This window comes from Schistocerca americana, chromosome 7 (assembly GCF_021461395.2).
Source record: "Schistocerca americana isolate TAMUIC-IGC-003095 chromosome 7, iqSchAmer2.1, whole genome shotgun sequence".
NCBI lineage: Eukaryota > Metazoa > Arthropoda > Insecta > Orthoptera > Acrididae > Schistocerca > Schistocerca americana.
This window is the reverse complement of record NC_060125.1, coordinates 342,335,689-342,479,867: the sequence shown is the minus strand read 5'-3', so window position 1 is coordinate 342,479,867 and position 144,179 is coordinate 342,335,689. Positions and strand designations below refer to the sequence as shown.

The following is a 144,179-nucleotide window of genomic DNA, read 5'->3' as shown; positions in this document are numbered from 1 at the left end:
GTATACAAACTTTAAAAAAGATGATTTTCGGGAAATGCTATTCAAAGTTAACCAAACGTTTTTTTATGTCACCTCTTCAGAAGGCCCCTGATTCGTGCTCAGGGTCATTTTTCGCTACAACGCTTCCCTTCAGTTTTCGTGTTTTTTACCTTCTTTCCTTTACCAGGCATTCAACTGATTTTTCAAGTCCACAGAGGCGCTGTAAATCTATTTTTCTCGAGATGTCTCAAGTGAAATTTCCGATCTTAAAGCCCATGACCTCTAATGCCTCTGTCCCTCCCTACGTTCCTTAAAGAAAAGAACAGCATCATACGTTGCAATTCTGACAACTGTAGCAGACGAAAATGTGGTTTTAGGGCATCGTTTCCATATGAGTGAGTTTAGAGACTCATTTGGATTCTGAGTTTTGTTTCTAACATAAGGAACCGTCACCAGATGACCTATAGATCCAAAGGGCTTATATCACAGTCTTCTAGACGTATCCCGTGCAAGTCTGCTGGGAAGTAATCCACGGAATCGCTGTGCACCGAGCTAGTACTGAAGTGTTGCTTCAAACAGTGGGCTTGGCAGAAAGGTCGTGTCACATATTTAGTTATTTTTCAGACCCTTCGGATGTGACTTCATCATTAAAACCTGGAGAACTTACTGTCAGTGGCTTCTACTAACAATGAGTTCTACTAGTAAATAAAATATAAATCGAAAATTGGCAGTTTCGGTCAATTTCATGAACGTCCCCACATAAGTAAAGCGTTAATTCGTTGGCAGTACCCAACTATTAAAGTCGACGTTGTTTTTCTCTTGGAAGATTCTCATCGGAAGCTACCTTTCAGCCCTGGTTTAATAGTGATGTTGACATGCAGCTGTATGAGACAATAAAAGAATTTCGTTTACATGACATACACTTTTTGGAAAGGTGCCAGGGGGAAGATAAATGTAATTTTGTCAAAATTGTAACAACTAAAGAGAATCGAGTGAAGTCTAGAAGCCAAACATGTAAATTTATTCGTTGGTCATCGTTCCTGTCTGCAGTAGGGAGTGCGCCCAACAATAATTTACTAAAAATCTACCGTTTTTCTTGCCGCTACAGTCAGAGCGCAAGTTCAGTTTTTCGAAAATGTGCATCGTCAAAGACAGAATGCAGAACTAAACAGAAACGATTCCAGACAGCAAGGAAAAGTAAAAAAGAAAATAGTGCTCTTCGGAATGCGAACCGGCATCAACTAGAACATAAGGAATGCCATATTATTTGTATAACCACACAAATGTTTACAGAACGAGCTGGCGCAGTGATTTTAGACACATATTTAGGACACAGGTTGTTCATATTCTCGACCGGCCATCCAGATACAGGATTTCCTGGAATTTTCTAAATCGTTTGAGATAAATGCCTGCGCTGTCCGTCTGAAGACAGATATTGCTGAATTCCTTCCCCAGGCTTAAACACTCCGAGCCTCTGCTCCATATCCAAGGATCTCCTCATCTGTAGACATTAAACCCTAATCTTCCTTCCTTCCTCCGATGCCCAAATTTCAATGTTGTCTTAAGGGTCCATTCTCCTGAGTCCACCTATAAGATAAGGAAATTTGCTATTTTTAAAATAAAAACAATGAAGCAATTAACTTGCATGTTTTTGCACATTATGTATTGATTTTTTTAAAGAAATTCAGTCATAATTAAGCCTCCATACCAGTAGTGAAAGCTGCACTGTGCATAATTAGGTGTGTCTATGCTGGAAGCCCAGCAGTCTGCAAACCTTACTGAAAATAGAAAAAAATCATCAATAGGGTATTTCACCTGAAGTAAAGCACAGTTTTTTTGTAATCAGAAAAAATAATAAAATGGCGGACGTTTCTAAAAGATGTACTTTTGTTGTATGTTCTTGCTCATATTTTCTGCAATAAGCAATGAAAAAATTGAAATAAAAACTAATTAGCCTATTACTCTGAGAGAGGATGAGTCAATCTCTCGCTCTCAAATGTTCAGATGTGTGTGAAATCTTATGGGACTTAACTGCTAAGGTCATCAGTCCCTGAGCTTACACACTGCTTAACCTAAATTAAACTAAGGACAAACACACACACCCATACCGAGGGAGGACTCGAACCTCTGCCAGGACCAGCCGCGCAGTCCATGACTACAGCGCCCTTGAACGCTCGGCTAATCCCGCGCGGCAATCTCTCAGTCTCCTCCATATTCAAGGGTACTCTTAAATACTACTTTTAGGCCCAAGAAATCGTTTTTGTGAGACAACAGGAAGTTATCAGCGTGAGCAAACATTGATGGGAGCGGGTATGTTGTTAATATATGTGGGATCGTTGGGATGGCTCTTGAATCGAGAGAAAGCAGGCAGTTTGGTCACCTAACGATAAATCTTGCAGTGGACGTTTGGGGCCTAAAGCCACATGCAGCTATTAGGGGCCGGCCGGGTTGGCCGAGCGGTTCTAGGCGCTACAGTCTCGAACCGCGCGACGGCTACGGTCACAGGTTCGTATCCTGTCTCGGGCATGGAAGTGTTTGATGTCCTTAGGTTAGTCAGGTTTAAGTAGTTCTAAGTTCTAGGGGACTGATGAGCTCAAAAGTTAAGTCCCATAGTGCTCAGAGCCATTTGAACCAAGCTACTAGGGAAAGGAACATCTCGAAGCACTTACTGGGGACAGAAGGCTAGTCCCAAGAATTTCACACACCAGCGTGCAGACAATACGTTCTTCAGAAGAGGTGGAAAAACTACCTACCTGGACCTACCTGTTAGGTGCCTCTAGCCACAGCAGGAGCAGAGGCGCAAGATTAATCTGGGTCAGCCAGCCAACACTTCCTGACAGTCTCGTAAATGGCCATTGTGAAAAGGGATGGTGGCCATGAACCTTTGCGAGTTTTCACGTTCACTGTGGATCAGACGCTATCAAGGGGGCCAGCAGATGGTGTCGTCCTTCTGCCTACAGAGTTTTTGAGAAGCCTCAGGCCTTCGAAGCAATTTTAGAATGAACGCAACACTTATGGCAGCTCTGAAATGATCTATTTTGGGACATACAAGCACTTCTCTTAGTTTAGCCGACGCCCCTGGTACGACACGCTGGGCCACATAGATAATGATCTCCACGATAAAAGTGTTGTTAACTTTAGAGCTACACAGAAACTCAAAAGATGCTGCCTAAAATCGCTGTGGGGAAAAAGCAAGTTGGGAGCAAAACGTCTTCTATCTGCGCAAGAATTTGTCGGTTAGGGACTGGCTTCTTCTCGCGAAAGGAGAAGAATATTGTTTATTTTGATTAGGATTGGCCAATGGGTAGAGCAGATGCGTTAGAGGGAGACATGAAATGCGTGGAGCCTTGTGACTGACACGAAATCCTTGTGGGGGTGGTTGCGGGAGTGCTTTTGTGGAGTTTACCGTGGTCTGAATGAAAGTGAGGACAGGAGAAACTTCGTTTCCTGATTCAGACTCCCGTCTGGAGTGGTTTCCCGATTTTGACTCCAGTCTGGAGTGGGTCTGCTGATTCCAACTCTGGTCTGGAAAAGATTTCTGGTCTCGCACCTGTGGGTTGTACTTGGGACACTTGCCTCGAGCACTAGCGTTGGTCTTGACTGGGGAGTCTGTCGTGACGATTTAGCTGTGCCAACAGTTTAGATGTCAATCATCTCGGAAAAATCGCTGTGCTAACGGCAATCTTATTTGTGTCAGGTCTGCTTCGTTGATGTTTGATCTTCATGTGCACAATGCCGTATAACTGAATCAAATTGGTCCTGAGTACGACTGGCAAATGGAAGTGTCACACGCTAGAATCTGTCGAAGTTTCAGGCTCCATTAGAGAGTAATTGTGATCTGTCCAACAGATCGCCAGCCGCAACTTCACATATTTCATGCCCACGATAACAAATTACACGCTCTGCACCTCGCTGCCCTGTAGATGTTTGAAACACGACCATCACCTGACACAGCCACACATTCGAGAAAGGAGTATAGTATTTCTGCTCCGGCTTGTCAGGTCAAACAGAATCACAATCTTGCCACTTGTTCTCAGCTGCACCAGCGAAGAATAACTTCTGTGTAAAATAAATCCATGAAAGTCTATTCAGCATTAGTTAATTTCAGACTGAATTATGTGTTTTGAGCCAGAGTAAATAACTCAATCACAGAAACCTTAGTCTTTGACAACCAGTCGGCACCCAGTGGAGTGTTACCTATTTGTTGCAGCTATTTGTGTCGCCAACAGTCATGTTTTATTTGTCATAACGCTCTCATGTATTGTTTGTCCTACTAGTTTAATCAATAAACTTGTGCCATACTTTTATAATAGATCAATTCTGTGCTGATATATTAATCATCTGTCAACAATTGAGTAAAACAATGAAAGGGACACCGTTTCGTTAATATTATTTCAGCATTCTGTCTCATATTGATTCTGATAAATGTGATAACCTCAGACGCAGGCTAACAACAACAAACACAGTCAAAGGGAAAATCAGTTTAACAAATGCTTGAGCCAGGTAGACAAGTGGAAGGCTTACTTGTTAAAGTGATTGATTTCAGGGAACAAATTCTTAGTCGCCTGTAGCCTTCCAAAACATACCGCAAATCCGGCGTAGTCTTGCAGCTCTTTGCGGACATGTCCGAGGAGAAACTCAGCCAAATTTCAGGAAGAGACATTCACTAGTGTTCCTGTAGCTCTTTATGTCAGCTTGTAATACACTGTATCTCAAGTTGATTGAATCGATTGTGAGCACACCAATAAATAAATTTGGCTGGATTACAAGTCAGGCGTGTCCACATGGAGTAGTAGGCTAGTTTGTTTTTATTTTAATGTATCCGGTAGTTGTTGCAAAAGCGTGGCCGAAACGCATGACAAAACTACGTTTTTCCTTTTCAAACATCCGTCATTTTGTTATTTTCACATATTTCAAAAAGCTGTGTGCAGTATCTTATAGATTAATAAACGTGTTTGTTTTTTAATTGCAGATAATATTTGCAGACTGCAGGTCTTCTTCATAGACACACCTCATTTAGGAGAGAGCAACTTTTAACTTTTCAGCTGAGGGGATTAATGATGACTGAACTTTTTTAAAAGATTAGAATTTAGTTCCAAGAATCAATAAATAATGTGCAAAAGGATTTGAGTTCATTGCTTCACAATTTTTTCCAGTAAAATCGCAAAAGTCTCAGTCAACCTATGGGTTGACTGAGGTGAATGGAAACTTAACGTATAGTTTCAAAAGATTCGGTCCGGACATGAGGTCTGACGGAGACGGTTTTCCCAGACAGCCTGTGGGGCCTTTTTGCCATGAAAGGCGTACCTCCTTGGACACTTGGTCATTTTTGTGAGACTCTTGCATAATTTACGGAGGTAAAAATGTTACAATAATAATGATTAGCTTTTTACAACATTTAAAATAATGTAGTTGAGCAGGAAACTCGTGCTCGGTTAAGTTGACTCTCTTATACACACAGTGCATTACCAGAGGTGAACTACATGCCAAATGTCAGACAAATCCCACAGCTACCTGCAATAGAACCTCGAACAAGTGCATCTGCACATGTTTATTTCTGACAGACACTAAATCTGCTGTCGTAGCGAATTATCATAATACCTTTGTCTTCCAAGTGATTAAGTCATGCTGTCTATTCTTTCCTAATTTGCTCTGCGATCTCTTCATGCCTGCTGCTCATCTCATCGATAGCCAGACAATCCAAGAAATCATAAGTTCTTCGGTATGAAACTTGGACAACAGTGACGATAAAAAGGAAGCCTACCTTGCAGCTGACTATAAACTAACTTGTCCTTTTTCATTCACACTTTCATTTATCCCTCATGGTTGTTCCGTTTATTGTAGGGTACTCGTCCATTTACGTACTTTGTCCCTAGCTTTCACAGCATTTAGAGAATTGTGCTCGCCCCTACATTATCAAAGTTTTGGTTTTTGCTCTTATTGTTGAGCACTTTCTGGCAGTACGTTGTACTCATTCTTCTAAAACAACAGGCATTTTATTCTGATTTACATAAGCTTTCGCTAAAAATCCGCTAAACGACAAAGTAATCTATGTATTTTTATAGTATTCTTTCTATTAATAAGTGCACAGTGTGACTGCTTTGGTAGTGATTTCCGAATCCAAAGAGCCTATGTTTCTGTATTTTCCAATACCCTCCTGTATTGTCCTTTATACCAGTCATCAATTTAAACCTGTTGGTTGTCTCACCATTCATATGATAGTACACATAAATACTGCCTCGTATCTCCCTTGGCAGAGTGGTGATGCTTTTGTCAAGCTTTCTGAAGAGCCAAATTCCGATACCACTTACTGAATCAATGACGTCTTACCTATTAATTTCTTTATCGTTTTCTACCACACTAAAGAACATTTCTTCTCTAGTGTAAAGAACTATACTGTACTTTCTTCCCCTACCTACTATTTCTTTCTCCAGTTCCCATAAATATTCTGGATGTCAAACCCTTTACTTAACTCTTACCCAAAATCTCATTTAATCTGTTCTATATATAAAGCAGCAGAGTGTATGGGTCCACCTCCATAGCTGAGTGGTCGGTGTAGATAGCTACCATGCAGACAAAGCAGTTCGATTCCCAGTGCTGCCAAGGATTTTTCCATGGTGGGAGGACTGGCAAGAGGTGACCTCAGCCTTGCGATCCCAATTGAGGACCTACTTAACCAAGTAGTAGTAGCTCCATGTTCTGGAGAGTCTGCAGGATGGCCTGAAAAGCCTGTAAAACTGCCAGGAGAGTAATGTGCTGACCAGATGTTCCTCTATCTTTCTTTCTTTCGCTTACGCCATAGTCCCACAGCAATTGCAGATATGGTGTGGTTACAATGGATTTTGCAATGTTAGTTTCTAGGGATGCCAGATGCCCCTCGTGCCACCACCCCATATCCCCCAGGACAGAATCATTGTACCGCAACTGTCTGCATCTAGTGTAAATCGTGAAATAGTGCAGACATGTTTCAAATGTCTGTGACGCGTGGAACGGAGGCGGAACGCGGGGACCAGCCCGATATTCACCTAGCAGGATGTGGAAAACCGCCTAAAAACCACATCCAGGCTGGCCGGCACACTGGCCCTCGTCGTAAATCCGACGGGAGGATTCGATCCGGGGCCAGTGCACTTATCTCAGTCCAGGAATCAGCGCGTTAGCGCTCTCGCCTATTGTGGCAGATTTACCAGATGTTCCTCTATACCACATCCATATGACACCTCAAGGCAGAGGATGACATGACGGCTGGGCAGACATCCCTTAGGCCTTCACAGCCTGTCGAGGAGCTCGTTTATGGTATATGTGTGCATGTGTGTTTGTCTGGGATCTCCTCCCAAATTCCTCAATCGATTTCACCCAAATTTGGCACACAAACAACAGACCTCACTATCATCAGTACAGTGGGTTCTATAAACTCCTAGTTCCAATAGTAGTGGAAGTATGGGCCTTGATTTATAGGCTACATGGATGACAGGTATGTTGTGTGGAAGCAACAGTGACCTGCCAAAACAACCTGCTTTGCAGTGTGGCATACATGTCAGGAACAAGAAATGGTTTACCATACTGAGATGTAGACTGCCCTACACAACAGGTTTATCGTTTTGGAGTACTATCAACCAGCTTTATTGACCATCTTTGCGTGCTGGGCTGTACATCAGAGGCAAAGAAACGATTTTCAAACCCATGATGTGAAGCCAGCCTTGCACAGCATGCATGTTGTGGGAGTAGTATTGGACTACTTCATTGAACCGTATCACAGAGCCTACTAGTAGCAATGAGCATGGCTGATGACAGATCGAGATGGGCAGAGGAAGGGCTAGACAGAGGGAGGGGGAGGAGGACATTGACAGAGCGAGGGGAGGAGAGGGAGTTGCATGAGGCAAGTAGAAGGTGTAGAGGAGTAGTTGGCAGACGGAAAATGAAGAGTGTAAGGTGGACAGGAAAAGAGGGAATGGGAGGAAAATATGGTCAGAGAGAGCAAGGTAGAGGAAATGGGGAAAGAGAGGTGGATGAGGAGATGAAGGGGAAGAGAGAGTGGGGAGGATAGAGTTGGGAAGATGGTGTGAACAAACAGACGGAGGAAGAGATGGACATGGGGAGGGGAAGAAAGAGATTTGTTGAATATACTCGTACAGGGTAGCCAGAAACAGTCTGAAAAGTTTATTAGTTTCAGAGTAGGTTGAACTGAGAAATAAGTGTTAGGAAAACAATTCGGTACGTCGCGTCGTTTCCGATCTAATTAGACTGAATTTAGCCAGTCAGGCCGTTGCGCGCGTGATTTCAAGCGACCTGCCAGAGACTGTGTCACGGAACGTGTTCTTCGTTTCGTTTCCTAAAACCAAACAAGAGAGCGATACAGAAAATCGACATAGGATGGTAGTAACGACTGAAGTCAAGCCGAAGGCAGAGCAATCTCGTCCGCTATCGTCTACTGCATGAGAAGAACTGGCCCTAATTGTATCTGCCGGTGCGCTTGAAGTTGCGAGCGCAACGGCCTGAATGGCTAATTTGAACGCTAATTAACTCCGAAACGGCGCAACGTATCGAATTTTTTCTTAATAATTATTCCTCATTACAACCTACCCGGCAGCGTTCTTACAAACGTTTCAGACTGTTTCTGACGATGCTTTAGGTGCGGAAAGTATCTACAGGCAAAGCCGCGAGAAAAACGCTATAAATAATATAAACAGCATTAGTTATCCATCATTTTAGACTTTTCTTTATTATAATTCTGGTCCTGGTACAGAATGCTTATTTGTAATCAGTATATTAATTTCAGTCGGTAATGACTGTCTTCGGACCTGAGTAGAAATGTGTTGCATTACATATATCGAGCTTACATATATCACGCCATTACATATGATGGTGCATTCAAAATCGTTAGCTAATTCAGTTTCGTCAAACATAGAATTATGGTATGGAAAGAGCACCACAGAATCGAACAAGCTGCACATGGAGAGAGACTCAGTCATTTTAGTGGGGCCACTGAGACAAGTTGATGAGCCATGTAAGGTTACTAATCAGTTAGTTGAAATCTATACTTCTATGAAGGATTATCATACAAATACCACTAATGTTTCACAATGTTAGAAAATAAAAACTCACGAGTTGAAGCCACTTCCACAAGTTCAGCATGCACTAAATTATTGCCGAATACATTGCTTTACATGCTACAATTTTCAAAATATTCAACATAAGCTCCTCTGGAATAACATGTAAGATATTGAGTTATTCTTTGCTACTGACGACTAAGTAGACAATATTCGTTTCAAACACAACATTTCCTCCTGTCTTACTTTTGTCAGTCCTACTCCAAAAATCAATCACTTTGCACATTGGGAAGATGTGTGTCGGTTGGCGTCCTTGTCATCCTGAGCACTGCTTGCTTGAAAGTACCGTCCGTAAGAAGTTAACGGGATCAAACGGTATGAGATAGAACCTTCTGCCCCCTTGTGTTGAACTAGTATTATTTTATTGTAGCCATATTATGTTCGTGTTAGGGCTACGCCAAAAATGAAATACTCCTTCTCAGGCTACAGCACTTAAAGATCAGGTCTCAGAAACTCCCATTATTCTACTGATAAAAATAACGTAGAGCGTAATGATGAAACAGAACTTTCAGTATATGCTGCTTCCATCAAGCCAAAACTATGTCGAAGTATTTTACCTTTTAAAATGGCTTTGAGCACTATGGGACTTAACTTCTAAGGTCATCAGTCCCCTAGAACTTAGAACTAATTAAACCTAAGGACATCACCACATTCATGCCCGAGGCAGGATTCGAACCTGCGACCGGAGCGGTCTCGCGGTTCCAGACTGTAGCGCCCAGAACCGCTCGGCCACCCTGGCCGGCTTTTACCTTTTAAACCATCGCCTAAAGAGAGGCCACGTGCAAAAGAATGGAAAAGTCGCACTACGCAAAATGCAATTGCCTTAAAACGCTCACTTATGAAAGTGATGTTAACTGATAAGGAGCCGCACAGGGTGGAACAAAAACACTTAACAGAACGTAGAAAAACCTAGAAAGAAAAAAAAAGTAGCAGTGTGTCTTTCATTTTAAGAGATCTGCATTAACCCTCTACCTCAAGACTAGACATTGTTGTGAATGTCACATATCGTGGGATGAGACCTGTTCAGACTTTGAAGGCGGAATATTTATGTACGATTTTTGTTAATGATAACCTGTAATACAGAGCTGTATTAATTTGTAACACAGTGATTCTTTCATTAAACTCTGTTCAGCAAGAGGAGAACATTATAATGTTTAATCAGTGGAATGCCTAATACTATCTAAGTATGTGCACAGTCCAGTCATATTAATGCGGCCATCACCATATGAACCAAGGGCCTACCAACGATGTCTCCTCAACGACGTTCAGTGAACTTTGCTGCGTGTAGGCCACCGCAGCAGGTGCGTTATCATGTATCAATGGTAACTGCTGTTCATAGGCTACGAAGGCTGAAATTTGCAAGCCAGTACCGCAACGACGTCCACCGAGAGGCGCAGGTGGCCTTTTCAAATGGATGACATTTTAGGCTGTTAGGAGAGATGGCCATTGGCGCTTACAGCGTGAAATGTCTGAAGGCAAACTCCCTGCAGTAATCGCCGGAAGCATCCAGGTCGGAGGAGGGAGCTTTATTGTCTGTAGAAGTGGTTTCTTAGCATTCCCTGGGTGATTTCGTCATTTTGGGAAACACAGTGGGACAACACAAGGACGTACCTATCCTTAGGGACCACGTCCACCTGTACATGCAGTTTCATTTTCCCCTGCACGATGGCTTATCGCAGCAATGTTTGACACAGCTCTTAGTGTTCGTGCTACGCGTGTGGTTCCAAGAGCACCAGGATCAGTTTACCGAACTCCCCTTATAACACCACAACTCTGTTCAAAAATGGTTCAAATGGCTCTGAACACTATGGGACTTAACTTCTAAGGTCATGAGTCCCCTAGAACTTAGAACTACTTAAACCTAACTAACCTAAGGACATCACACACATCCATGCCCGAGGCAGGATTCGAACCTGCGACCGTAGCGGTCGCGCAGTTCCAGACTGTAGCGCCTAGAACCGCTCGGCCACACCGGCCGGCCACAACTCTGTGGATGATCATAAATTTCCTACGTGTTTTACGACGTTTGTTTCATTAGTTGTACTGAGTACTATTCTTGTGAATATGTTGTCAAGTTACAAATTCTATTGTTATTTAAGAAAGAGAATACGGATGGAATGTTAACATTTTGTGAGTAGACACTCCGCCCTAGTCAGGACAAAGATATTGTTGAAGAGTGCAATAAATTGTAAATGCATTACCGCTGGGTGTGCGAGCGCGCCGAAAAAATAGCAGTTCGGAGTCGTGAAGAGACGATTGGTGTCGTGGGTTGTGTGTATTCTCCGGTGTGGCTATGCAAAACTGCGGAGATAAAAAGTCTGTTTCCGAAGTGCGGAGCAGTGAAAACTGAAATGGTTGGTATACGGATGTCTAATATGGGCAAGCAGTGGCATTTATTGGGCTCAGTACAGATGTAGGAAGAGTAATTCACATAACATCACGTGTATTGCGGGTCCTTTTTATTGGCTATGGTAAGGCATGATGATCAACCTGTGCCCTATTTTACCGCTATATGAAGCCACTCGACAAACCAATGGCATCATAAAGTGAAGTAAGATCTAGACTTTTTATAACTAGAATTGCAATAGACTGACAAGCGTAGTTGGAATTTTATTACTTAAATAACATTGTTCTCGTGCATATTGTCACGTAAATAATATTCCTAAGTCATAATCCAAGTGGTATCCATCCTATCCCTTTATATGAACTGAGACAGTCAGAAAATGAAGTGAATATTGATTTATTAGTTTATCAAAACATAATTTTTTCAACTTTTGGATAATTACACAATATTGAAATCTTTGACTGTATTATGAATAATGACAGAAATAGAATGATGCAAAAGCCAGTACTAATTCATTTGCTAAAAATGGAGTAACTTTCATAGTAAAATATTGGTACTAAAACACTGAATTTCACTGTCAAAACACACTTCTAATTTATAGCTTGTGGCGTAATTTATAACTTTTATCACAAAGAAATATCAGAGTAACTGATAGGTAAATGACAGTCCTTGCCAATGAGTAAATTCAAACAATCTTTCTGCTTGCTACAATTACGACAGTCAGTATTACGGTGAGTAACGTAACAAAAAGTTTCTGTCCACAGTCAGTAAACAATCTTACTTTTATTTATCATTGAAAATTAATATAATATATTGTATGTGTTTCCTATTGGATTATTATTTGACTACTGTGACATGTGTGGTATTAAGTACTTGAAAGTGTGCGTTAGGTACTGTTCCTACGTTATGACGCCAATAACTATTCTTATATAAGATTTCTTACGATTATAAAGTTCAGTTAAAATTCAGTTATTCTGCTTCTGGTGAGGAACCGGCAACCGTTGGTTATTTTCATTAATGACATACTTTGAAAATCTTTTTTCCAATTTTTACACTTACTATTGCTAACTAAAAAACTAATTTACGTAATGAAATATATAAAGTTAACAGAACTTTGTTTCTAATCTTCATTGCTAAAGTACTGAGCAGTGGCGATTCGGTTATAACTTCGTCTACTTCCCTCGGTTTTGCATTATTCTTCGAAGTAGATGCCTTTATCGCACAGATTAGGGACTTTAGGTACACGGTCATATAGAACAGCATAATTAGCCGGAGAGGTAGGCGGGTTATACCCCGACAACCAAACTCACCGGATTTAACCACAAACGTGGATCTGTGGCATCACCTAGATAGCTCTGTTTTCATCATGGATCCTCAACCAAGAAAAATAGCACAGCTGGTCACGGCGCTGGAGTCTGGTATGGTTCCAGTTTCCAGAACCTCAAAGATTCTCTTCCTGCACGTCTTGCAGACTTCCGCACTGCAAATGTAGTTATTCGAGCTTTTGATAGGTAGTGACATTAGTGTGACTGGACAGTGTAAAAAAATCAGCACTGTCATCTTTACCAAGGTGAAAGTCATCTTACCCCAGAACTGGAGCAAGATGTCGTCACTTTTGCACTAGGTTTCAAACTTGAAAATTTGATTGTCATTATATTAAAATTTATACAACTAGATACTAATCTATTAATAAAGGCACAGAAAAAATTAATAAAGATGATCCAATGACATCATCTTGCCCCAACCGTCCCTGTCTCCTGTCTTTCTATAAAGCAAGAGACCGAAAAATAGAGTAAGATGAGAAGAAAACCAGAGTACCCATATGACATTGATTGAGAGTGAAAATTGCCCAAGAAAAACTCACACTCGACTGCTCGCAAGGCCTCCAGCATTCCAAGAGAATCTGGTGCTCGGAAACCTTTAGCTAGCAGCAGCTGCGTGTGGACTAGCCCATAACAAAAAAAGAATAAAGACGGCGAAAGAAATGAGGCAGTGTAAGCGCTCTCCGCAACAGCATCCATTCGGCACGCAACATTAACTTACACAATTTCTCGCAAAATAATGAGCAGCAAGCCCCGCCGGACGTACAATATTCTGTACTCTTCTCCATGGAGGGAAGATTTAAAGCAATTTTCTTGCTTGTAGTGAGCCGGGATTGCGAGCGCGCACTTGATTCGCGTCTTTTTCTTTTCTTTTCTGAACATGTACTGCGCCGTATTCCATCTGGAGCAGGTAGCCGAGGGTTACCTTAAAGGTCAAGAAAGAACATTCCCCGTCTGGATTATGGCACTAATCCCTGTTATTTAAAGGCAGATAAGGAACACTGCAGCCTATTTCGCGGGGCTGCGAGACTAACTAATGTACGGTTTAGACAAATAAATTTTCTTTACGACATTTATATCTCTCGCTGGCGTACTTTTCCAGTATGTCGCCAGACGTAGACAACCTGAAAACTTCGAAATGCGTCTACTAAGGAACTAAATCAACACCAGGAAACCGTATTTATAATTCAAGAGTAGGCAATTAAAAACAGAAATTCCTCTTTGGAATTTGCATCTGTGTGAATCGCAGTAAACTGCATGGCACAGCGTTCTGTCTATTACTTCGTTTATTAAGGCTTTCTCCCGCTTCATTGTTGTATGGAGCGTAGAAATAATCATTGCTTACTAGTCTACGTGTGACCTGCATTCAGTCCAATTTTATTCTCACGACCTCAACGAGATCTCCTTTACCTGATCTTAGGTGATCGTTCCTCTTAACTGTCATACTACACGCTGTTCACGCTTAATATTTCTATGGTACGACTGACTTCAGCTGCTGATCCTTAAAGGTGTAGTGAGATAGCATCCTTACGTTTCCTGACGTGCACTGCTTTACATCTCTCCACATTAATACACCACTGGCCATTAAAAATGATACACCACGAAGACGAGGTGCTACAGACCCGAAATTTAACCGACGGGAAAAAGATACTGTGATATGCAAATGATTAGATTTTCAGAGCATTCACACAAGGTTGGCGCCGGTGGCGACACCTACAACGTGCTGACATGAGGAAAGTTTCCAACTGATTTCTCATACACAAACGGCAGTTGACCGGCGTTGCCTGGTGAAACGTTGTTGTGATGCCTCGTGTAAGGAGGAGAAATACGTACCATCACGTTTCCGACTTTGATAAAAGTCGGATTGTAGCCTATCGCGATTGCGGTTTATCGTATCGCGACATTGCTGCTCGCGTTGGTCGACATCCAGTGACTATTAGCAGAATATGGAATCGGTGGGCTCAGGAGGGTAATACGGAACGCCGTGCTGGATCCCAACGGCCTCGTATGACTAGCAGTCGAGATGACAGGCATCTTATCCGAATGGCTGTAACGGATCGTGGAGCCACGTCTCGATCCCTGAGTCAACAGATGGGGACGTTTGCACGACAACAACCATCTTCACGAACAGTTCGACAACGTTTGCAGCAGCATGGACTATCAGCTCGGAGACCATGGCTGCGATTACTCTTGACGCTGCATCACAGACAGGAGCGCCAGCGATGGTGTACTCAACGACGAACCTGGGTGCACGAATGACAAAATGTCATTTTCTCGGATGAATCCAGGTTCTGTTTACAGCATCGTGATGGTCGCATCCGTGTTTGGCGATATCGCGATGAACGCACATTGAAAGCGCGTATTCGTCATCGCCATACAGGCGTATCACCCGACGTGATGGTATGGGGTTTCACTGGTTACATGTCTCGGTCACCTCTTGTTCGTATTGACGGCACTTTGAATAGTGGACTTTACATTTCAGATGGGTTACGATCCGTGGCTCTACCCTTAATTCGATCCCTGCGAAACCCTACAGTTCAGCAGGATAATGCACGACCGCATGTTGCACGTCCTGTACGGGCCTCTCTGGATACAGAAAATTTTTCACTGCTCCCCTGGCCAGCACATTCTCCAGATCTCTCACCAATTGAAAACGTCTGGTCAATGGTGGCCGAGCAACTGCCTCGTCACAATACGCCAGTCGCTACTCTTGATGAATCGTGTTGAAGGTGCATGGAAAGCTGTACGTGTACACGCCATCCAAGCTCTGCTTGACTCAATGATCAGGCGTATCAAGGCCTTTATTACGGCCAGAGGTGGTGGTTCTGGGTACTGATTTCTCAGGATCTATGCACCCAAATTGCGTGAAAATGTAATCACATGTCCGTTCTAGTATAATATATTTGTCCAATGAATACCCGTTTCTCATCTGTATTTCTTCTTGGTGTAGCTATTTTAATGGCCAGTAGTGGATCTAATTTTCAGACGCGGTACCTTATGTCAAAACCTACTGTGATATTACCCAATAAAGCTTTCGCAGATGAAACCGAATTATCTGAGGAAAGACTGAGACTGCAACTATAAGTCACTGTTGTGCGTCGTAAATAGTCTCATTACATTTCCCCGGGCTCTGTGCATGGATCTCAATTCAGGTTAACCTACTGTGTTCTGGTTGCCACGAAATTTTCCGTCCAGTCGCAAACCAGGCCATATATGACATAAAACGAGTCTCTTTTGAAGACATAGGTTTGGTATGGAACCAAAAGCTTTTCGGCAGGATAGGAACATCAAATTATCTCATGCGTATTAAGAGCGTGAATTGGACTGCACAACATCAGGGACTTCAGTATCCATGCATGCTTTCATGACAGTTATTTTGTTCTAAGTAAGCCAGTATTCTGCAGTCATAATACGTAATAAAATTTAATATAAAGGGCAATCAGATTAAATCAAGACATGTGGAAAAAACAGTAAGTAAATTGTTCATTATTTCAAACGTTAGCATCATAACTGTTAATGCCTATATTTATCCCACAGTTAGACAAGACTGTCAATGCCTTTGTGGAAAAGAAAAAAACCACCCCCGCCTCCACCACACACACACACACACACACACACACACACACACACACAGACACACGCGCGCGCGCGAGGACATGGACACACACCCACGCGCACACACACACACACACACACACACACACACACACACACACACACACACAAACACACACATACACACATCCAGACATGGTCACACACACACACACACACACACGGACATGGACACACACACACACACACACACACACACACACACACACACACTGACGTGAACACACACGCACTATCATTACCAGATTACGCAAACTGTCATCACTCACCACCTCCATAATTCCGCTCTACTGCTGCCCTCTAAGTTTCCACAATATTTCACGTAAACTAAAAGCACGGTTAAATACAGCGAACAGCAGAGGTTGTGACATACATCCAACAGAAAAATTATCAAGGAAATAGAATGCATAAATGCTCAGCAGACATGCACAGAAACTCACTCCATCTAAATCCGTTAGTGACAATAAAGTGAGTATTAACATAACCTGAAAGTGATAAAATAATACGGCAAGTATCTCAAAACAAAATATTTGTAGCTAAGTATACAGTTATGCCACAGTAGACTACTGAAGTCGCCTTAAGAAATTAGGTGAATACGTTTGTTTAAAAAATATAAAAAACTGAGTTGAAAAAGGCGATTAATAATTATTGTCTTCTACAATTTACGTAAAAGGTGTTAAATTGGACAAAAGTAAAGTCATGCATTTGTGTTCGTGGTCGCTGGTAATCGTGATGTCCAGTTTTCGGAGTCTCAGGGACGTTAGATGTATGAGGAAAGGAATTTGTTGACTTCGAGAAATAAATGTACTATTGCTAATGAACATTATCTTGGAAATGGTGTGATATGAAAATGACGGGGATGTGGGGCCCAGATTAAGATGTTGAAGTGGAGAGCAGAGGATCTTTGGAATGTGGAGAAAAGTGAGTATTGTATTAAATCTAGAAAGATGGATAGACACCTGGACGTATTCCGTCGACAACTGTAGGAAGTGGCTAAAATTTCGTTTGCGTACGATAACGAGGGTGTACGAGTGGAGTGAAGCGGGGCAAGGTGCATCATAGAGGTGTATGGAAAGTATGTCAAGTGCACGCTATTCGAAGATTTGGAAGGAGTAGTAGTTCTGTGGTGGAATGTAACTCTAAGCTCATATTCGTACAAGAGAAGATAGTTAGGATTAAGACAATGCAGCTGTCAGAATCCGACAGCGGAAAAATCGAGGCATTTTGAGACTACCGTTTATATTTGCGCGACATTGCTGCTCGCACTGGCCTGAATCGCATGACTGTCATGTGTGTACGGAATTGACGGATTCAGAAGAGCCGTGCTCAACACCATGCAGTATCTCAGCAGTCCCACTCGACTAGCTCCCGATAGGACAGACGTATTGTGCACTCGGCCTTGTAGGATTTACAGCCACGTCACGTGCCTTGCGTCAGGAAAGGGGCATGTTTGCAGCAACACACGTATCCATAAGGGCTGCGCAGTGACGACGTCTGGAGCACCGAGGCAGTCGGCACAGCAGTGGCCACTGTGGCACCTTCCCTTGAAGTGGCAGCAGAGAGAGGCTCCTGGAGGGCTGTGCTCCCAGCGGCAACACAGGAGGCAGGCGTGGCAGCACGTGCCTTTGCTGACGAGTCTCGATTGTGCATACAGTATCACGAAGAACATATCTGTGTGTGTGGAACCTCCGAGGAGAACGAATGTTGCCTCGGTGTACTCGCCATCGTTATAACACGTAGCCATTGCGTACATAACACGACCATCTCTGATTCACATAACTGGTATTTCGATAGCAACTGTTAAATTTCTGACGCTTTAAGTCTGGTGGATTTGTCCTGTCTTCGAAATCTCCGTAGTGTTATCTTTAAACCAGACAATGCAAGCTCTGATGTGACCATAGCTCAGTACAGATGGTGTTGGGCTGTTGCCATGATGAGCACATTTTACAAATTAATCACGCTCTGAAAACATGTAGTCATTGGTTTCTGAGGGAGTAGCATCCCACCACTCACAAGCCGCTACATTTAATCTATGGCTTAGAGCAGAATCAGTATGAGACAACTTACAGGGTGTTTCAAAAATGACCGGTATATTTGAAACGGCAATAAAAACTAAACGAGCAGCGATAGAAATACACCGTTTGTTGCAATATGCTTGGGACAACAGTACATTTTGAGGCGGACAAACTTTCGAAATTACAGTAGTTACAATTTTCAACAACAGATGGCGCTGCAAGTGATGTGAAAGATATAGAAGACAACGCAGTCTGTGGGTGCGCCATTCTGTACGTCGTCTTTCTGCTGTAAGCGTGTGCTGTTCACAACGTGCAAGTGTGCTGTGGACAACATGGTTTATTCCTTAGAACAGAGGACTTTTCTGGTGTTGGAATTCCACCGCCTAGAACACAGTGTTGTTGCAACAAGACGAAGTTTTCAACGGAGGTTTAATGTAACCAAAGGACCGAAAAGCGATACAATAAAGGATCTGTTTGAAAAATTTCAACGGACTGGGAATGTGACGGATGAACTTGCTGGAAAGGTAGGGCGACCGCGTACGGCAACCACAGAGGGCAACGTGCAGCTAGTGCAGCAGGTGATCCAACAGCGGCCTCGGGGCCGGCCGAAGTGGCCGTGCGGTTAAAGGCGCTGCAGTCTGGAACCGCAAGACAGCTACGGTCGCAGGTTCGAATCCTGCCTCGGGCATGAATGTTTGTGATGTCCTTAGGTTAACTAGTTCTAAGTTCTAGGGGACTAATGACCTCAGCAGTTGAGTCCCATAGCGCTCAGAGCCGTTTGAACCATTTTTTGAGCGGCCTCGGGTTTCCGTTCGCCGTGTTGTAGCTGCGGTTTTAATGACGCCAACGTCCACGTATCGTCTCATGCGCCAGAGTTTACACCTCTATCCATACAAAATTCAAACGCGGCAACCCCTCAGCGCCGCTACCATTGCTGCACGAGAGACATTCGCTAACGATATAGTGCACAGGATTGATGACGGCGATATGCATGTGTGCAGCATTTGGTTTACTGGCGAAGCTTATTTTTACCTGGACGGCTTCGTCAATAAACAGAACTGGCGCATATGGGGAACCTAAAAGCCCCATGTTGCAGTCCCATCGTCCCTGCATCCTCAAAAAGTACTGGTCTGGGCCACCACTTCTTCCAAAGGAATCATTGGCCCATTTTTCAGATCTGAAACGATTAGTGCATCACGCTATCTGGACATTCTTCGTGAATTTGTGGCGGTACAAACTGCCTTAGACGACACTGCGAACACCTCGTGGTTTATGCAAGATGGTGCCCGGCCACATCGCACGGCCGACGTCTTTAATTTCCTGAATGAATATTTCGATGATCGTGTGATTGCTTTGGGCTATCCGAAACATACAGGAGGCGGCGTGGATTGGCCTCACTATTCGCCAGACAGGAACCCCTGTGACTTCTTTCTGTGGGGGCACTTGAAAGACCAGGTGTACCGCCAGAATCCAGAAACAATTGAACAGCTGAAGCAGTACATCTCATCTGCATGTGAAGCCATTCCGCCAGACACGTTGTCAAAGGTTTCGGGTAATTTCATTCAGAGACTACGCCATATTATTGCTATGCATGGTGGATATGTGGAAAATATCGTACTATAGAGTTTCCCAGACCGCAGCGCCATCTGTTGTTGACAATTGTAACTACTGTAATTTCAAAAGTTTGTCTGCCTGAAAATGTACTGTTGTCCCAAGCATATTGCAACAAACGGTGTATTTCTATCGCTGCTCGTTTAGTTTTTACTACCGTTTCAAATATACCGGTCATTTTTGAAACACCCTGTATCTACATCTAAGTCCAGTTCATCTCACTGCTCAGGTGGGTTAGAGCCACTGTTGCTGCCAGAGTCAAAATCTTCTTAATCCCTCAATTACCTACAAAATTTATTACGAAGTTTATGTCAGTCTGCGTTTGCATGAATGGTTTAATGGCTTTACTGATTTCAGGTTAGTAGTCATTATAAATTAGTTGATGGTTGTGTCAAAGTATGTTAGGAGTGTATATTTTCAAGACGCTATACGAGAGTTTTCTTATGTCTGATCATAGGCTTTCCCTGTGAATTAACTGTTTCTACTGTTCTCGGGTCTCCAGCTGGGTGTAGTCGTTTCCAAACCACGATATTTCGACAGCGTTCCTTGCCGACATCTTCAGGTGATACCTGCAGACTGAGCGCCGCCGCTGGATCTCATCCCCTTTATACTCTGATCGCTCCCCACCCCTTCCCCCGCGTCCTGCCGCATGCGGCGCTGCGTGCAGGGGTGGTGGGGAGGAGCGGGTTGCTGGCTGCTGGATGCGAACTGTGGACCATCAGATGTCCTGTGGCCTTCGTCGGGAGCGGAAGTTTTCTTGTAGGACACTCACAGAAAAATTGGCTCCTAAAATGTTTTGAGGTACACATCGGATGGGCTATTGGTAATGACTATTCGGTTGAAAGCATTAAAAACATTTAATAATTAACGTAGGCATTGACTGAAACAAAAACCTATTTATCTCAGTAACATGACTAACATGTACTACCATATTCAAAAGTATCCGAACAGTATCGAAATTTTTCAGCACTACCGAGATGATAGAAACTAATATGTCAAGACGAAAAGATTTTGTAGCACAAGATTTCAAACCCGGAACTTACGGCAGTTGTTTTCTAGCCATAAACAGACTTTAAATATCGGTGTGTTTCACCAGTATCGAGACGTGCGTATGTTTGAACTGGAAATAAAGTGACGAATAGATCTGGTTCAAAATGGCACTGAGCACTACAGGACTTAACTTCTGAGGTCATCAGTCCCCTAGAACTTAGAACTACTCTAACCTAACTAGTCTAAGGACATCACACACATCCATGCTCGAGGCAGGATTCGAACCTGCGACCGCAGTGGTCGAGCTGTTCCAGACTGAAGTGCCTAGAACCGCTCGGTCACACCGGCCAGCGATACGTTAACTATTGAATTCCTTTCACCAGTAGTTTGGAGTAGCAAGTTTGAACCTCGAATGACATAATGAAAAGTTTTGTGTCTCACTGGTGGTGTAATAGGCACCAATTGTTGCTGCTGACAACACACGGAGACATGTGAAAAATCAATCCCTATTTTCCGCTTGTAGTCTCGAGTACACATGCTACAGCTTGAAATTTTTTGATAATGATTCGAACCCAGGAACGCACATTTCGCATGGACGCTAAGGGGTTTTTGAACCTTGCGGGAAGAACTAAATTATGGAAATGTTCCGTCCAAAAAGGCCAAATCCCGCGAAAGGAGACATCTGAGACCCACTACGAGGTCAGTACGAATATTTCAACAACTAAAGTTCAAATAGAATAATAAATAAGTGCTTCGTGACCTTGCATTATGAATGGTTCGTTAATAAAACAAAATATCTGGTCTAAGAGATTCTTATTATGGTGATTTCGCTTGTGTCATGGCCAAACCTCCACAGGCTCTGCTCCAATGGATACCAAAGGGGCACCAAGATTAAATTTGGGACCACGATGCTTACATAGTTCAGTCGTTGTCAGTAGAGATGAAGAAGGTATGTCCATGACTGTTAAAAATGGTTGCTTGAACTGTGAATCGAACCCAGGTCATAAGAATACGAAACTAGAGTCATCCCAAAAGAGTACCGAATTACAAAACTATCGCATAATCTTGTCGTAACAATGAGCCCACCACATTGGGTGAGAATGGTAACTCTTTGGGGTTGTTCAAAAAATTTAATGCCTTGCTCGCAGGCTTCGCTATCCACCAGTTGGCTCGGCTATCCGATGCGTAATTTCGACTTGATTATGGAATCACCGAAATAAAATCACATAACGGCTATATGCACGAATTGGCAAGGTAATAGGATACGAAAATTTCTACTCGAACCATTACTCTCCAATTGGGCTGTTGTGGTTCTGTATATTTTAGTCCTCTAGTGTCAAAGGTGGAGCAGTGTAAAGGCAAAAGCAAATTATCTTTATTTTTAAATCTGGTCCGGCACAAATAATTTCATCACCTTATTTCAAGCTGTTGCATGTGCACACCAAACCACAAGCGCAAAATAATTATGATTTTTGATTTGTCTCCTTGCGTTGCCAACAACGACGAATGGTGTTTGTTTCAACTCCCAGTCAGACACAGAACTTTTCATTATAGCATTTCAGATTCAAACATTTCACTCCTAGCTACTGGTGAAAAAAATCGATACTTAAAGTATCTTCGCCTCCCAGTCATCACAGAACTATTCGTCACGTTAGTCCCAGTTCAAGTATAAGTGCATCTCGTTACTGGTGAATTATACTGGTATTTAACGTCTATATGTGGCTACGAAACAACAGCGATAAGCGTCGTGTTCGTATCCCGTCAAGGCAAAACTTTCTTGTCCAGTCATTTCAGCTATAATCATCTTGCTACTGGTGAAAAAATTCGGTATCTAACACTTGGTTGTGCTTAATAATCAATCGATTACGCACTGGGTTAGAAACCCAATACAAAATTTTGTGCCCCTTCGTTTCATGTCCAAACATCCGCCCACTTTGTTATTTATGACAAACCATGTTTAAGACCTTACGTCGTTAGTTGACAGGGGGAGTAGTTAGTGGATGGGAGTGCCGAGTAACTGACAAGTACAAAAGTTTTCATCATGTAATTTCAAGTTGAAATTTGGTTTTTGAAATGTTATTTACTGTAATACTTATGAGTTTACAAAGCGTTAAAGAATGGGTCGTCACTATCGTCATACTAATTTGCATCTGAACTAATTGTCAAAGGGACCTCTAGTGGTCTCTTGTAGTAACCATTTCGTTCACTCAAACGACTGTACCGAACACAGATTAGAGGACCTTCTACATAGTTACATTACGAGCGTTACGTAGAAATCAGACGGAATGCAATTCATGTCGTTCGGATACTTTTGAGCATGATAGTACAAAATTAATCACGAGTTTTTCCTTTTCCAACGTATCCGCACGTAAGTGAAAATTCATTTACGTTATCCTTCCTGGTGTCGCAATATCAGTGCCTAAGGGTGTAGATTTTAATTATTTCGTTCATTACTTGTGTTTATAATCCTCTTTACGAATATGCGCAGAAGTGTGTATTGGTCTAGTATGAGTAAGTTTTAAGCCAATGAATTGCTTTTTACGTCGACCGTAAAACACCTACAGTATTTATATTCTGGGTGGTATGTCTGGTGTGACTATTAGTAACTGAGACACGTAGCATATCTCCCTCTTCGAAAGTAATATAGTTTTCTTGAAAATAATCGATATTTTGGCCAATACTTTTCCCATATGAATCCCATATCGTTATCTGTCGTGCATCGTCTCTTTCCTCACTGAAGCAACTCTTGTTTGGCAGCTTTGAACTGTGCTAACACTTCTCGTAAATTATCTTCATTAAAGGCAGTTGCTTTGCCCATCGGGGATACTATTCATGAATATTTCAATATAACAGTTCGTATTTGTTGTGAAATGCAGTACCTGCATAGTGAATACAGGAAAAGTAATGTTTCAGAGGTTCGAGATACCTTCGATTTCATCAGAATCAAATGCTTCTACAGACACTTGTGCTCGCGTTTTACACGTTCAACGAAAGACGCAAGTCATTTGCATCCAGTGGCTGTTCGTCTGCGCTTGTTGCCGTATGCTTTATGTAGTTTCGTAGATAGAACGAGCAGACGCTTCCCACTGACAACTTCTATAAAGGTACAGCTAGCCACAGCCTGGCCCCCAGTTTTATGTTCTCCCTAATTAAAATAGTTGCTTTTATGGCTGCTCTGCTCCCTGGTACATAAATAAGTAAACCCTCCACGCTGTCGCACCGAGGTACTGCCTTACAATAACTCTGGGACGTCACACACAGAACCTAATTAAATTACCGTGCTAAGCGTGTTTAAATAATTATTGTGCTGCATGGCTATTACGTTCCATAAAAAGCAAACGTTAGTCTTATTTATACCGCTACTTAAATCCTTCACATCCTTATTAACTCTGATAAATGATATGTGGCCATATTTTGATGTGATACATCGATATAATAATGAGATGTGACTTGCTTTTCAAAGACGTTCATTTAGGAAGCTGGCTGCTACACCGTCGTTATTCTAAACTTGACGCAAATTGTAAATTTTGCTCTTAAATATAGACCACTTACGACCATGAAGTACTACAGGTAAGTACAGAAGTTATGAATACTTATTTCTTCACTGAAAGAAACCTGACAGCGTTACAGCTACAATCCTAAACAATCCGCTACCAGTCATAACTCAATGCGCTTTATTTCTAACATGAGCATCTTCAGGTGAAAACATTCACTTTCGTCTTTACCACATTCATTGTTGGAGTTCAATGTCCGACATAAAAAACAAGTTATGGAATATTGATTAAAGAGGTGCAAGCGAAACCTTGTGTGGGGCGGTGGATAAAAATATGTGGTCTGTTTTCAGCTTTGAACGTTGGGTAGTCTTGTGCGTGTTTTGGATACCACAACCTTTTACAAGGGACAGAAAATTATTTGTGCAAACAGCCAGAATGTGATGGAGAACGTACAGTTCATTAATCTTCATTCCATAGGCTCACAATTCAGCTCGCCGAAACTTAACTAAAATGTTGTAATTCTCTAAGAATAATACATAGGAGTCAGGAGTCGTAGTGATAAATAAAAGTCTGGCATTTAAATGAGCAGTATATTATGACAAAATTTCAACGGACAAGAGGTAGTTCTGTAAATCATTAACACTTGTTCTATCGTATTCAGCTCTCGATACAGTTCAGAGAATTTCTACTCTTTGTTCCTAATTACGTTAGGTTAATTTCTCGCCTTAAAAATGGAGAATAATCCTGCTCGTCTTCTCTAATGCGAGCATAGCGGGTGCACCAAAAAACAAAACATCGAAATACGAAACAACGGCTTTCCAATCAAATTCTTAATGTTAGTAAGTTCATATTTACACATGGTCACAAGATATACGCGATATCTCATTCGATTGAAAAAAACTCGTATCAGTCGTCATTGTTTAGAGGAGTGTAACGCATTTCCAGATGACTGGCTACAATCGAATAACCTTAGAAGTTCGGACACTTAGGTCTTTATATACTGTCTCTGGTACTCCACAAAGGACAGTGAGGCAGCAGTCAGACACGAAGTACTTCAATAACGTTAATTGAAACCAACAACTGCATTGTAATTCAACATCGTTTATTCAAAACATGCTACCAGTTTCGATGCCTAAAAGCGTCATCTTCAGGTTCCAAGATTATTCTGCTGTTAAAGAACGAACCACATTGACAAAGACCAACGGAGTCTTCAAATGGAAACAGTAGAACTTATTAAGCATGTTTCGCCGGAATGCGGAGTCGAATGCAACATGGACAAAATCAATTGGATTCCGTATGTTCGTATCAGTTAACACTGGTGGGCTTGTTGCTGCTACGAAGATACGGAATCCAATTGATTTTGGCCCTGCTGCACTCAGATGCAGATGCCTGCGTAACGTGCTTAATAAGTTGTACTGCTTCCCGTTGAAGACTCTGTTGGTCTTAGTCACTGCGGTTCGTACTTCGGTGGCAGGTTAAGCTTGGGACCTGAAGGTGATTGGCGGATGCAATCCTCTACTTATGAAACCTGCTATACAGGGTGTTACAAAAAGGTACGGCCAAACTTTCAGGAAACATTCCTCACACACAAAGAATGAAAATATGTTATGTGGACATGTGTCCGGAAACGCTTACTATCCATGTTAGAGCTCATTTTATTACTTCTCTTCAAATTACATTAATCATGGAATGAAAACACACAGCAACAGAACGTACCAGCGTGACTTCAAACACTTTGTTACAGGAAATGTTCAAAATGTCCTCCGTTAGCGAGGATACATGCATCCACCCTCCGTCGCATGGAATCGCTGATGCGCTGATGCAGCCCTGGAGAATGGCGTATTGTATCACAGCCGTCCACAATACGAGCACCAAGAGTCTCTACATTTGGTACCGGGTTTGCGTAGACAAGAGCTTTCAAATGCCTCCATAAATGAAAGTCAACAGGGTTGCGGTCAGGAGAGCGTGGAGGCCATGGAGTTGGTCCGCCTCTGTCTCGATACAATCGTACCGCGCCACGGCTATTTCCCCGTTCTAATCCATACATCAAATGGGCATCTGCCAACACTGCATTTGTAAACATTGCACTGACTGCAAAACCACGTTCGTGATGACCTCTAACCTGTTGATGCTACGTACTGATGTGCTTGATGCTAGTACTGTACAGCAATGAGACGCATGTCAACACAGGCACTGGAGTCAACATTACCTTCCTTCAATTGGGCCAACTGGCGGTGAATCGAGGAAGTACAGTACATACTGACGAAACTAAAATGAGCTCTAACATGGAAATTAAACGTTTCCGTACACATGTCCACGTAACATCTTTTCTTTATTTGTGTGTGAGGAATGTTTCCTGAAAGTTTGGCCGTACCTTTTTGTAACACCCTGTATATCATATCAGGACAAAGTGAGCCATGGTAGCCCACCCAAGAAACTGAGCACAATGGTCACAGTGTGTGGAAGGGAATTGTGCTGCAGCAGACTTCACTCTTCAGTCATATCTCTGACCCAAAACATGACTGGGCAGCAGCAGCAGTTTAGGAATTCTGTGTGGCAACGTTCAGCATTGATAGTTTGATCTTCAGATAGTTTCGCTGTACTGATTACGTCGTAGTTGACTGCATATTGGTCAAAATCATCTTGTTCTTGGAAGTGTCTTTTTCTGGGAGATGGACAAGCCAGTGAATACCTCCCCACTATCGCTTAGGCTGTGGATCACAGCAGTAAGAGCGCATCTCAGCATCTGCCTACAGTTTCCAAAAGAGTTTGCTATCGCAGCAACAGTTTAAACAAATTTTTGAATAAATAAATTTTATTAATAAACGTGACAAAATCCTAAAAGAACAAAATCAAACGTTACTTTAACCTATATTATTATAGTTCTAGCTTGATATGTTCATTTAAAAATGAAATCCATTCTTCTTTTAATTTGAACAAGAAGTTCAGTAATTTTCGCCTTGATCTCCGGATGTTGACCAAGGGATTTTTCCTGCAGTGAAAGCGTAGCAAGCGCATTTAGTCTTTCCATATTCATACTGCTTCTTACAGTTGTCATTACTATCTTCAGTGCCGAATAGCGGCGTTCTGTGTCTGATATAGTCAAGGGGATCTGTATCAGTTTCGTAATTTTACTAAGATTATTTACATTATTTTCCCATATAAATTTCAGCGTCTCAATTTAAAATATTCGTCAATATCGGATCTACGATAGATTACTTTTAATTCAGCTTCAAGCTTATCTTTCTCAGTCAGGAAATATGCTTCATTGGTAAATACTACCTTTTTGTAGGAACCTTACTCTTAAACCTGTCGAAGCATTTCTTGTTGAACAATTTTGCAGTTACTCAGTGTTTATAGAATGAATATCTGTCAACTATATCAACATATATCAGTCACAAACTTATTTAGCTTCTGCCATGAGTGTATTTGAAGGGTTCTCAAAGTAAGTTGAGTTTCTTAATCCTAAAGAACAGGTTTTGAAATTTGTTATATTTTCCCTAATTTCTAGAGATTGCATTTGGCTGAACGTTATTTCAGTAAGAGGCCTAATTTGACGAGAAATTTCTGAGCAAAACTTGTAATTATCATCATTCAGGTATTTTAAAGTTCATGTTACTTCTGTAATGGTTTGATCTGCAGACTCTTATAAACTATGTTTCTGATCTGTATGCTGAAGTTCCAATTTGTAGAGGAATCACCTGGAATGATGGCGTCAATACGCTTCTTGAAAACGGAACATGCTGCGGGAATCTTGGGAACATATTGGAATTGTCAAAATATCGGAGAAATATTTTCTTGCGAATCGTGTAAAACATGCTGCATTTGCTTGAACTCGTTCTTTTTTGACTTTCATGTAATTCGCACTATCCAATGTTTGAGTTATCATTTTTTGTCCATTTCCTTGTTGTATTATGTGGCTTTGTTGTAAAACACATTTCGATATGCCATTTGTTATTTCATTTTCTGGATTAAAGAACTCCCAAAAACGTTCAAATATTTCTCCATTCGATACGTATCGTAGAACAAGAACACGTTGTGTGTATTCCTGAACATTTGTTGTATCATCAACCGTGACAGCCACAAGGACGGTCTAAGCTTCGTACTTATCTCTTCATGATACAACTGTAACAGGCAGAAAAGGTATATTATTGTGAGTGGTCTTAGAAACATCATTGAGGCCTTCACTAGTTTCTAAGTGATTCTTGAGATATGAAATTTAATTGAGATGCAACATTTAGGAATCCTTTCAATAACCCTGGATATACTGAACCATGTTTTTCGTCGTGTCCACGTAAGGGGGTTTCATAGTTTCCATAACAGAAAATTCACTCTATTGTTATTGTTTTCATCCTTTATATCATGCTTCACTAATTTCTCCTCAGTACTTGTGGTTCCTAAAAGTGACAGTGAAACTGCGTTTAAACGACTTCTGATATTACAATATCTATAATTCTGTTTAGATTTTGAAATCGTCATTTGTCAACGTTGTTCAAACAGCGAAGAAAGAAAGCAAAACAGACTATTTTTTAGTTCAGTGATGCAAAGCGAACTGTTTTGTTGGTTTCATGCATAAAAATACGAATATATTTCTTGTTGCAATTTTGCCATATATGGACACGGTATGGGTCCGCCACTATCATATAAAATAAATTGTTTATGGTGTATAGGCACCAACTACAGATTGGTTTTAGGTTACTTTATTCAAAAAGTACCGTTACCGGTTTCGAATTTTTTACAGTTCGTCATCAGACGGTTTTTTCATGCTTTCGTAAATACCGATTATACACTAGTTTCTTGTCAGTTGCCTTAGGATAAAAAAAAACTATTTACAAGGTACAAACGTGTAAACAAAATGGTTGTTCCACATATTTGTGTTGCAATGTAACTTAACGTGAAATTTCCATCAACCACGAGAACAAAATTACTTCTCAACAAATCAGAAACGAAATAATATATCACAAAAGGTATATGGATGATGCAATCCTGCATTTTGATGGTACAAACAATGCAACTGATACACTGGCACAGACCTCAGAAAAGTGCGTAAAAAAAAAAAATTCACAGTTGAGCATGAAACAAATAAGAGCATACATTTTCTTGATCTTAAAATCTGGAACATTAACCATAAACATCAGTTTAGCATCTACAGGAAACCCACAACCACAGATGTCAGCACTGACAACTCCTCATGTCACCCCAGCCAACACAAAATGTCATATTTCGGAACAATGGTGCACAAAATGCAAAAAGTACCTATGAATCACACAAATCAACAAAATGACATCAATTTAATTAAAACAGTTGCTCACAATAATGTCTACGAACCTATAATAATAAACAGGCTGCGCAACAAAATAAAAACAAAAATCACAACTCCGCAGAATATTAGTTAACGCAGAATTCAATACAAAACAAATCAGCCTCCTGCAGAAGTCGACCCTAAATATGCCGTTATCTCATACATAGCTGCAATAACATATCGAACTGCAAACTTACTTAAAAAGAAAAATATTAATATCAGCTTCTTTACCAACAACAAATAACAGCAAAAAGTTACCCATGATGTGAATCTTCCCAAGGCCACCTACTGATTCATGCCAAAAATTCTACGTTGGTCAAATAAGCAGAAGTCTTGAGATAAGGTACACAGAACACCTCGATGACTTAAGCTTGAATAAATCTACATTTGCAGCCCGAAGAAAATCATTGATTGACACACATTGAAAGCATTATGAAAATATTATTTAGCAGAAAAAGGAGCGACTGTGAATATATTAGAGTAAACAGAAATACATACACACGAAATCATTTCCCCTGATGATATCCTCAACGAGAAGAGTGGATTGGCCAACACTCCTTTCCTAAACTTCCAGAAAGTACTTTCTATGCTGCAGTATAAATAATATTTGTACACTCATCTGCAGATCAAGTAACAAATCTTTTAACTTTGTGTGTACCTACAATAGTCAGTATTATTTACGACACTAAATACTAATAAATTCTAATGTGGTACCATCATCGATGTTCAAATAGCACATAAGGATTTCACAAACTTCTTGCCCATACTTGTTTCCCTATCTTTGCATAAAATGAGTTTGTCGTGCTATAGTTCAAAAAATCCCATATATTTATTGTTTCTGTCTGTATTTAATGTCCTAGACTGAACGTAAAACACTATTTTCATCTAACGTAACAGTAATTTACGTCTCACCTCCCGAAACTCCGCCACCCAGTGAAAAAATTGCCATGTCTTTGTATTACTGCACTGTAGCATTTTAAACAGTCATGTACTTTGCAAACTGTGTGTTTGTTTTCGTATACTATAAATCAAAACATATGGTGCACATTGAAAATTCGTTTCGTGATGGAACGAAAGTGATTCACAATGCAGTATTTGCTCAAAACAGCGTAACACAGAGCACAGTTCTGTGCAAAGACTTATGTGTCTTTATAGTAAACTAGGAAAAGACTACTGACGCTAAGTTTGCGGATTATAGCTGATGGCATAGACGCATACAGTTGAAAGTACACAGCAAGAGAAACAAAAATGTCTCAGTAAACATGGGCCCTAAAACGTATGCTTTAAGAGCTGAGAGCACTTCATCTTTGATATTGTCAAACAAATCCCTTCTGCTGCAAGCTCTTTGTTTGCCATGTTTTCGAAGGAGATAGAATGGACCAAACAAGGAAAAAAATATCCAGTAAACATGGGCTCAAGAGCATACCTGAAGAGCTATGAACACTTCTTCACCTTCGCTACTGTGAAACACATCTCTTCTACTGAACAAGTGCTCGTAGCTTTTACTGTATGCATTTTACAGCCTATATTTACTGGACGTATGTTTGGTCCATACTACCGTGTTTGAAGGTATGAAAAGCAGAGAACTTGCAGTAAAAGAGATTGCTTCACAGTATCGAAGTTGAAAAAGTACTCGTGTTTCTTAAGGAATGCTTTTAGAGCCAATGTTTATGGAGACTTCTTTGTTCTAGTATTGTGTACCTTCAACTGTATGCGTTTACGCTATTATTTATTATATACTGTCTGTATTGTACAAGTATAAAAAAGGATTAAAGAAGACACGCTCGTTGTATTAAATATTATTGATACTATCAAGTGGAAATAGTGGATGCTGCACTGTGCCACAGTACCTATTGGCAAGACGCCACCGCTTGAATGTGAGGCAATTGGTAAACACTGCCCCGCCTCAGTGTCACTGCTTCTGTGATGCAGCCTTTCACCGATATCACAAGCATCTCCATTTCTGTGTCCTACTGTTTGGAATGAAAGTAAATGTTTATGCATTACTCCAGTGCACTAAGATTCCCTTGGACTGACTACAACCCGTTCTGTTACACATTAAAGGGTCTTTCCCTTCATGTCTCTTCACGCGGATGTGCAAGGACGCGTTTTAAAAAACGTTGTTAGTGAAATAGCCTTTTCATTGGACTTTCTGTTAATGCTATAGTTTGTGCCGCTTTCCATCATATGATACACTAAAACAGAGCGGTGAGCTTCGCATTCAGTCGCAGTTCCTCATTGTTAAGAAAAACCTGTATCTGCCTGAAAGTCACAAACCGCTTATGGATTCGTATATCACACCTCATTCCATACTAACAATCTGAAAATTGTCGAAATAATTTTGTAACAAAATCTGGCAGACTCACTGGTACAACACAGTACAGCGTGGCTCAGGGGACGGTGAGAGTGGAAATTGGCTGGGGGTTGCGTGTAGTGGGAATGGAGAGGTGGGTGGGTTACCGCTCACTAATAACAATATTTGAATATTTTATTATTCGAACAACTCCAAGCACATGCACAAGATAACACAAGTAAGGTTCCCTCGTCTCAATTAACTAAAATGGGAAAAAACGTTATCTGACGCAACAGGGAGCACGATAAAGTAATTTTACCCTTCAAATTTCAAGAGTTGTGTCGCAGTGTAAGACACAAACAACAGCACGGCCAAAATGAGCAGAAGTTAGTGTGTGTGTGTGTGTGTGTGTGTGTGTGTGTGTGTGTACTCGCCCGTGTGCGCCTGCGCGCGCATGTGTGTGTGTGTGTGTGTGTGTGTGTGTGTGTTTGTCTCCACGCGCTCTGGGTGAGACGAAGTACAACCTTACATTAAGCTTGGAGTTCTGGGATGTCTGAGTACAGTGATTTATTCAAGCTTTATTCAGACGTAAGCAGGGCAGATGGCTCGTAGCCCGTGGCCCTACTAAGGGGGTTGGTTATTGTTGAATCTAGTTACTGGGGGGGGGGGGGGCTCTATGATTGCACGATGGACCCGCAGTCGGGGCCACCGTTATGGAACGATAGAGCAAGAACATTCCAGGTTGGGCGAGACTTAATCGATCCTATGAAGGAGTTTCTGAGTTGCTTAAGTGAAGTGATCGGAGATGCGTGGGACGTTCAGTTCAGGACGAAGGTCGGCAATCCGGACCTCTCTTGGAGCTCCTAAGATGAGACGGAGGCATGTGTTTTGAATGACTTGTAGTGGCCGAAGATTGGATGGGCTGGTAGCGCCCCACATGGAGCAGCCATAGAGAGGACAGGTGAAACTGTCGCTCGATGTAACCCAAGCTTCGTTCGAACATTCATCTGGCATTTGCTCAACAATGGGTACAATTGGTGTAAGAGGTATAATAGTTGAATCCTCTTGTTGTGGAAATGACGTTTGAAAAAGAGCTTGCTGTCCAGGGTGACCCCCAAGTATTTTACTTCTTTCATCATGCCTGTTCTTGATAGGCAGGGGTAAGCCTGTCGCGCAAGTCAGGGCGTTTGCGAGTAAAGAGGATGACCACTGTTCCTTCAACGTGATCTGACGCCGTAGTCTCCCTACGGCTGCAGTAATCCGCCGGATACCAATAAGTAAGGCTGTGTCGTCCGAAAACTGAGCCAGGACACCTGGGGCAAGATGGGTAAGTCGTTAACATAAAGGATGGAAAGAGTTTGGAATAAAACCGAGCACTGAAGGAGGCCTTCCTGTAGGCGTCTAAAACGAGAGTTGCTCATCGATATGGACCATTGTTTGTCGGTGTTTGAGAATGCCGATGATAAGTAAACAACAGTCAGACGAGTTTGTCAAGTCGTGCAGTTTGATCAAGAGCTTATCGGTCCTCACACAGACATAAGCTTTTCCTGTGTCTAAAAATTTGGCCCCCTGTATAATTATAAACATTCATATTATAGGCGATGTAATCTGCGACTCCTAGTAGTTCAGCCGAAAGCGGAGGCTGGAACGCAATCTGATGCGGAATAATGATGTCCTGATCGTGGATAAGTGGTCACATGCGACGCAAAATGAGGCGTTCCAGTAACTTCGATAAGGTGGAAAGGAGGCTGATAAGACGGTAGTTAGTAGGCACACTAAGGTCTTTGTCTGGATTTGGGATCGGGGTGGTTCGCCCAATCTTCCAAGCACCCGGAAAATAGCCTAACCTCGTACACGTATTATAAACCCTAGTGAGCAACACTAACGACTTGCGTGGAAGATGCTTTAGCTGCTCGTTTGTAACGCCGTCCGGTCCGGAGGAAGAGTGAGTTCTGAGTTGAAGGATTAAAATCTTCACCTGAGCTGGTGAGGTCAACAGTGGTTCAAGGTGAGGAGGAGACTCTCTTATATCCTGAGCTCTGCGACGTATTCCCTCATCGTTGTCATCATCGACCAGATCATCAGTGGTGTTTTGAGACTCGTACTCCTCGACGAAAATTTCGGCTTTGCCCAGCGGATAGCGAGTGCCCGCTGCACTGCACTTACAAATTGGAGGTCTCCACCAGACGGTGCAACCGATGCCGTGCCGTGTGCTCAAGTCATGTAGTCCAGCTGCCGCGCCGTATATAGAAGTATTACGTACAAGGCTATAGCACCAGCGCTATAATAAAGGAGCTTGACATCGTAAATTGCTCGTTTCTTTTGGTTTCGGAATGATCGAAATGAATGAAATGAATGAGTTCTACCTGTCACCGTCTTCTCTACCATCGGATTAGGAAAATCTCACCTGGTAGTCTGCTGCTTTCTGGACCGTGAGGGCGTCGGATTCCTGCTCACGTACTCCAGGGATTTCGACTGCCGACTGAAATTAATTGGCTAACGAAGGGAACGGGGGGAGACTAGAGATCAGTAAGAGACTGCTAAATGAAAGCAGATATGTTCTCGTAAACACGCTGAAATGAGACACTGTCTCGATACAAATAGACGGTAACTGGCCAGTCGCAATTCCGGACTACATAGGATATCCGATGGTTACTGTGGAACAAGCCACAAGTACATGGAGGGACTTAAAGAACGAACAAAGATAACGCTAACTATTCCAGTCCCTAGAGAGAGTTCTGACGCAGCTTGACACAAATGAACTCCAGGATTCCGATTACAAGTTATGGTAAAGAGCCATGAGTGCAGACACGTCGCGAGCACGCGAGCAGGGGCAGCACAATAAAGACTACCGGATTAACATTGATGGAGCAGTGAGGCTGATTTCCCGTGGACCAAACTGAATGTTTGCAGCCTAAGCCCTGTCAGCTTTGCTTTGAGCTTTCTACCGCGATTGACTTGATGAAAACTGTACGTTAGCGTATCTGGTCGCTTGTATGGCGGTTGAGAAGAACACATACGGCGCATATTGCATCGCGGATGCTCGTCACGAAATTAATCCTACCATATACTGCCTCGAACTGAGCGTACCAAGCAGTCCAACGAAATGAGTCCCAGAAAGCGTCTCTTAGTAGATTTGTAAACTCAGGTCCTCGCACACTGTATGCTTCTTCCGAGAGCAAGAGGTCCTGCTTCCGACCTGAGCGGGGACGAAAATGCTGACGGTCGCTTAGGCTTTCAGCTGAGGTTCTGTTCGGCTCGCCGGAACACAGGTTGGCGTTACTGGGGTGGCGCCAGGCGTGTGTCTTTCGTGGAGGCCGCTGTCCGCGCAACCGTCGCCTTGGAGTCGATTTTTGAAACCAACGGTCACTGGATATTCTGCAGTTCTACGCCATTTTGAGGAACTTGTGAAATAACCAGTACCTGAGTCCATAAATCTCTCCGTTCAAAATGTTCAACTGCGTGTGAAATCGTATGGGACTTAACTGCTAAGGTTATCAGTCCCTAAGCTTACACACTATTTAACCTAAACTATCCTAAGAACAAACACACACACACCCATGCCCGAGAGAGGGCTCGAACCTCCGCCGGGACCAGTGAATCTCTCCGTCTTCACCAATTGATACTCCCGTACTGAAGCAAACTATCTGCGCTTAATTATTTATTTCATGTTTCTGCTACCAGTCACTTTTCATTTCATGCTTAATCTAACATAATGCAACGCGTTTAGAACATGTTCTGTTCATCTTCAGGCGTTTATACATACATTCATATATATAGAGAAATGTTACTTAAAAATAAATTTTAAACTAGATTAATCTAGAACTCTTTGTCCATTGTTTTTCACTGTAGCTGCTGGTGTGGCATTTGGGGGGAAGGAGGGGGCAGTATGTGGTTAGGAATCGAAATCAGTGATGTATTCTGCTGGTTGTCTTCTTTGTGGTTCACTATGTATATCACAGCCTGTATAGGATGCAGATAGGTTTGCATCAGTTATGTGTTACGAAAATAGTGTGAAAGGCTTTTATATGACAATTGATCGCCGACCGGTGTGGCCAAGCGGGTCTAGGCGCTTCAGTCTGGAACCGCGCGACCGCTACGGTCGCAGGTTCGAATCCTGCCTCGGCCATGGATGTGTGTGTTGTCTTTAGGTTAGTTAGGTTTAAGTACTTCTAAGTTCTAGGGGACTTATGACCTCAGATGTTAAGTCCCATAGTGCTCGAGAAGAGCTATAAAGCCGAAATCATGATTGTGTAAAATAAACGAACAATTAACAGTGAAATGGTGAAATCTTTTTTTTTTTTTAATGTTTCAGTTTTATTTTGTCACCTCCCTTTGTAGACTGGGATGGACTGCTACAGAAGTACGCCGTTGGAATGTCTCTGTGTTACGTGGTAATGAACCAAAAAAAAATACCACAGTACACCGTAACTTGAGAAAGGAAAACAGACAGTAATCAAACACATAGTAACAATCTTCGCCCAGCATATGAAATACTAAAATGTAACCAATAAAAAGCCGACACCTAACTATCGCTAAACAAGTAACTTTCAGAAGAACGGCCAATCGACAACAGAACACACCACCACTGGTTACCATTTGTTGCTCACAACAAATGAGAATAGTAAAATAGTGAATGGAGCAACTAGCACGGATTAAAATCTCACTGAACAGAACAATAAAAAAAATGCAGAATGAGTCCTACAGCAGCCTCGCCATAGTTGAAGTGTATGGTTTTTTGAAACTTAAATTGACCAATCCAGACACAGTCATCTGCGTTACAATCTGCAGCGATTGCAACCGGAACGAGCTCCTTCACTGTCGTAGCCGAAAACACACCGCAGCTAACAACAACTTGAATCCTGGCCACGCTACGTTTCCTAGAGCCATGGGGCCAAACATTGTTTGTTGCTGCAGATTGGTACGGTGCCCAGTGTTAACAGCAAGCAACCGAAAGCCCCGACCAGGCTGCTATCTAGCTCCTTTGCTTCCCGACTTCTTTCTTCAACTCATCCAGCTGGCTGCTCTCTGGAAGTTGCTCCACGTAGCTATCTGCTGGAGGAGATCGCGGTCAGCCGCAGTACTACGGGCAACTTCTACGCGACCAGCTGTCAGATCACTTTGGGCACACCCGTTGCAAGGGTTCACCCAGAATGAGGCCCGTAATATGGCCTTACTTTGCTTGAATCCTCAAAGTTTAGGATATAAAATAAAACGGCAGTTTACTTTGGCCCCAATACGATATGTACATTTTCTTGGACTGTTAACTTTACACACCTTGAAGGGCGAGAGAAACTGGTGTAGGTGTACCATTTCAAATACAGAGATATATAAAAAGGCAAAATACGTCGCATCGGTGGGAAACGCCTATATAAGACAACAAGTGTCTCGTGCAGTTGTTAGATCGGTTACTAATACTTTAATGGCAGGTTATCAAGCTTGAAGTGAGTTCGACTGGGGTGTTATAGTCGGCGCATGAGCGATGGGACACAGCATCTCCGAGTTAGAGATGAAGTGAGGATTTTCCCTTACGACCGTTTACCAGTGTACCGTGAACATTAGGAATCCGGTAAAACATCAAATCTCTGACATTGCTGTTGCCGGGAGAGAGATAGTGCAAGAACGGGACCAACGACGACCTAAGATAGGGATTCCCAAAGTGGTCGGTATTGACCCCTTGGGGCCGATATCAGTTTTCTAGGGGTTGACATAAACGAAAACTGATTTTGGGGGTCGACGAGGTCTAAAAATCGACCCCTATTAAATTAACACAAGTTCTTACTTAAAACTTTCAAGATAGGTAGGTACTGTATTGTTTATGTTGTGTTACGTGTACTAAGAATAATTAATATTTTTGTAAGAAATAGCATTATTGTAGTAATGTAAAGTCTCAAGTTCGTACAAGATGAAAAACTCGGCAAGTCTGTGTGGACAAGTTTGTGTACGATAATGAGTTCGAGCGCACGTCTTTCAGGCGCGTTTTGACTTGCTCTCTATTTGACGCTTACGCGATTTAACACGAACGAATTCATGATCAAGTCGAAACATGTTCCTGATATTTTACTATTTAACGAGCTTGCACTTAAGTTGAAAGTTCATTTGCGTTTTGAAACTCGTTGGAGCTTGAACGATAATAACTCATATAAGTACTCATTTATTTCAAGAGATTACAAAGTTATTACGTAGCTAAATTAAGTGAAGTAAAGTGACTGAAAAAGTGGTAAACACGACATACAACATATTATAAATAGGTGGGTATAAAAGTATTTGTAAAAATTAGTTACACTTAAGTTGTTAAGTAGGTAGGTACCTAAACTTTGAAGTGTTCAGTTTGCTTTGGTTTTCGTTCTGATAGGTACCTACTTACCTAATACGAATTTTCTATACCTAATTACCTCCTACAGTTACTTACCTAATATAGGTATCGAAGTTTATCAATGAGTAAGTAATACCTAACAAGAATCCATTACCTGGGTGTGATAAAAATAAGATAGTGTGCAAATTTAACAGTTTATTATTGCTTTTTATTTAGGTAGTTTTTTATTTGCAGGATTACTGAGAGTTTTATGATGGCGGACACGGAAAAAAATGCAGACAACACAGTTTGGACTACTTGAAGTTCGGATTTATTGCATCTCCATCAAATCAACACTTGCCGATGTGTCTCATATGTGAAAAAGTATTCAGTAACGATGCCATTTTTGAATCTGTTTTGGAGTTTTTACAAGAAAAAGATCCGAATTTGAAATAAAATCTGAAAAATTGTAAAACAGATATTTATTACTTGACTGATATCTTTGGAATGTTCAACAAAGTTAATTTGCAACTGCAGGGTGACGATCTTAACTTGATTAAAACAAAATCAATAATATCGGCCTTCGTGGGTAATCTAATCCTTTATAAACAAAATTTAGGCATAAAAGAATATTCGCAGTTTCCGCATGTGTCAAAATTACCAAAAATGCTTCAAAATGAGGACATTTGATTATATGTCACTCACTTGGACGTATTACACAAGGATTTTACGGAGAGGTTTGAGGATCTTTTAAATTTACAAATTCCTCAATGGATAATAAATCCGTACATCAGCACAGACGAAGAGCTTAAGCAGAAGTTCAACCAATGCTATTAGAAGTTCTGGTGGCAACGCAACATTGAAACACAGTATCGTACATTGTGGAACATTGCTGAAAAATACCTTATCGCTTTTTCATCATCATACCTAGTTGAAAAAAGCTTCAGTGTTGTAACATTTTGACGAAACAAAGAAAGCGTTTGAAAATCAACGAACGTGGAGATTTAAGGCTGCCACTCACTAATATTGAACCGGATGTAGGTAGATTGGTAGATAGTCACCAGGTTCATCCATCACACTTAATGTTTTATTTTCTCTTTGCGAATTAATGCTTTTTTAAATATAATTTCCTACCTACTTAAGATTCTTTAAGTACTTAATTTGTAATAATCATTATACATTAAACTTGATATTTACTGAATTGTATGTCTTTTTATTTTGTTAAATTTTGATGAGAAAATGAAGTCAACTTTACTCACTTAACCAAGTGCAAAGATTTCCGATTGGTACCTTAGTACCTAGGTATTTTGTATCAATAGGAAAAAACTAAAGCCCCCTTATTCATAATAGTCTGCTAACTTAAAGCATTGCTAATTCTCACTCTGTCTTCTTCTATTGACCTAAGTCAGAATGAAAAATAACACTCTGTAGCAGCTGTTTTAAGTTAGCGGACCATTATGAATAAGGGGGTTGGTCTTAAAAGTAGGTAATTTGGCCATGGGGTTCTGAGGTAACAGTTCACTTTGGAAAAGGAGTCACTTGTCCAAAATAGTTTGGGGATCCCTGACCTAAGAGAATCATTCAGCGTGACAGGAATGCAACCCTTCCGCAAATTGGTGTAGATTTCAATGCTGCGCCATCAACAAGTGTCAGCGTGTGAACCATTCAAACAAACATCATCGATATGGGCTTTCGGAGATGAAGACCCACTCGTGTACGCGTGATGACTGCATGACACAATGCTTTACGCCTCGCCCAGGGCCGTCAACACCGATACTGGACTGTTGATGACTGCAAACAAAGCGCCTGGTCAGACGAGTCTCGTTTCAGGTAGTATCGAGCACATGGACGTGTACGGGTATGGAGACAACCTCATGAATCCAAGGACTCTGCATGTCGGCAGGGGACTGTTCAAGCTGGCGGAGGGTTTGTAATGGTGTGGCACATGTGCAGTTGGAGTGATATGGGACTCCTGATACGTCTAGATACGACTCTGACAGGTGACACGTAAGTATGCATCCTGTTTGATCCCCTTTCATTCATTCATGTCCATTTCACATTCCGACGGATTTGGACCATTCCAGCAGGACACTGCGACACCCCACACGTCCAGATTGCTACAGAGTGGCTCCAGGAACACTCTTCTGAGTTTAAATGCTTCGGCTGGCCACCAGGCTCCCCAGGTATGAACATTATTGAGCATATTTGGGATGCCTTGCAACGTGCTATTCAGAAGAGATCTCCACCCCCTCGTACTCTTACGGATTTATAGACTACCATCCAGGATTCATGGTGTCAAATCCCTCCAGCACTAATTCAGACATTAGTCGAGTCTATGCCATGTCACGTTGCGGCACTTCTGCGTGCTCGCTGGGGCTCTACATGATATTAGGCAGCTGTCGCAGTTTCTTTGGCTCTTCAGTGTGTAACAGGTAATGTCTGTCTGACTGACTGACTGTCTCACTTAGTCACTCACTTATCATCGCCCAGCACGAGCTACTAAGGATAGAAACTTGAAATTTGGAGAGGGTGACGACTTTATATTGTAGACATCGTTTAAGAAAGGAGTGTCCGAAATTCCACTACTAAGTGGGTGAAATAGGGTATGAAAACCTTTTTGAAGGTATGTCGCTATTAAGGGAATTTTAAAGGTGTAACTACGAAACTGGTGCTTGGTTTCTCAGTCAGAACACAAGAAACGTATGAATATTTGTGGAAATTCAGACACTAACGGGGTAAAATAGTGGATGAAAGCTTTTTGGAAAATGAATAATTACTAAAGAACTACTAAAGGATTATTAAGCCTACATCTATGACAATTTGTTGACGTCTCGGAAAGAAAAAACACACGTTTCAGTGTTTCTGGAAGTCAACCCCTAAGGAGCTGCAACAGGGGATGAAAATTTTTGAGAAAATATTTCGTTACATTAAAAAACTTTATAGCTCAATTTATGAAAATTGCTATTTCTCTTCTCGGTTAGATACAAAGAAATACTTGTTAGAAGATGAAAATTGCTACGGAAATATCTACACAAGAACGCAAAAGGCATGAGTAACAAAAACTTTTGACTTCAGTTACCAGAAAAGCTTTTTGATCAGAAGGACATTCGGAAAAGGGCATGCTTATATGGCCTTAATTAGAGTGAAAAACTTAGAAGGTGTTGCATTTGTGAAGAACATAAAAACTCAATTAAATAAAAACAAAAAGAGTCTACGCGAGCGAAGCAGAGGGTGCTAGGCTAGTCGCCATACAAACACTTAAAACATAAATTCACGCCATCAGAAACTAAAAACGCTACCTTACTGCTATCAGATTTTTAAATATAAAGTCATTTCATTAAATTAGAGCAAAATAATAAATTTCAGACCATGACTGAAATGTCGCATTTAAGGATTAGAAATTAAATTGAAGGAAATAATTATATTTAAAACCAAATTAAACCATTAAAAATAAAGACGACAAACATTTTCAAAAATATTTTAAGAAATTACCGTTCTGTAAGTACCGAGCATGGGAACCTAGAGCACTCGCCGTTGTACTATGGAGCTACTGGGCAAACTCATGTTATATTTACCGGTTTAGCGTTTGGCCATAAAATATTTCCGTAATATTTTTACATCCACCAGGATGCATGACTGTACGGGGCAGAAACTGATACCCAGTCCTCCACCTCTAGTGCCTCGGTGCCTAATAAATCTTTTCTGTATTCTGAAATAAATTAATGATGTTAATGTATAATATACACTGAGGTCATGAGATAGCGATATGCACCAATAGTATCAGATACACAAGGTGTAAAAGGCAGTACATTGGCGGAGCTGTAATTTGAACTCAACTGATTCAATGAAAAGGTTTCCGACGTGATTATGGCCTCAGGACGGGAATTAACAGACTTTGAACGTGGAATGTTACTTGAAGCAAGAAGCAAGGGACATTCCATTTTGGAAATCGTTAGGGAATTCAGTATTCTTAGATGCACAATGTGAAGAGTGTGCCGAGAATACCAAGTTGGAGGCATTACTTCTCACCACGGGCAACGCAGTGGCCGACTTCTTTCACTTAACAGTCGACAGCAGCGGGGTTTGCGATGAGTTGTCAGTGCTAACAGACAAGCAATACTGCGGATAGTGGGCGCAGAAATCAATGTGGAACGTACAATGAGCGTATCCGTTTGTACAGTGCAACGAAATTTGACGTTAATGTGGTATGGCAGCAGACGACCGACGCGAGTGCCTTTGCTAACAACACGACATCGCCTGCAGCGCCTCTCCTGTGTCTTGGACCCTAGACGACTGCAAAACAATGGCCTGGTCAGATGAGCCCCGATTTTAGGTGATAAAAGTTGATGGCATGGTTCGTATGTGGCGAAAACCCCACGATGCCATGGTTTCAATAAGACGCTGTGCAAGGAGCTGGTGGCTTCGTAATGGCATGGGCTGTGCTTACGAGGAATAGACTGGGTCCTCTAGTCCAGCTGAACCCATAATTAACTGGAAATCGTTAAGTGAGGCTACTTGGAGACGATTTGCAGCCATTCGTGGACTCATCGTTCCCAAACAACGCTGTCACGCTACCGGGCCACAGTGGTTCGCGATTGGTTTTAAGATAATTCTCGATAATTTGAGCGAATGATTTGGCCATCCAGCTCGACCGACAGGAATCTCATCGACCGTTTATGGGACATATTCGAGTGGTCAGCTCGCGCACAGCGTCCTGCACCGGCAACACTTCCGCAATTATGGACTGCTATAGAGACAGCATGGCTCAGTATTTCTACAGGGTAGAAACGACGTGTTGAGTCCACGTCATGTCGAGCTCTCGCGCTACGCCAGGCAAAAAGGTGTCACATTAGGCCAGTCTCCTCTGGATTTATTGTAGGATTTTGACTGGGAGACCGTAGCTCGTAGCAGAACAAAGACGAGTCAGTAGCAGCTGCAGTGGATAAAAGCTGTGTCGTTTACATCATTGCTTTAGTGTAGCATTTTCTAAGCCTCACCGAGCCCATTGCTGCTTGTATTCCACCTGATTTGGTTGTCTGTTTCTCAGTATTGTCTTTTAAACTAAATATCAAGCGAAACGCCTGTTCGGTAGTACTTTTATAAAGTTTTATTTTCTGCAATCTAGAAAAAGCGTAGATAGTCATTCTGATGTTAAAGCATTATTATTCATTTCGGAACTGTGTGTTGCAGCTGTCAATACATTACAAGCGCTAAAAGCAAATTGTGACATCCGTCTAGTCACCTTAACTGACCACTGCCTTTGTTCAACATCAGCTTACACTATCTACTCACAGACGGCCGGCAGTAGCACTAGCAGTGGAGGTTATACTAAGCGCTTCAGGTGGGAGGGGAATGGAAAACAATGCAGTCGTTGTCGTAATTCGGAAAATAAGCCGTTTATCTGACGTCCAAAGGGGCATAATCTTTGGCTTTCGGAAGAAGGGTAGAAGCACTTCCCAAACGGCTAAGATTGTAAATTGTTCGCATACCGTCGTGGTTAAGGTATACTGTGTATGGAAAGTGGAGCTATCGAAAACTGGTGCCGAGGCAAACTAGGTGCACGATGGCCATATTTGACAGGGGTGAATGACGGCTGAGGATATGCGTACATGTGAACTAAAGTACAACTCTTGAACATCTCACCGCCCAGTCGAACCAAGGGGCTACCAACAGTCTCTCCTCACCGACCGTTTAGCGGATTTTGCTATGTATGGGCCTCTGCAGCAGGTGTCTGGCCCATGCACCCATGCTGACCGCTGTTCATCTGCGATGAAAGCTGGAATTTGCACGCCAGTACCGCAACTGGACATTTACTGAGTGGCAAGAGGCGGCCTTTTCAGATAAATCACGTTTTGTGCTCTATCGGATGCCCATTGGCGAGCATGACGTGGAACGTCTGAAAGCAAAGAGGAAGGGAACCTTATGGTCTGGGAAATGTTTTCGTGGCGTTCCTTGGGTGATCTTGTGATTGAGGAAGGCACAATTGATCAATACTAGTATGCATCGATCCTTAGGGACCATGTGCAGACCTACATGCGGTCTGTTTTTTTCCTCGGCACGATGGCAGCTGCCAGCAGGACAATGCAGCATGTTACACAGCTCTGAAGTAAGTTTGTGGTTTTACGAGCAACAGGATGAGTTTTCGTACTCCCGTGGGCACCAAACTCACCGGATTTAAACCCAATGCACTAAACTCCCAGAGTTTAAACCCATTCGAGTATCTGTGGGACACCCTCGGTCGGGCTGCTCGCGCCATAGATCCCCAGTCCCGAAACATAGCTCAGCTGGTGACGGCTCTGGAGTTGGCATGGCTCCACAATTCCTGTTGGTACCTTCCAGACCCTCGTTGGCTCTCTTCCTGCACGCCTGGCTGCGGCCTTGTTTGCAGAAGGTGGTTGCTCAAGCTTATGACTGGTGGTCACATTAATGTGACTGCATAGTGAATAATTCTCTGGGCGGATCAGCGTACTCGTCCTGTAGCTAGTAGCTTCGATAGAGCCAGTTTCCAGTATTCAGAGGAAGGATGATAGGTCGAGATCATCAGCTGGAGTTGCCTCCTAAATGGATGAAGGCCGGTGCTGACTATGCTCTTGCCGATGGCGAGTGGTTTCTCCAGCATTGACCAGAGCTCTCCAGCATATGCTGAAAATATGAAAACCCTACTAGCAACCGGGCGAGGTGGCGCAGTGTTTAGCACACTGGACTCGCATTCGGGAGGAAGACGGCTCAAATCCCCGCCTGACCATCCTAATTTAGTTTTTCCGTGATTTCCCTAAGTCGCTTCGCGCAAATGCTGGGATGGCTGCTTTGACGGGGCACGGCCGACTTCCATCCCCATCCTTCCCTTATCCGATGGTTCCTTCCCCCAAAAATCAACCAACCTATCCCAGCAGTAGGCATTTACTCTCTGAGATGTACTAGAGGGAGCTAGAAATGGCGAGTGGAAGTGTTTGGATTCAGTTACTGAGGCTAAGAGGCTGAAAGGCATAATTGTTAAAATAATTTCGTGGAGCGATTTTTGGAATGTCGACTGTTGCTCCGTGTGAAATATATATGTCGTGTTCCCCCTGGGACGAATGTGGTATTTTCGCTGTGTATTTCTATCTCGGGTGCAGATACTTCAGCTATTTCCGGCAGTACGGAAAACAAAGCATCCGTACGTGCGTTCCCGTGCACGGACGTGAATTTCTGTTTGAGACTTTTCCGTCTTTTTGTAGGTGAGTGTTACGTTTTAGTAAGCGTGCATATGGTCAGTGAGCAGAGGTCCTGTATTAGAATGCAAATCCAATTATTAGATTGTGGCAAGTTTCGACAAACGGAGAGGACACCGAGGCTTAATTGAAGGCAGTAAATTATGTTTGTTTCCTTGGGAACTTGAAGCCTGCTGTCCTTGAGTGGCATTTACTTATCGACTTACACCTATTTCCTTTTTTCTGTTGTAGACAGTATCGGTGCATGTTGTTAAGAGTCAGCTGTAGGCGGTGTACGAACTGTTGCCGGTGGCATTTGCCATTCTGGTGGAAAGATCTCGGAATCATTCAGAGAGTTGCTAGACACCTATAGGGCTTTAATAAATTATTGATTTCGGAGTATTAAGATGTTTGACCCTGTCTCGGGGGTCAAAGCGATGTTGGTGACCCTTATTTTGTCTGATTTCATAGTGTAAGAGTGCTGAACATTAATGCGGGTCCACCAATAAACGTTTCCAGTCCAACCAACGGAGCAGTCTGTCGCGTAATTTCTGTCGCGCGTCGCTCATCGCTAAAGCTATTCTAATAAGGGACGTGTTTCTCGTCCCGAATCACGCCAGGCGTGGTGTCCGCCGTGGTGGCTACCCACCCAAAACGACCTGCTTGCATCTCACGAAACGTGCTCTTTATCGTGATTTGCGATCTCAGCGCTCTCCAGTGGCGGTCTGCGGCATCTGGCGGCATCACATACTTTCTTCAGAAAAACAGACATAGGTCAAAAAGCTGCGTTGACTCTGTTAGCGATTGTCGAAGAAAAGCGGAGGAAATAGCAAAGAAGATTATCGAATTGTCGATCGCTTGTTAAGCGAATAGTGCTGTACATCGGTTTGACATAGTAGTAGATGTTATTCGTTAACCCAATTGCATCTTCGTCCTGTTTTCGGTCTTACACTATATGCAGTTAAAATATGCGGTCTAATGTCAGTTTGTCTTAAACAGTATCCTAATCTCGCCTCCTCTTCTTCCTGCAATGAGACGTACCCCACCTACTCCTACAAATCTAAAGTCAAACCTCCTCGCTTGAGACCCAAACTCACCATCCCTGTCCATTCCCTAGATCAGCCAATCCACCCTTCTCTCCGTCCACTCCCTACTGTCAAAGACATCCACTTCCTCACCATAGTGCTCCAGAACATTCACCCCTTCTAGCACCCACACACCTCCAGCAGATATCACTTGTTGTCCATTCCATCTTCCACCTTAACACATACCTCACTCGCTACGGTCGCAGGTTCGACTCCTGCCTCGGGCATGGATGTGTGTTAGTTAGGTTAAAGTAGTTCTAAGTTCTAGGGGACTGATGACCTCAGCTGTTAAGTCCCATAGTGCTCAGAGCCACTTACCTCACTCACTCTCACAACGAAGTACACTTCGTCTTCACCCACCTCGCCACCCTCGTCCTAACCTAAACATCCACATCTTCCCGCTAACAAGCCACTCTTCAAGCAAACCCTGTCCCACCACCATGTAAATGCCTTCTTCATCAATGACACCCTCCTTCCAACTTACCATTCTGTACACTGTCTGCGCCTCTTCCTCTGACCTCCATTGTACTGACAATCTACGCTTCTTAGCATGAGGAAGTGTTGCTAGTGGCCACCGCAAGCATATCCCTGTCCAGCCACAACCTCTGCTTAATGACGCTACCAAACACCTTATCCTTACCGTCTTTCTCCCTATCCTGACCGTCATGTGTGCCACCATCTATGTCCGTCCTGCTACTCCCATGCCATAAGACTTTCTGGCCCATACATATTGAGTCCACCTCCTCCACCTATTTGATTTCCACAGACCTCAACATCCATACCCATCGCTCTAAAGACCTCTGGCAGCAGAGGTGGCATCATTTCATTGACTCAATCCAAGGCGATCTTCTCCCCCTCCGCCAGCACACCCATCTCGACACCACACCTGATGTCGTTCTCACCCCCTCCCCCTCAACCTCCTGATCCCCAATGGCAGTGATTACCTCCTGTCCTCCTCACTACATCCTTTGCCCCTCACCCTCCTAACGGCCCCACCCAGATGTCAGTCCCAAAGTCATTCACAATTACCTCCAGTTTGACTAGAATGCCTACCGGAAATCCATCGACACTCAGGTTGGCAGTCATCCCCTCACCTCCAATATCCTGATTGTATCACCTTCGTTTCGTTCTTCCTCCAGAAGACCCTGTCTGTCGCTGTGGCAGCCCACACTCCTACCAAAGCCATCCATAAACTTCACCCTACCACATCCCCATGAGTCGTTCTCTTTCTCCACGAGTCCTGCCAGCTCTACAGTTCCTTCATCCCCATACGTGACTGGGGTACACTCCTTTGCCAATGGCAAATGCAGAGAAACATCTGTAACTATCCGAAAGTGAAGAAACGCCAGGACTGGTGTCAGACATGTACACAACTCAGTGTCACCCTCCCTATCAACCCCACCACCTCCTCCAAGTACTGGTCCATCTGGTTTACCCGACCCCCCCATTACCTGCTCCTCCATGACAACTGCCCCCTCCCTGACAACCTCAGTTAGGCTAATCATTTTGCATCCTACCTCTCCAACATGTTCTCCATCCTGATATTCCTCACTTTGACTATTCCCTGTTTCCCACCATCCATGAACATATTGATGCTACCATCCCTTCACTTGCTCCTAGCTTCCAGTACTCGAACAATATTCCACAGACAGGATTAAATACTACCACTACAACGCACAACGTTCAATTCATACTCTGCACCAAACGCAACACCACCGCTGGCCACAACAGTGCCACCTATCGCCACCTGAAGGAATGTTCTCCCCTTTTCCTAGCTGCCCTTGGCACTATGTACAACGTCATCCTCTCCACGTGTGAAAGACCTCCCACACCTTGCTGTTCCCCAAACCTGACAAAGCCCTTTCTGACACCTCCTTTCCTCCCATATGCCTCACCTCAGAGTTCACCAAGGTTTTCGAATCCATTTTCTCCCGCCGTATCTGTCACCAACTACATCAAAACCACCTCGTCCTTACTGCCCAGTGTGGCTTCTGGCCGTCTGAAGCGCCTAGAACCGCTCGACCACGACGGCCGGCCCGCCATATTACATTGAGTAAAACTACAGATGTGCCGTGTTTTCTTTATCTTCTAGTTCATGCTATGAAGATAAGCTGTTTCAAAGCATCAGCAAATTGAAGGTCTCTCGAAAATGCGTCGTTCCTGTTTTAACTTGTGAAGTGATTCGGATTTCCATTTTTGTTCTACTACAACTACAGTGTTCTAAAATACTTTCATGCTGTGTCGGTTTCAATAATACGACCTACGTTTTCATCGTGCCATAAGTGTCGCTAGTGCTTCTTCAGAATCTTCGTCCGGTGGGGCTTTTGTTTATGCATTTACATTCTCCTCGTTTTGTGTATTTCATTCATATTTTGTCCTCTCTTCTTTTCAAAATCTCTCTGTTACACATTTGTATGTTTCGCTCTACTGAAGAGCAGCGTCAAAGTGCCGCTGCCAGACCACCCCCACATGGGCCAGTGAGATGAAATTACAATAAAGGAAAAAAATCAGTTTATGCGTCCCTGATATCCATGTTCTCGATGTTGTATTGACTGCCATTACTCTGAAGTAATGTACTTCATTACATTTATTACAAGACTGAGATTCGTTTTCTAATTTCATATGAAGGGAAGAGGAGATTTTTTTCGAAGCTGCTCAATATAATCGCGAGAGATAGTCATATATATTTTACGCGAAGTTTTATTATGTTTGGTGTGTCACTTTTGTTTAGTTTCTGACAGACTGGCAGATACGTTAAGATTTCTTGCCGCTTTGAAAACATTCCGAATTGCAGCAGAAACATTACTTATAATAAATAACTTCAAATACTGCCGGTAACGTTTCAATTAAATAAAAAAGAAACCCAAAATCTCCTAGAAAACAAAAGGGGGAAGGAATTTGGAAGCAGAAGGATGCGAACCTGCTAGTTTTGTCTTCATAGCTCACGACGCTATCGACTAAAGTACAGCTCCAACATGACAGACAGGTTTCCATGTATGGTACCCACTTTGGAAAGACTGTATGTACAAATGTCATTATTTGATATTTAACTATGACAAACTGTATCAGAACGACGACCTTTTGGTATAACATTGTTGTGCCTTAGCATTGAAATGGTATGTTTCCATGGCACGCAAGTTATTATACTAAAAACGCCAAATATGGGAAGCTTTTGTCTACCGATGTGTAGTTTCCTGTCATTTTCTTATAAGAAATCGCAGCTAAAGCGATGTATTTTCGAGAGACCTTCAATTTGCTGATGCTTTGAAACAGCTTATCTTCATACCATGAACTAGAAGATAAAGAAAACACGGCACATCTGTAGTTTTACTCAATGTAATATGGCGGGCCGGCCGTTGAGGCCGAGCGGTTCTAGGCGCTTCAGTCTGGAACCGCGCTGCTACTACGGTCACAGGTTCGAATCCTGCCCGGGCATGGATGTGTGTGATGTCCTTGGTGGCTAGTTAGGTTTAAGTAGTTCTAAGATCTAGGTGACTGATGACCTCAGATGTTAAGTCCCATAGTGCTCAGAGCCATTTGAACCATTTGTAATAGGGCGGCTCGTAAGCTGTGCTTGTAACAGCAAGGATATCGTATCTCAGTGGACCACGGTCCTCTCCACGAGGCAAAAATCTGACACGCTAGATTCTTCATTTCACGCTTCGCAGTTTAATGTAATGTGTAATTCCACGCTGTGGCGCCACCAGCTCCTCGTTAACGAGCGTCTCCACGTCCCTTGAGAGTATGGCTTATGAGTGTGTGGATTCTGCCTGCGGCGGTAATTTTGACGTCGCCCGTCACCACGGAACCTCCGAGAAGTGGAGAAGTGTCGGAACGTATCATTTCCAAAACCGAAACATCCCTCAGTGCCTCACATTAAACTATGGCGTGCAACACTTTTCTTCAAAACTGCTCATCAGGAACGCAGTCTTTCAGACAGGTAAATTTCGTCCTCCGCCTCCACAGCAGTTCTCGTTTCAGCACCTACTGAAGTCGGTCGCACATTAATGCCACATTTAAAAACCACAGCCAAGTCCGAGTTGGGAAGCGACCAAGAGACCTCCGTTTTACGAGGTAGTGGCGCTGCTCGGGCAACGCGAATGCTGCCAAGACGTTACTGTAGTTACGCAGCCGACGTTTTACGTTCAGTAAGCTGAAGATCTACGAGGAGCGCAGATAGAATACGAAAACACACGCACAGAGGGAGAGAGAGAGAAAGTGTCGAAGGGGGAGAGGTTGAGGAGGGCAATAGTCACCACTCCCTACACACATAAACGTAACTTGGAAGGGAGAGGGGGGGGGGGGGGGGGGGAGCGGAGAGTGCGCTCCAGGCAGCCAGGTGCTGGGCGCGTGTCTGCGTGTCGGACGCAGAGCGCTCGTCTGCCTGCAATAAGAAGAGCGACGGAGAACAGCGGCCGCCGAGTTACGCCCGCCGCCCACTGCTGCTCTTCATCTTTTTCTTCGTTCTTTCTTCCTTTTTTTCTTCTTATTCCTTTTTTCCTTTCTCGCCGCCGTTTCGGGCGCTCTGGACCAGCTACTGGAGCATCCTGTTTGTGCCTCGAGCCTATTGCTTGGTGATGGTTTCAGATGTGCAGACGAGTTCACTGTTGGTAAATAAGCTTTCTACACGCGAGCAGAGAAAACCCTTTTTTTTACCCTCCTCTCAGTTTAAATGCAAATTAATATGTTGTAACACAGCAGAAATTCAGAAGCCGAAGACCCATCATCAGGTGGACAAATCGAGCTGTCATATCTTGACTCTATTATGTACTAACAAGTGTTATATTGATCGCTAAGATTTCGGTCGTATAATTGGCCACAGCACTTGATCCTTCGTTTTAAAAACGAGAGCCGCCTTACAGTGAGAAATGTTGTCCAGCATCAAAAACCTTTGTTTTCCTTTTTCTTTTTTTAAGTCTTCAGTCTTTTGACTAGTTTGATGTGACCCTCCACGAATTCTCAGAGTAGCACTTGCAACCTATGTCCTCAGTTACTTGCTGGATGTATTCCAACCTCCTTCTTCCTCTACAGCTCTTGCCCTCTACAGCTCCCTCTACTCCCATGGACGTCATTCCCTAATGTCTACACAGATGTGCTATCATGCAGTCCATGTTTTCCACATGCTCCTTTCCTCTCCGATTTTGCACTTAACGTAATCATTCTTTACCTTGACAGTCGAACTAATTTTCAGCATTCGTCTGTACCACAACATCTCAAATGCTTCGATTCTATTCTGTTCCAGCTTTCCCACAGTCCATGTTTTGCTACAGTGGCAGCTTAAACAATCTGTAAACATCGCATGCACATTCGACCATTAATCTGTGAGCACGTAGTATTAAGTGGTGGCAGCAGTGTGCCAACGTTGTCTCACAAATCTTAATGGAGCAACACCTCCAAATCAAGTGTTCCAGACATTCTTCGTAATGTTTTAAATAATAGGAAAGGGTTTGAAAAGTTTTTACTGCACTCTTTGACTGCCGAGCAAGAACGACGAAGCGTGGGTGCCTGCCGCGACTTGATAGAAAACCCCAACTGCTCTTAGCGGGTCTGAAGTATTATCTGTTCAGCTTGAACTACATTCAACAGAACATGAAAATATGTACAGACTTTGAAGTCATGGTACTAATGCCCTAATGCTGAAATATTGAAACTGTTTGAGCCTGAGAATGATCTTCTGTAATTCAGACTAGTTCCAAATACAGGATCTCACATAGCAATTCTGGGTGCAAGTATTACGGTCAGTCAACCCTCTGTGATTGGACGAGAATCAGAAAGCAGTGTTACATACCGTGTGCCGCACTGCCTCCTAATAAATCAAATACGAGACTAAGGAATACCCCACAAGCTGTATGATTGGAATGAAGAGTTTCATCCAGGAAACAAAAAAGATTCAAAGAAGAGCTGAGCGTTTCGTTACAGGTTTATTTAGTGAGCGCGAAAGTGTCACGCAAATGCTCAGCCAACTCAGGTGGCATAAGCTTAGAACAGGCGTCATACATCGCGGTGTCTTCCCTGTTAAAGTTCCGAGAAGAACGGTCCTAAAAGAGTTAACTATTACACTAATTCCTCCTACGGATATCTCGCGAAAAGACCACGAAGGTAAAATTATAAATATTCAAAGTCAGACAGCGGCAAAGCAATCACTCTTTGAGAACCATTCGTGACTCGAACAGAAAAAATGGGAAGTGTCAGTGGTACACAATCACTGGTACACAATCACCCTCCACCACATATAGTAAGATAACTTGTGTAGTATAGATGTAGCTGTAGATTACAGTCCCATATATACTACATAAAAAGATGTACTGAAAGATATATTGACAGTATCCTACAAAATGTTTTAACACTTCTATAATTATGAAGTCAGACGGCAAATATACAATTCTAGGATGTGACATCCAGCATAACCGGTCCATCTAACAATCCGACGGCGAGAAAGAAAATAAAATTTACGTACATTATCTGATTGCTACAAAATGATTTCGTGTTAAATGTTGACCCTGAATGTTGTGAATCTTTCTTAGTTTGAAAACAATTCCTGTACCAGAACTGTTATCGCGATTACACAAGAAGCGATCACTGAAAAATGCATCGTACTTTATCTGTCAAATCCGTTATAAATCACAATGTAGGACTTAACATAAAATATTTTACTGGTATAAATCTTCTGAACTTATATTATTCTCATAAATGCACTCTCACCATCACTGCGCCTGCCTATGAATCTTAACTACAACGATAATGACACTTATGGTTTACCTGTAAGCAGTGGACCTCTAGTCTGTTCTGCAACCTTCTTTTTTTTATGAAATAATAACTGATTGTCGAAGTTTCACTCACTTCAGCCGTGATGTGCGACTTCACTGAATGGACGCGTTAGGCTTTAAAAGAGCTTCATTAAGTCATAGCAACAACACAACATTCCACACTTCTCACACATGAACTAATTAGCAAAATGTTTCTTTATGATTCATTACTGCAATGAAAGACAGAACCACACTAATTAATTACAAATGTAACGAAGCACGTTAACTTTAGGTCTTATCTTTTCTCATACATACAATATTGTAATCCTTCTGCTTAATACCTCTCTTTAAACATCAAATTAAAAAGTTGTTCCAAACAATGCTGCCTCCATAGCAGAACAGGCAAGTTTCCGTCCATTTCTAGCCAAGTGTATTGCCACACATTTGCTACTAGCATACTCTGATCGTACTCTGACAAAGTAAAGCCACCCTTTCTGACCAACATCGCTGTTCTCGAATATAGACGAACATAGTTCCAAAGTCTAGAATTATAAAGGCAATGTTAAAGCGATATTACAAAGCCTAAGAACATTTATCAAATTTACAAATAACTCGTATTTCTGGCTCATGACATACCCAAAATTATCAGACCAAATACACTGAAGAGCCAAAGAAACTGGTACACCTGCGTAATATCGTGTAGAGCCCCCACAAGCAGGCAGGACTGCCGCAACACGACGTGGCACGGACTCGACTAATGTCTGAAGTAGAGCTGGAGGGAAATGACACCAGATGACACCATGAATCCTGCAGGGCTATCCATAAATCAGTAAGAGTACGAGGGGGTGGAGATATCTTCTGAGCAGCACGTTGCAAAGGCGTCTCAGATAAGCCCAATAATGTTCATGTCTAAGGAGTTTGGCAGCCAGCGGAAGTGTTTAAGCTCAGAAGAGTATTCCTGGAGCCACTCTGTAGCAATTCTGGAAGTTTGGGGTGTCGCATTGTCCTGCTGGACTTGCCCAAGTCCTTCGGAATGCCCAATGGAGATAAATGGATGCAGGTGATCAGACAAGATACTTACCTACGTATCACCTGTCACAGTCGTATCTAGACGTATCAGGGGTCACATATCACTCCAACTGCACACGCTCCACACCATTACAGAGCCTCCACCAGCTTCAACAGCCCCCTGCTGACATCCAGGGTCCATGGATTCATGAGACAGTCTTCATACCCGTACAAGTTCATCCGCTCGATACAGTATACAATTTGAGACGAGACTCGTCCGACGACGCAACATATTTCCAGTCATCAACAGACCAATATCAGTGCTCACGGTCCCAAGCGAGGCGTAAAGCTTTGTGTCGCGCAGTCATCAAGGGTACACGAGTGGGCCTTCGGCTCCGAAAGGTCATACCGATATATTTCGTAGAATGGTTCGCACGCTGACACTTGTTGATGGCCCACCACTGAAATCTGCAGCAATTCGAGTAAGTGTTGCACTTCTGTCACGTTGAAAGATTCTCTTCCGTCGTCGTTGGTCCCGTTCTTGAAGGATCTTTTTCCGGCCACAACGTTGTCGGAGATTTGATGCTTTACCAGATTTCCAATATTCACGGTACACTCGTGAAATGGTAGTAAGGAAAATCCCCACTTCATCACTACCTCGGAGATTCTGGATCCCACCGGTCGTGCGCCAACTACACACGTTCACTTAAATCTTGATAACCTGCCACTGTAGCAGCAGTGACCGATCTAACAACTCCGCCAGACACTTATTGTCTTACATAGGCGTTGCCGACCGCAGCGCCGCATTCTGCCTGCTGACATATCTCTGTATTCGAATACACATGCCTAACACAGTTTCTTTGGCGCTTCAGTATGTATGTATGTTCCTTAACTGCTCCCATGCCAATGGACCGATTTCAATGAAATTTGGTACGCATCTCACTTACAGTCTGGAAAGAATCGCTGTGGGGGTAAAAACCAACTGCCTGCCAAAGAGAGGGTTTGGGGGTGAAAAAGAAACGTAGCCTACGACGCATGAATATCGTCACTTTCGTCATTCAGTTTTTAAGAATGAGAGAACTTGGTTACTTGCGACAAACTTTACACATGATACAAAACCAAATGTGTCGCTAACTACATTTTCGTTGTTCATGTAGTAAAAATGCCGCATGAAGTAGGACGTTTTAATTTATTATTTCCTTACTACTATCTGCATTCGCGACACATTTTGCAGACAGTATTCACATGTACCACTGAATGTACCAGCATAATTCTTCCGTTGTACGACTAGTATTTCAGGAGATATAACAACACTGGATACATGGAAAACGGCTGCATCATGCGTGAAGTTCAAATTTATTACTTCTTTGGTGCTAACACTATTCATAACACACATTTAAAAAACACTGTCCACACATGCCGCTGAATGTTCCTACAAAAATATTTGATTGTAAGACACATAGTTCAGGAGGTATGACGTGAAATAATGAGATGCGTGAAAATGTGCCTTATCATGCATGTTGCTTTACTTTATTACTTCTTTAATACTAACTCTACTCACAAAACATTTCGCAGACAATACCTACATTTACCGCTGGATGTACCTGCAAAATTATATCATTGTACGATTCTTAATGTAGAATATTCGACTTTATAAACGCTGATTTGTGTGAAATTGAAACCGCAAGACCAAATCCGCTAGAATACAGGTGAAATATATGTACAAATACGTATCAAATATGTGAAATATATCTGATATGTGCGTACGCTCGTTAATCCCTTCGGTAAAAGGCTTATCCAAAACCCTGGAACGATTTCAACCGAATTTGGTGGAAGTATTATGTACAATCTGAAAAGAAATATCATTCTCCTATCGCGGTGAGGGAAATAACCTGGAGAGAGAAGGAGAGAGGATCAGATAGATAGAGAGGGGCAGATAGACATAAAGAGTGTAGGAAGGAGGCGATGGGCACAAATGGGAGGATTAAGAGGACATAGGCAGAGAGAGGGGGAGGGGAATTAGACAGAGAGAGGGGGAAATGGACAACAGTAAGGAGGAGATGGACAGAGAGAGGGGGAGGAGCTGATGAACAAAGAAAGAAGGATTAGGAAATGGACAGAGAAAGGGAAGAGGGGGAGATGGACAGAGGAATGAAAGAGGAGGAGATGGATGGGGAGAGTAGGACAGAGAGAGAGAATGAGGAGGAGGTGGAGAGAGTGAGGTAGAGGTGGAGATGGAAAAAGGTGGGGAAGAGGAGATGTATCTAGGGGGAAGAGCATATGGACAGAGGGGAGAAACAGATCGACAGAGGGAGGAGGAACAGATACACCGAGAGAGGGTAGGAAGAAACGGGTAGAGGAGGAGCAGGGGCAGGTGGAAAGAGAGGGTGGAGGGGGTGTAGGAGGTGGACAGAGAAAGAGGGTGGAGGAGATGAAGAGAGAGATGGTGAAGGTGTGGATGGACGGAGAGAATTGGAACGAGGAGCTGGACTAATGAAAGACTGGAATATATACTTACCTGGACAACACCGGTCGATCAGTCAGTTTTAGCATAAATATGTATTTATACTCGTTATTCATTAAACTGTTGATTCCATTCAGAAGATCCTGTAGTTCTTTTCCACTTCCACTGAGAATAGCAATGTCGTCAACGATTCTTATCGATGATATCATTTCATCCTGAAATTTAATCTTGAACCTTTTATTTCGGTTGTTGCTCCTTCGATGTATAGACTGAACAGTAAGGGCAAAAGCATACATCGCTGTCTTACAGCCCTTTTAATCCGAGCACTTGGCTCTTGGTCCTCCAGTATCATTGTTCCCTCTCCGTTCTTGTACAGTATAAATTGTATATCATCCGTCTTTCCCTAAGGCCCACACAGAATTTCCATCTTGCACCATTTTAAGCTGTAGAATGTATTTCTCAGGTTGACAAATCCAGCCAACACCTTAGAGATTCAGAGTTGATAGTAGGTCATATTTATACAATTCACTGCACATGAACTTACTTATCATGCGACCAATGCCGTGAACGTAGGCAACAGAACAGGTCATGTTTAATGAAATCTATAAAAATGACGTTTGAATTGGATATCTGTACTGTGTGCATATAATGCCTACAGAGATCTTAAGAACACATAGAAAGAATAGACGTAAAGATAAAGTCGTGGTTCTAGACGCGTCAATCATTGTATCATCCTCTACCAATGGTGTCACTCGACGCGGTATGGACGGACATGTAATCAGAACAGCGCTCTCTCGGTTGTTGACGAGTTTCTTGACTCTGCAATCTCCTCAATCGGCCTCATGAGGTTGAGTGCAGCCCGTACCACTCCTTCCACCAAGGAAAAATCCTTGGAAGTACCGGGAATCGAACCAGGATCCTCCGCTTGACAGAGCCACGCAGACCACTCAGCTACGGTGGCGACCATGAAAAGAGCAGAAAAAAAATGAAAATCACTGATGATTCCTAGCACAGGGTGGACAAAATAAAACTGGACCAAAAAATATTTATAAGACTGACGCGGAACTGATCTTTGTTAATGAACAGGAGAAGTACTCATCACAGCAAATGCTATAGATTGTGATTTCGAAGCTCTAACCGGTTGCTGTCACACGAGACTGCATGTGCATCTCCCACATGCTCTTTTGCAAGTAATTCGCTGTGTCATTACGTTCGAGTGAGTGATAGAAGCAGTTGAATGCAACACAAAATGGCGCTGATGATAACCTCCGTTCACAACCGTGTGTTATTCGAAACACAATTCGTTGAAAACGAGCGAGGAACTGTTTACGTAATAGTTTTAGATTGTAAATGTTTTTGCGAAACCTCCAGCCAAACCTACATTGCAAAACTTAGTGGTGAAATGGCACGAGAAGGGTTGAGTAGCGAATAACAAGCGTAATGTTCATTAATAGCAGTCAATTCTTCGTCGGTCTTATTGTACGCATTTTCCGTGCCGTGGTCACTTTACCCAACCAGTATGGATAGCCGATACATCTTTCGTAAGACTCAAAACAAACATTCAGCTGCGAAAGATGGTATTTTAGTTATGTCTACGTTAAACACCATTAAACAAAACATTAATGAAGTAACTTAATTTTCTTAAAGGGGCAGGACATTATGAGTAGCCTTTATAGATGATGGTAGTTTCAACAACAGCACGCATTCAGTTTCAGAGTGAAAGATTCATTCTGAAATATGCGTAATGTCAGGAACATGACCTATATCTTGAAAGTTATTTTTCACACGCTTGGGGCACCCTAAGTTGCTGACTTATAAGAAGATATGATTGGCTTTTCAGAGAATTCACATAAGGTTGGCGCCGGTGGCGAGACCTACAACGTGCTGACATGAGGAAAGTTTCCAACCGATTTCTCATACACAAACAACAGTTGACCGGCGTTGCCTGGTAAAAAGTTGTTGTAATGCCTCGTGTAAGGAGGAGAAATACGTACCATCACGTTTCCGACTTTGATAAAGGTCGGATTGTAGCCTATCGCGATTGCGGTTTATCGTATCGCGACATTGCTGCTCGCGTTGGTCGAGATCCAATGACTGTTAGCAGAATATGGAATCTGTGGGTTCAGGAGCGTAATACGGAACGCCGTGCTGGATCCCAACGGCCTCGTATCACTAGCAGTCGAGATGACAGGCATCTAATCCTCATGGCTGTAACGGATCGTGCAACTACGTCTCGTTCCCCGAGTCAACAGATGGGGACGTTTGCAAGACAACAACCATCTGCACGAACAGTTCGACGACATTTGCAGCAGCACGGACTATCAGCTCGGAGACCATGGCTGCGGTTACCCTTGACGCTGCATCACAGACAGGAGCGCCTGCGATAGTGTACTCAGCGACGAAGCTGGGTGCACGAATGGCAAAACGTCATTTTTTCGGATGAATCCAGGTTCTGTTTACAGCATCGTGATGGTCGCATCCGTCATTGGCGACATCGCGGTGAACGCACATTGGAAGCGTGTATTCGTCATCGCCATACTGGCGTATCACCCTGCGTGATGGTATGGAGTGCCATTGGTTACACGTATCGGTCACCTCTTGTTCGCACTGACGGCACTTTGAACAGTGGACGTTACATTTCAGATGTGTTACGACCCGTGGCAACTGGCTCGTTACAACACACCAGTCACTACTCTTGATGAACTGTGGTAACGTGTTGAAGCTGCACGGGCAGCTGTACCTGTACAAGCCATCCAAGCTCTGTTTGACTCAATGCCCAGGCGTATCAAGGCCGTTAATATGCCCAGAGGTAGTTGTTCTGGGTACTGATTTCTGGATCTATGCACCCAAATTGCGTGAAAATGTAATCACATATCAGTTCTAGTATAATATATTTGTCCAATGAATACCCGTTTATCATCTGCATTTATTCTCAGTGTAGCAATTTTAATGGCCAGAGATGTAGCTTTGCGCAGAGAAAAGAATGTTCTGCACGAGAATAACCATAGGATAATACTTGGTAGTCAGTCAACAGATTTTTTTTTTTAAACATCGTATATGCCTTTTGGGGGACCTACTATATGGCTGGTGGAGCGATATATGACTTATGGATATTCTGACATCACCTCCTGACGAGGTGCTGTAGACGACTCACCAGTGCGTGGCGACGATCGGAAATGGAATCTACGCTTGGACAAGGGATAAACCGACTTAATCAGTTGCGCTTTGCATTATGTATGTCCTGCGGCCTTTAAATAATGCATAAAATATTTTGTCAGGGCAGATGCCGCGTGTACCCGCTTCATCTTTATACATGACTCGTGGGGCGGCGTTTTTCTCCAGTGTTCGCCAAAGTGCGTCGGATTATTCACCGAACGGGGATCGCCAGCGGAGGGAGGCGAGCGGCAGGTGTAATTTATGGGGACGGTCAGCCTGCGCCCACCACTGCCCGTTCAACCGTAAGCCCCCCTGCTTGCCCTGCGCCCGTGCTTCACGGCCCGCGAGATTCCCGCAAGAACAGCCCGGCGGTGCTAGGACCGGCGTGGCCTATTCAAATTGAAGGGCAGGTAATGCGTCACGGAGCCCGGGATTCAATCTGGCTGGCCCCTACCTGCCCGCGCGTCTTCCCCGGGTGCGAGCTTTAAATTCAATCGGCGCCTCCATCACGCCGCCGCGGAATAAACATCGCCCCGGGCTGCTCCAGATGCGCTTGCGTTGCCCGCTGCCGGCCGCCGGGCTGCGCCCTTGACGGGGATTACTCGAGCGCGGGGAAAGGATTGGAGCGCAGCTAAAGGATCCGAGCGCAGTGGTGAAGCGCGTAGCGGCCTTGCGCTGCAACAACACTGTTGTTTTCTCCATTGCTAGCCGCGCGTCTTTGCCGCGGCAGCGTCACCGGGACAACGAGACCTTGCATTCCGATTGCAACGTCACGCACTCAAGCAGGCGCTGCAAGCGTCAGTCTTGCCTGTCAGCAAATTTTTGTTCTAACACTATTACAGAAGTTGATCTAAAGGCTGTATGGCGATCGAGGCGTCAATAAATTACCGAGGGTTCGCAGCTGAATGGTGGCGGCCCAACAGGATACTACCAATGCATACTTTGCCTACTTTCATTCCATAATGTCATATGGTATAATATTTTGGGGTAACTCTTCAAGTCAAACAAAAGTTTTCAGAGTCCAAAGGCGCTTAATACCTATTATTTGTGGGGTAAATTCACGGACGTCCTGTTTCTTTTTCTTTTTTTTTTTTGGTCATCAGTCTACTGACGAGTTTGATGCGGCCAGCCACAAATTCCTTTCCTGTGCTAGCCTCTTCATCTCAGAGTAGCACTTGCAACCTACGTCCTCAATTATTTGCTGGACGCATTCCAATCTCTCTCTTCCTCTACAGTTTTTGCCCCCTACAGCTCCCTCTAATACCATGGAAGTCATTCCCTCATGTCTTAGCAGATGTCCTATCATCCAGTGTTTTCCACATATTCCTTTCCTCTCCGATTCTGCGTAGAACCTCCTCATTCCTTACCTTATCAGTCCACCTAATTTTCAACATTCGTCTATAGCACCACATCTCAAATGCTTCGATTCTCTTCTGTTCCGGTTTTCCCGCAGTCCATGTTTCACTACCATACAATGCTTGAAACGTTCCCTTTGAACAGTTATACAAGACTGTGCTTAAACTGACACACAATATTTTTAGCGCAACGCAATCTGACTTTCAGAAATCCCTACAAAAGAATGGCCCTGACTAACATTAACCTATACCTTTCACAAATCACTTACCTCACCAAAAATCTTCGTTACTCGAACTACTGCAATATAGCGCGCGCCACTACTGCCAGCTAAATAAAAGATTCAAACTACGGAAGGCACTAACTACTGATAAGCATAGTTAGCAAATGAAAGATTTTGATAGAGATAAATAATGTATTTACCTTAATAGTGTTGAAAAATCATAATATACATAGCGGTTCCTAATATCCAGTATTACAAGTTTCAAAACTCCGCCATCTCTCTCCCCACATCCACCACTGCTGGCGGCTCACCTCCAACTGCGCAACGCTACGCGCTGTTCACATCCAGCTGCCGCTGCCCAACACTACAATGGCAGACAACAATGCAAACTAGCCACAGACTGCACACAGCACAGCCAGTGATTTTCATACAGAGCGCTACGTGGCGTTACCAATAAAAAAACTTAAACAGCCTACTTACATAGCCCCCATGCTCCCCACAAAAAATTTTACAAATTGTTTTGGGCACTGGCCAATACAGATTTGAAAAAAAATTTTCATAATTACAGTAAGAAAGATTGTTAGTTGTAATATTGTTGCTTACTTTGCCAATTTGTATTTTTTTTTGTCCTTGCTGTTTGTGTTAATTTGTTATGTGCTGCTGCATTGCCTCGTCCCTTGGTATATATATATGAGCTCAGTAGATTTACGTTAGCTTAAGAGGGGGTAGACTATATAAGAAACTAACTATGGTGAATTGGAAGAAATGCATTAAGAAGCTATAAGAAAATAGTTTGGCCAAAAAAAAGTAGTGCACAGTGGAGAAAAACTATTTTTGAAAGAGGATGTGAACAGAATACAGAAAGCACGCTTCGATAGGATTTTTTTTTTTTTTTTTTTTTTTTTTTTTTGGCTGGAGCAAATGTTGAAATAAGAGGGACGATATATGGAATGAAGTTTTGGGTTGGACTGCAGTGCCAAATGTTACACTGAAAACGAACCCTATCCTTTCCATTGTGTCATCCCCCTATGTGTTTATGTACCCTTGTTTATTTGTCTTTTTCCTGTCTTTATGTGTTTAGCTGATGAGAGCTATGTTGTAGAATTCTTCTGATAATATGTTATTTTCTTTGTAAAGATGTTTAGACATTATGTATTCTATTCTGTTTTCATGCTCATGTGTGAAGTTGATGTTTCGAAAGTTATTCTGATCTTTTATGTATGTACTCGTGTCATAATTCTTGTAACACTAATGTATATGTTATTTCGATTCTTTTGTAAAGCCTGTACTACAAATGTTATCGGTATTGTTATGTTCTTTAATGATGTATTTTGAATCTTTGTAATTGTATTCTATTGTTATAAAATTGTAATTGACACCAGTTCATCATATTATTAACTTGTAAGTTCCATTTCACTGCACACGTTTCTGTTGGTCATAGTATATGGAGAATATGTGAGAAGTAGGGACTGTTAGCGTTTGCACGTGTGTTACTACTTCAGCAAGGGACTGGTTAACAGCATTGCTAGTGCTAAGGTCAACTCCAAAAACTTCGTGAGTGCACAAGTGGTGGTTTATGGACTTGCTATATTGTCCGCAAAGCACTTCGATGGTGATTGTGCACCTGCACAGTCGCAACAGATGGCTGCTGGCCATCTCTACAAGGACTACAGTGGGTCTGCATCTTTGATGACCCACCAATACCATTATTTCTACAAGGACTACAGTGAGTCTACACCTTCGCTGACTCACCAGTACCATTATTTCTACAAGGACTGCAGTGGGTCAGCACCTCTGGTGCCCCACCAATACCGTAATCTCTACCAGGACTATAGTGGGTCTACTCTGTGATGACCTACCTACCAATATTCTTCAAAACTTCGACTGACTCTGCTGTGGGTTTGCTCTGTTGTGGCCCATTACCTGTCTGCATGTCGAGAGTCAGCACTGTCTTTCCGTTGAAAGGACAACACTACTTCTTTAAGGCTGCATGGAAATCCACTACTTCCGTGTGCATTTTCTTTTATTGTTCAGACTTTGAGAAAAACACTGCAATTTTACTGTGATGAACGATCAGGACTGTCTTTATGGACTGTGAATTTTAGCTTTTGACCAACATTGTATCAATAAGTGTGTGCATATGATTTCTTTGTTATTGTAATTATGAAAAATTATATCAAATCATTATTGGCCACTGCCCAAAACAATTTGTAAAATTTTTTGTGGGGAGCATCGGGCTATGTAAGTAGGCTGTTTATGTTTTCTTATTGGCAACGTTACGTAGCGCTCTGTATGAAAATCACTGGCTGTGCTGTGTGCAGCCTGTGGCTAGTTTGCATACTGTGTGCCATACTGCGTGCTCATTAGACTGTTCATTCCGTTCAGCAGATCATTTAATTCTTCTTCAGTTTCACTCAGGATAGCAACGTCATCAGCGAATCGTATCATTGATATCCTTTCACCTTGTATTTTAATTCCACTCCTGAACCTTTCTTTTATTTCCATCATTGCTTCCTCGATGTACACATTGAAGAGTAGGGGCGAAAGGCTACAGCCTTGTCTTACACCCTTCTTAATACGAGCACTTCGTTCTTGATCGTCCACTCTTATTATTCCCTCTTGGTTGTTGTACATATTGTATATGACCCGTCTCTCCCTATAGCTTACCCCTACTTCTTTCAGAATCTCGAACAGCTTGCACCATTTTATATTGTCGAACGCTTTTTCCAGGTCGACAAATTCTATGAAAGTGTCTTGATTTTTCTTTAGCCTTGCTTCCATTATTAGCCGTAACGCCAGAATTGCCTCTCTCGTCCCTTTACTTTTCCTAAAGCCAAACTGATCGTCACCTAGCGCATTTTCAATTTTCTTTTCCATTCTCCTGTATATTATTCTTGTAAGCAGCTTCGTGCATGAGCTGTTAAGCTGATTGTGCGATAATTCTCGCACTTGTCAGCTCTTGCCGTCTTCGGAATTGCGTGGATGATGATTTTCCGAATGTCAGATGGTATATTGCCAGACTCATATATTCTACACACCAACGTGAATAGTCGTTTTGTTGCCACTTCCCCCAATGATTTTAGAAATTCTGATGGAATGTTATCTATCCCTTCTGCCTTATTCGACCGTAAGTCGTCCAAAGCTCTTTTAAATTCCGATTCTAATACTGGATCCCCTATCTCTTCTAAATCGACTCCTGTTTCTTCTTCTATCACATCAGACAAATCTTCACTCTCATAAAGGCTTTCAATGTATTCTTTCCAGAAGGCAATGGAAACCACTGCATTAAAGACACGTAACGTGTATCCACAGGACATGTGGCCTGTAATTGAAGAAGTGTCATGATGATCTCTCCATTGGCAAAAGATTCCGGAATAGTCCCCAAATCGGATCTCCGGGAGGGGACTGCCAAGGGGGAGGTTACCATGAGAAAAAGATTGAATAATATACGAAAGGATAACGTTCTACGAGTCGGGGCGTGGAATGTCAGAAGCTTGAACGTGGTAGGGAAACTAGAAAATCTGAAAAGGGAAATGCAAAGGCTCAATCTAGATATGGTAGGGGTCAGTGAAGTGAAGTGGAAGAAAGACAAGGATTTATGGTCAGATGAGTATCGGGTAATATCAACAGCAGCAGAAAATGGTACAACAGGTGTAGGATTCGTTATGAATAGGAAGGTAGGGCAGAGGGTGTGTTACTGTGATCAGTTCAGTGACCGGGTTGTTCTAATCAGTATCGACAGCAGACCAACACCGACAACGATTGTTCAGGTATACATGCCGACGTCGCAAGCTGAAGATGAACAGATAGAGAAAGTGTATGAGGATATTGAAAGGGTAATGCAGTATGTAAAGGGGGATGAAAATCTAATAGTCATGGGCGACTGGAATGCAGTTGTAGGGGACGGAGTAGAAAATGGTTCAAATGGCTCTGAGCACTATGGGACTTAACATCTATGGTCATCAGTCCTCTAGAACTTAGAACTAATTAAACCTAATTAACCTAAGGACATCACACAACACCCAGCCATCACGAGGCAGAGAAAATCCCTGACCCCGCCGGGAATCGAACCCGGGAACCCGGGCGTGGGAAGCGAGAAAGCTACCGCACGACCACGAGATGCGGGCACGGAGTAGAAGAAAAGGTTACAGTAGAATATGGGCTTGGGACAGGGAATGAAAGAGGAGAAAGACTAATTGAGTTCTGTAACAAGTTTCAGCTAGTAATAGCGAATACCCTGTTCAAGAATCACAAGAGGAGGAGGTATACTTGGAAAAGGCCGGGAGATACGAGAAGATTTCAATTAGATTACATCATGGTCAGACAGAGATTCCGAAATCAGATACTGGATTGTAAGGCGTACCCAGGAGCAGATATAGACTCATCACAATATAGTAGTGATGAAGAGTAGGCTGACGTTTAAGATATTAGTCAGGAAGAATCAATACGCAAAGAAGTGGGATACGGAAGTACTAAGGAATGACGAGATACGTTTGAAGTTCTCTAACGCTATAGATACAGCAATAAGGAATAGCGCAGTAGGAAGTACAGTTGAAGAGGAATGGACATCTCTAAAAAGGGCCATCAGACAAGTTGGGAAGGAAAACATAGGTACAAAGAAGGTAGCTGCGAAGAAACCATAGGTAACAGAAGAAACACTTCAGTTGATTGATGAAAGGAGGAAGTACAAACATGTTCCGGGAAAATCAGGAATACAGAAATACAAGTCGCTGAGGAATGAAATAAATAGGAAGTGCAGGGAAGCTAAGTCGAAATGGTTGCAGGAAAAATGTGAAGACATCGAAAAAGATATGATTGTCGGAAGGACAGACTCAGCATACAGGAAAGTCACAACAACTTTGGGTGACATTAAACGCAACGGTGGTAACATTGAGAGTGCAACGGGAATTCCACTGTTAAATGCAGAGGAGAGAGCAGATAGGTGGAAAGAATAAATTGAAAGCCTCTATGAGGGTGAAGATTTGTCTGATGTGATAGAAGAAGAAACAGGAGTCGATTTAGAAGAGATAGGGGATCCAGTATTAGAATCGGAATTTAAAAGAGCTTTGGACGACTTACGGTCGAATAAGGCAGAAGGGATAGATAACATTCCATCAGAATTTCTAAAATCATTGGGGGAAGTGGCAACAAAACGACTATTCACGTTGGTGTGTAGAATATATGAGTCTGGCAATATACCATCTGACATTCAGAAAAGCATCATCCACGCAATTCCGAAGACGGCAAGAGCTGACTAGTGCGAGAATTATCGCACAATCAGCTTAACAGCTCATGCACGAAGCTGCTTACAAGAATAATATACAGGAGAATGGAAAAGAAAATTGAGAATGCGCTAGGTGACGATCAGTTTGGCTTTAGGAAAAGTAAAGGGACGAGAGAGGCAATTCTGGCGTTACGGCTAATAATGGAAGCAAGGCTAAAGAAAAATCAAGACACTTTCATAGAATTTGTCGACCTGGAAAAAGCGTTCGACAATATAAAATGGTGCAAGCTGTTCGAGATTCTGAAAGAAGTAGGGGTAAGCTATAGGGAGAGACGGGTCATATACAATATGTACAACAACCAAGAGGGAATAATAAGAGTGGACAATCAAGAACGAAGTGCTCGTATTAAGAAGGGTGTAAGACAAGGCTGTAGCCTTTCGCCCCTACTCTTCAATGTGTACATCGAGGAAGCAATGATGGAAATAAAAGAAAGGTTCAGGAGTGGAAATAAAATACAAGGTGAAAGGATATCAATGATACGATTCGCTGATGACATTGCTATCCTGAGTGAAAGTGAAGAAGAATTAAATGATCTGCTGAACGGAATGAACAGTCTAATGAGCACACAGTATGGTTTGAGAGTAGATCGGAGAAAGACGAAGGTAATGAGAAGTAGTAGAGATGAGAACAGCGAGAAACTTAATATCAGGATTGATGGATCTCGAAGTCAATGAAGTTAAGGAATTCTGCTACCTAGGCAGTAAAATAACCAATGACGGACGGAGCAAGGAGGACATCAAAAGCAGACTCGCTATGGCAAAAAAGGCATTTCTGGCCAAGAGAAGTCTACTAATATCAAATACCGGCCTTAATTTGAGGGAGAAATTTCTGAGGATGTACGTCTGGAGTACAGCATTGTATGGTAGTGAAACATGGACTGCGGGTAAACCGGAACAGAAGAGAATCGAAGCATTTGAGATGTGGTGCTATAGACGTATGTTGAAAATTAGGTGGACTGATAAGGTAAGGAATGAGGAGGTTCTACACAGAATCGGAGAGGAAAGGAATATGTGGAAAACACTGATAAGGAGAAGGGACAGGATGATAGGACATCTACTAAGATATGAGGGAATGACTTCCATGGTACTAGTGGGAGCTGAAGAGGGCAAAAACTGTAGAGGAAGACAGAGATTGGAATACGTCAAGCAAATAATTGAGGACGTAGGTTGCAAGTGCTACTCTGAGATGAAGAGGTTAGCACAGGAAAGGAATTCATGGCGGGCCGCATCAAACCAGTCAGTAGACTATTGACAAAAAAAAAAGGTGCAATTTTCACTGAGAACTCGTCATGTGAAGCAGAGATCAATGCCAGAGTACAAGCAGGAAACCGATCTTACCACAGCCTAGCACAATCGCTTCGGTCCAGATATCTCTCCAGACAGTTCAAGATTCGACTGTACAAAATCCTGATGCAGCCTGTTGTTCTATATGGCTGTGAGACATGGAGTATCCGTAAACAGGACTTCCATGTGCTCCTTGTTTTTGAGAGGAAAGTGCTTCGTAAGATCTGCGGTCCGGTTCTGGGTGCAGATACAAGAGAATGGAGGATCAGATACAACCAAGAGCTTGAGGAACTATACCAGTAGCCCAACATAGCAGGAACTGTCAAAGCCAAACGAATGCAGTGGGCCGGCCATGTGGCCCAGATGGAGGATCACAGATGACCTCAGAAGCTCCTGGATTTCACACCTACAGGAAAGAGACCGCCAGGGAGACCCAAGAAGCGTTGGAGGGATGGACTCCATGAAGATTTAAACCAAGTGTCAATAGATGTGAACGGATGGCGGATAGCACCAATGGACAGAATACAGTGGAGGAAGAAACTTGTAGATGCGTGCGGTCCACTGGGCCTGATCACGTAGTAGTAGTACTAGTAGTAGTAGTAGTACTATTTATGTACATTTTCTTTAGATACATAGATCATCTTATCACTATTTATCATATAAAAATTAGTGTTACTTCTTAGGTAATATGTAGAAAAAGGAACTGCCTGTGTGAAACCCAGATCCGATGCAAGAGAGAGTCTGAAGGCACTTATCTGATCAGGTTAAACAAACAAATAAATAAATAAAATTCAGTTAAAAGTCAGCCAGCTTGCATCTTACAAGGAACCCCTTGAGCCCGAGGTCGCAAATTAATTTTTAATAAGGTTCATTTAAAGTGCTGTGTTAACAATTACGATAGGAAAAATGTTAGCTGCTAATTACTCACTATGAGTGGTAGGAGGGGAGGGCAACGGGAAATGAGTGATCGGGAGATTCACAGACCAACCTACTATGGAATGTGTATATTACTCCAAATGAGCATCGTCGACATTCAAGAAATGTTCAAAACAAATCATTAATTTGCACCATGAACACCGAATGAAAATGGCACTCCACAGTGATCACAAAGTTTCACACCATCAAGATCGAAGACGAACTCGTTTTGAGTTACAAACCGTGCAGGACATTCAGGTAAGTATCTACTCTTAAGGAATGCATATAAAATCATATTGGTGTAACGGGGTGAAGAGAACTGGTAGAATGTGATGGCATGTAACCGAATGTGAAACAGTCCGTCATGGAGTTTATCGTCTAACTGCCTGTCCTTTAGGCAGACAGCGAGGTAGTATGTTTTACAGGCACGAAAAAAAAAAAAAACATCCAGAGGCTTAATTTGTCTAGTGTGCAACGTCGGACACTTTTCAGGAGGAATAGTTTTCTCTAAAGTAGTGTGATTTTAACACGCAGATCAGGAATCAAGCTAAAGCAAGTTATTTTGACTAGCTATTGGACAGCTATTGACTCATACCAGAGCTGTAATTCTCGTACCCATATTTTCCCTCTCTTTCTCGCTGTGACGTAACTATCAGATAACGCACACAAGAAAGAGTCGTAGGAGGCATAGCACCTCCAACTTCTCACAGCACAATAAATAACTTTCCATGCGATTTACCTGCCAGATTAGCACTCGGCATAATTTATGCAATTGTGGCATTGATGTTAGTTCATCTTGATAAAATTTTCTTCCTTCCTCTGATTTCCAGCGTTGCTTTTATATTCATTCCCTATTCATCCTGGTTGCTGGAGTTGGAAACAAATTCCTTACTGGATGGTGGGATGAGTTTGTTTATGTCATTTACAAATTTTCTGGCCGATTCTGCAGTTTACTGTGCATCGTCGAGTTGACGCTCTGTTTCACGTTTCGTTATCTTACGTCCTCCAATTTTGTTGCACTGTTTGAAGTTATGTAACCATCCACTACATCCCTTGAAATCACTGTAATCTATGTCGCGAGGAATTTGATGTGCATAAAGTAGTAGCTCACTATCTGCACATCCTGTAAATTGTACCGAGCATCCTAGAAACGCGTAAACACGTTTTCGTAACAGGTGCGCCGTGTCCTCCCTTAGGTACTTTTTTTGTGGCACTACACGGTCATGTTGCTTGTTTGAAACCTGTCCACAACTTATTTTTTTACTGTGAATGATCTTACATGTACTTAATTGTGTTTAGTTCCTAATCTGTGGACAGCGATTGTTTCACTGGAGACGGGATTTGTGGCTCTCTGTCCGACAAGAAAGATGAACTACATGGCTGGGATGACCAGATGCAGACGTATAAAAAAGAGAACAAACAGCTTCAAAAAGGAGGATAAAGTTAAAAAAAGGAGGATACTCGGAAAGATACGTTCAAATTTAGTACATGAATTAATTAACAGGCATAATACACACTCATTAGCTTTTACTAGTACTTCTCTGAACATCAAATGTTCTCTAGAAGTGTAGGCTTGCTTAGCAGATAGTTGTAAAAAGATACACAGGAAGTACTATCAGTGTCTTGCTGAGCCGCAGTAAGTAAAATGCGAGCTCGCATCCCACAACGATTAAATTCTCATTTTTCACAGATGTCTTTCTTCTACTGTATATATTCGTGCCTTCCTTGCGACTTACACCCCGCAAGTTTGTGTTAGCATGATCACCGCTAAATGATACACAGTTACTAGCGATACCCAAATGTTGTAGTATTTCTGTAATATAACGTTCTACAGTTTCAGATGTTTCATTTGGAGTAGATTTTAGCTCAGTTGCTTTTGTTTTTAAACCGCCAAGTTTGTAGTCAAAATGTTGATTAAGAATGGAGAACATTTTTATAAAGCTATGGTTACATCCATCGGTCGAGACACCAGAACGAGATATGCCACTCAAAGCATCCATCTTTTTCGATTTCCTTCGTGGACTAAATTTGTCTGCGGATAGAATTCAGATGATTTAAAAATTCTATTAGCTTGCATTTACCATGGGGCCACACTACAAACGTGTCATCAATATACCGTCCGCCCCCGGTAGCTGAGTGGTCAGCGCGACAGAATTCCGGGTTCGATTCCCGGCTGGGTCGGATATTTTCTCCTCTCAGTCACTGGGTGTTGTGTTATCCTAATCACCATCATTTCATCCCCATCGACGCGCAAGTCGCCGCAGTGGCGTCAAATTGAAAGACTGTCACCCGGCAAACGGTCTACCCGACGGAAGGCACTAGTTACACGACATTTATTTGTCAATACACCTCCAAAACACCGTGGATTGAAGCTAGCAGATTACAGCGCTTTCTATGTTGTACGATAATGTAGTAGTAGTAGTAGCAGTAGTAGTAGTAGCTTTATTCATCTGTAGATCTCTTTTTACAAGGGAATAGGACATGTCAAAGTATTTACAAATTTAGATCAATTTAAAATAAGTTAATTCATATTCACATATATTTACAGAATTCTAATTAGAGACAATCACCAGATTTACTCCTGGTGTACAATACTTTTTCTACAAATAACTTATTAAATAATGTAATGCCACATTGTTTACTCATATCTCACTATCAGACACTGCACACACTATGCACACATTGTTTCATAACACTTCACTCACTACACACACACACACACACACACACACACACACACACACACACACACACACACACTGGTGATCTCTGTGCCATTTCCTGTATCACAACTTCCCATTTGCTATCCTGAAAAACTGAGTCAGCATCCCTCCATAATGAGTGAGATGTTGAGCTCAGAAAGAGGAGGAGGTGTTACCATTGTGCCATGCATAGCTTGGGGGTAAGTGCTTCTAGAAAGGAAAAAAAAGAAGTGAAAAAAACACAAAGTGAAGGTGTTACGTGGAATGTTGGATATTTTATAATCATTATTATTACTATTTATTTGTATAATATTCTTTATCAAATCTCTACTCTGTTTTAGCTAAGTAATCCTTGAGTGTATAAAATGTATTGCATAACAGGCACTTTTTAGCTGCCTTTTTAAATAAGTGTATTTTTTTAAATTTCTTTAACCTCTTTTGATAATTTATTGTACAGTTTTATTCCTTGGTAGAAAATGCTGTTTTGAGTTTTATGTTTATTGTTTCTTGGTAAACGTAATCTTAGTCTGTCTCTTGTTGCATGGTCATGAACAGAGCTGTTTGTGCAGTAATTGCCAATGTTATTTTTGATGTGTCAACTGACTGGTAAACGTATTCACACGGAGCAGTTAAAAGCCCCAGTGTTCTGAACAGATCTTCACAGTGAGCCCGACTAGTATATTTGGTTATTATTCTTACAGCTCTTTTCTGTAGTTTGAAAATTATGTTCATATTTTGTGCATTTGTTCCCCAAAAAAGAATGCCATAGCTAAGAATTGAGCGTACTTATGAATAACATGTAAGTAAAAGATACTGCATGTTACACACTGTTGATAGAATTCTAAGGGCGTAACATGCTGATGACATTCTGTTTGCAAGTACCTTTGTGTGTTCAGACCACTTCAACTGAGAATCAATATTCATTCCTACGAATTTTGCATTTGTTACACAGTTTGTAGAGATGCCATCTACATTTAAATTAACATTGTCATTTTTCCTCTTCAAACTGAAATTCATGGCAGTAGTTTTCTTTATGTTCAGTGTCGCTTTATTACCTATTGACCAATCATAAACCTCCTTCAGAGTTTCATTTGCTTTCTGAGCAAGGAGTCCTCTTGTTTCCTCAGTGACTATAATATTGCTGTCATCACCAAAGAGAATTTTTTCACCATGTGTAACACTATTCGGAAAGTTGTTGATGTATATCAGGAACAGTATTGGTCCTAACATGCTACCTTGTGGAACGCCTATATTAATGTACTTGGTTTCTGATAAGTGTTTTACTAAATGTTTAGATCTATTTGAAGTATGTGTTATCTCTACTCTTTGTACCCTATCTGTTAGGTATGATCGAAACCAGTCATTAGCTACCCCTCTTGTTCCTAACACTTCTAATTTACTTAATATAATCTTATGGTCGACTGTATCCAACGCCTTAGAAAGATCCAAAAATATGCCTGTGACACACTCATCTTTATCAAGAGCATCAAGTACAACTTTGTGAATTCTAATATGGCTGACTCCATATTTTTGCCACTTTAGAAACCAAACTGTGATTCGCTTAAAAGATTGTATTTATTCAGGTAATTCATTAATCTGTATTTCATAATTGCTTCTACTATTTTTGAGAATGCTGACAGCAGGGAAATGGGCTGGTAATTTTCTATGTCTTCTGCATTATCTTTCTTAAGCAAAGGTACAACTCTTGTCTGTTTTAACTGCTCTGTAAATGTCCCTGATGTGAAGGATTCATTTATTGTATTTGTTAAGGGGCCTTGTATAATCCCTATGCATTGTTTCAGTACACACATTGGTACTTCATCTAAGCCTACTGACTTTTTACTTTTTAGTTTTTGAATTGTTTTACTGACTTCATTCCCTGTGGTTGGAAGTAACATCATTGTATTTAGTGCAACATTATTTACAGGTGTTGTATTTGTTTGGACGAATTTTTCCTCTAACGTCTCTGCAATACTTGAAAAGATGCTCGTTTACATAGTTTTCTAAGTGCTGTTGATCATTTATCACTTTATCCCCCTCCCTTAGCAGTATGTTATTTTGCATTTGTTTGCCTCTCCCCATTTCCTTTTTTATAACATCCCAGACTGGTTTGCTTTTATTCTCTGCATTATATATTATTTTGTCATTAAATGACTTTTTTGCAGCAATCAGCACCTTCCTATAGATCTTTTTGTATCTATGATAGAAATTTAAGAATTCTGGATCGCTGCGTATCTGTTTCATGGAACTGAGGTGTTCAAGTGTTTGGGAGGACTTCTTAATACCCGCTGTTACCCATCTGTTTTTGTGGGATGTTGATACAGACATGCATACTTTTGGAAATGCCTTTTCAAAGTTCAATTTAAATAATGTGGAGAATTTAGAGAATTTCATACGCACCTTGGTTTCCTTATACACTTCACCCCAGCTACGTTTTTCTAGTTCCTTTGAAAATTCTTTATTTTGATTTCTGATAGTTGTTGTTTGTAGGCTTGTAGTTTAGGGAATGATTCGATGCCTGACTTTACTGTTGTTATTTGGCAGAGATGGTCTGATAGTCCGAGATCTTTTACAGCTAAATTACATTTTTCCCTGTCCATATTTATGGCCACATGGTCAATTACTGATGAAGTCATTGTGGTAACCCTTGTTGCACTATTGACCAATAGGGACATGCCAAAACTTTGAAAGATGTTTACGAAGGTGCTGCTGGATTCATTTATGATGTTAGTGTTGATGTTAATGTCCCTACACAGAATTCTGTTGACATTTGTACTTGAGAGTTTATCTAGAACTTCCGTTAATTTATTGAAATAAGTGTCGACACTGGGAGATCTACACACACACAAAATGATTAATTTCTTGATGATATCAAGCCCTGTTAATTCAATAGCTGATATTTCAAAGTTTTTGCCTTCACTTACGGTACTGAGGTCATGTTTTGTTTTGAACTGTGTTCCTTTTGTGATATAAATACATGATCCTCCACCCATTGAAGTAGTTCTGCAGTAAGAGGTTGCCTTTTCATATAGTAATAATACTACATTTTGGATTTCTGTGTCTCTACACCAGTGCTCAGTAATGCAAACTACTGTGCAGTTCAAAGATTGGAGCTCAGTTTCTAATAGTTGTATTTTATTTTTTTATTGATTGCATGTTTCGATGGAGGATTGTTAAGTCTGTAAAATACCACATGTTACTCTTTCCAATGGTTTGTTTTTCTTTGTGACATCTGGTATATGTGATATTTGATTTATTAAAGTCTGTCTTGTGAGTGATCGTTTCAGTATTTTTTAAAGTACTGGAGATACTCTTTAGGAAGCGGAACCTGTTGTCTGGATTTATCCTAAAAAAGACCTACTTTTCCTACCTATGACAACAGGTAACTGACCATATGTGGCCCGAGATCCACCCCCTGTACGTTAATGAATCAGCTGTTCCAATTTTCCCCTCCCAGTCCTGTTTAGGTGTAAGCCATGCCTAGTGAAACCCCATCTGTTGATAGTCCTGACGGGCACCAGACAAACACGAGCAAAGTTGGCTGTCCTCAGCGCCAACCCTAACCCCACATTGATTCGCCTCACAGCTCCATCAAGGTGTGGTCGATCATGACAAAGTGTACCTTGGTGCCATGAGTCAGGGAAGCTATCTTGTCCAGGACACCACCTCTCTCATGTGCCCCATCCCTGTCCAAACCGTTTCCCACCCCACCCACTATCACTACATGGTCCTCTTTTGTAAAGTCCTTACGTAAAGACCCTAGGTCCTCTATCACGTGACTTAGCTCTGCATTTGGCTTGAAGGTACTGGTGGCCTGGTACACTGGCCCTAAACTTTCCCTTATCTGAGGGCCTGCACCTAGCCCCTGGCTACTACTTAGCAGGAGCAGCACTTTCTCCTTCCTAACACTTTGTACATTCCTAGGCTTCTTGGCCTCGGTTGAAGTGTGCTGCACATTTCTGCTCCTCGTTCTACCTGAGCTCGACTTAACTCTGGCAGTGGTACATACCTGTTTTTGGTATTGATGATAAAACTGTCAGATCGCGTTCTCTTTCTACCTATCCTCCTACTAGCTGCCAGTTCCCACCATCCTCCTACCCCATATCTCCCTTGATCCTTATGAGTTCCTTCCTTGCTTCCCCCAACTGTGCCTGAAGGGCACAGATTTTCCTTTCCTGTTCCCCAATCAAAATGTTCCTACTGCATATTCTGCTGTTCCAGTAAAGAACCTCTTCTGTTCTCCCAACATTCTCCCGACTGCATCCCACCGAGTGAAAATATTTCCTACAAGGTTGGCAACAAATCCCTCTACTCACTACCCTATAAGAGCTCCCACATTTCTCACTCATGGTGAGTTTCAAAAGAATAATTAAGTTTAAAGAATGTTTTAAATTTGTCAAGGGTGTGTGATTGGCTGTGTGTAAACAAAAAACGACACAAGGGTCTTATGTGTGGTAGTTTTTTTTTTTATTTTTTAGAGATACAATGACAGAAGAATGTATTTGTAATTAATTTGCTTTTAGAGAATTTACGTTATCAGGCGTGTTTGGTCTGGTTTTTAAACGTCTGTAAGTCGGAAAATTTAGGCCTAAATCGCTTCTATCTACCTAGTAAACAGTACGAAATGTGTTAGTTAAATACTATTTACAAACGTTTAATTACACTTTTATTGCGACAATAGGCACTTATAAAACTAGTAGCAGTCTTTTTTAAACTAACTTTGCACTATTAAGAAAACTTGTGTAGAATTTTTTGTGTTTAATGTACACAAAATTTCGGGTTATGTCGCGACTATCGGGACTTCAGCTAAAGAACAAGTTTGTTCAAGAACAAGCGCTGCTGGGACGCTAATATTCAGTTGTGTGACAAGAGCGGACACTGCAGCAAGTATATAAAACAGTGAAAATTGAAATTTTACACTATTTCCTCTTAAATAAGTTCTTTTAGCGGACGAAGAAAATGTCTGTGATCTCACTCGGCGGCCATCTTGATATGACAAAATTTTAACATCGACTTCATCTTTCTGGGACTCAGTAGTGAAACAAGCAACTGAAATTCGGTTGGCGACGAATTTAATTAACAGCGATAGCGACTTCAGCTTGGACAAATCATGGAATCCGGCAATTTCTGTATTTAAATCACAAAGACGTCGCAGCTCTCCGTGACACATCGATATCACCGTGTGGATCGACTGCGCAGCAGTAGATTTAATTTCCATGCATATGTTACACCTCTGGTGCCTTGTGTATCTTTGGCCGAATATGCAGCAGTTCGGTCCTCGTATTTAAAAGGGCGGAGCAAGTGCTGGAGCGTTAGTCACCTCGGATCATTCTGAAGATGGCTTGACGGTATTCAGCCGAAATATTAGAAGAAGAAGCTGAATTGCTGAATTTATGCGGCTGCACGCCCAAAATTTTATACAACAGACTCGACATCTGTTTCAGTATTTCTTTGACTTGTTAAACACGTTCCGTCATGATTGTACTCCTCATGTACATTTTCCGCACAGTCTAATGTGTACGACCCCAAACATTCCACTTGCACAAACGGTAATATTACATCTGCCACTTCTTTCTCACTCTGAGGAGGTAGCTTCTTGTTCCATCTGGGTGGTCAGTTGCTCTTAACAGCTGCACGTCAATTTGTTCGGTCACGTCTCCGCAGCCATCGTTCATCCCTGTCTGGAGAGCGCCATTTTGCCATGCACGGTACACTTTAACCATGACTGCAAGTGAACAGTTTACAAGTTTAGCCATTTCGGAAATGATTTCGCCTTTGACCCGAAAACAGACAATCATGCCCCTTTGTAAAACGTAGACTCCGTTCACAGGCCCTGGTGGACCCAGCAGTACCGACCGGCCGCCGTGTCATCCTCAGCCCACTGGTGTCACCGGATGCGGATATGGAGGGGCACGTGGTCAGCACACCGCTCTTCCGGCCGTATGTCAGTTTCCGAGACCGGAGCCGCTGCTTCTTAATCAAGTAGATCCTCAGTTTGCCTCACAAGGGCTGAGTGCACTTTGCTTGCCAACAGCGCTCGGCAGACGGTCACCCATCCAAGGGTTCGCCCAGCCCGACAGCACTTAACTTTGGTGATCTGACGGGAACCGGAGTTACCACTGAACGTTATCCATGTCCCTTTGGACGTCATGCAGTACTGGCCAATAAAATTGCTACATCACGAAGATGACGTGCTACAGACGCGAAATGTAACCGACGAAGAAGATGCTGTGATATGCAAATGATTAGCTTTTCAAAGTATTCACACAAGGTTGGCCCCGGTGGCGACACCTGTAACGGGCTGACATGAGGAAAGTTTCCAACCGATTTCTCATACACAAACAGCAGTTGACTGGTGTTGCCTGGTGAAACGTTGTTGTGATGCCTCGTGTAAGGAGGAGAAATGCGTACCATCACATTTCCGACTTTGATAAATGTCGGATTGTAGCCTATCGCGATTGCGGTTTATCGTATCGCGACATTCCTACTCGCGTTGCTTGAGATTCAATGACTGTTGGCAGAATATGGAATCGGTGGGTTCAGGAGGGTAATACGGAACGCCGTGCTGGATCCCAACGGCCTCGTATCACTAGCAGTCGAGATGACTGGCATCTTATCCGCATGGCTGTAACGGATCGTGCAACCACGTCCCGCTGCCTGAGTCAACAGATGGGGACGTTCGCAAGACAACAACCATCTGCACAAACAGTTCGACGACGTTTGCAGCAGCATGGACTATCAGCTCGGAGACCATGGCTGCGGTTACCCTTGACGCTGCATCACAGACAGGAGCGCCTGCGATGGTGTACTCAACGACGAAGTTGGGTGCACGAATGGCAAAAAGTCATTTTTTCGGATGAATCCAGGTTCTGTTTACAGCATCATGATGGTCGCATCCGTGTTTGGCGACATCGCGGTGAACGCACATTGGAAGTGTGTATTCGTTATAGCCATACTGGTGTATCACCTGGCGTGATGGTATGGGGTGCCGTTGGTTACACGTCTCGGTCACCTCTTGTTCGCATTGACGGCACTTTGAACAGTGGACGTCACATTTCAGATGTGTTACGGCCCGTGGCTCTACCCTTCATTCGATCCCTGCGAAACCCTATACTTGAGCAGTATAATGCACGAACGCATGTTGCAGGTCCTGAACTGGCCTTTCTGGATACAGAAAATGTTCGACTGTTGCCCTGGCCAGCACGTTCTCCAGATCTCTCTCCAATTGAAAACGTCTGGTCAATGGTGGCCGAGCAACTGGCTCGTCACAATACGCCAGTCACTACTCTTGATGAACTGTGGTATCGTGTTGAAGCTGCATGGGCAGCAGTACCTTTACACGCCATCCAAGCTCTATTTGACTCAATGCCCAGGCTATCAAGGCCGTTACTACGGCCAGAGGTGGTTGTTCTGGGTACTGATTTCTCAGGGTCTATGCACCCAAATTGCGTGAAAATGTAATCACATGTCAGTTATAGTACATTTTTCCAATGAATACCCGTTTTTATCTGCATTTCTTCTTGGTGTAGCAGTTTTAATGGCCAGTAGTGTATTATTCACTCCGTTTCAACATTACAACAATGACTCCACTTTCTTCCGCAATCCCCCCCCCCCCCCCCCACACACACGTCCGTTTTATTTACCCGCCAATGCTAGTGCTGCAATTTGGCGTCTGTGTGCGGGTATAGCCCGCTGACATCGAGCATAGGCGGTGGTCACAGCAGTGGGACTGGATTTATTCCAAACATTAGCGCTTGCAATGTAGGCTGTCGTTCCATCGAAATTGACTCACGGGATCTGGACAAGGTGGATAACAGTGAAGGGGGAAGGATGGGGAAGGAAATCGGCCGTACCCCTATATTCGTCGGGTGGAGAATCGAACTCAGGTCCGGCGAGTTTCGCGACACGGGTGCGGAGTGCGCAAGTGGACGGGGTGTGGCCGTAATCGCGGCGAGGTGGCGTGCCCGCGCGGCGTCCTTGGCCCGGGCACCTGTGGCGGCGAACAGAGCGGCCACTGTGTTGCCGCACAGAGGGGCCTTTGTGCGACGCCGGCCCGTGCGCGCGCATCGCGCCACATCAGCCCAGCCTGTTTGGCGACGGATCGCTGACGCCGCGCTATCGGCCGCGTGCGGGCGACGCGCACGCTGAGGGAGCGGCCGGCGCAGACGTAACGTCGCCTGCATAGCGCCGCCGCTCAAGCAGCAGGTGGTCTCCCGTACAGTCGGCTCACCCGCACCAGTGTGCGGACATTTGCCACGATTTTACCTGCTCCTAAGGGTTGGGTCCCTTGTCTCCCCCTCCTCCTCCTCCTCCTCCTCCTCCTCCTCATCGCTTACTGAGCTTTTCCGCTGCGTTTCTTAACATAGGACCAGAATGTGTATGGATTTTTCGCCACATTTCTAGAGAGAGTTTCGTTGTGGAAACTATTAAATGCATCTCGCATTGAAATCCGCACCAAATTTCGAGCCACAGTAAAACTTCGCCAATCTTGGAGATTTTGATCTCGTCTAAATTATACGTACCTTTTTCGGTGCACCTGCTGCAGCTTTCTGTCGTGTTTTGTGAACCATGGGGGATCAGTTCCGTCTGATATTAATTTATTTGGTATGAATCTCTTGAGTGTTGTTGATACTATTTCTTAGAACTTAAGCCACATATGGTCTTCACTTACATAGTTTGGAAGGATTGGAGACTGTCTCTTAGAAAGACGTCAACCGAATTTTTAGTCGCTTCTATAAATATATACCGTATATTTCGCGTTTAGTTTCGGTGAATTTCTTTGTTACGAAATTGAGCCTCGCTACGACTGTGTGTTCACTAATCCCTGTACCCGTCGTGATTCTCAGGATTATTTGTGGCTAAGAGGTCAAGTGTGTTTTCGCAACCATTTACAATTTGAATGACCTCGTGAACTAATTGTCCAAAATAATTTTATAAAAAGCAATTAGAACAATTATGGAAGTTTTTTCTATCTACAGTATGGTCTGAAAATGTATTTTTGTCAACAAACGGAAGGTAGATTGAAGTCACTGCCAACTATAATTGTATGAGTAGCGTACCTATTTGCGATGTGACTCGAGTTTTCTTTGAAATGTTCAGCAACTGTTTCATCTGAGACCGGGGGTCGGTAAAAAGTGCCAGTTATTAATTTATTCCGGTTGTCGAATATAACCTCTATCCATACTAAGTCACAGGAACTATATGCTTCAATGTCGCTTGTGAGCTGGAACACACATTACATTATTTTTCCTTAAGTTTTGCTTCTTGTTTCTGTTGTAGTGGAGATCATTACAATTACGGCTGTTCCCTCCAAAACCTAGGATGCTTTCTCTGTGAACCTGTAAATACCAGAGCTAAACAATGCAGAACAACAAGGTACGTTACAAGCATAACATTCTGTATTACTTCATTTTCTTATTTCTAACATTTTAAAATTGTACGTCGACTTTAGATGACATGTCAATCATAGAACGTACTTTCAGTCTTGTTTTGAACATTGTCCTGCTACACTTTATTAACTAATGTTTCGCCGCAAGAGATATCGGATTTTAGAGAGTAAATTAATATGGACTATGTCGTTCTTCTTTTCAAACATTCACATACCCATTTCTTCTTTCCTTATTGTCTTTTGGGCATGCAATTGTAGTAATTAAAGAAGGCACAAATGCAGCGATCAAAAAGAAATGATTAGCGTAGATTCACATTCTCTTTACAGCGTTCCTTTCTTGTTGCTCCCATGGCGATGGACTGTTTCTATCGCAATCAGTAAGCGTGAAAGGAGGCTACCGTACAGACAGAGGGATCTATATTTATACTTGGCAGAACTAATTACATACTGACATAATCGTCGAAATTGCTTTAGTTTCCCATAAGATATAAACATTTCGATTTCGGAAAAGAAGCTCTGTATTTCGCTAAGATGTCGAAGAAGAAGGTCCCATACGTACTGGTTGTATCGACTAAGATGTGGAGACGGCGGTTTGAAAGCGGACAGAAGTACGAGGAAGGGCGTCCCTTAGCTGAGGGATCGCAACCTGGCGAAGGGGCAAGTGTGGCAAATGTCTGGCGTGGCAAATGCCCGGCATTCACCCGCGAAAAACGGGTTATCTTCGTTATTCCTAGATTATTTGCGTAAATGAACGCTCTGTGTTACTAATTCCCACACGCGTCTAAGTTGGAACCTCTGTACTGTCAATGGAATGGAGCAGACTAACTCTAATGACGACAATTCCAGTGTTACTTAACGAACATACCAGCTCCTAAGACGATAAAAACATAATACATTAATGCTATTTTGTCGAAAACTGTTACGTTGAGGATCGTGGCTTTAATACTATAAGGTTTATAACTGAACACCGTACTTGTGGGTGGTTGCTGTTCAGTTATAAATCTTACATTATTATTTATACATTGATGTCAACTGAAGTCTCACAGCACACTTGTAAAAAAAAAAAAAAAATCAAGCAAGTCAAAGAATATACAAATGTAAGGATGTTACATTTCCACAGATAAATTTATAAGATAATACAAATATGTTACGTTATTATTTACACGTAGTCACGCCCCCGGTAGCTGAGCGGTCAGGATGACAGACTATCAATCCTAAAGGCCCGAGTTCGATTCCCGGCTGGACCGGAGATTTTCTCCGATCAGAGACTGGGTATTGTGTTGTCCTAATCATCATCATTTCATTCCCATCGACGTGGAATCTACTCGACGGGAGGCCCTCGTCACACGCCATTATTATTATTATTTACACATACATCTCATTTGCAAAACAAATTTCTCCAGATGTCAAACGTGACAAAATGTTGTACAAAGGTTGTAAGTATTAAACTCTGGCTTCCTTGGGTAAATATGAAACTCTGAAATTGCTGTTAACAGTTGAAATGCACCCTCTCGATAGAAAAACTTCTTCAAAAGAACATTCCTCCTGCTAAACGACACCGAAAAATGTGATTGTTTTAAAAGTTCCGCTTCCGCATTTTGTCGCGTCAAGGAGGTACATTCCAAAGGCAGTGGGATTATCTATTATACATACGAATAACTTTCATTTATTTTACGTGCCCAGGACAGGAAACTATTAGAATACTGGTAGAGTATTAATGACGTACAGAATTATTCGCAAAGTATCCAATTAAGAGTCAGTTCAGTTAAGTAAAGACAGAAAGTAACAACAACAAAAATACGGGGACTTACAACATACAGACAGGAAGATGAAGAAAGGCGAACTAAAATAAAAAAAAAAAACAGTAAGATAACTCTCTTCATATTCTGTAGAGAGCGAAGTACTCAGCAGTTTTCATTGCTGTTTTGTTAGCTGCAGCAAGATCACCAATAGTGCAGGTATCCGATAGGTTACTGACAAATTTCATCACGACTGCTTAGGTTCCAAGAATAAAGGTCAGGAACGCCTCTTACAAGAACTTTTTTACTGATCTGAAAAGATGAACAATATCAGTGACTGTTACTCCCAATGACATAAGGGAATAAAGATAATGCCTCTGGCCACTGCATTTTGGTTGCTTGCCGTCACTATTCAATTTAATAAAGTCCTTACAATGAAAATTGTGGAAATTAATGTAATCGCACTTCGATATTGACGAAGATTCTTTCTCTATTAAGGGAATGATTAACGGAATTGCACAAATGGAGCTCGAATCGTTTGGTATTTGAAGAATCCTGCTCGAATCCTTTGAAAACAGACTCCGAGAGTCATAAAAAACTCATGTAATCCAGGAATGTTATTCACATAAGGTATTTCATCTGATACTATGAAATTTAACAGTTAGATAATTAATTTTTAACTTATCATTCCGTAATGAGACAACACACAAAACTTACAGGTTCGTTCTACTACCATCACATATAGAGAGATAAGTGAGTACGTAAATGACAAGAGAACCTAAAACATATGCTCGGCAATCAAAACAACCTAGTATATGGCCAGCGCTAGCCCCTCAGGCTCGTTTTCCGAGTAAAATGCAATGATATTTATGCATCTAGTCATTAAAGTTTAATATTCTTTTGATTTTCTATACCGCGTATACAAATGCATTGTGTCACGATTTTTTTAGTATCTGATTAAAAAGGTAATGCGATCCCCTGTTCCTATTCAATTCACTTCGTTTGTTAACATTTTTTCAGAATTTTTTTCTTTGTAACACCATTTGTAGTTAATCTAGCAGATCAAATTTTTACCATTATTTTCTGTGTGATGTACGGTTAAGAAAAATATTGCAAAAAAGGTTTACAAGATGCGGCGGTCATTTTTTGCACCATAATAATTCTTCAGTCTTGGCCGCAATCCTTCATTAACGTTTACTAAATTCCTACATTAGGATTAGGTCTAGCAAAAATTAATAAGGAATTGTGGTCAAGACGAAGTTTTATTAGTGTCGAGCTAAGTTGTTGTGGATTTATCGTGGATAGACATACACTAACTGACGTCCACGATAGCCTAACTGTGCTCCACACAGAATTTAATGGTAGAAAACTTGATCTACTAGAAAATGGGCCGAGAGCAGCGTGGCAGTGGACCGCCATCGAGAGTCGAAGAAAAGATAAAAATTATGAGGAGTTTTAGGGGTTTCTCTGGTCATTCGTCAAGATGAGTGACTACAGAATGAAATAAGAGTTTAAATGCACTATCACTATCCTATACCACTCCTAAGGGAATCCGCTCCCAACGGAATGCTCCAATCTGACATATCAAAACTTCTTACAGGGCTGGCGCGCATTTTTGGTTGGCGTAAAAACACAACATGCCACAATCCGACAGTAATTTGTCGAGTTGGTAGTTACCTCGGACACAATTATTCACAAGAGCAACTTGCTTGAATTTAGTTATTGAATAACCAGACACAGCAAGAAGGAAAGAATGAAGATGGTGTTTTACATCCCGTCCACAGCTAAGAGCTTTGCTCGCGTTTCTTAGTGCTGGAGGAAGCGACCATGGCCTGTCTCTGTGAAGGTGATGTTGAGGTAGCATTCATCGAGTTTTCTTCGTATTTGGCTGCACACAGAATATGTATTTGTGCAGGCTTGTAGAATTGATATTGAGACACTGGGTTTTCGGCGAATACAATATTTTTTATAGATAAGTCGATTGCAATGAAAACTGCTGAGTACTTCGCTCTCTACAGAATATGAAGAGAGTTATCTTACTGTTTGTTTTTTAGTTCGCCTTTCTTTATCTTCGACAGACAGAGTGAAAAGAGAAAATTGTTACTGAGTATTGCCTGTAATATTCGCAGGTAAAATTTTAGTACATGTAGAAAAGTCAGTCTGTATAATACTTACGCAATATTATAGCTGATATCCGATACCTCTGTGTATCGTTCACTGTCCGACAGTTTTACACAAAACTGCAAAGGAGGAAGCATTAACGCTGGCATATTGTGGCTGCAGACGCGGATTTAATGATATCTGGAAACTGTAGAGACATAATTGATACTGATGGATGACTGCAGCGACTGAGGTTGTAGTGATAAACACTACTTTCTCTGTAAACTCCTAGCTCCGACAGATAAATCGCTAACAACTAAGACACAATTTAAACTTTTAGTCTCCCAGTGTGTCAAAATGCAACTCAAATTCAAAGATATAGTAGCAACAGCAATTGAGAGATTCATACCTCATAAATAGTTAAGAGATAGAACTGATCCCCCATGGTACACAAAACAGGTCCGATCGCTGTTGCAGAGGCAACGGAAAAAGCATGCTAAGTTCAGAAGAACGCGAAATCCCGAAGATTGGCTAAAATTAACAGACGCGCGAAATTTTGCACGGACTTCAATGCCATGTGCCTTTAATAGGTTCCACAACGAAACATTGTCTCGAAATTTGCTAGAAAATCCGAAGAAATTCTGGTCGTATGTAAAGTACACAAGCGGCAAGACGCAGTCAATACCTTCGCTGCGCAGTGCCGATGGTACTGTTGCCGACGACTGTGCCGCTAAAGCGCAGTTATTGAACGCAGTTTTCCGAAATTCCTTCACCAGGGAAGACGAATGGAATATTCCAGAATTTGAAACACGGACAGCTGCTAGCATGAGTTTCTTAGAAGTAGATACCTTAGGGGTTGCGAAGCAACTCAAATCGCTTGATACGGGCAAGTCTTCAGGTCCAGATTGTATACCGATTAGGTTCCTTTCAGATTACGCTGATACAATAGCTCCCTACTTAGCAATCATATACAACCGCTCGCTCACCTATAGATCTGTACCTACAGATTGGAAAATTGCGCAGGTCGCACCAGTGTTTAAGAAGGGTAGTAGGAGTAATCCATCGAACTACAGACCTATTTCATTGACGTCGGTTTGCAGTAGGGTTTTGGAGCATATACTGTATTCAAACATTATGAATCACCTCGAAGGGAACGATCTATTGATACGTAATCAGCATGGTTTCAGAAAACATCGTTCTTGTCCAACGCAGCTAGCTCTTTATTCGCTCGAAGTAATGGCCGCTATCGACAGGGGATCTCAAGTTGATTCCGTATTTCTAGATTTCCGGAAAGCTTTTGACACCGTTCCTCACAAGCGACTTCTAATCAAGCTGCGGGCCTATGGGGTATCGTCTCAGTTGTGCGACTGGATTCGTGATTTCCTATCAGGAAGGTCGCAGTTCGTAGTAATAGACGGCAAATCATCGAGTAAAATTGAAGTGATATCAGGTGTTCCCCAGGGAAGCGTCCTGGAACCTCTGCTGTTCCTGATCTATATAAATAACCTGGGTGACAATCTCAGCAGTTCTCTTAGGTTGTTCGCAGATGTTGCTGTAATTTACCGTCTAGTAAGGTCATCCGAAGACCAGTATCAGTTGCAAAGCGATTTAGAAAAGATTGCTGTATGGTGTGGCAGGTGGCAGTTGACGCTAAATAACGAAAAGTGTGAGGTGATCTACATGAGTTCCAAAAGAAATCCGTTGGAATTCGATTACTCGATAAATAGTACGATTCCCAAGGCTGTCAATTAAACTAAGTACCTGGGTGTTAAAATTACGAACAATTTCAGTTGGAAAGACCACATAGATAATATTGTGGGGAAGGCGAGCCAAAGGTTGCGTTTCATTGGCAGGACACTTAGAAGATGCAACAAGTCCACTAAAGAGACAGCTTACACTACACTCGTTCGTACTCTGTTAGAATATTGCTGCGCGGTGTGGGATCCTTACCAGGTGGGATTGACGGAGGACATCGAAAGGGTGCAAAAAAGGGCAGCTCGTTTTGTATTATCACGTAATAGGGGAGAGAGTGTGGCAGATACGATACGCGAGTTGGGTTGGAAGACATTAAACCAAAGACGTTTTTCGTCGCGGCGAGGTCTATTTACGAAATTTCATTCACCAACTTTCTCTTTCGAATGCGAAAATATTTTGTTGAGCCCCACCTACATAGGTAGGAATGATCATCAAAATAAAATAAGAAAAATCAGAACTCGAACAGAAAGGTTTAGGTGCTCGTTTTTCCCGCGCGCTGTTCGGGAGTGGAATGGTAGAGAGATAGTATGATTGTGGTTCGATGAACCCTCTGCCAAGCACTTAAATGTGAATTGCAGAGTAATCATGTAGATGTAACGACACATAGCTCTTGTGACAACAGAAGGAAACTTATTAAAGAAGGGATATGCTAATATACAACCGAAGAGCACGAGTGACACGGTGATGAAGAGAGTACGGTTTGCACTGTGAGGGTCACACCACGGGCGAGCGTGAACACAGCCATTTAAATTCCTGCAACAATACCTCGAACTATGCCGGTGGAATCACGGGACAATTACGACGCTGTTGCTTCTCTTACTTGTGTAAATCCATCTTTAGTCAGTGACCGTAGGGTTGTATTTGTTGTTACTTACTGCTGCTTCATATCAGTATAGGTGCTTGGTTTCAGAGGAGGTGTTGTCGAAAGACGAAGCAGTCAAGTGATGAAGCAACTTACACATCAGATTCCGGAAGTAGTCATGCCATTTCAGGGATGTTATTGTCGTTTAACCACTTCACCACAGGCCTTGCATTATAAACAGGTGCTCGATCGTGTTGAAAGATGCAATCACCATCCCCAGATTGTTCTTCAACAGCGGGAAGCAAGAAGATGCTTAAGACATCAACGTAGGCCTTTGCTGTGATAGTGCCACGCAAAACGACAAGGGGTGCTAGTTCCCCACATGAAAAATACGACCACACCATAACACCACCGCCTCCGAATTTTTATTGTTGGCACACACACGCTGGCAGATGACGTTGACCTGTTGTTCGCCAGACCCACACCCTGCCACCGGATCGCCACTCCACGCAAAGTTGTTCCACTGTTCAGTCCTCCAATGTTTACGGCGTGATGTGTAGCTTATGAGCAGCCGCTCGACCATGAAATCCAAGTTTTCTCACCTCCCGCTAAACTGTCATAGTATTTACAGTGGGTCTTGATGCAGTTTGGAATTCCTGTGTGATGGGCTGGGTAGATGTCTCCCTATTACATATTACGACCATCTTCAACTGTCATCGGTCACTGTCAATCAATAGACGAGGTCGGCCTGTACGCTTTTGTGGTGCACGTGTCCCTTCACGTTTCCACTTCACTACCACATCGGAAACAATGGACCTAGGGATGAAACTTCCTGGCAGATTAAAACTGTGTGCCGGACCGAGACTCGAAATCGGGACCTTTGCCTTTCGCGGGCAAGTGCTCTACCAACTGCTTGGGTAGCTCAGTTGGTAGAGCACTTGCCCGCGGAAGGCAAAGGTCCCGAGTTCGAGTCTCGGTCCGGCACACAGTTTTAATCTGCCAGGAAGTTTCATATCAGCGCACACTCCGCTGCAGAGTGAAAATCTCATTCTGGACCTAGGGATGTTTAGGAGTGTGGAAATCTCGCGTACAGACGTATCACTCAAGTGACACATAATCACCTGACCACGTTCGAAGTCTGTGAGTTCCGCGGACCGTCTTTCCTGTGACCAACGGTCGCAGTACAGAGGTACGTGTTCTAGGGTTCCTCCCTCTCCACAGACACGATCAGCCTCTACAGCGATATTTACAGGCATCAGTGCGGGAAACCACGTGTGGCCGTATTCTGCGATATGGAAATGGACTGGGAGCAGCAAAAAACAAAAAGTAGGAGGTCATTAACGAGGATAAGAACGTTGGTCTCACTCCAGAAGAGGTAAAACGCGTGTAAAAGTGTCATTCCAAGGTCGGATGAAGCGAGTCTTGCTGAAGTGCGGAAACATTCAAATCAAAAAGAACAGAGACTAAGGCAACTAGTAACAGTTGCCCTGCTAATGGAAAAACCAGTATGGGATCAGTAATCGTAGTACACAAACATTAAAATACACTCCAAGACAAAAAATAAAATAAAAGAAGCAACACGAAGGGACTACGAATGGAACGGAAATCGGTAAATTTGAAGTGATTACAATTTCAGAAAAACTGTATTAATTTATTTAAGAGAAAGACCTTCACAAAATGAACAGGTCAATATGCTTTTGTCTACCTCTGGCCCTTATGCAAATAGTTATTCGGCTTGGCGTGGATTTACAGAGCTGTTGGATCGCCTTATGGATTTCTCGCCAAATTCTGTCCAGCTGAAGCGTCAGATCGTCAAAGTACCTAGCTGGCTTAGAGCACTGCACATAATGGTCCAAACTTTCTCAGCTTGTCAGAGATCTGGCGAGCTTACTCATCAAGGCAGGGTTTGCCAAGCACGAAGACAAGTAGTAGAAACTTCGCCGTGTGCGTAAGGGCATTACCTAGCATGGTTTGCCATGAAGGTAACAAAACGGGGCGTTGAATATCGTAGATGTACCGCACTGCTGTAAGAGTCCCGCGGATGAGAACCAAAGCCGGCCGCGGTGGTCTCGCGGTTCTAGGCGCTCAGTCAGGAACCGCGCGGCTGCTACGGTCGCAGGTTCGAATCCTGCCTCGGGCATGGATGTGTGTGATGTCCTTAGGTTAGTTAGGTGTAATTAGTTCTAAGTTCTAGGGGACTGATGACCACAGATGTTAAGTCCCATAGTGCTCAGAGCCATTTGAACCATTTTGAGAACCAGAAAGGTTCTGCTGTACGTTGGTTGACAGTGGCAGTCAGGCTAGTAGCCACTGCTCCCTGGGGCGTCTCCAGACATGTCTTCGTGGGTATTGGGCCTCAGTTGGAAGCAGGACTCATCACTGGCGACAATTCTACGCCAATCAATGAGACTCGATGCCCCTGTGAGAGGCGAGGACGTGTTTGGAGACTCTCTGGACAGGGATGCGTTACTAACCTGACTGTCACCCACCATACGGTCTGTTCACCAGGAGTGATGGTCGGAGGTGCCATTTCTTCTCATGGAAGGAATCCTTGGTCATCCACGGCACACTTACTGCACACCGATGCGTCGACGATTTTCTGCGCCCCATTTTGTTGCCCATCATGGCAAGCCATCCTGTGCTTACATTTCAGCGATATAATGCCCATCCACATGCAGCTAGAGTTTCTATGGCTTGCCTTCCTGTTTGCCATCTCCTACCTAGGCTAACAACGTCGCCAGATCTCTCCCCACTTGACAACGTTTGGAGCGTGAAGGGCAGGGCCCTCCAATCAGCTCGGGATTTTAACGCCATTTGGACGTAATTAGGCACAACAACTCTATCAATCAAGTTGTACAAGTGCCAGAAGTTAACCAACACGTTATTGACTTGCTGAATTTGTGAAGGTCTTTCCCTTCAATAAATCATCCAATCGTCCTGAAATTGTTTTTTTTTTGTACTTGTACGCCATATCTGCCGATTTCCGCCAAATTTGAATAATTCCTTTGTTATGCGTGGTTTTTTGTGTTAGACTGTAAGTGGGCGAATAATTACAAACAACGGTAGAATTAGAACTGCAGAGGTTAATAATTATTGCATAATAAAATGATATGGATCGCGTTAAACGCCACAAAAGTGAGACGCAATCAAAAACAAAATTGTTGGAAATAATGGGCAATTTCCACGAGATGCTGGCAGTTCAGAAAACGATTAACCGCCGCTCCCACGAATGTGACGAGTGGCGGCTTCTCACGGATGTTCCGCGCATTTTTATCAGCTGTTTTCTGCAAACAAAGCCAGGTGCGCGGCTATCGGCGTATCTGGCCGCGGACATCGGTCCAGGCACGCTCCACCATCAATGCCGGCTCTTTCTAGCTGTCTTGTTCGCCGTCGTCGGCCAAGTTTTCTTTTTTGCTCCTCTGATGTAACAGCCGAAGGGAGCGGGAGCCCATTTCGGAGACGTGGCGACCGTTAGGTGTGGTAAAACGCGATAACCGGTCTTGTTAAACACACCACAGCCTTAAGGTGTCGAACAACGCTGGTACAGCGATAAAAACTGGTGCCCATTGGAGCCACAGTAAGCGGCGATACGTGGAACGAAGCTTTAGCTCTCAACCGAAGAATCTCTGCACGCAGCTGCTGTTATTATTCCGAAAGCAGGAGAAATATAAACAAAATTGTAGATGTAAAAACGCTTTCTACAGTTCGTATCAGCCGAAAAGAAGGGCTACTAAAAAGTAAATAAATGTGTATTCTTTGCTATCCCATTGATAATGTGTCGGAAGAGACGTATTCAGCGCTATAGAGAAGAAAGAAGGAGGTCAGCGGCCCCTCAACGCTGCAGTTGTTAGAAACAGGGCATTACCTTCGTTGTGGCCTTCATCAAGAAATAACTCCAGCGTTCACCATTTTCTTGGTTTTCCCAAAACGTTGAAACAACACAACCTGCACGTTCCACAACAAGAATCCTTATTTACTCCAAGGAAACTGAACGTACTACGTCGTGCAAAGACTGCAGTAACTGTGGAGCGACACCTCCCTTTCCCGATCCCAGATGTGACGAGTTGGATAGGTCTGGTAATCTCTCACTTGTTCTGTAAGTGCGAGAGTGAAAATATGATAAATTTTGGCTCAGCAGACTTATAATTGACTTGCACTTTTCTATCAGAAAAATATCTACGAGTCTGGTCTCACGGATTCCGACGCCAGAATATTCATTATTGACCACAATGGTAGCCTCAATACGCACCACTTTTTCTACAACAAAAGGAAGATTTTCAGGGGTCGACTAAAATATGGAAGCAACCTAAGAAATGCGCGTTTGAATGCAAATGCAGATGACAGCCAAGTCGGCGAGTTGTGCTGTTGTATTTGACCACGAACGTCATCTGTGCAATGTCATTAACACGTTTCAAGCGTTAATCGTGGTCAGAAGAGTATTCTGTGAAGTTGTGAGTTCACTGAATTCGAACGTGGGCAAATTGTTGCTGTTCGTGTGGTGGGTAGCCAAAGTCTTTGGTGTTTAAAGAAGCATCGTATCGAAGATCTATAACGCATACAGGGAATGCAGAAAAAACTTCATCTTTTAGTTCCGGAAAGTGTGTGTTGCGTGATCGTGACAGAGTCACTGAAGAGGATTGTGGCTAAAACGTAAGGGGACGGTACCTGGAAATTGCAGTACTGAATGTCGCACTCGCGAACCCTGTCAGTACCAAAATAACACCAAAGGAGCTCCATTACACATATAAATTAATTACTCAGAAGTATGCCGTTTGCATGACATTGAGAGTCAATGAAGCAAAACGAGAAATAACAACATAATCAAAGACAAAGTATAAACACAATGCGACACGGAACGATGGAACTCTCGTACTTTCTGCACCACTATAGCGCGGAACGCGTATGGTGCGAGTCACTAAACGATCTCCCCCCCCCCCCCCCCCCCCCCATCACAGTGTCAGCGACATTTCTCGTGAAATTTGGTATGTCGTCCACATCGCGTCGTCACACCTTTCTTGAAACCCTGGAGCTTTTACTTCGGCTCAGTGTGTTCTTCCAGCCGGTGGGTGGTAGCCCCTACTGATGCTTCCTACGTGACGGCATCCGATGTTCGTCGTGGTTCCTCTGTATCTAGCCTTGCAGGGGGATCTTTCGTTGCTGCCTCCCCTTCTTCATGTTTCTCGATTCTGTTGGCTGTGAATCTTGATACGGTCAAGCGGAATTGCGCTAGGTACACCGTGAATGTCGATCTTGAAACTGTTGTCGCCTCGTGTAATTACTACTGACCGAAGTTGCGCAGTGGTTACCACACTTGACTCGCTTTCGGCAAAATGATGGTATAAACCCGCGCCCGGCCATCCTGATTTGGTCTTCCGAGATTTCCCTAAATTGCTTCAGGAAAATTTCGGGATGGTTCCTTTGAAAGGGCACTGCCAACTTCCTTCCACATCCCTCCCTAATCCGATGGGACCGATGGCCTCGCTGTTTTGTCCTCTCCCTCAAATCAACCAATCAACAACCAATCGTCTAATTACTGTATATGGACCTTCATAAGGGGGTTCTAGTGGTCTGCGTACCGCGTCATTGTATAACAGCAAGTGTCAACAGGTGGCTGTATCTGTAAAGACAAACGGGAGGGGCAGGTTTGTTCCCGAGGCTCAGCTGGACGAAATTAACGTATGTCGGATCGCAACTTGGTAGCGAAGTCTGACGCAGCGACGGTTTCACTTTCCATATCGTGAATGAACACGTCGGGCAGACATAACGACTGGCCTCACATCAACTCTGCCACTGTGACTTGGAGGTCAGGCTTGAAGGCTGTTCGTAGTCCCAGTACAACAATCCGTAGTGTTTGTGTCCACTTGTCCGTTGCATGACATCGAAGGGCTGATTTCAATTGTCGGTGCAGGAGTTCCACCACGCCTTTCGCTGCGAGATGGTAATGGCGGTCCTTATTCGTTTGACACTTAACAGGGGCCTTAAAGAGGTACGCCTCAAATTGAGGTCATTGATATTCGCTATTCTCAACAGTAAGCCACAAGGAGCAATCCATCGTCTGAAACCTGTTTTCGCCACAGTCTCCGCAGTCATGCCTGGCATAGTTAATGCTTCTGGCCATCTCGAGTATCTGCTCAGGATCGTAAGGCCGTAACGACAGCCTTCGGGTGTTGATAGTGGGCCTACAGTGTCAATGAAGACATGATGGTTAGGCCGTATAGATATACATAGTGGTGCCTTGACACGTCGGGTTATTTTGTTCTTTTGGTAGGCCATACATTGTCAGACATACAATTTACAGTCGACATTCATGCCGCGCCAGATGAAACATAATTTAACCTGATTCGTGGTTCCTCCGGATTGTTATGCTAGATTGTGTGCTACAGCGATTGCCTGAGCTCGAAATTGCTGCGGAACCAATGGCCGAGTTTGTAGGTTGGTGACATCATGGTACAACACTGCATCCGTGCCCGATATTGTCGCTCTTCGCAAATGGTAACCTCATTGTTGCACGAGCAATGTATGCAACTCCTCATCGTATTGTTGCGCCCGTGGCATAGCATCAAAATCGATAGCTGCAGCATGACTTCAACGTGCTCGATCACGTCCATTGCCTCAATTCGAGAGAGAGCGTCAGCGGGTACATGAAATTTGCATTGGACGTCAATGCGCTTCACTTCATTGGCGATGCCTTGTATTGTATTGTATGGAACTGGAGATCTACAAACGACGGAGAGGCTTCATCCCCGCCATAGACCTCAGTGGTTCACAACCTCACAACAGGCTACAGTAATCCACTCACCCCACCGCCGCCCCACACCGAACCCAGGGTTGTTGTGCGGTTCGGCCCCAGTGAACCCCCCCCCCCCCCCCCCCCGGGAACGCCTCACACCAGACGAGTGACCCCAAATGTTTGCGTAGGAGAGTAATTATGTAATTATGGTGTAGTCGTGCAGCAATCGGCGACACAGTGTAACTGTAACATAAGGGGAACCAGCCTGCATTCGCCGAGGTAAATGGAAAACCACCTTAAAAACTATTCACAGACTGGCCGGCACACCGGACCTCGACACTAATCTGCCAGGCGGATTCGTGCCGGGGCCCGGCACTCGTTCCAGACTGCACGGCCAACGGGGCGCGCCGACGATACCTTACTTGGCTTCACTTTGAAGGTTTGTGGATCGTAAAGGTACTGAAATGGAAGCCTTCCAAGGAATGCTAGAATTCTTTTACTGCAGCGTAGGCGGCGTAGAGCTCACGAACGTACGTCGCCCACTTCTGTTGTGAAGGCGACAGCTTTTGGCTAAAGATAGTAAGCGGTTGCCAACACCGGCCTATCCTGCGCTGCAACACAGCTCGAGCTGCGTTAGCAGAAGCATCGACCATTAATGCTAACGGCACGTTTGCTACAGGGTGTGCTAGAAGAGATGCATGCGCTATTGCTGTTTTGATGGCATTGGAAGCGGAGTGCTGCCTCGCGTTTCCATTGCAGGTTATCGTTTGCCCTGTGTGCACCCTTCAAGAATTCATCCAATGGTGCTATTATCGACGCATGATGCAACACAAACCGCTGGCAGTAACTTATTACACCTAGATAACGCTGCAGCTGCCGAATTGCAACTGGCCGTCGGTATCCACGTATGGCATCCACCTTGTCTTGCGGTGGTCGGTGCTACGTGCATCCACTGTGTAGCCAGGAAAATAGACGTCCTTGGTGCCAAAAATACAGCTTCGTCAATTCCTGCGTATGTTTCTCTTCAGATGCAGACATAAAGAGAACATCGTCTATATATACAAAGCAATATTCAGATAGTGAAGGGAGACGAAAATTTAATAGTCATGGGTGACTGGAATTCGAGTGTAGGAAAAGGGGGAGAAGGAAACGTTGTAGGTGAATATGGATTGGGGCTAAGAAATGAAAGAAGAAGCCGCCTGGTAGAATTTTGCACAGAGCACAACTTAATCATAGCTAATACTTGGTTTAAGAATCATGAAAGAAGGTTGTATACATGGAAGAACCCTGGAGATACTAAAAGGTATCAGATAGATAATATAATGGTAAGACAGAGGTTTAGGAACCAGGTTTTAAATTGTAAGACATTTCCAGGGGCAGACGCGGACTCTGACCACAACCTATTGGTTATTACCTGTAGATTAAACCTGAAGAAACTGCAAAATGGTGGGAATTTAAGAAGATGGGACCTGGATAAACTGAAAGAACCAGAGGTTGTACAGAGTTTTAGGGAGAGCATAAGGGAACAATTGACAGGAATGGGGGAAAGAAATACAGTAGAAGATGAATGGGTAGCTTTGAGGGATGAAGTAGTGATGGCAGGAGAGGATCAAGTAGGTAAAAAGACGAGGGCTAGTAGAAATCCTTGGGTAACAGAAGAAATATTGAATTTAATTGATGAAAGAAGAAAATATAAAAATGAAGTAAAACGAAGCAGGCAAAAAGGAATACAAACGTCTCAAAAATGAGATCGACAGGAAGTGCAAAATGGCTAAGCGGGATGGCTAGAGGACAAATGTAAGGATGTAGAGGCTTATCTCACTAGGGGTAAAATAGATTCTGCCTAGAGGAAAATTAAAGAGACCTTTCGAGAAAAGAGGACCATTTGTATGAACATCAAGAGCTCAGCTGGAAACCCAGTTCTAAGCAAAGAAGGGAAAGCAGAAAGGTGGAAGAAGTATATAGAGGGTCTATACAAGGGCGATGTACTTGAGGACAATATTATGGAAATGGAAGAGGATGTAGATGAAGATGAAATGGGAGATACGATACTGCGTGAAGAGTTTGACAGAGCACTGAAAGACCTGAGCCGAAACAAGGCCCCCGGAGTAGACAACATTCCATTGGAACTACTGACAGCCTTGGGAGAGCCAGTCCTGACAAAACTCTACCATCTGGTGAGCAAGATGTATGAAACAGGCGAAATACCCTCAGACTTCAAGAAGAATATAACAATTCCAATCCCAAAGCAAGCAGGTGTTGACAGATGTGAAAATTACCGAACAATCAGTTTAATAAGCCACAGCTGCAATATACTAACACGAATTCTTTACAGACGAATGGAAAAACTAGTAGAAGTCGACCTCAGGGAAGATCAGTTTGGATTCCGTAGAAATACTGGAACACGTGAGGCAATACTGACCTTACGACTTATCTTAGAAGAAAGATTAATGAAAGGTAAACCTTCGTTTCTAGCATTTGTAGACAGAGAAAGCTTTTGACAATGTTGACTGGAATACTCTCCTTCAAATTCTAAAGGTGGCAGGGGTAAAATACAGGGAGCGAAAGGCTATTTACAATTTGTACAGAAACCAGATGGCAGTTATAAGAGTCGAGGGACATGAAAGAGAAGCAGTGGTTGGGAAGGGAGTAAGACAGGGTTGTAGCCTCTCCCCGATGTTATTCAATCTGTATATTGAGCAAGCAGTAAAGGAAACAAAAGAAAAATTCGGAGTAGTTATTAAAATCCATGGAGAAGAAATAAAAACTTTGAGGTTCGCCGGTGACATTGTAATTCTGTCAGAGACAGCAAAGGACTTGGAAGAGCAGTTGAACGTAATGGATGGTGTCTTGAAGGGAGGATATAAGATGAACATCAACAAAAGCAAAACGAGGATAATGGAATGTAGTCAAATTAAATCGGGTGATGCTGAGGGAATTAGATTAGGAAATGAGACACCTAAAGTAGTAAAGGAGTTTTGCTATTTGGGGAGAAAAATAGCTGATGATGGTCGAAGTAGAGAGGATATAAAATGTAGACTGCCAATGGCAAGGAAAGGGTTCCTGAAGAAGAGAAATTTGTTAACATCAGGTATAGATTCAAGTGTCAGGAAGTCATTTATTAAAAGTATTTGTATGGAGTGTAGCCATGTATGGAAGTGAAACATGGACGGTAAATAGTATGGACAAGAAGAGAATAGAAGCTTTCGAAATGTGGTGCTACAGAAGAGTGCTGAAGATTAGATGCGTAGATCACGTAACTAATGAGGAAGTATTGAATAGGATTGGGGAGAAGAGAAGTTTGTGGCACAACATGACTAGAAGAAGGGATCGGTTGGTAGGACATGTTCTGAGGCATCAAGGGATCACCAATTTAGTATTGGAGGGCAGCGTGGAGGGTAAAAATAGTAGAGGGACACCAAGAGATGAATACACTAAGCAGATTCAGAAGGATGTAGGTTGCAGTAGATACTGGGAGATGAAGAAGCTTGCACAGGATAGAGTAGCATGGAGAGCTGCATCAAACCAGTCTCAGGACTGAAGACCACAACAATAACAACATTCTGTATCAATTGCTATTTCGTCATGATTCGATTAAAAGTCTGCGCTGCTTTACAGATCCCGAATGACATTTGTGTCAACTGGACAAACAAAACGGCATTGTGACAGTTTTCTTGGGATCGCCCTCAGGAGGAACCGGAATCTGATATGGTGTTAGGAAGAACTCCGCTAACAGGTGGTGAAACTGTTGTCCATTAAAACACAAACGGTTTCGCAGGCTAAAGCCGCATCATCGGGTGCAACCTACATGGTTCAAAAATGGTTCAAATCAATCCTCTAGAACTTAGAACTACTTAAACCTAACTAACCTAAGGACATCACAAACATCCATGCCCGAGGCAGGATTCGAACCTGCGACCGTAGCGGTCGCGCGGTTCCAGACTGTAGCGCCTAGAACCGCTCGACCGCTACGGCCGGCCAACCTACATGGTAAAAAGCTAGGTAGTGCCAACACATTTTGTGGTTGTTAAAATTAATAAAGGGATGTCTAAAATATATTCATAACGTTAAAAGATCATTGGCATACCCATTAGCCCGCGTCAAATATTACTATTTCGTGAATATCGTCAATACTAAGACGAGCGAAAGGTAAAGAAGACGTGCTCCATTCTTTAAAATTTACTTGGATGTAAAAAGAAAGACAATAATTTATAGTGAGCGGGCGCTGAAGGTTTTTAAGAAGGTGTCGGATTGGCGATAAAAATCGTCACTGCTAAAATGGTTAGTCATAGCGTTATGCAGATTACTAAGTGGAAAGTATCGGGTGGCCGTGTCTTACCGGCGTGACGGCAGGGCAACTTGGTGCAGGGCAAGGCAGAAGCGGCCCCACGAGCGACAAAGAGAGACCAGCTGGCTGAAGGGACGGAAGCTATCCATGTGCGTAGTGAGGAGTCATATAAGTAGGAGCGCTGGGTCGCTATCTTTACAAGCGAGAATTATACAGCGTTTTATTAACTGCTAATACCTAATCATTCTAACCATAGGACTTAGCCAGGCTGCCATGGTGCTTTAATTTTGAACTGGTTATTCATGGTGAACTGTGGGTTTTCGTTTTTATATCTAAAAATTTCTACTTCCTCTAATATTGCTTTGCCCTGCATCTTGTTGTCCCGTCGTCACACCGGTAAGACACAGCACCCCCTGACACTTCCCACGCAATAATTTGCGTAGTGCCGCGATCAGTCATGTCCGCAGTAAAAATCTTTTATCGCCAATCCGCCACCTTTTTGAAGGCTTTTAGCATCCGCTCGCTATTAAATATTTTTCTTTTTTTCGGTTGGACACACAAATATTCTGAAGAATGGAGCACATCTTCTTTACCTTTCGCTCGTCGTTGCATTAACGATATTCATTGAATCGTAAATTTTTGACAAGGAGCCATGAGTTTGTCTATGATCTTTTAACGTTATGAGTATGTTTTAGACATTCCTTTATTAATTTTAATACAAAAAGATGATGACATTGTACTTTGCTTTTTACTATGTAGGGGAAGGCGGGACAAGGCGGGGAGGTGGGATAAGACGGGGAAGGGCTATAACTACAGTTAGAGTGCTGCCATCTGTGGATAGCTACGTCAGCATCATCAATAAACAGGTCCCAGTGTGTTGACATTGCTGAACCTTAGTTTCGCGGCGGTTTCTATGAGCTTTGCAAGGTACGTACAATTGTTATACTGATTTGCAATGTTTTACACCTTTCGAGGTCCTAAAACATGTGTTTCGTGAACAATGATCCAGACTGTATGTATAGCACTGAATAGTACGTCTTATTAACAGTAAACTGCTGTTTCAATAGTCAATGTTCACTAAATAGTGTTCATGTAGACGTAACATAGCCTTACAGCATGGTAGGGGGCAAGACAGGGTGGGGCAAGATGGGGAGCTTCCCCGTCTTGCCCCAACTATTTGTCCAACCATTACGTTCTTATCGTCTCATGTGTTTACCTCTCTGCGGGTTTTGAACACGTACATTATACGTTGAATACAATTGTAAATAAAATGGTATTCGTTATTCTAACGTTTCCTATTTAATTACAAAGTACGCCTTAGGCTATATGGTGAATAAAAATACACAAAACGTTCAAAGTCAGTATTCTTGCTATGCTTTAACGACTGACTATTGGAAATATGGTATTTACTATATAATATAGATTACCAGGAATGATCTGACTCAATAGTACGTTCCACGTGTTTTATTTCAGATGGTTCGCAACTATCGGCGACAAACGTCTAGGCAAGATTGGTCATTGGAGCCAATGGACGGCGCTGTAAATGCTGTTATAGAAGGTCATATGGGTTCTTTCAGGGCTGCTCGACAGTTCTACGTGCCACAGACAACGATTAAACGACATGTGGCAAAGAAACGTGCTAATACTGGCTATACAAGTGTGAAAAGGTTAGGACCAATCACTAGTGTGTTTACCCCAGAACAAGAGGCAGAACTTAAAGACTACTTACCACAGATGGAAGGACAGTATTTTGGCCTAACACTTAAAGAACTTTGTGAACTTGCTTTTCAGCTAGCTGAACGAAACAACATCAAACATCCATTTAATACTGCAACCAAATCTGCTGGAAGAGATTGGTTAAATGGGTTTCTAGCACGAAATCCTACCCTAACAATACAAAAAGCAGAGGCCACATCAATCGGACGAGCAATGGGGTTTAATCGAGTTGCTGTAGATCGGTTTTTCGATCTATTAGAAAGTCAGTTAGACACATTCAAGTTTACGGGAGACAGAATTTTCAATTGCGATGAGACTGATTTAACAGTCATTCCAAAAGATCACACAAAGATGGTTGCTTTGAAAGCGCGCAGACAGGTGGGAGCAGTTACTTCAGCAGAAAGAGGCCAGACTGTGACAGCAGAAATCTGTGTTTCAGCGTCGGGGTACTACGTACCACCCGTGATAATTTATCCTCGAAAAGGAATGCAACAAGCGTTTGAGACTGGCCTGCCCCCTGGTGCCTGGGCATAAGTCCAAGAAACTGGTTGGATGACGAAAGAACTATTTTTGACTTGGTTTAAGAAGTTTATTGCATTTACTGGAGCGTCAAAGGAAAGACCAATACTTCTCATATTGTACGGCCACAAAACGCACACCAAGAATTTAGAACTGATAGATGTGGCCCGTGAATATGGGGTTGCCTTGCTCTGTTTGCCACCTCACTGCTCACACCGTCTTCAACCATTGGACGTGGCATTTATGAAACCTCTCATTAAATTTTACGAAGATGAAGTAAGATCGTGGCTTCGCACCCATCCTGGAAAAGTTGTTACGCTGCATCAGATCGCAAATTTATTCGGCAAAGGCTTCATTCATTCAGCAACAATGTCCACAGCCGTGAACGGGTTTCGGAAAACAGGCATTTGGCCTGTAAACAGACATGTGTTTCAACAAAATGATTACCTTCCCTGTTCAACTACAGACATTCATCAAGCTCACACATCTGAAGTTACAGAAACGGAAGACCGAATACCAGAGATGTTGTCAAGACGTAAAACACCTGAACAATTAACAACTGACGGCGAAGCCTCGGTTTCATCTAACTTTCAGGTTACCAGCCCTGAAATGGTGTTCGCTATTCCAAAGGTGGCTAAAAAACCATAAGGATACCACCTAACAGGCGTGGAAAACCCGTTGTTTTAACCGAATCTCCTTATAGGAGTGAACTATCTGAAGAAATTAAACGAAAAGGAGTCCCCAAACGTGCTGCATGTAAACGAAAACTCTTCTCAAAGACGTTTAATAAACCTGGGGTACCACCAAAAGGACATAATGACAACGAAAAAGTGACTAACGTTACTGACGTCTTAACCACCTCTTCATGCTCATAATAAACTGAGGTCGAATGACAACGAGGAAGAGAGTGAAGAATGTTACACTGCTATGACTTCTCTGAAGGAGGCTGGATACGGTGTATTAGCTGCGGACGGTGGGTCCACGACACTTGTGCAGGGATACAAAGTGATGATGACGAAGCTGTCCACACTTGTGTACTATGTGAAAGTAAGAGGCCTAAATAAAATGTAATACCTGATTCTACAATTCGCAGAACCATGTTTCGAAACCTTATCGCCACATAATTTCGTTATTCCAGTCCTTATTTATGCTTTAGAGATGAATTCAGGCTAGTTCTCCATCTTACCCCGCATATGGGGCAAGACGGGGAATTGGTAGTTTATGTTTCAAATCGAGATATTTCTAACTAAATGGAACAAGTTTGCAGGTTTCTTTGCATTCAATTGTAAGTCAATGGTTAAGTAAACAAATGACAATCAAACCTACTTGAATTTGTTAATTTTTGTCCCTTTTTTAAGGGTTTAAAGTTAGCTTCCCCATCTTGCCCTGCCTTCCCGTACATTGAACATAATGATGCGGCTTTAGTTCGTGAAACAGGTTGTATTTTTGAAAGGGTACAGTACCGCCCAACATTGAAAATAGGTACAACATACTTCATTATTTTTGTCAGAACAACACATTTTTTTGTAAAATTATCTCAATTTCATTTAATACAGCGAAGCCGGATACCAGTGTGGGAAAGAATGACAATTTATTTATTTAATTGATCACATGTGCACTCCCACAAAATAAATCCCTACATCCAGTTTGGTGAGATCTGTGAAATGAATGAATGTATGGTCGTCTGCTAACCGCAGATGGTGAATGTGAATATATGATCATCTTTGAGTCGATCCTTTGGCCACCTTTGGTGGGACCAAAGAGATGAAATTTACCAGAGCTTTGAGCGCCTGAAATGTGGCTGACCAATACGATAGCAAGGTGCTTCCCCCACCTCGACAGAGATGGGAGAGGACCTAGAGAACGGCCATGTTTCAGCACTCTGCCACTGGATCTTGTGCTGTTAAGACCTGTTTTAGTTGTGCTTCGTAATGATGAAAGAGTGGAGACATGGTATGCATGTGGAATATTTAAGAGTAGTTTGAAATAATAATTTCTCTATTTCAGGAACTTTTGTGGGGAGAATTAAATGTCAGGCAGGTAATATTAAAGGGATTGTAGTAATCTTCAGAAGTGACCAACGGTCACAATGAAACCGCGTGTAGCAATAAGTTGAAATACTTCCGTGTGCTTAAGTTAAGCTGAATTACTAGCGTGTGTACAATAACTTGAAATATTTAAGAAATAGCGTGTGCACCATAAGTTGAAATATTTAAGAAATGGCGTGTGCAGGACTTGAAATTAGAGACGAGTACTTCCACGTGGTGAGTACTGTGTGAGTCTCAATCTGTGTATGAGACACAGGATAAAGAGAAGTACTCGTCCATGGTATCAGTTGAGGACTCGCGTGTGTGATGAATATGTTCTTAATGTTACTTTGCGTGATATGATTCCTTGTGACGCTAGATTTAAACTCTGAGAGAGGATCAAGGTGAGTCGGCCGTCTATCCAGCAACGCCCCTTGGCTTGCATTGCACAGGAAGACGTGCATATATCTCCAGAGTTCATAGTAGGAAAGTAGAATTACGAAGTGGGGCAGTGTCGTGTGAAACTGGGATAAGTATTAATTGAAGTGGGAAAGCTGAAAGTGATAATGTTGTGACCATTCTCTGTGTAGTATTTCCTATTGTAGTGTGGTGTATGTCTTGTAATTTGGGTATGTGTGGTTTGCATGGGAGAGTAGCGAGGTAGTTTCAAAAGATTAGTGGGTTATGCTTGTTCCTTCGGTATGCTCGGTCTGGAGGAAAGTTTAGTGATGATGATTGTAAGAGTCGAAGTGTGAGGTATAATAAAAGATCCACCATCCTATCGAGAAAGTGCACTGTAGCGCTAAAAATAATTACGAGACCATAATATAGAGACTCACTATTGTAAAGCCATGCCCACTGGGCGGAATTTCTCATGTGTTATTGTTGTAGGTTGTAGAATTTGTGTGTTTAGGTTAGAGAATTTATCGGAATAAATAAGATAGTGAAAAGAAAAAGATTGGTGGACTTTTCCTTCGAATTGTATGTTGTCATAATGTCCCGAATTTATAATGTTTGCGCCATTCATATTCAGTGCGGTGGCCACGTGGTGACAAAAGCCGTTAAATAAAAGACAAAAAGAAAATGTGGTATTGCCAGTGCGTAGTGTACAGTCAGAGCTCTGTAAATTACTGATAGTCAGATGCGTGTTTCCGTTGCGTATTAATCATATAGGAGGATAACTTGTAACTTAAGTGTGAGTACTAGAGTTCATGTTACTCGATAAATAAGAATGAATCCACTCGCTTGGCAGACCACTCATCTTGCAGGCCTGACTGCTTGATGCCACAGTATGAGCAAGGCATGTGGGTGCCTCTCATAATTTTAATAAACAACAATTTTACTAGCTGGTAGCGAATTTCTTCCGGACATCACATCTTTAAATAGCAATGGTTGCCCGGCATATAAAATAATTTGTGGAATATGATAATATGACCTGACCAAATCTATTGTTGAAAAAACGTTTTACCTTGAATGCTGGCAGAGAAATCCTCTATATGCGGCATGAGGTATCTGTCCGGAATACTGTTCTCGTATTTCATTGTCGGTAATCACCTCTGGGGCACCAATCATTCTACTTTTTGGGTACCACACGAACAGAGTCTGCGCAGCTGCTCGTTGAATAGCGAGAAATACCTTGAGCTAACATACTACGAGACTCTCGTTTGATAATTTTTAATGTATCCGGTGATAAACGTCGAGGGCCTGCAAAAAATGGCGGGCCAGTGTAGTGAAGATATGATGAACCGTCGATTGTTTATCAGGTGCTTACTTTACTGACTGCCTCGTGATCTTCAGGAAATTTTTTAGTAGTTGTGTATATTTCGTGTCCCCAGAGATCACTCTGACAGTCGTAGTAGCAGTATAGTTCACCTTACGTTGTGCAGTCACGTTCGTTGTTGCGTCGCTTGATTGGTGCCGACGTACGGCCAGTACCAGGTCACATAACGCCAGTGCTGCTATTATAGGGGTTGATACACTGAAGAACAAAAGAAACTGGTAAACCTGCCTAATATCATGTAGGGACCCCGCGAGCACGCGAAGTGCCGCAGCCGCACTGGATTAACCGAGTGGTCTAAGGGGCGCTGCAGTCATGGACTGTGCGACTGGTCCCGGCGGAGGTTCGAGTCCTCCCTCGGGCATGGGTATGTGTGTTTGTCCTTAGGATAATTTAGCTTAAGAAGTGTGTAAGCTTAGAGACTGATGACCTTAGCAGTTAAGTCCCATAAGATTTCACACACATTTTTGAAGTAGCGCAACGTGACGTGTCATTGACTCGACTAATGTCTGAAGTGGTGCTGGAGGGAATTGACACCATGCATCCTACAAAGCTGTCCATAAATCCGTAAGAATATGACGGGGTGGGAATCTCTTCCGAACAGCACTTTGCTAGGCATCCCAGTCATGTCTGGAGCGTTTGGTGGCCAGAGAAAACGTTTAAACTCAAAAGAGTGTTGCTGGAGTCACACTGTAGCAATCCTGGACGTGTGGGGCGTCGTATTGTCCTACTGGATTGCCCAAGTTCATCGGAATGTACAATGGACGTGAATGGATGCAGGTGATAAGATGCTTACGCACGTTCATCTGTCAGAGTCGTATGTAGACGTACCGGGGGTCCCATATCACTCCAACTGCACACGCACCACACTCTTACAGAGTCTCCACCAGCTTGAACAGTCCCCTGCTGACATGCAGGGCCCAAGGATTCATGAAGTGGTCTTCATACACGTACACGTCCATCCGCCGATACAATTTGAAACGAGACTCGACCGACCAAACAACATGTTTCCAGTCATCAACAGTTCAACGTAGGTGCTGACGGTCCTGAGTGAGGCGTAAAGCTTCGTGTCGTGCAGTCATCAAGCGTACACAACTGGGCCTTCGGCTCTGGAAATCCATATGTTTCGTTGAATGTTTCGCACGCTGACACCTGTTGATGGCCCAACATTCAAATCTGGAGCAATTTGCGGAAGGGTTGCACTTCTGTCACGTTGAACGATTCTCTTCAGTCGTCGTTGGTCCTGTTCTTGGAGGACCTCTTTCCGGCCACAGAGATTCCGGAGATTTAATGTTTCACCAGATTCATGATATTCACGATACACCCGTGTAATCGTCGTATGGGAAAATTCCAATTTTATCGCTGCCTCGGAGATGCTGTGTCCCATCGCTCGTGCGCCGACTATAACACCACGTTCAAACTCACTTAAATCTTGGTAACCTGCCAATGTAATAGCAATAACCGATCTAACAACTGCTCCAGACGCTTGTTTTATACAGGCGTTGCCGACCGCAGCGCCGTATTCTGGCTGTTTACATATATATCTCTGTATTTGAATACGCATGCCTATACCAGTTTCTTTGGTGTTTCAGTGTACATCACCCGCTCAAAAGTACGATGCAGTCCGAGGTTGAGAAGTAAAGTGATGTATCCGTATGTCGTAATCTTTGTATCACTTGCAGCATACAAGCAAGCATCCTCGCAGCTGCGACGTCGTAACTTGGTCACGTGATAGACTGGTATTTCCACTCGTTTGTCTATCGGGGACTGCATTTCTTTGTTGCGGTCCGCAACAAACACACGTCGTTGCTGGTGGATTTGGCTGTAACTGTTCCTAAATCGGGATCACGATTCGTTTCAAACGGTGGTAGACCTATGTACTTCCGTGCGTCTTCACATAATTTTCTGTGTTGCCAACATAAGTTGTGTGTCGCTGGCGAACTTCTTGATCGTCGACGTGTGCGCCGCTTTTTTGTGTACTTTTGTGGTGCGGTCACTTGTACTGTAAGCTCAGCTAGCTGAGACGGTAGTGACGATAAAGTTGTTGAGGTTGTGTTATCTCGTGTAATTGCCTTCGTCCGTTGCCTTCCCGCAGCCCTATTAGCTGTTTGAGCTAATGCGCTCAGGTCTCCTGGACATAATTTAAATCTTCTGCGCATCCTCCGGTAGTCGGGATAGTCCATATATTGCGTAATACATCGTCACTGAAAGTATAACTTGCAAGAGCACGCAGGCGACGAAGAAGTTGCGACGGAGTTCTGTCGCCTAATTCCTCTGTTCGCAAAATCTTTTTAAAATGTTTAGCTTCAAACTGGGACAATCGCATATTGAATGCATACTTTATGGCACCATATCGGTCGGTCCGGAGGTGTGTAGCGAGAATATCTTGGACTTCTGCGGCGAGATCTTCCGTCATCGCAGCTACCACGTAACCATATTTCGTTACATGCACCATAATCTGTGTTAAGATGTATTGGCTCTAACTGCGCGGACAAAGCAAGGGGTTATGTTGCCAAAAAGGCGGTGATGTGGTCGTAATGCTGCTGACAACTGCAATACATGAGCCTGGCTCGGTAAACACTGGCGAGGAATTCATTTTTGTGCTGAATTAAATGCCAATGCGGCTGGCGCGCCGCGTACTGCCGAAGCCGGGGCGGCAGTACTGTTACGCGCGATCACGTTGTGCGGCACCAGATGTATGAGGTTAGCTCGTGAAAGGAATTATTTCCACATATAAATTAATTACACAGAAATATGCAGTTTGCCTGACATTCAGTGTCAGCGAGACAATCGAGGAAAAACTGTATAACCAAAATAAAGAATAAACACAATGCGGCACGGAGCCGTGGAACTGTCGTAGAGCCTACACCAAGTCGTTACAGAGGAAACTACAGGGCAAATTACTTTGCAAGGTCGGATACCTGGCATTTTGCTTGATCAGATCCACCCCACTGTACAACGTTTGTTCCCCAGTGGTGATGCTGTGTTCCAGGACGAAAAGATCCATGTTCACTCAGTTCTCATTGCTCAAGACAAGTTTGGTGACCACTAGTATGACTTGTCGCGTTTCCCCTGGTCACCACACTCACCAGAAATAATACTGAGCCTACTTTAAAGAGAATGGTGTGCGATCGTTGTCCACCTCCGTCACTATTACCTGAACTTGTCACTATTTTAGCGAGAGAGAGTGAGAGAGAGAAAGAGAGAGAGAGAGAGAGAGAGAAAGAGAGATCAAAGGTTCCCTTGAGAGCTATACACGACCTTCATTTATGCATTTCCAGACGACTTAAATATTTTGAATACCAACAGTTTTCTTACATCGCATTAGGCATGGTAATGTGTAGTTGTTTGTGATTGTTTCCGTGTTTTCGTATTTGCTACAAATGGTGAACCAAATGCTCCACAATATGAACTAGAAACGTATAACGAGAAAGCATGCATTTGATGCTCTCTGGCACACCTGAAGTAAACTAAAAAAATCACGCAAAAACCGAAACAGATCTGACTGCAATATGAACTCCTTTTTTTACAAATAAGAGTCCAGACTTTTTAGAGCCACATAATATCTCCACTTCAGATATGAGCTTAATTTCTTCAAGTAAAGCTCCCAAAAAGAAAATTTCAAAAATATTTGTAATGAGATGAATTTAATATAGGAAATACATTATTATAAATCGTGTAGAAATAGTGCATAAAACCAGTTCCAGTCAATAACCTCACGTCGGAACCTAGAAACTATTTCATATGTACAAAATGAACGTCCCTCATTGTGCTGCGCAGCATTGCGCACTTGTTCTCGCAACAGTCAGATTCTATAGAACTAAGAGGATAATCATGAAAATAAGCAGATGTCTGAATGGGCTTCACGCTGTTGTACAGTGCAAAATTGGAGATTGCAAAATATGAAAAACAATGAAACATTAAACCCCACTCATGTGAGGGGCAAGAAAACCAATATGGGTCAATGGGCCACAAAGAGTATTGCATTGAACGCTAGAAGCTCAGAGAAGGATTTTGCGACTGTTCTGATCAAAATACTATTCTGAAAAGGAAATAAAGTCAAATCATATGGTTGATGGGAAATTTTTTATCTCTTGTAATCGAAAGCACGGAGTGACTGGCACAAATGATGTTATAATCTTCATTGTTAACTGATAGTCGAAAAGTATGAGATGCACCAACCACAAAGAGATATATGGAAATAGGTTACGTATGCTATTCTGAAAACCAAAATTTGTTACCAAGGGAGATGTAAACTGAAAGCACCTTGAGTAAAGGAGCATGAAAGGTTTTAATTGATAACAGTGGGTTACACATTCTTTCCATCTCAGAACTTACTCGCAGTCACTTTGTAAGCAAAACAAAGTACAGTCAAGGAAGATAAGGATCTTCATTTTACTTGCAGTCCGATGTGTACGTTTAAGTTGTTACTATTGTGACAAGTGCTGAGAGGTACACACGACGCTGGTCGCTTCACATCTCTACCGACTTCATGAGTCCTGGTCAAAACGTTTGATAATATCGTATTCCCGATATCTGCAGCACGACCGGGGGGAAATTAGAACGTAGTAGCAGTGCTCCTTCGAGAGTATGACAGCAGATCCCGGTACTGGAACGAAGGACGATAAGGGCTTATGTCTCGTCGACAACGAAGGTAGTTAGCGATGAAACGGTACCGGATCATGAATTTCACTGAGTCTTCTCGAAGCTGTGATCAGAAGTTGTTAACAAAATCTACAAACAGCAGTTGGATAAATATGACCTCGGAATTTCAGGTGCTTCCATTCAGCCAATTCTCGCCTAATACAGTCATTAAGGTAAATTAAGTATAGACGCCGAGAAAGAAACATCTGTCGTACACATAAACGCAGACTTGTGTTTGAGATATTTAAGGAACTTTATTGGGCAATGAACATTATATAAATTGAAAAACATGGTAATGAGACTTCGAAAGAGCCTACAAACAATCATACACATAGTTCAGGCAACCACCTGGACGTCAGACGTTTTTCTCATACCTTTCACGTCCCATGGCAGTACTCGCTGCTCGATCACAAATTAAGCGTTGACCCATCATGGTTTTCTTTCAGAGACAAAACACATAGCACTCGCAAGACGACAAATGTGGAATGGGTCATCCAACTTTTCCCATCTGAAAGAGCGAAAATGATCGAATGCACGAGACATGTGCTGCCTGCGCTATTGCAAAGCAACATTACACGTTACTGAGCCGTGTGCAGTATCGATTCCTTATCGATTACGTCTTTGGCGGTCGCTAAGCAACCTCCTTTCTGGCGTGTTGCGAGAGGGCGCATGCGTCATTGGCCTCGTTGACTTAACATAGAGCTGCTGGAGACAACTGTTCGTTCCGTGGGGCTGTAAACCGATGAGCATCTCCCGGTATTCCACTGTCTTGTAAGTGAATCTTGGAATACTCAGAAACACGATGCTTGAGTTCCAACACGGCCATGGGTCGCCTTTGCTGCATGATTCGGGGATATCCGGACAGAGTGGAGCAGCGGTCGAATGTGGATTTATAAAATAAAGTCGAACACCTACAGCCGTCCTTATGGTATTTATTATATGGCCACCAGTTTCAGTGCTTCAGTACACCATCAAAGGCCTTAACTGACGCTGAGGGTGTCAACTCAAATCGTATACACGATTCATCAGTGGCCTACATCTATGAACAGGTTTTCGCAGAGTACCTGTAACAACGATGTTGTGTCTCCAGTCAGTTGGTGGTCGATGGTTGAGGACACAGCATCATTGTTGCAGGTAGTCTGTGAAACCAGTTCATAGATGTTAGCCACTGATGAATCGTGTATAAGACTGAAGTTAACTACCTCAGCGTCGATTAAGGCCTAAAGGTGGTGTACTGAAGCACCGAAACTGGTAGCCACGTAATGAATAACATCGTAAGGACGGCTGTGGCTGTTCTATTTTATTACACAAGAAACGACCGAAGACGCTCAAACCTCTAGTCAGAATGATAACCATACAAAAACCTGAATTTGGACTTCTTTGGTGAGCACCTTGCTTGGCCCTGTGGTGTGCTTGGGCACTTTTTTTTATTATTATATAGAGATGGGGCCTCTCCACGCCCACACCAACGTGGTGACTAAACCAAAAGTTCTACTGTCACCTCCGTCAACATGTTAGTTATCTAATAGGTGGATCACAGGATGCTGGGTTGTGATGTTATCCGTGCGTCTGGGTAAGACCACGCATTAACACGGTCCATCAGGTGATAGATAGTGGACGAAACGCGGATGAGGGTGGCAATTTGAAGAGCAGAGGGAAAAAAGTGCCAAGGCTCGTGCCGTGGGAAAAAAACCTCTCCAACTGTGGGATGGGTAGTAAGAGCAGTAGTGGCTTACTAGCTGCGATAGTTCATGCAAGGTTGGGTTGGTTAGTGTGGGTATCATGCATCGTTACCGTGGCAGGCGATGGCGATGTATCCCGGTTTGCTGCGCCCACTGCATTCCTGGAACAATCAGGATCGTTGTATATTAGTGGGAGATCAGCCATAGATCATCTCAGTGTGGGGGGGGGGGGGGGGGGGGGGGGGAGACGGGGTGTAGCTTGTCTGTTGTAGTGTACGGTACGGCTTCCCTGCGTGTTGCCAGTTATTCGGCGAGTGGGTTCCAACTGGATATCCAGTAATGGTGGCTGATTAATAGGGACTCACTTGTACCTTTGTGTTTGCGTGTACTTGGGCATAGATGTTAGGTCCTTGCAAGTATGACTTTTGGTCTTTTATATTTCCATCTATGGTTGTGGTCGTAGTTCCCCAGATTCAGAATAAACGGGTTTGTGGATGTCTGAGTTTCTGTATAGTCTTGTGGTGAGTTTGTGGATTACCTCCGTGAGAGTCTCAAGTCGATTTTCCCGGTGAAGGTCCGCGATGCGTATGTGTCGTGGAGCATTGCTTATTATTTCGAGTACTTTGTTTTGTGCGATCTAAGACGGCGCAGGCGTGTGGGCGCATCGTATCCCCAGACAGGGGCTGCGTACGTCATCAGGGGTCGAATAGGTGTCATGTACATAGACCTCTACACCCTTCTGTGCAGTGTGCTACGCCTGTTGAGCATAGGGTACAGCTGTTTGAGCCCTGCGCTTGCTCTGTAGGTCATATGTTGTATGTGGTCTCCCCAGAATAATTTTCGGTCCAGCCAGACACCGAGGTATTTGACTTTCTCGCGGAAACGTATTGATCGTGCATATAGAGTTATTGGTCTGCAGTATTGGTGTTTGCGCAGTTGCTTCGGCCTTCTAGTAAACAGAACGGCTTCGCACTTGTCGACGTTTACTCTAACAAACCATTTCTCTAACCAAGGCTCAACCACTCTGAGTGCGGTCTGTAAGCGTGACGTAATGTTTGATGGTTTCCAATCTTGCGCAAGGATGGGTGTGTCATCCGCGTAGATTGGCGTCATTGTGTTGTGTGTGGTTGGGAGATCGTTTATCAAGAGGTTAAACAGTAGGGGCCCTAGGATGCTTCCCTGGGGTACTCCCGCGTGTATACCGTGTCGTGTTGATTGTTTTCCCTGCGCGTCAGTGTTGAAACTCCTGTCTGAGGTATGAGTGTATGGGACGCACCAGCCCGTCGGGGAACCCCGCGTCGCTGAGTTTGCGAATGAGGGCGTTGTGCCATAGACGGTCGGAAGCCTTTTCGATGTCCAAGAACACCGCCCCTGTTGCTTTGTTTGTGTTGAAGCCATATGTTATATCTTCAACGACCCGTAAGAGTTGCTGTGTTGTGGAGTGGTGATTCCTGAAGCGAAACTGCTCCGGTCTCAGGATGTCATTTGTTATGCAGTGCCTAGTGAGGCGTTTTAGAATCACTTTCTCAAAAAATCTTGCTGAGCGGACTCAGAAGACTGATGGGTCGGTAATTTTGTGGGAGGCTGTGGTCTTTCCCCGGCTTCCTGAACATCAGGACCTTGGCCGTCTTCCAAAAGGCGGGGAAGTGTTGATGTTTTAGTGTGGCATTCATTATGTGTGTTAGGTATTCAGTGGCTTTATCCCTGAACTCCTAGAGGACACGGTTTTGAATACCATTATGACTAGGGGCTTTCCTAGCAGCGGAATGCATTATAGCCCAGGAGACTTCGGCTGTGCTAGCATCTTGAATGGCATAGCGCGATGGTTGGGCTAAAATGCGTGTAACCGCCTGGTCAGTAGCAAGTGTGAACAATGGATCTGATGGTACCAGGTTCGGTGTGAATGACGCTGCGAGTGTGCGGCCCATTAGTTCTGCTTTTTCCTCCTCTGAGTATGCAGGTCCGTCAGGCCCTTGGAGCGTTGGGGTGTGCATTTTCTCCCTGGTGAAGTATCTGGCTAGATGCCACACGCCAGATCGCGCGGTGTCCAGCCCTTCGAGTTTTTGGTTCCACTGTTGTCTTCTATGTGTTTGTATTTTGTCATGTATGATGCCCTGTAGCCTGTTAATGTGTCGTTTGAAGTACTGACGCCTGGTACGCTGCCATTGGCTCCTGAGGCGACTCCTCAATGAGATTAGGCCCAGGATTTCCTCGGGCAGAACCGCACTGTGTTGTTGTGAGGTGCGATCAGGTATGGTGCCCGCCATTGAGTCCTGGACGGCGTTAGTGAGGGTTTCTAGTGCCTCGTCAATTTGTGCTGTTTCGTTAATTTCATGTATGGGTGGGATGTGGCTATCGAGCGTTTCCTTGAACAATGTCCAATTCGCAAGCCCGTAGTCCAACATCCCGCGTTGTTCCATGTGCTTCAGTGTTTCCTCAATGTATAGTATTACAGGTTGGTGGTTTGAGGGCAGATCGTTTTCAACGGCAACGTTGAGTGTCGATGTAATGCCCTTGATGAGGGCCATGTCTACCACATCTGGCCTGTGTCCCCTCTGATAGGGAATGTGCGTCGGTTCAGTCGGCGCTAGTGTAACGTAGTTTCTGCCTAGTGAATGTTCGTATAGTTTTTTGCCGTTGGGATTTTGTGTGCGTCAATTCCATTCTGGGTGTTTTGAGTTCAAATCTCCAGCGACTATTGCTCGCGGTGAGATGTTGAGTGGTGTGCTGTTATCGTGTGTTGAAATGCCTTCAGGACTGTTGTATACAGATATCAGTGTAGTGTAGGCTCCGTTGAACTTGACCCTGACGGCCGTGGCCTCGATTTTTTCCAGTTCAGGGAGCTCTATGTTTGTGTGCTCAATGGCTTTGTGTTTGATTATTGCAGTTTCACCTGCCACGGAGACGCCCGGTCGGTCGGTACAATAGACACAGTAGCCAGGGAAAGTTTAATGTTTGTGCGGTTTAAGCTTAGTCTTGCTCAGTAGTGCGACAATGATTCCCTTGCGCTCCATGAAGGCGGCAAATTCTGCCCTTTGTTGTATATGCCCATCTGCAAGGGAGGTGTACCAGCTGCGGCGTTCTGTGTTCGTTTACCGACGAGCGCCTACAGTGCTTGCCATACGGCGTGTAAGAGTTTAACTAGTTAATAGAAAAAAAACATTCTTGAGTGTATATTTTATTTGCCCAATAAATGACCTTTTTAAGGCTTTTTGTCTGTAATGTGGGCTTTTCCTTGAAGATTATGGTTACTGAAAAAGTTTTTTTGAATATGTAGCACGGTCTCTGTCTTAAGTTCAATATTTTAAACACATTTGATCGTGCAGTAGCTGAGGCCCGTGTTCTTGACCGTACATATACGTTTTATTTCGCCCACTTGTGCTTATAGTCTCTGGTTACAACAGCTCACTGCTTGATCTGGGCCGATTCTTAAGCTGTCTTGAATGCTACTTCTAATTAGTATGTCTAATGTTTGTGTTTTAATATTAATTGTCTGATACAGAGTGAACCAGGGGTAGCGAAGACTACAACTCATTAAATTTCACCTGCATGTACCACCTGTAGTTACGTTATTGACATCTCAACGATTTTAAATTGTTGCTCATTTTCTTAAATTCTGTTTTAATAGCTAAGCTGTTAATTATTACTCACTAACTTGCATTATCAATCTTTCGCTTTTGAGCTGTCAGAGGTATTCATCCTGCTGTCGTACGTAAGCGTTTCGTAGTAAAAATCAAAGTCGAATATCTCAATTTTTATGGAAATTAATATTAGCTGGTTTTTTTTTTTTTTTTTACAAAATAAATATATTTTCTGGTGCAGATGTTAAGTTTTATTTCCCAGCACCTTACCGCTCCCACCTCCCCCTCCCCGCTAGCTGCTCCATTTTAGTTATGGCAGTGTGATTGGCCGCTTGCTGGTAATGGCACTTCAATTGTAAAATACCACAGTTGCACTCAGTGTCGTCTGCGATCTACAGGGCGCACACTCCAGTACCAATAACCCTTGGATTCTGAAGAATGGGCTCTACATCACATTACCAACCACACCATTCTACGCAGTGGGTGACGACCAATGTCTCCATTCCTAACTCAACTTTACTGTTGTCAGTTTCATTCATAGCCTCGGTACTCTAAAGAAAGCTGTTCTACCCTTCTCGCAGCAGGCTCGTCACAAAGCGTTGAAATGCATTTAGAAATATAATGTACTTTTAGTTGTAAATTTTCAGTGTTTTCTACGGAGAAGGTATGTGCTGTATAGCTGAGATTCCAGAAGTGTTACCGCAGTGATTTAATATGATCATATATAGGGATGTCAATCATTAACGCAGTCGCAGTGCAGGTGACAGAAGATCCACAGTAACTATAGTATTGTTTGTCCCGTAAGTTATTTCTTGTGAACATAAAAGAACACTTGGAAAGAAAAGTAAATTACTCGCGTATATCAATCAAGGACATGCTGGACCTGCCTGCCTTAGTTGTTCAAACATTTCTGACACCTGCTTATGAAATTGCTCATTACACGCTGCAGTTACCTCTGACAAATGGCACCAACTATTTGATGAATGTTTAGTTCATGTAAAGTGTGCCGATTTGATTTGTACACTTCCTCTTTTGATGTCCTCCCCCCCCCCCCCCCCCACACACACACACAGAGGTAAAATTTGCAGGGGTTTAAATCGGGGGAACGAGGGAGCCATATGTTGTTAGTGTATATCTTGAAACATATCAAGAATTCCCTATAATGAGAAGTTGGCTGTATGTGCCGTCGTAGAGACGTGCTGAAATGTCGTGAAAGCAAATTCTCTCTCAGTCAATTAGTCAAAAACTGCCGCAAACTGTTTTCCACACACCTCTTCCAGTCAATTATTTCCTGGAAGAATATAGGAGCTAGCATTCTCTCACTGCTAACAGTGCACCGAAAGGGTTCATCGTGTATTAAATTATGTTTTTCAAAACTCCAATAACGGTTATTTTGTGAGTTAGCATACCCAAGTAGGTAGGACTACGATTCGTACGAAAAGAAAGTACGGTACATTGCAGTCAGTTTCTGCGTCATGCACCCAATTCAAAATCCATTCACTAAACCGCAATCTTTTTGGAGGATCACCCGTTGTAACTTCTTAAACTGCAGTTATTCTATAGGGATTTAACTTTGGTAACTTTGTGGCCACTTCAGTAGAGCAACAGCGAATTCTCATTTATTGAGAAATGCGTAGAACTAATTTTGTGTGAAACCTTTCAGAGCATGTCCACTGTTATCCAGGGTTTCTTCTGTGAGTGCTGTACTTGGCTGTCTATGTCAAGAACACTCCTCATTTCATGAAATTTATTTACCATTCGATGAATCGGTCTCTGATTAGAAGCTTGGGAAACAGGGGATTATTCTTCAGATAATCCCGTTACTGCATGCGCTAACCCTGTCCACACCTACCAATCATACATGATTCTTTGGCAAATAAAATACATGTGTTTCCCCACTTCACTTGAAACACTTTCACTCAGTACATTGAATTACGTCGCCTAATAAACAGGTACTACTTGCGCAAGATTCCTAAGCATACGAAGATCTCGCTGTGGCGAATAGGTATACCCGCTACCCACGCCACCGACGGCGTGCTATCGGCGGGGAAAGAAATCTCTGCCAGGCGGTTGCTTTCGGTACTGATCGTTCTATATAGTAAATATTAGTGAGGAAGAGGTGGCTGCCCACATAAAATTACTTAAAAGGGGAAAAGCTCCCGGGCCAGACGGCATTGTAGCTGAGGTGGTGCAATTCCTAGCTCCCCAGCTAACTGCACCACTCACTCACTTATACAACGAATGTCTGATACAACAAAAAATTCCAAGGGTGTGGAAGTCCGCGAATGTAGTCATAATTCGGAAAGGGTTAGATAAAGATCCAACAAATGTAAAATCCTACAGACCAATCTGTTTGATTAACATACTAGGGAAAATATTAAAATGCTGCTAGCTGACAGACTGGCTGCGCATAGAGTGCTGCGTGGGGTGAGCGACAGGCAGTTCGGCTTCAGGCCTGGGCGATCGACATCTGATGCAATCGCCCTGGCTGCTGAGGTCTGTGGCTCTACCCCACATAAGAACGTGGTGGGCATCATGGTTGACATCAGTGGCGCCTTCGACAACCTGTGGTGGCCTTCGCTCTTCTCCTGCTTGCGGGAGGAGTGCCCAGGGCCGCTATATGGTTGTCTGAGGAGCTATTGCGAGGAACGGGAGGTCTGGCTATCATCTTCTTGCAAGAGAATTGGAAAATCTATAACAAAGGGTTATCCTCAGGGTTCCGTGCTAGGGCCCCTGTTTTGGGACATCCACATGGAGCCCTTACTAGACACCCTACAACAAAGTGAAGAAGTGCTAGAGGTGATAGCCTATGCAGATGACCTCCTCCTGTTGGTCGGCGGCCGTAGCCGCGAAGACATTGAACCTAAAATAGAGAGTGCCCTAAACAAGTTACAACTATGGTACCAAAACACCAAAATGACGGTGTCACCAAGTAAGTCCACCTACTTACTATTGAAGGGACAATTAATCCGTAACCCGACTGTACGAATCGAGCGCTCGCCGGTTCTTCGGAGACGTGACGCACGATACTTGGGCATCATCATTGATGAAAAGTGGAATTTTGGGAAACACTTGGAAACCGTAACCCAGAAAGCCCTCCAAACACTGAACTACCTCATATCCATAGGACACAAAAAATTTCATCTTCCACCTCATCTCATAAAACTCTATCATAACAGTATATTAACATCGATAGTGGGCTACGGCTCGGGAGTCTGGGCACACAGGCTCACGAGGGTGGTGCCCGCCATGACAGTATGAAGGGTTCAGAGGAATATGATTCTTAGATCGGTAGGGGCTTACAGAACAACACCAGGTGGAGCACTACTAGTTATAATGGGGCTTTGCCCCTTGGACATCAAAATCAGGGAGCAGGCTGCATGGTTCTGGATTAAGAAGGGAAATGTAACAAAAATTGAGGAGATCTTAGGCATTGGGGCAGGGGACAAAGGTGAGATTAGGCAAAGGGGAGTACAACTATGGCAAGAACTGTGGGACGCGGATGAAACAGGGCGCAGGACACATGAGCTGATACCAAGCATTAGAGAACGGCTAAAAATGAAGTACTTTGAACCCACCAGAGGACTAATACATTTTCTCACTGGACATGGACCTTACCCGGCATACTTATGTCGGTTCGGAAAAAGGGCCACACCCGCGTGTGAACGTGGTGAACCGGAGGGCACTCCCGATCATGTGATTTACGAGTGCCCCCTCTTCAATGATGTTGCTTCTACACTACGTGACCAACTACCTGACCATGACACTTACCACCTGATAAGACAAGAAGACACCTTCCGAACACTGAATAGACTTGCCAACGAGGTATCACAGAAGGTGTTGAGAGAATACATGAGGGAACAAAACTAAATAGCACAGATTACGACAAATACGTGCCCTACTCCCATACCGCCTGTGCGTGGATAGGCCGACCCTTTAGTCAGGAACCCGGCACGTACGGGATTAGGGGGAGTGGGGAATAAAAATAACCTGGATTTGACAATACACTGGAGATGACGTAGGTTAAAATCTAGATTTAGGAACCTGCAGCGATTAACATCTTGGCCCGCCCAGTGTCAGGGGCACGCCCATCGGGATTAGCTCGATGGGCAAGGCAATAAAGTAGGTTTGTACATTGCTAACACATCTGTGACGCTGCAGGAAGTAGTGCGTAGGTTTAGTTAAAAAATCTTAGGAGTTAAAATAAATAGCTGAATATAGCTGCCCATTGAAATTAGATTATAGCTGTAGCTCACAACTCAATATATTGTAATTAGCTGCTAATTGTAACTAACAGTAGCAAGTAAGACCCACTAATCAAATAAGGAGGTGGGTTGTGATGTATAAATATTATTGTTGATGGTAATAAAGATTTAAAAAATATTAGTGATAATCGAATGTTGAATGTTACTCAGGCTCACTGATTTAGCCGTCGAGCTGTAAATTTTCGTGAATGAATAGCTGATGAAATGATACACACGTTCGGTCTGCAGCTGAAATCATACAGGCAGTGAGACATACTTTGGACAGAGCTAATGAACAAGATTTACGTTGAGGAATAATTGTCAGCTATGCTTATTTCCGCTTATTTTTAACAAAAAAAAACTTCAGTCCATGTAAGTGATAGTGTCTAGTAAGTATATCGAACAAATGAATTCAAAGAACTCGCTACAGTTGGTAACGTTAACTTGAAAGAGGACAGAAGTACAACGTGTAAACGTAAGGAAAGAGCACTGTACGTGCCCACAATGGAAATTTTCAGTCAATGTGCACGTGCGTGGCATTCACCTGGACGACACTCATTAGCCAGCTTCTCTCTGATACACCACAGCCGCGTGCAAAGCACTCGGATGAACCGTGCAACTTCAGGGCTCTATCCCTGGAGCAGCAAAAGCAAAAAACCATCCCACTACCTGGAGACCATTTCGCTGCTGGCGGCTTGGCGTGTGGACGAACAAGAAATGGGAAAAAGGAAGGAAGATCAGAGCTGAACGTTCCATCTACGCGAGGTCACTACAGACGGTCCAAAATTTCAGGTTAGAGAAGTATGGGGGAAAAATCGGGAGTGTCCTTTTCAAAAGAACCATTCTAACATTTGACTGGAGCGAATTAGGGGACTCACAGAAAACCTAAATCTAGATGGCTGAATGCAAATTTGAGCCGTCATCTTCCGCCATGACTATCCAGTGTAATAATCACTGCGCCACACTGCGGGACAGCCCGAAGAGGCTGTTGTTGTTTGTGTTGTGCGTGAAGTTCCACTGGGCTGTGCCCGTCTGACTCCTGTGTTTTTTGTGTGTGTTGTTGGTCCCTAAAGTGGCGTGTAACGGTTAATTTTGTGCGTTTATGAGAAGCATCTAGTGGTTCGTGTCCTAAGTTTTTAACGAGAATGTGCGGCGAAGGTTGTGTTGTTTTGTAAAATTTTGTGGATTTTTCCTGAATAAGTGTGTACACTGCTGGCCATTAAAACTACTACACCAAGAAGAAATGCAAATGATAAACGGGTATTCATTGAACAAATATATTTTACTAGAACTGACATGTGATTACATTTTCACGCAATTTGGGTGCATAGATCCTGAGAAATCAGTACCCAGAACAACCACCTCTGGCGTAATAACGGCCTTGATACGCCTGGGCATTGAGTCAAACAGAGCTTGATTGGCGTGTATAGGTACAGCTGCCCATGCAGCTTCAACACGATACCACAGCTCATCCAGAGTAGTGACTGGCGTATTGTGACACGCCAGTTGCTTGGCCACCATTCACCAGACGTTTTCAATTGGTGAGAGATCCGGAGAAAGTGCTGGCCAGGACACAGTCGAACATTTTCTGTATCCAGGAAGGCCCGTACAGGACCTGCAACATGCGGTCGTGCATTATCCTGCTGAAATGTAGGGTTTCGCAGGGATCGAATGAAGGGTAGAGCCACGGTTCGTAACACATCTGGAATGTAACGTCCACTGTTCAAACTACCGTCAATGCGAACAAGAGGTGACCGACACGTGTAACCAATGGCACCCCATACCATCACCCAGGGTGATACGCCAGTATGGCGATGACGAATACACGCTTCCAATGTGCGTTCACCGCGGTGTCGCCAAACACGGATGCGACCATCATGATGCTGTGAACAGAATCTGGATTCATCCGAAAAAATGATGTTTTGCCATTCGGGCACCCAGGTTCGTCGTTGAGTACACCATCGCAGGCGCTCCTCTCTGTGATGCAGCGTCAAGGGTAACCGCAGCCATGGTCTCCGAGCTGATAGTGCATGCTGCTGCAAACATCGTCGAACTGTTCGTGCAGATGGTTGTTGTCTTGCAAACGTCCCCACCTGTTGACTCAGGGATCGAGACGTGACTGCAAGATCCGTTACAGCCATGCGGATAAGATGCCTGTCATCTCGACTGCTAGTTATACAAGGCCGTTGGGTTCCATTACGGCGTTCCGTATTACCCTGTTGAACCCAACGATTCCATATTCTGCTAACAGTCATTGGATCTCGACCAACGAGAGCAGCAATGTCGCGATACGATAAACCGCAATCGCGATAGGCTACAATCCAACCTTTATCAAAGTCGGAAACGTGATGGTACGCATTTCTCCTCCTTACACGAGGTATCACAACAACGTTTCACCAGGCAACGCCGGTCAACTGCTGTTTGTGTAGGAGAAATCGTTTGGAAACTTCCCTCGTGTCAGCACGTTGTAGGTGTCGCCACCGGCGCCAGCTTTGTGTGAATGCCCTGAAAATGTAATCATTTGCATATCACAGCATCTTCTTCCTGTCGGTTAAATTTCGCGTGGCGCAGAGAATGGTCTATTTAGTGACTGAGGTAAGTGTGTCGAGCAAAACTTTTAGCAGGTTCAAATGGCTCTAAGGACTATGGGACTTAACATCTCAGGTCATCAGTCCTCTAGACTTAGAACTACTTATACCTATCTAACCTAAGGACATCATGCCCATTCATGCCCGAGGCAGTATTCGAACCTGCGACCGTAGCAGCAGCGCGGTTCCGGACTGAAGCGCCTAGAACCGCTCGGCCACAACAGTCGGCTTTTAGAGGATGACAAAGGCTAATCTATGGTGTGTGTACAAGGTGACAATTATTGAACTATATGAAAAAAAACGTACATTAGTTGCAAACTAAGGCGTGCACGCACTTTATTCAACAGGTAAATGTCACTACAGATAGTCGAGTTTACGTTATGACATATTCGATATGCCTGCCATCATTGGCGATGATGTGGGGCAGACGAACAGCGAAATTCTGCATGACCCTCTGAAGTGTCGGAACTTCGATGCTGTCGATGACCTCCTGAATGGCTATTTTCAGCTCAGAAATGATTTTTGCATTAATGCTGTACACCTTGACTTTAATATAGCCCCACAAAAAGGAGTCGCATGTGTTCAGATCCGGAGAATATAGCGGCCAATCGAGACCCATGCAAGTGGCCTCTGGGTACCCTAGGGCCAGAATGCGGTCCCCAAAGTGTTACTCCAAGACATCAAAGCCTCTCCTGCTTCGATGGGGTCAAGCTCCGTCTTGCATAAAAGGCATCTTGTCGAAATCAGTGCCACTTTTGGTAATGGTAATGAAATCATCTTCCAAAACCTTCACGTACCGTTCGGTTGTCACCGTACCATCAAGGAATATCGGACCTATTATTCCGTGACTGGACATTGCACATCACACAATCACCCGTTAAGGGTGAAGAGATTTCACGATCGCGAAACGCGGATTCTCAGTTCCCCAAATGCGCCAGTATTGCTTACTGATCCATTCAAATCGATAACCGAGCGAGGTGGCGCAGTGGCTAGCACACTGGACTCGCATTCGGGAGGACGACGGTTCAATCCAGCGTCCGGCCATCGTGATTTAGGTTTTCCGTGATTTCCTTAAATCACTCCCGGCAAATGCCGCGATGGTTCCTTTGAAAGGGCACGGTCGTCTTCCTTACCCGTCCTTCCCTAATCCGATGAGACCGATGACCTTGCTGTCTTGTCTCTTCCCCCAAACAACCCAACCCAAATCGATATGAAGATGGTATCTGTTCTTTTGGAAAAGTCCGGAAGAACAGATACAGTCTTCATATATAGTTAAGGCTAACCGGCCATTGACCTTCTTCTTCTGTGCTGGATGCACACGCGTTGCCCTATCTCTTACGGGACTCGGTGAAATGTCTGCCGCGAGTAATGAGTATAATGGGCAGGGGCACAACGAATGTAGTGTGTGGACATTAAGTTGGGAATGTGAGTCTCGCAGGGAGCGTGAAAGGGATAAATTCCGGCAGTCAAACTATCCTCTGTACCCTCGGTGACTCAGATGGATAGAGCGTCTGCCATGTAAGCAGGAGATCCTGGGTTCGATTCCCGGTCGGGGCACATATTTTCAACTGTCCCCGTTGATGTATATCAACGCCTGTCGACATCTTAGGGTCTTGTTTTAATTATCATTTCATTCAAATGGAAGTGGGCTTTGGAGCTAAACCAAACCATACATACCACACCAATTCCCATCACGCCCGCGGCAACTGTGCACTTCTAACGTCGTAGCACAAACCGTTCAAAAGTTATGACGATTTTATTTCAAATAATTCAATAATTTTTACCCTGTAGTTCGCAGCATCGACATTGTGTTGTGAGGAAGTCTAATCTATTACACATTACACCAACAGCGTCTCGTACATGCATTTAATTTCATTGTTGTACATTGTAAGATCATACTACGAACGTCGATATGGCACATATTGAGACAATTAATCGCGGAACAGAAAAGAAAGTGCAATCGCTGTCTAGTGGAAAGTTATCTAGACCTGACGAGATACCAGTCAGATTCTACAGAGATTATGCGCAGTAACTAGTTCTCCTTCTAGTAATAGTTTATTGTAGTTCACTGGAGCAACGAAGGGTACGTAGCGGCTGGAAAAAAGCGCAGATCACTCCCGTTTTCCATAACAGCCATTGGACAGATGCACAATCAAGCATAGTGACGCAGTGGAGAATCAAAATCTCCTCTACAAAAATCAACATGGATTCTGCAGAGATCTTGCGCATCTCAGGTCGTTCTGTTTCCCCATGAGATGCGTAGCGCTGAAGACGAGGGCGCTCAGGTTGATGCCGCGTTCCTTAGCTTCAGGAAGGCATTTGAGACCGTCCCACGCTGCCGTTAAGTGACAAATTTCGAACTGTCGGAGTACCGTGCCAGATTTGCGACTGGATTCAAATCTTTCTTGCAGATATAACTCAACATGTCGCTCTTAACGGAACAAAATCAACAGACATAAAGGTAATTTCCGACGTACCCCAAGAGAATTGTCATAGGACCGCACTGTTTACAGTGTGTATAACTGATGTAGTAGAAAGCTTCGGAAGCCTAAAACTGTTCGCAGATGCGGTTGTCTATAAAAAAACTACCAACTCTAGAAGACAGTACTGATTAGCAAAATGACCTGCAGAAGATTCATGAATAGTGTAGGCTCTGACACGTGTTCCTGAACCTAAATAAATGTAACATACTGCGCGTACATAGTAAGAGAAATCCGTTACTGTACAATTACACTTTTGATGACAAATTACTGGAAACAGTATCAACCGGAAAATATTTAAGAGTAACTATCCAGAGCGACGTTAAGTGAAATGACAACATAAAATAAACACCAGGAAAAGGCAGATGTCAGACAGGTTGATAGGAAGAATCTTATGGAAATGTACTCGTAACTCACCAGCGAAGGAAGTGGCTTGCAAGGCGATTGTTCAACCGATTTTTGATCATTGCTCACCGATTTGGGACCATTAGTAGGTAGGACGAATAGAAGAGACAAAGAAAATCCAACGAATAGCGGCGCGTTTCGTCACGGGATCATTTAGTTGGTGCGAGAGGGTTACAGAGATCCTCAATGAACTCCAGGGCTAGACGTTACTTTAGAGGTGTTGCATCACGGAATGGTTTACAACTAAAGAGTTTCGAGTGAGCAGTTACTGTGAAGAGTCGACAACATGTTATCTCCTCCCAGAGACATCTCACGAATTGACGATGACGAGAAAATTTTAGTGATTGGAGGTAATACACAGGCTTACAGACAATCATCGTTCCTTCACGAGTGGAACAGGGAAGAGTGGATCAGTTTTCTTATCATAAGCACCCTCCACCACACACTCTTACATGTCCTGCACAGTATGATGTAGATGTAGATATAGGTGGTATATTCTGAGCTGGCACTTAATTTCTTCGGTGGTTGAAGATTACTTATTTCATAGCACGGTAAACAATAGCACATTAGCTTATAAACAGAAACCGAAGTCGTGTAAAATTTAAAAAAAAAGTGAAACATAAGCAAAGAGGATGTAATAAGTGCAGTGTATGACCAAAAATCGACAGAGTGCCCCGAAAGGTACGTTAAAAATTTTATATCATACAATTCCACTTGTAATTAACTAAGAGAAAAAAAAGTAAACTTTGTCTGAAGCACTAACCCAAAACGTTTTTCATGTAAGATAATGAATAAATATTCTGCCTTTCCAGGAGACAACAGCAACAAAACTAAAAAAAAGTTTTTCTTTGTTGTTGCACTGTGGCTGGAGTATCATAAATGAATCAGAAAACGGCACAAGAAAAGGCACAGTATGTTGTTAAGTTTACTGAAACGAAGTGAGACACCCAAGTTTAGAGAAGCAGACGAAGACACTTCCGGAATATCCGTGCACTGTCGTACGAGGGATTTGCAGCTCTTTTAATGCCTTACCAACAGACTTCTGTGGGGAACGCTGGAAAACCTGTTGAATTCTCTCCGTACCTTCGTCACTTCCTGTCACTTCCTGTCACTACCAGTACAGCGTTCGAAAATTTCTCTGAACTTGAGTGTCTAACTTCATTTCAGTAAACCAAGACACAAAATGTGACTTTTTCTGTGCAGACTCCATTCTTCGATTCATCTCTGGTAGCATCCTGCAACAACAAAGAAAATGCTTTTTTTCGATGGTCTTGCTCTTGGCACCGAGAAAGTTAAAACATTTATTTATTATCTTACACAAAAAAGCTTTTTGAGTAGGTACAGTGGATAATTATTTTCTCTATGTTAGTCACAAGTCGAGTTATATGACACTGAAGTTGTATCTTTTGGGACACAAGACACATTAAAAGATTCAGAAGGAAACATACGTTTGCCAGATACAGTGGAAAATTTGCGGCGCAAAATACCTTACAACTAAAGCTAAAAAATACTAAGAAAATATCAAATTATGACAGTGAATGTAGAAAATTGCCCCTCGAAAAAAGAGGCTGTCACAAATATAACTACTCCTGTATTTTCTCAGTCGAAATTTTTAATGTTCCTGGAGACTATATTTCTACACAGTCACAAAACGAGGAGAAACGACACAACACTGTAGGAACCACTGTCTAGACAGAACCCATCACGCGGCACATAACGCAAAAAGCTGAGGTTTCAACAAAGTTGAATGATACAATTTGCTCCTAAATAAATACTCTCACGGATCCCACGGTTTTTGTTAGCACCACGGCAACCGTTTACAAGGGGAAAGCGACGTGCTCGGCGTGAAGGGCCTTCCGTGACAGAGAGTCACTTATTAGGCTAATTGAAGGTCAGCAGGGAGCGTTTTCGTCCGAGCCCAACCCCTCCAGCTCGGCATGAACTGCCTCTGTACCTCCACTATTTGCATTTATTCTGATACCGTAGGTGCGCCTAATTGGATGAAGTATGCACTGTCCTCCTAATTGGGCCTTAATTGAAGGGACGACGCTCGAGAAAAGCAATAAATCAAGGCCTTTACTACGTGACCAGTACCACGATCCGGTTGCTGCTTCATGGAAACAGCCCTAAATGCTGGATACTGTTTACGTACTAAATGTCAGAGATCAAATCGGATAAGACATTTCACATAAATTTTGTAAGGCAAGTACTGTTCTCGTATTAATCGAACAAATGCGACAAATTATAATGTTCGCAGCTCCCAGGATGTAGAATATCGCTCTGCCAGGTAGAACTGACAGGCAATTTGTCTTATGAGCACTCACTCAGTCTAGTCACATGCTGATGGAGTATTGGTGTGATGAACGTCCCAGCGGTAAATCCTGGTCATTGTCATCCAACATTTTTGAGATTTATGCATCACTTTAATTAAGAATTTTGTGATTATTTTGAAATTCAATTATTGTAATACAAAAACCCTTCATGACACATTTATAAAGTTCTATGGAAATGAAGAAGATGTAGTACATTGTGTAAGATACAAGAAACTATCAGTGTTCTGATAATCAATGTAAAAGTATCGACAACGGTGTATATATGATCTACACTTCACTAAATGAGACTTGGGTTACAATCTAGCTATTCTTCAGTCACAAGTAATTAACAGTATTTATATGAGTAAATAAATATTTATTATGTGATAAACATTATAAATTTCAGTGTCTGTTAACGGCCAGGTATTGTATAATCTGCTTTGTAACATTAACATCTACAATCAGGAATTTTATATTGCTATTTTGAAATTAGTTTGATGTAATAAAAAACACAAACTTAGTAAAATCAGGAATGTAAAACACTAATTGTTAAAGTTAGACAGGAATTTAGAACCTCAATTCATTAAACGTTAGCTGTTATTAATCAAGAATAGGATTTGTCGACCTGGAAAAAGCGTTCGATATTGTCAAATGGTGCAAGATGTTAGAAATTCTGAGGAAAATGGAGGTAAGCTATAGGGAGGCAAGCTATATGACGTAATGTGTACAAGAGTCAAGAGAGAATAATAGGAGTGGACGACCAAGAACGAAGTGCTCGGATTAAGAAATGTGTAAGATAGGGATGTAGTCTTTCGCCCCTACGATTCAATCTATACGTCGAAGAAGCAATGATAGAAACAAAAGAATGTTTCAAAAGTGTATTTAAATTCAAGGTGAAAGGATATCAATGATACGATTCGCTGATGACATTGCTAGCGTCCGTTAAAGTGAAGAAGAACTACATGATCTGTTGAATGGAATGAACTGTCTAAAGAGTATAGAATATGGATTGAGGGAAAATCGAAGAAAGACGAAAGTAATGAGAAGTAGCAGAAATGAGAACAGCGGGACATCGGGATTGATGGTCACGAAGTAAATAAAACAAAGGAATTCTCCTACCTAGGCAGCAAGATAACCAACGACAGACTGATCAAGGACATCAAAAGCACACTTACAATGGCAAAAACGCCATTCCTGGCCAAGAAAAGTCTACTAGTATCAAACATAGGCCTTAATTTGAGGAAGAAATTTCTGAGAATGTACGTCTGGAACACAGTGGTAGTGAAACAGAGACCGTGGGAAAACTGGAACAGAAGAGAATCGAAGCATTTGAGATATGGTGGTACAGACGAACGTTGTAAATTGGGTGGGCAGATAAGGTAAAGAAGGAGTAGGTTCTGTGCAAAATCGGAGAGGAAAGAAATATGTGGAACACACTGACTAGGAGAAGGGACAGGATGACAGGACATCTGTTAATATACCAGGGAATGACTCCCGTGGTACTAGAGGGAGCTGTAGAGGACAAAAACTTACAGGAAGACAGAGTCTGAAATACATCCAGCAAGTAATTGAGTACACAGGTTGCAAGTGCTTCTCTGAGATGAAGAGGATGGCACATGAGAGGAATTCGTGGCGGGCCGCATCAAACCAGTCAAAAGACTGATGACTAAAAAAGAAACTAAAAAATAAAAATAAAAAACAAGAATCGAGTTATACTGAAAGCCCTTACAATAATTTCTGTTATATCAGCTCATTCTGAAAAGATTAAATGCATCTATCGTGAAGCGCTAAAGTCTTAGGCTACAAAATATAAAAATATTTCATAAATTTTATTTGCTTCCCAGAGGTATAACTTTTAAACACTTTAGTTAAATCGTAACAAAACGACTTCAAACAATTTAGAATCAGTATTCAATACCAACTTAAAGAAACAGAAAAATCAATATTTAATACTCAAGAAATTTCATAACAATAATTTAAAGCGTATTGACCATTCCAGAACATCTTCTCAACCATGGTAATATAATTTATTAGTTCACTTTCGAAAGCAAACCACACTAGTAGCCCAAATTACTACAACATAACATAATTATTAGCTTATTGGAAATGAAAATGAATTTCGTTCCATAAACAGTTTTCTAACATGCATTTAGCACATGTACAAATGTAGAAGGGAGGTAAACGTTAGATACATTCGACGTAACACGGACTGAAAAGTTAAGCAACAAAGCTCAAGAGTTACTGTTACTTGTAAACGACAGTTACCTTACTAGTGACTCCCTGAGTAAATCCGCTAACTGTGTCATTTATACTGTAGATTTGGTTTACACTGTCTGTAAACTTAAGCAACAAAGCTCAAGAGTTACTGTTACTTGTAAACGACAGTTACCTTACTAGTTTGACTCCCTGAGTAAATGCGCTAACTGTGTCACTTTTACTGTAGATTTGGTTAACACTATCTGCAAGACCCGCTCAGAAATCTAACTTTTCGTCTACTTTTACCAGATAAATGCAATGTATAACCCCAAGTCCTGTGGGATCACTGCGCTCATGCCCCAACGGTGGGTCTATGCGGACATTGCTTGTGTTCTCGCAGGCTGGATTATTAGTAACAATGTTGCGTGCCCGGTCTGCAATCCGTTCTGTGACACGATCTTCAGAGTCGATCGGTGATTTCCACCATGCGTGAATGCAGGCAGATATGGGACAAAGAATAACGTGTTGTCTTCCGTAGCTAAATGTTGACGGGATAACTCTGGACAGTTTAGTATGTTGAGCTATGGTGCTTGGTAAGTAGGATATGAGAGAATTGCAAGCGGAGAGAGGAGAAGAAAAGGCAAGAGAATTTGTTGAAGGAAATATTTTTAACAGTCGTGAAACAGCAGCAGAATGACCGCACAGTTCCAATCACGGATCCCGTGAGTTATGATTGCACCAGGCTTCATACCTCATTGATGATATCAACATATAACCAATGACGCCCTCGGAGGAGTCACATAACAAACAAAATACATGCTTAACGTATTCGGTGTATTTGTCCACTGCAGTGGACAATTTTAAATCGATATACCCATTCCAAAGGCTTTGTAAGGCCCTGGGTGTAGCGTACTTTGTTGTGGGCAACCTCATCTACGAGTAATTCATTACAGTTCCACCTGCTGTCTGACGTTTAAACTTCCAAGGACTGCACAGTGTCGATCGTACGAAGATTGTGGTTGAGTGTGACTACTTATCCTTTAGAGCTATATACAGTTTTTTAGTGTTCAGAGAAGTTCTGGTATTTTTTCCTATTGAAAGGGGTTTCCGTAATTTTAAAACTAGTTAAAAATTAACAAAATTACATTTGTCACTGCAAAGTTTCAAAAAATGGTCAGCTACATTGGACAAAGTGTCCATAACCTCCCTCACCTTTAGTTTCTTATGACAATTGACGTTTTTCTTGTGTGCTGTTTCTAAGGATTTGCCTTTATTTTTACAATTGTTTATTGTTAGTAATTACTTAAACAACCATCAGGAATTATAAAGAAAAACCCAGTGCAAAAGAGATTTTAAAAGTTCTGGAAAATGACGATAAATCTGATACTGAAGAACTTAAAAATGATGACAACTTTTCTTCAGAGGCCCACAGCAAAGATGAACTTCCTCAGGAATTGGATTCTCTCGAGGAGGAAGATGTATATGAAGATAATAATCACGGCGAACCTGATTCTGATATGCTTTCCAACAAACACATTTTTCTGTCTCATGTCTTGAAGAGACTCTCTTGAGCATCACAGGATTGTGGATTATGCTACGAAAACGGATTACAGAAAAAGAGAAGTAGCCCTCCAAATGAAGCTACCTCATTATTTGTGCCTGTAAAGCGTAGAAATGAACTGAAACCGCAGGTGTTATCAGATAAGTTATGTGGACAATGTACCATACCTTTTATCTGCAGAAATCGGCCTCTAGATGCAAAAATGCTGTGACAAAGCTAAAAGGCACATGCAGTGTGCCAAATGAAAGCTCCGTCTTTGTACTGGAAGAGGGCACAACTGCTTTCTACAATTCCATACAAAATATACGTTGCATGAAAATGCAGTGTCGCGAGCAACATTTTACTTTTGTAAAGTTTTTCTAATAAATTATGATAAATGTTTTACAAGCATATGATTCAAATGTTCTATTACTTTAAAAACAAATGTCACAATAATTTTTGAGGTCAAAAGTTTACAATAAAAATTCTGTAAACTATGAAAGATTGTACCTTTAAGTCACATTGTCCCCTCTAGCGAACGATCCATGACTTGGATTTCTGCTGATTTTTGGTTTCTGCTCTATGTAAAAGTTTCTCGACGTATTTTCTGTTTGGATACAAAATTACAAATTTTTCATTCCAGAAATTAAGACGAATGTCTGAAACGGATAAAGAATATCCGTACAGAACTCAGAAAAACTCAGTACGTCTTTCTAAACAGAGGCTGCAAGTTGTAACCCCCCCACACGAAATATTAAAATGAACCATGAACCATGTGTAAACTCCTCACAAAATAATAATAATTAAAAAAAATTTGGTGTAACTTCCCCACGGAAATATTAATTAAATGAATTTTAAATATTGTAACCTCTGAACAAAATTGGTTCCCATTCATAATCTCTGTGCAGAAATGCATTCACATTTAATGTTCCCACAAAATTCTTTTCTCATTTAATGTTAAGTTCGAAACAGAAAATTTCCTAAACACCAAAAATAAAAAAGGAAAATTCAGTAACCTGGTAAATTTTATGACGACAGCAGCGCTGCGCCATGGCCCTGTACTCTGAGTAAAAAAACAAAAAATTCTTACCTCAGTAAAAACTGCGAATATATCTGCTCTTACATACAACATTTTCGGCACAGCTCCGTGCAATGCTGGCCTATGCTTTGTGACTCGTGAAAAGGAATTAATTATTCATTGGATAAAATCTTTAAATTGAAATGAATGATTTTTTAAAAAAAATTACTTTATATTATAAAAATTATTATTTGGGCATTTTTTTAAGAAATTGATGACAGTTAATATACATTACTAGATATGCGCAAGGCTGCTTCTTTACCTTCTACAATAATACCCATCCTCCAGAGTCTCGACCAGAGCAGACTCCCGACACGCGCCGACACGTGCACACAACTGCCGACTACTGCCGACTCACGCAGACTACACAAGACTACTGCCGACTAATGCCGACTAGCGACAAGCAACAACTAACTACATACTGCTCTCTGGTCAGAGACTCTCCTATGCCTTGCCCATCGCCGGCAACGCATACGTCTTACAAAGTGCAGACAGATGTGAACACTACAGGAATATCAATTTAGTAAGTTATATTGCAAAACATTGACATTAATTATTTACAGAAGAATGGAAAAACTGGTAGAAGTCGACCTCTGAGTTGACAATGTTGACTGCACAACTATTTTCGAAGGTATAAAATACAGGGATAAAATAGGTGAGAGAGGCTATACACCACATTATAAATAATTCACATTCCAGCTATCGGAGTCGAAGGACATGAAAAAGAAGCAATAGTTGAGAAGGGAGTAAGGTAGGGTTTTAGTCTGTCTCTGATATCATTTTTTACGCTTGCAGGTTTCTCCAGTGCAGGAAAGACCAATCACGCAGTCTCCAGTAATTACTCACCAAACTTTCATTCGCACCTACATCAGTCAGTGCGGATTCTCAGCGGCCCAGACACGCATGTTTCCTCCATCAGCTTTCCATAATTTCTGAAGATAGGTCCATCGGTAAAGAAAGTTCTTCGAAAAACGAACCTGTTGTCCAGATGTCATATCAGAATCGAGTGACATAATTCTGTGTGCCTTCCGCAGTCCCGCTAGTTAATGTGTAATAACACTGATGAATTCTGTTTGCGCACAAAATACAATGATGGGCTGACTTATTCCAGAACTACACTGAAGCGACAAAGAAACTAGTGTAGGCATGCCTTTTGAAATACAGAAATACGTAAACAGGCAGAATATGGCGCTGCGGTCGGCAACGCCTACACAAGACAACAATTGCCTGTCGCAGATGTTAGATCGGTTACTGCTGCTACAATGGCAGGTTATCAAAACTTAAGTGAGTTTGAACGTGGTGTTATACTCGGCTCACGAGCGATGGGACACAGCATCTGCAAGGTAGCGATTAAGTGGGGATTTTCCCGTACGACCATTTCACGAGTGTACCGTCAATATCAGGAATCCGGTAAAGCACCAAACCTCCGACATCACTGCACCCGGAAAAAGATTCTGCAAGAACGGAACCAACGTCGAGTGAAGAGATTCGTTCAACGTGACACAAGTGCAACCCTTCCACAAATTTCTGTAGATTTCAATGCTGGGCCATCAACAAGTGTCAGCGTGTGAACCATTCAACGAAACATCATAAATATGGGCTTTGAAGCGTTACGCCTCGCCTGAGCCCGTCAGCACCGACATTGAACTGTTGATGGCTGGAAACGTGTTGCCTGGTCTGACGAGTCTCGTTTCAAATTGTATCGAGTAGGTGAACGTGTACGGTTATGGAGACAACCTAATGGATCCATGGACCCTGCATGTTCGCACGGGACTGTTCAAGATGTTGGAGGCTCTCTACTGGTGTGTAGCGCGTGCAGTTGGAATGATATGGGACCTCTGATACGTCTAGATACGACTGTGACAGGTGACACTACGTAAGCATCCTGTCTGATCATCTGCATACATTCATGTCCATTGTGCATTCCGACGGGCTTGAGCAATTCCAGCAGGACAATGCAACACCCCACTCGTCTGGAATTGCTACAGAGTGGCTCCAGGAACACTCTTCTCAGTTTAAACGCTTCCACTGACCACCAAACTCCACAGGCATGAACATTATTGAACACATCTGGGATGCCTTGCAATGTGCTGTTCAGAAGAGATCTCCACCCCCTCATACTCTTACGGATTTATGGAGAGCCCTGCGGGATTCATGATGTCAGTTCCCTCCAGCACTACTTCAGACATTAGTCCAGTCCATGCCACGTCGTACTGCGGCAATTCCGCGTGCTGGCGGCAGCCCTACACGATATTAGGCAGATGTATCAGTTTCTTTGCCTCTTCAGTGCACATTCCTAAGACTGTCAATATGCGGCATATGCAGTGTATGGTAACTGAAGAAAACATCAAGCTCCAGAATCGCTGAAAAAAAAAAAAAAAGGCGATTTATGGAATGACCGGTTTTGACAGAGTTATGCTGTCATTATCAGATCTTATTCTCTAAAATATTTTTCCATATTGTCCATTGGTGTTGCAAGGCATAGCGGGAATTTATCTGGAATGCGGAACCACTTGCAACACTGATGGACAATATGTTGTAATTCACTCATTCCATAAAATGCTTTTCTATCGGTCTTGGCTTGTAAAGCTTTCTTCAGTTACAATTATTCCCGAGGCACTCTCATATTAGCTGGAGACAACTTGTAGATTGTGGGCAACAGCTACCAGAACGTTGTTAAACGTGTGTCCTCGTAATGTCGAGTGGAGTGCCATGCTCCTTGCTCTTCGAAAACTATATTTATACGTATTATAAAAATGAATGTGTATATATCTGTACGTGAGTATGTATGTTCCATATCTCCTCTTAAACCACTGGACCGATTTCAAGCAAACTTGGTACAAATATTCCTTATTGTGAGGTAACAATCGCTATGGAGATAAAAAACACCTACCTCTTATAGTTCAGGAGATATGAAGCCATAAACAATGAGATGTGTGAAAAACTGCCGTACAATGCACGACATTTAAATTTATTATTTATGTGTCACTAAACTCTACTCACAATAAATTTCGCAGACAATACCTACATACGCCACTAAATGCAGCTACAAAATCATATCATTGTATCACACACAGTTCAGAGGAAATACAGTATAAACAGTGAGATGCGTGGAAAATGTCCCACTGAGCATGAAGTTTTAATACTTTTATTCTTTGCTATTGAGATACTCCTACAATCGAGTCAACTTAAGAAAATCCCTGACCTTTGTCAGTGCTTTTCACAGCTTTCTACTGCGAAGCGCAAACAGCTTTAGATGAAAACAATAGCCGTGTATAGAGCTATGAAGGGGCGTTGCGGTAGGGACGTTTACAAAATCGTTGTGTAGTCCGACCACGTTACGCAAATGACAATATCGAGACAGCAAAGTATAAGTTGGAAGTAAACCAGATTATATTTAACAGTTCACCGTCAATGTCTATGCTTATGAGGTTACCGCAATACCTACGGAGCACCGATACTACGAAAATCTTGAACGTAGTGGATGCTTACAAGGAAGCAGCAGAGGGGGCAGTTATGAGCATTGATGAAACACAACCCTTGCGGCTCGATGAAAGCACACGTCTCGCGCTACATCCTTTACCCAAATGTGTTGAGACGGAAGTGTTGGGTGTAAAACTAAGGAAAGCATAAATGACCTAACTGACATCAGTTCCAAACAAGGTAAGGGATGCTGTGATAGCAAACAGTACAGAGAAACTGAATATCATTCGAAGGAGTGAACACGTCAACACATTGGCTCTGCCGAAAATGTAGTATGTTGCACAAATCATACCCATCGATATAAAATATATAGTACATATAGAAAAACACATAGCTTGGTTCATTTTGAAATGTATGTTATTTCAAGTAATCAAGAATGAACCACAGAAAGCGGTCTACGTTTAAAAGATTGTGGGATAATATGTACAGTACTTCCCATGAAAAAATTAATAAATAGACTGAAATTGCCTGAAAGTAGGTTGGATTTAGTAAAGACTGCTCTGGCATCAAGGCAGAGAACATAGGTTACAGAAGGATGCCAGCAAGTATGTCTCAGACCTTACAAACCACAGTGTATGTATTAGGGAAGGTTGCTAACGAAAGTTATTGTATTACAAAAAGAATAATCGGAAACCTTCAGAAGAACACTACAAGTTCTCTAGCAAGCCAGATTAAACACAATTATTTGAATTAGAAGACAGTACGGGAAAAGCTCGGCAATAAATCCATAAGCTCTCAGCCATGCTCGGTAGCATACATGTTTATAAATGATCTGAGCCCGACAGCTTTGCGTCTCCACAAAATAAAACTGTCAACTCATTCATGTTGACAGGAGAGCCGTGTCGCTGAGACATCTGTACACGGAACAGTAGGTTGCTATCCCCATTAGCAACATTTGCTTGCAGTTGACGAGTTAGAGTTTAGTAATATTCCATGTTCTTTCTCTCCTCGTCATTCAGATTGAAGGCTATATTTTTATATAGCTTCTGGATACCAGGTTTGAAGAGGTTTTTGCAGTGGCCGCACACTTCGCACATCGTAGCGCCTACTGCATCAGCACCCCACTTTACATCCAACCATCACGGGATACCTGTTTCACAGGGTGTATATTCACCATGAAAATCTAGCTCGTCTGTGTTGTCAAAACAAGGACTTACCGGCAGCCACAACACAACACACCACCAAGTCTCCACCAACAGCCGCCAGGGACCGCTATCCGTTCGCGGAGCCTGCAGAACAGCTTCACCAGAGGTCGCAGATAGCCTAGGAATTACCTTTTTTTTCTGAGCCAGGCATGTGATCGCAAATAGTACAGGCAGATACATCCACTAAAGGGCTTCATAAGGGGGCGCACTGCCGGCAGAAGGCAGTTCGATGCACTACTCGAAAGGATACAGAACTGCCGCGCAACCAGCCACGACCTGACGCCTCTTCTGGCTGGCCGTTCTCTTGGTATAGTCCACAAACCTCTTGACGTTGTAGAATGGTTTGTCTCCGCTCCCCGTGAAGAGTTGGGTCTTTTTTATTATTATTATTTGTTATTTTGTATTTGTGTCGATCCGCAGTCGAAATCGAGTCGGTTGTTCTTTAGGATATCGTATTATTGTTTCGTTTTCGTGATTCCAATAAATTGTTTTCGCACTTGATTTTTCCGCATTTATATTCTGCTAGCGCAGGTACTTCATTGGCAACGAGTTGGTTTGCGACTTTCCCACGTTTGCTCGGTTGTTGTCCGCTATGGCAGACGGTACTGCAGGTGTTCATCAATCCACAGCGCGAGTCAAAGCGCTGTTGGATCGTATGCAACAAACGAACGAGCTTATTATTCAGCGTTTACAGACGATGTCTACCCCTCCCGTTGAGGTGTCTACGCAGGGGTCCCACCCAGCTTTCCTACTTCCAGGGCTATGTGCCATGCCCCCTGAGTTTCCCCAAGTTCGACAAATTCGTTGAGTCTTGGGGCAACTACATGGCTCGTCTGGAGCAACACTTCATTGATCATGATGTTACTGGCGACGTTCAGCGACGCGCATTTTTTCTCGCCCATGTGGGCCCGGAGGTTTATCACCTTCTGCAACAGTTGCATCCCAATATGGAACCTCATGCTCTCTCCTACAAGGCGTTGACTTGTAGCCTATTTGATTATTTTGACTCTCAGGTTCACATGGAGGCGGCGCGTCACAAGTTCTTCTGTTGTCAGAAGCTTCCCGCACAGTCGTACAGAGAGTGGATTGCTAGGCTGCAAGGTCTCTCCCATGACTGTCGGTTTTTCTGTGGCAACACAAACTACAAGCAGTCTTATGGTTCGGCACTCATTCGTGATATGATTTTTGTCCATGCCCCCAATGATGCCTTATGGCTGAAGGTGGAAGATACCTCATTATCTGTGCTAGTGAGGAGTCCTTTCGCTCTGCTTCCATGCTGCAATCCCCTGTGCGGGTCTTTGCCACCCACTCTCCGCATCGCCGGTTCCCATCACTTTAGCCGCCGCAGCGGCGCCGGGTACCCTGTTCTGAGGCCACGCCCGCCCGCCAGGACCATGGTACCGGTCTCCACCTGCTGCGCCCTCAGCAGCAGCAGCAGTAGCAGTGACAATGGTTGCCCTCCTGTAGTCAATGCTTTGTCACACATCAGAGGCAAGATTGGCGCTTCCGGAGGGTGACGTGTTCGGCCTGCGGGAAACAGGGTCGCAGAGCCGAGGTCAGTCGGTCATCTTCGTTGATGGCTGTGGACCACTCTGCTGTCAATGCCTCCGACTCCATGGTGAATGAGATGGACCCGCTGCCGCCAATTTGCTTCGTGCAGTCGGTTTTTTCTGCACACAATGGCGGCGATCACTCTGACTGTGCCACTAAATGGCACTCCTCTCCCTTTTCAAGTGGATACGGGGTCTTCCGTGACCGTCATCGATGGGGCTTCCCATCGTCAGTTGGGTTCACTGCCTCTTCGTTCATTCCATTCTACTCTGAAGAGCTACAGCAGTGACGTCATCCGACTACAGGGATGGTTATTGGCTAGGGTCCAGTACCTCACTCACAATGTCGCAGCCTGGGTTTTTGTCCTCGCCATCCCCAGGGCCACCAACTTATTGGGCATGGATCTTTTTCCCTTACTGGGCCCCGAGATATGACTTAGGCCCAGCTGTCAGATCATTGTCAACAGACAATCACCTCCAGCAACTTCTGGATGATTTCCTTGACGTGTTCTTTGCCATTTCTCTGCAGGTCTCTGGGTTCAAAACCCATATCGAACTCCTCAGAGGTTTCGAAGTTCCACAAGCCTCGCTTGGTACCATTTGCCTTCCATGACAAACTGCAGGAGGAGCTTCATCGCCTGGAGGCCGAGGGTATCCTGACCCCAGTTCGCCATTGTCGTTGGGCTACGCAATCGTGGTAATTGAGAAGCCAAACGGATCTCTTCACATTTGTGGGAATTTTAAGGCCCCTGTCAATGCTCAGTCTGTTATTGACTGTTATCCCATACCCAAGGTTGATGACATTCTGTCCCAGTTGGCTGGCGACAAGATGTTTGCCAAAATTGACCTGTGGTATGCCTACCTCCAGTTGCCTTTGGATGAGTCATCAAAAACAGTCTTGGTAATCGATATCCCTTTTGGGCTCTTCCGTTACAACAGCCTCCTGTTCGGGGTCGCCAGTGCCTCGGTAGTCTTCCAACGATATTTGGAAACATTGACAAGGGACATTCTGGGGATGGCTGACTACCTTGATGACATCTTAGATGCTGACGTCTCCACCCCGAACTTGGCCTGGAAACTCCAACACCTCTTCCAGGTTTTACAGGGTGCCAGCTTACAACGCAACAAGGAGAAATGTCTTCTTTTGTACTTCGGGTGACCTACCTTGGTCATATTTTGAGTGATAATGGCATTCGCCCAACGTCCCTGTATGTCTACGCTATCTCCCAGCTCAAGTCTGTCCTGAGTCAACTCAATTCCTACCACTGTTTCATCACACATGCCATGGCTCTGGCGAGACCACTTCACTGCCTCCTCTGTAAGAATGTTACGTGGGACTGATCACCAGTTTCTGATTGGGCATTCCACCGTCTGAAGTCTTCTCTCCTGACACCAGCTTGTCCTATCCCTTTTGACCCCACCAAGCCTCTCACCTTGGTTTCCAATCCGCCAGACTGTAGTGTGGGGGCCGTCTTGTCTCACATCATCGATGGCATTGAGTGTTCGGTGGCCTTTGTCTCCAGAACACTATCCCTGGCTCAGCTTAACTACAGCCAAATTGAGAAGGAGGCCTTGGCCCTCATATATGGGTCCAAGAAATTCCAGGATTTCATCTATGGCTGTCACTTCATCTTATACACCAGTCACAAACCTCTGCTCTCATTATTTAGCGCTACAGCTGTCATCCCCACGAGGACTGCTCGCCACCTCAGCACGGGGCAGTGTTCCTCATGAAATGATCCAACAACATTGGATCTTCTCTCTCATGGATGTGGATCTTCTCTCTCATCTCCCAGTGGGTGCTGCCCCAGAGTTTAATGCTGACTCTGTTGCCTGTTTCCAAATGGATGACGCCGCTGATGAGACAGTCACTGATTTGCCACTGGATGCCAAGCTAGTTGCCCATCACACAGCAGACAACCTGAACCTCCAGGTGCTGATGCACCACATTCAGCATATGTGGTCCTCAGACCATCGTCAGTTGCTGCAGCCAGAGGTCGGGGTGTACTGGCACCACCGCCAGCACCCACCTGTCAGAGATAGGGTCCTCCTCATATTGGGTGATATTGATAGCTGGCAGGTGCTGCTGCCACCCTCCCTCCACCAGTGGACCTTGGAGCTCCTGCACATTGGTCATTGGGGGATTGTCCTGATAAAACAGCTTGCCTGACAGCATATCTGCTGGAGGGGTATGGACGCCACCATCACCAGTTGGCACCCCCCTCACCTGTTCCCATGGTCTCCTGCTCCTTCTCCTGGGTCCCTTCTGCACTTCAATTTCGCAGGCCCATTTCTTGGCTCCTCCTGGCTTATCCTTATGTCTCCTGCATGTCCTCCATGACCTCCACCCATATCACCCAATCTCTTTCTCACATATTTGCCATTGAGAACATTGGTCACCCACAACAGCTGTCAATTTACATCTGCTGAATTTACCTGCTCCTGCACCTCCTAGGGCATCCAGTTGGTACATACTGCTCCCTTTCATCCTGCATCTAATGAATTAGCTGAACGGTTTGTCTGGACATTCGAAGTCCAGATGTCGAAATTTCGTCACTAACACTCCCTGGACGACGCCCTTCCATCTTTCTTTCCTGCTACTACTCCTCTGTTCAGGAAGGACCATCCCCAACTGAAAAACTTCTTGGCCATCATCATCAGTCCCCCCTTTTCTCTTCTCTTTCAGTCTTCTCCCGCCCCGCTCCTTCACATTCGACACAGCCCTGTTATTCTCTACAGAATCCAGTCTGGGCGCTGGTGTTTACCTGGCATCGAACCCAGTGTACATCGAACCCGGTGTGTTCCTGCCAGGGTCTCATTGCTCATAGACCACGCTATGGTGGAAGTTACACTCGACGATGGCACAGTGTGCTGGAAGAACACCAACCAGCTTCACCTCCATTGTGGTCCTCCACCACCACCACCTCCTGTGCCGCCTCCAGGACTGTCGGCCCTTGGGACTGACAGTGCTCTTCTCCCCACCTGACTGCCACCTCCGCCAACGCCGCCCGTCACATCCCAGGTGGACCCTGCAGCAGACGGCCCTACACCCATGGAGATGGATCCTGCACCTGCGACCTCCCCCGGTCTCCTGTCGCCCACAGCCTTGGGGTCCAACATCGAGTTGGGCCTTCTACTCCATTCTGGGGGGGGGGGGGGGAGGTCTTACATTCAACCATCACGAGATGCCTGCATCACAGGGTGTACATTCACCAGGAAAACCTACGTCGTGTCTGTTGTCAAAACAAAGACTTACCAGCGACCATTACACAACACAACACCAGGTCTCCACCAACGGACGCCAGGGTCGCAGGTAGCCTATGAACAACTTTTTTTTTTTTTTTTTTTTTTTTTTTTTTTTTTGCTGCGCCAGGCACGTGATCGCAAATAGTACAGGCAGATACATCCGCCAAAGGGCTTCATAAGCTTCATAAGGCGGGGCACTGCCGGCAAAAGGCAGTTCGACGCACTGCCGCCCCCACACCCACGGCCAGGCACCTCTTCTAGCTGGCCGATCTCTTCCTATAGTCGACGAACCTCTTGACATTGTAGAACTGTTTGTCTTCACTCCCCTGCAGAGTTGGGTCTTTTTTATTATTATTTGTTACTTTCTATCTGTGTCGATCAACAGTTGGGATCGAGTTGGTTTTTTTTGGGGGTGTATTGTATTATTGTTTCGTTTTGGTGAGTCCAACAAATTGTTTTCAGATTTGTTTTTTCCGCATTTCTATTCTGCTAGTGCAGATACTTCAGATTTCCATATTTTCCATATTTGCGAAGGCACAAGGCTTTTAGCAGGTTTATGGCCGTTCTGGAAAGTTCTAAATGGATGCAACAAGGGAGATAACGATCATTTTAGGGAGGGCTGTGGTTCCATCCAGGTCATGTTGTTAGCAAAAGACACAGCGTAAATGCATGGGAAAGAGGCCGTGAAGCCGAATGTTTTTTTTTTTCTTCCAATTAACTTTAGAGTCTCTGATTAGTCAAATCTGTGTGTGCAGATCAAGGGGCAGTCTCCCATCTTCTAATACGGCGCTCCAGCTCGTGATTGGTTTGTGCTAAAGTGGGAGTGGGCTAAGATGTAAATGTGCTTTGCTACTGAGCTAGCGAGGAAAGCAGAAAGAAAGAGAAGGGACACTCTCGTACTGGCGCTTCACTAGTAAAGAACTGTTGGTCTTTACCTAAATGGTGAGACTTGTGTCCTATGGTAGTCTGCCACTTAGAGCCTGTGCCAGTCACCTTCTAAATCTTCAGAGGTACTGCTTCTAGCATCACGCACACAATGCATGCCTAAAGGATGCTGCTTTGTCGGATAGCTATACAACAATTCAAGCAAATCACATTAATGCTTTTTATTACAACAAAGCAAATTGACAATACTTAACTCTGATTAGAACAATTTGTCGCAAGCGATAGGCGACATGCAAATAATCATTGTCATTTGCTATATACAATGACCATGCAAGTTATCGCCACTCGTTCATAAGTCACTGCTATCGTTAATGTCACTGCTCCTCTAGTCCTCTCTGCTAGTGCCTCTGCTAGTGTCCATCTTGTACTGTTCGGCTGAGGATGGCAGGAGCTACGCTTATATTCTCTTCGGATGGAGGCCAGTCCTGTCGTGGTGACGTCCTAGTCAGCGTGCTACTGACTGACATCGTCTCACAGCCCCCTCTGCTCTTGCATTCTTCATCTTTGTGCCGGCGCTTGTCAATACGCCGGAACAGTACTTCTGCAACAGCCAAGTTCCATGTGTTCTTATTACCACAGCAGACAAATTTCAGGCAGACAGTGTTGCTACATATGTGTATTATACTTGAAAGGAATGAATCCTAATTCTGTAATATCCACATTTTTTGCGATACCATTGTGAACAATCAATGGATTGAGAAAAACAGGGTCTCCAGCTTTAATAGTACGACACGTATTGTATGTTAGTCGTTTAAGAGAGCAGCCGCCTACACAGAGCTGTTGCAACAGTTCAGGCAGTCAATCCATTAGAACAGCCATTTTAACACCGACCAGTTCCACTTTGTAGCAAGAATGTATTTTTTTGGTTAAATAATGCACTGTGGTAATTGATAAACCATGGGACGCCGACAGGCACCTGATAGCTGTTAGATGGTATTGTCGCTCTGCCATAGGTGGCTCTGGGAAGGTAGCGGCAGCATTCTGACATACTACACAGCAGCAAAGTTAGGTAGACACAGCTATGAGCAATGTGCTGTGGCCAATGCCATGGAGCTAACTTTAGAATTAGGGAATATGTACCTCTGTAATGAAATGTAAACATCCGACAGTGTCCAAAATACCAACTTGCCTGGAGAATCATATAAACTGATATGCATGTAGTAAACAGTATCAAATTAATCATTTTATGCAAGTACACCAATGTGCAATCACTCTCTTACATTTAAAAATGTGTCATCTATACGCATGGTGCAGCAGAGGGAATCGTCAGTACTCAGGGAAAGGGCAGAAAACATTTTTCGAAGCAAAATCGTCTAGTAAACATGGGCTCTAAAATAAATACCTCAAGAGCTAAGAGCACTTCTTTGTCTTCGATATACTAAAACAAATCTTTTCTACTGCAAGCATTTTGCGTCCCCTATTTGAGATGTGGTAGTATGGATCAAAACAAAAACAAAAAGAAAGTCTAGTAAACGTAGGCTCTAAGGCGCATGACATAAAAAGTATGAGAACTTGTTCATATTCGCTTCTGTGAAAAACATTTGGTATACTGGACAAGAGCTCATACATTTCAAGGTATACATTTTAAAGCCTATGCTTACTATACATTTTTTCTTCGAATGATCGTTCTTGTCATATCCCTGAATATTGACTGCTGGTATACCCTGTATATGTTGAAATCAATCAACTTTGTATCGAATGAGAAATAGTATTAATTGCTAATCTGAGTCACGGAGATGAATGTAGACAATATGGAGGTGACCATTACAACCTAACCTTTTAGAACCTGGCCGGTTACAACCCACCCGGTTAGGGGCACGGTAACGTACTTTTGTATAAATTAATAGTTCTGGCGAGCTTTGATATTACAATGTAATACATATGGCGTAAATGACACGTGGTTACACCACACCACAGTGTGAGGGGGAAATCGCGACGATATGACACTTGCGGTTAACATTAGCTAGTTACCCTTTCCTGTGAAGATCTTGATCATAAAAGCCTTTTTAACAAATTATGTAGAAACTAATTACGTTTCCAGTTAGGTCTAAATTTAACCAGTGCAAGCCCAGCTGTCTCTTACAAAGGAAACTCTCTTTCGCGCTCCCCTCAGGTTTAGTTGTAGGGTGGCCCAGTGGATAACCCGCCAAAAGCTGCACACAGATCGAGCATGAAAGCAGAAAGAAGATGTATTTAACTGTGAAAAAGGTAGAAAAATATAAACAATGAATGGTCCACAGTTAAGATGTGCAACATCGAGCAAACTGGAGGAACCAGGGCGTCGTGGTTATGTGCTCACGGAGTTGGCCTGCAAAGCGGGAGATCTGTCTTCATATCTCCCTCGCGCTCCATTTTTCCTCTCTCTTCACAAAACTATGAACCGTCCGTCTTCTCACTGACGTGTCGGTTCGCTGTATTCAGATTTGTGTCTGTGTCGTGGTG

General features: G+C 43.1%; 1 non-coding gene and 1 pseudogene across 1 annotated transcript; one reads left to right on the top strand and one right to left on the bottom strand.

Annotated features, from left to right (window-relative positions):
• Positions 1-27,380: 27,380 nt before the first annotated feature.
• Positions 27,381-79,844, bottom strand: LOC124622919 (annotated as a pseudogene).
• An 8,627-nt stretch (positions 79,845-88,471) lies between these two features.
• On the top strand, positions 88,472-88,546 carry Trnap-cgg. The gene has a single exon. It is a non-coding gene; the product is annotated as a tRNA-Pro (tRNA).
• Positions 88,547-144,179: the final 55,633 nt, after the last annotated feature.